We start from the raw sequence: 111,109 nt of genomic DNA on the forward strand, positions 1-111,109 counted from the left end.
TGCCAATGCAGTGAGCAGAACTGCTGGTTTGGTTGCTTTGCGGAGGTTAGTACCAGTATTACAGATACTGTGGGGGCAGCACTACTGCCAAGGGCATATGGTAACCCGAACAATCTTGAGGGCACCTCCATGAAGTGTACAGTATCACCGATGCTTCCATTAGAGTGCCTCTGTGTCCCCAGACACCTTAGAGATGTTTTAGAGAAAAGCTTTGTTAAAGATTTCTGTTACAACGAGAGAAATAAATTGTTTGGCTCTCGCAAGACGCAGGAGTTTTAAGTGAGCCGGCTGGGGAGCTTGGTATTTCAAAGATGGATTTTAAATAACTCTTTAGACAAAGGGGAATCTCTGGAGTTGTGCCAGTACTTACAAACAGAAGATGGCATGCCCCAGATGCTTTCAAGTGCTATTTCTCATTCTGACATTAATTCGGGGTAAACATTTTAAATGGAATATAATAAAACAAATGGAGGGGGAGAATTAATGGGTTTATAATTAATACTTATAACTATTTATTAAACAGTTTCAGTGGGTGCTTTCACATTTGTAATAGATTGCTAGATACTGTATCCTCTTGCATAGCGCTGATGATACATTGTACTTAGACATCTGGTAAGGATTTCACTACATCTTACACAGTATTGTAAATAAAAAGAATGCTATAAAATTATCATAGTTCATGTTAGAAGTGAGATAGCTGGCAGCTCTTTAGTTGTGGCCATGAACTGGGTAACTGTGAGCAAGGACCTGTGTCACTGCAGTGGCCAGTGGTGACTGCAGCCCAGAAGCACTGCATCAATAACAACTACAGCAATGTTGGGCTTAAAAAAAAAGAAGCCCACAATAGAGTGTGGTTCTCTGATAAAACAGGATTAAGGTAAACAACATAGATCTTAAGCTGAAGTTTATTACACAGATTTATATTGTGTACAGTTTAGAAACAAACAAAGAACTCAAGGGAAGAAATCTTCCTGCTCCCCAGGCAGCAGCATCTCTGTAATGGATTGGAAGCAGTGGTGAGTTCTCCTGGACAGGCAGTCCATAGTGAGGCCCTCGGAAATTAATGCAGCTCCAAAAGCAGAGGTGTGAGGATGTTATTGTTTTTGTCTGCCACTGGAGACAAAGTTAATAGAAAATTGTCTCCAGTTCTCCCATCCACAATTCGAGAAGGACAATGACAATCTGAAACAGGTTCAGAGAGAAGTTATGAGAAAAAACAGGAAACAGGAAAATATTTATTATGGGCAAAAAATCCAGGATGTAGGCACTGACATTTGCCTTATGGAATGGAAGTCAGAGGGTAAATTACTTGCAGTTTACAAGAGCCTACTAAGCTTTGGTAATGGTTCTCTGCAGTCTTGAAGCCAGAAAAATGAGACTAGAAATAAGACATTGAATTTAACAGTGGGAACAGGTTCTCATTAAAGTTTATGGCATAGTAATTTGTAAAACAAAGATTTTTAAATTTTGTTTTGTTTTTCTTCTAGCTGCAGTTGAATGAGAACTAATATGGGAGGGTGCTGCTCAAGAGTCATCCTTGCTGACCTCTGTGAAAATTACTGATGGTATCCCAAACAATATGTGAGTCAAAGCTGCATGATCATTCATACACTGATAAAGATGAGCATGGGGTCAGAGTCTTACTTAAATCAATCCTTTACACTGCTTTGAATGTTGAGAAAATTGTTCTACACTTCTCAAGTGTGTATAGAAAATAAGCACCTTTTCACCACTGCGTTGTTAGATACAAGAATGTTCCACTGTCAGAGAATAAAATGAAAAAGGAAGTGGGAAGGGTTGGTGAGGCAGACAGTATGGATAGGACTTGGAGCAGTGAGAGAAGCTGAATAACTTCCTCTACCCAAAGAGTTCTGAGAGGAGTGAGGTTTTTCAAAAATATGTGAAGAAGAAATGAATCCTATAGGAAATTGGTTGAGAAAAGGATTTGTGTTGAGCTTGTTTTAATGCAGGTGCCCTCATTAATTAGAGAACAAGGGAAACTGCAGATGATGTGAATGTATAAGTAACTGCCCTGGAGGAAATAGAAGAGACAATAAGTCTGTAGAGGGTACAACATGGGCATAGAATAACAGTGGGAAATTCGCATTGAAAATATGTGAATTACCTCACTGAGACAGAGGGATAGATAGAAATAATCCGAAGGAAAGGAGAATCATATAAAGCACCTAGGCTGAAAGATAAATGTCCAAAGATGGGAGCACAGAGCAAGTGAAATGAGCATGTGATGTGATACAGAGGAGTTAAAGCTGGCTAGCTCTGGATTTCAGATGTAAGAACATAAGAGAGAGACTGGGCTTTGTCACGTAGAAGGCCTACTGCCTATTCCCAGGCACAGAATCCTTCTTTTTTGTTCTGAAATGGGCCTCAGCAGCACCCAGATGTAGGTGAAAGGACACTCGGATCAGAATTTAGCTGGGATATTCTCATACTTCCCTGGCTTTATCCAAACTTCTCTTTGAGCTCATTGTATGAAAAGTGAGGAGGATTTCACTGAAATACATTGGTGGAAGTTCTGGGCTGAAACTGGGGAAAAATGTGCCCTACAGTGGTCTGGAAATCTGAGTATTGTTTGACTGCCAGCCAGGGGATTCCCCTGGAAAACTTCAGACAACATTTGCACCAGCCTTGATAAAACACTACTAAACTGTGCAATAAAAGAAAATCTTCCAGAGGGAGATGGGTTAGATGGCCTACTAGGTCTTTTCCATCTTTAACTGGTGATGACTTTATGAAAGCACTTTGTCAGTTCCTCACTTAGCACTGTGTACTTAGCTCTGATCAGTCCTGTCAGACTGCAGTTTGGGAAGTTAGATTTAGCTATAAATTCTTGTCCGAGTCTCTGAAATCTAAAAATAAGATAGTTGAGAATCTATGGTCTGAGTTATGGATCAAATGTGTCACTGCAGGAACCAAGGACAAAAAGTGTGACATTAAAACTGATGTGAAAGAAGAATTTGCTACTTGACTATTTCTCTGCTCACAGAGTACATTTTTCAAGCACAGAGCTCTGTCAGCACATTAGCTAATTAATCTTCACAGGATGTCAGTAGATCATTACTTACACCTCCATTTTTTGGACAGAAACAGCAGATGTAGTAGATCTTCCCAGGTTACTACTGAAATTAGAAACACTAGTATCTTTCCTGTTGCCCCATACTGACGTTTCCAGTTCATACTGCCACCTAATGCCTGTCCAATATATGTCAGGAAATGCAGCAGGTGTTTTGTGTGAAACTGAGTAGATATTTTCAAACTATTCACAATGTGTAGTAGTTTAAAAATATTATATGATGCATAGAAAAGAATGAAAGAAAAAATAAAAGGAAAAGCAAGAGAACAGGTGACACAAGGCTGAAGATACTTGCATGGGAGGCATTTCTTCCATTGCGTTTGTAGGAGGCTGCAGACAGCCTCCCCATGCTGCCTTGGTACAGATGCAGCTCCAGCAGCACAGGGCACAGCCCTGGCTCTTCCTTGCCTGTTTGAACATCGCTGATGTATCAGTTGGTACACACAGTGGCTAGCTGTGATTCACAAGGGTTTACTCACCACTTGAGGCTATACGACTGTCTCCCACCATGGCCAAGGTGAGCACTGGTGCATGATCTCCTCCTTTCTGCTAGAGGGGAACTAGGCCAGCCTGTGAATCTCAGGTCTTCCCAGAGTCCTTGGGAGCCCAGGCATCCCAAGCCATTATTTATGGTTACAGCAGGTGCTTTGCCCAGCATGCTGACAAGGCTACAAACTTGTCACAGAACCACAACACCAAAATGCTTCTCCCTCCATCACAGTAACTTCTATCACATCATCAGTCACCATTTCATCAGTTTTCAAATCTGCCACAAACAGTTATGGTTTCTGTTATTCACAGATTCAGCTTTAGCACAGCAAAACTCATAGCTGCTCAGTCTGGGTATTGCTTCTAGATTGTGTGCTGCTGCTGAAGCGGACAGATGCATCCATACTGGTGTCAGACTAGTAGCAGAGAGCTGACACAGCCATTGGATGGTCATCTACAGGTTGCAAGTGTCCTTGAGATAAAAAGCTGTGGCATACTTGTACAAAATTACTATTGCAGCTCAATAGCATTGCGTACCTACCCTCTAGACTAGCTAAGAAAATGTGCTTGGAACTACGGGATGCAATTAGCATTTGTCCAGAGGCAGTAAAAAGCAATCATACCTCTACTTTTCCCCCTCAAAATCTGTAGCAGCTAGGGTTCCATTAACAGCAATATTTGCATGTTTTTGCTACTCACTGAGTGATTTTCCTGTAACTGTTAGATTTTATTAGTATCAGCTTAGTAAATCTTTGTAGTTTATTGTCCAGGGAGAGCTAGCAGCTTTGCCACTGAAAGAAAATAACAAGGGAAAATAAATGATTCGTCGCCATTGTTATGGAGGTGAAATTCTATTTTCCTGTGATTGATTAACCTTTAATGGTGGGAAAATCAGTTCACTATAAGAACTACACTTTGAAATGCAATGTGCTACCATAGGAGTTTGCTGACAAGCTGGGGAGCCTTTCATGCTGAAAGCCAAGCTTTTACCATTAGAGAATATTGCTGATTGCCTTCCTGGGTATCACTAATAAAACCCTATCGATGTAATTAGAGATTTATCCAAAACTAGAGATCTATGCAGATAAATGCAATAGGGATTTCACAGTTTGTTTTTGCCCTAATTTCCAAGGGAAACTAAAGCATTCGGAGTCCTTTCCGTCAGCACTAAAAACATCCTTACTCTTGACTAATGTGGCTGCGCAGCAAGCTCTGCTGTAACCTTTAGCCCTGGGAGTCCCCAAAGCTTCTACCTGCCAGGGATCTGTTGGCCAGGCAGACTACTTTCCTTGGTGCCATTTCCCCAGGGAAGAGAGCTGCCAAGAGAGCTTCTCCCTGGAAGTGGGAGAGGCAGGAATCCTGCCTGAGAGCTCTCGCTTTGCTCCTTTCTAAATCTCACTGGCAGAGGTACATATTTGCAGAGCATTTCAGGTTCAGTTAATTCAGCACTGTGTAGTGAAAAAAGAGTTTTCTCTGTTCTTCCCTCCTCACATTGGTTTCTTGTCAGAAAACAGCCACATTTACTGATTATGAACTTTCATTAGAAAATGTCAAAGAAAAATTCATAGCCTAATTTTTTAAAGGTAATAACTGCAAACCTTCCCACAGGGATGCTCTTACCCCCAAAAATTAGGTTATTTTCCTGTTTCAGTATCTTTCGAAATAGGCCAAATTCAGTTCTGGAGGAGGTAACTGTATTTATTGCATGAGAACTCAGGTTTGTGGGAGGTCAGTGTTTTTTTCCAGGACAGTCTTGCTTTATTCTTCTTAATATTATGATTATCTCCTAACTCTGGATGGCAGCCCCACTGTGGTTGGTTATATAAAAGTGCCTTGGTCTCTACCTCAAAAACAGAAGTTCAGCTCCAAAAGCAAAGGGCAGAGAAAGGGTAGAGGAAGGGAATAGAAATTCTTATTGAGAATGATGCATAGAGCAAGGTCACTGATGGAAACAGGAGCCATATCTAGATTGTCTGCATCACATGTTGGACTGTACCCAGGCTTTGTTGGAAAAATGTCATGCCAGGGGCAGTCAGCACAGCATGGATGTGGGGAAGAGTGGTTTTAAATCTTTTAATTTGACCTTTACTGTCACTCAAAAAATGGAAATGAAAACAGGCACTGCTGTCCTCTCCTCACCAGTTGTCTTCAAATTTGTCCCCTCTGTCACCTGAGTTTAAAAGGCAGATGTTTTCTAGTGGCATCCACACATGATTCAGAGAGCCTCCCATACGGTGATGTTGTGCTGCTTTTCTGCAGCTGCTTTCCAAGTGTGCTCCCAGTGAGCCAATTAAAGCAGACAAGATACCAAAAGAAAAAAAATAAATAGTTTTTGGCTGCCACTTCATTAAGGAATCCAAGCGCCTGTCTCCTGTCAGAACCACTGGAAGGTTTTGCAAATGCGTAAGTGCATAAATTATGTCTGCGTGATTGCAGCTACCTGTGCTCCTGGAGCAACACAGAGCATCATGCCAGCTTGCTCCGTATGTGTAATAATTAAAGGCATAAGTGATGGCTGTGCAAAATTCAGTGATGCTGAAACAAAAGCATGGACTTCTTACAACCTTAACAGTGCTGTTGTCCTCTATGCTTTCTTGGCTGACATCCTCCTTTGCCAATTATTTCCATTCAGTTGTTTACTGCTACACCCAAAACAGGCTGAATTCAGGAAGAAACAAAGTCCTGTCTCCCCCTGGGAGCACAGGCCTGATTTCTTGCTTGCACAGTCAGGTAGATGTAGGAGACACTAAAATTCTGAGACTTGACTACATTAAAAAATAAAACATCTTCCTCAGAAGAATGTCCTGTACCTTTAAGGCAATTTAGATCACCTATCATGTATCAGTCACAGTTAATACAATGGTTACATACTGGGTTTTAATATTTTATTTCAAGTTATGTTGATACTGTATTTGTACAATAGGGTTACTTTGGGTTCTTTGGTTTGTTGCTGTTGCTAAATACAGTATGTAATAATGTGATTTGTATGGAAATGGTACCACTGGTCTGAGATGTTCCACTCTCCACCAAGCAGAAGGTGAGGCAGGAGGTATTTAGTTTTATAATTCACATTGGGCTAGAAAATATATGTCTGTATGATAAAAGAATCCAAAATCAAATGGTTGATCTTCCTTTAGTGATGTTTTTGAAACTATGTTACCTAGGAATGCCAAGATAATAGATACAGAAATTAATTGGAAAATTTCCCAGAATGCCTTAATGAAATTATAAACAAAATGGGCATTACAGAGACACGTGGACTGTCTCTTGCAAAGTCACTCACTATGATGAGTGCAGAGCACTTATGGGGGACTTAGGACAGTGAGCAGCTCCCACTAAGGAAACACTGACCAATTCCAATGGGGTCCATCCATGAAGGAAACGGAGGACGTTTTTGTTTGCCTTGGCATGCAATGGCATTTAGGTGCCCATTAAAGTCATTCCTTGCTAAGCTTCTACATTCAATAGAGAACAACACGGTTTTACCCATAGGCCCAGCATCTCCAGCAGCAAAACCCTGGCTCAAATCCAGGGTGCTGTTCTGCAGGCAGAGTCGAGGAAGTTGTCTGTGTGAGATGACTGCATTGCTCAGCTTGTCAGGGAAGAGGCCAGGATGATCACCGATGTGCTCCAGTGCACCCCTCACAAATTACAGCTGTACATGCACATGGGTATAATTAGGTGCTACAGAGGAGCTGAAACATTTCAGCATTGTCTCTGCCAGTACTTATTCCCAGCGCTCTGCCATGGAGAGAATGAATAAAAGGGCTCGTTTTCATAAGAGGGAGCTTGTAAGGCTGCCTACAGCAAAAGCTGGTCAGTGCTTCCCATTGTGTTGACAGTGCAGGTTAAAGCATGAGGGTACTGGTAGGGACAGTGGATGTGCATAGGTGCTGAGAAAGGCAGAGAGGAGTGCTGGCTGCAGCATGGGAAGCCCAGGGCTGGTGGGATGGTATCCAGCCTCATAACTGGGTTCAGCTGGACTCATGTGGCTCAGAGTCTTTTGGACAGAATGCTTTATTACATTTAGCTGCTTTTACTAACAAAATTTTACCCAGCCCTGCCTAATTAGGATCCCCTGGTAGCAGAATCATTGGAATACTCTATGTAAGGGTAAACAGTGTGCTTAGACTCTATGAAGAAGGGGTTGACCTTGAAGTGTCTTCTGCAGCTAAGGTCTGTATTCCACTTTGATTTGTGGAGTACCTGAATAAATGAGTTATCAACCAATAGATGATGGCTTCAGTTCTCTAACATCTGACTGAGGTCACCATTTGTCAGCCAGACTCTGAAAATGTGAAGAGTGCAGTAACAGATGCTTGAGCAAGGTGGTGATTACAGTGGCCAGCAGGAGGACAGAGGCTATAGATATGCTAGGAAAGTCAGAAACCTGCATTTCAGTAATCATAATGTACTTTGAATCACTCTTCCTTGCAGCTTGAGCTACTGCACAGCACTTTTTGTCCAGCTAGAAAAAGTAGTGGTGACCTTCCATGCTGAAAATGCAGGTGAATGCCTTTTGATACTCAATAGCAAAGCTGTCCTTAGTTTCAGCTGCCAAAAATGAAAGGCACGTCTATGGTAAATCATGATATATATTTATACGTAAACCCATCACTGAATTAATCTCTGATGCTCCTTCATCTCGGTGCTACAAACAGGACACAATACACAAAATACTATTTGACTGTATGCTGTGCTGTATTTAACAAAACACATAGGAGGTACATGATATTAAACATAAATGTTGTTTACCTTTAGAAAAGTGTAAACTAAGATGCAAGTTTGTTTACCTGCATAGAAATGAGTGGGATTTCTTCCATCAAGTAGTTCTATACGCAAAAACAATTCTGACAAATCTAAATGAATATAGTTGCTTTAATAGTCTTCCAAGAATAATTCCACTTTTCCTTTGATTTCCATTCTCTCCTTTCTTCATGGATCTTCAGTAACTGCATAGGTTTCTCCATGGAAAGATGGGAATACTTTAATTTCATTTTGGATCATTGTTCTGACCACTACTACACAAGAATGAGAACTGAAAGACACAGTCAAGTGGCTTCACTCTATGCGCAGCTGGGTACAGTGTTTCACAGGAAATTTCCAAAGGTTGACCCAAGCAATACAAGTCAAAAGTGCAGTCTCACAGCCAGTTTAACAACTGTGCCTGAAACTGAGAATGAAGAGGGTTTGTTTGTAGTACTGCCGATCTCAAAATGTGCAGTAGGCCTTTGAAGTTAAATGTAGCCCTTGTGAAAGCTGGGTGTTAATGTCACTGGAGTTACAGCAAGGAGGCTGACGTGTTCACAAAAATTCATGGTGAAGTGCAAAATGCCAGGCATAGCTGACAGGTTCTGGGGCATGTGTGCTCAGATGTGTAGAAAGATCTGATTTCTTCCTGCTCTGTTTGGTATTTATGGTTTGTTTTTTTAATATTTTGGAGTAATTTATTCTAAATAATATAATTCTGTTTGTTGCCTGTATTTCCTAACTGTTCCAATATTGAGGTTTGCTGATTTGAAGCAAATGGACAGGAGACAGATGTCAGATCAACAAATCTGAATGGAATAGGAGTGAAATGAAACAGAAATGTCTAGAGAGAAAAAAAATCCTAGAAACTGTTACCATCTGAGGACAAAGGTACAAACAAAGAAAATATATTTATGTGTTTTCTATTTATCTGAGTGAATCTTAGGAATTAAGACCTGCAGAAGGTCTGATAAGCTATAAGGTCTGTTTGTCTAGGCAACATGGTAGAGATAGCACAGCCTTATCTGCAGCAAGTCAGAAGTTTTCACTTTTGCTAGAATGCTACAAATATGGGAGGATGTTTCAGTATCAATCTGCAATTGGATCAAAATGCCCCTCCCCTCTCTTAGAATTATCATAGTAATTCTGAGTGTGCATGGAATGGGTTTTGCCTAATGAGAAATATCCTCTTGAAAATGTTAAACTATTTTAAGGTAAAATCAAAGTGATCCACACTCCTTCCTGTGAGAACAGAAACTGTTACCATCGTGCACATTACGAATGTTGATAATAGCAACTCTGAGAGAATAAGCCAGTAACACACATTTTATTATTAGTTTTGGTTCCTGGGAGGTCTTTGCAAAACCCTCTAATGAAAATGTGACTTGGCATGTTTGCAGTGGAGGGGAAGCTGAAGTAGAGACTGTGTGCCATGGACTCATAAAGTACTTTTGTCTGCTCACATCCTACTGCTTGGCTGTTTCCCAGCTCAGGCCAGGCCAAGCTGCCTTGGCAGGGCCAGACTCAGGTCAGGGAGTGGAGCTGTGTGACCAACTGGGACCTCAGCACTGCCCAGCCTTTTGGTCCAGGACCAGTGCTGAGCCTGGTTCACCCTGAATCACCCACACAACAGGCTCCAGCAGAGGGCACAGCCAGCCAGCATAAGTGGGCTGCTCTCAGCATGCAGCAAGCAGCAGGGTGCTGTGGGAGCAGGTGTCCCATGGCTGGTTCCTAAAATGATCCCCTTCCTGATGGCCATGCAAGTCCCTGCAACTTTCAAAGGAGGCACAGCACTTTGCCACAAGAGCATGTGGTCCTTGTTCCTTATTTATAAAAAACTTCCAATGGTTCTGGGGCAGCCTGATGACCAATCTGCCTCAACATTTTTATTTTTTATTTTTTCCTGAAAAATAACCACCAGAAAAACCATCAACTTCCATTTGCAGACCTGTTTTTGCAGGGCATTTTCCACGGGGATCTCCCTCGGTACGTTTCGTCCAGCATGACCTGCTTGGGTCCTTCTCCTCCATCCATCTCCATGAAACTCCAAGCAGAGGAAGGGGATCCCTCTTTCTGAGCCAGCTTGTGCAGGGAAACTGATACATAGCCTTTGGGGAGGTACAAATCAGGAGACTGCTTAGGGAACCATCCTTCCTGCAGTGCCTCCCGATGCATGCTTTAGCTCTGTGTTCTCCCCAGTCAGGGCTCTGCCTCTGTGGCATAATTAACAGCCTCTTGAGTTGTCTCTTTGTGTCTCAGCAGATCATCATGACAAGCGCAACACTGGCATTTTACAACATGGTAGTAATTGATACCTAGATACAGCATGTTGGCATCCAGATCTTTCTTAACTGATGACCAGAATCACAGAGAAGCATTTATGTTATTAACAGTATGAGTGTGACGCAATTTAATTTTGTGGACAACATCTGTAGCAGATAAGCAACATCATAATTATGCTTTATTTATAACATAACACTTTCCTTTCAAAGATTTCCAAACTTATGAAATTCAATAATGAGTTTAGTCTCACTGTATCTGTCACAATGGGAGAGCTGTTTGTTTTCAGAAATATTGAAGCAAAGAAGTGAAGTATTTTGGAAATTTTAGCATTAACTCGCTTAGGGTCAATGAATGAAAATCTTCAGGTTCTCAGTTTTGAGGTATAAGCGTAAACTGTGCTTGTATTTGCTTGAAATCTGACTGAAGTCCAACAAATATTCTGTTGATTTCAGTAATTAATCATTTTACCTTTGAAACTCAGACCTTGAGCTTCTGGTGACAAAATTTATCATCCTAAAAACCAACTGATAAAACAGTCGTTGTTCTTTTCTATAGGGTGTTATTTTAAACAAATGAAATACTCAGATAAGAAATGCACGAATTCATCATCCTTTCCTATGGGAGCTAGGGAAAAGCCTTGGGCAGAAATCGGAACGTTTCCTTTGATCAGTGTCTGACCTCTGCATATTCAAGTCATGATGATTATCAGAGTGATAATTTGGTAATTACGATCATGCTGGAAAACTCTTCTGTCATCTTTGGACTGTCCTGGTAAGGGGTGGAGGAAATGGCTGGGGAAATGAGTATAGGATTAAAGATAGTAGTATATTTCTGTAGGAAGGTAGTTCTTATCTCTGGAAAGATTTTTCCCAGTATCTGCACCTTAAAAATGTTGAAAAAAATCAGCATTTGCATACATTATCATCTTTTTTTTTAATACATATTCATTAATAATTAAACAGCTGTGTTCAGATCTCACCTTATGCCAATGTGAAAATTTATTGCTCAAACTTCATTATAGAACTCTGAAAATCCTAATTTCCAAATCAGGATGATTTGAAGCAGGGATCTCTCCCACATCTAGCTCAAGTCAGCCAAGCCAAGCCAACTTTATAATTCCTTCTTTTGGCTAGAAGAGCTGGCCCATGACTAACCTGTGTTAGCACTCTGCTCTTAGGTATGGGAAGTTTCTACTCTAAGTTTGCACTACAGCAACATCCTTGGTCAGCACCTGGACATTGCAAATCACTACACACACAAGCTATTTACTTTTTTTTTTTTTTTTGTAGGTGACATCCCCTTTAATGGGCCGAATCAGCTCACAGGGGGGTTAGGGCAGTGCCTGAGGTGGGGACCAACAGGAGAGCAGGCAGCGGAAACTCCCCTTCTGTGGCAACTGGGTTGGCTCAGCCCTTCCACTCAGGCAGTCTTCCCCTGCCAGTGTGGCAATCCATTGAAGCAGAGACCAGAATGACCTGTCATTTGGGAATGCTTCCCAAACAGCATTAATTCTCCACATGATCAGCAGCCTCCAGTGGAGTCATTTCTATAGTCTCTTTGGTGGAATGAGAATAACTTTGGCACATGAACGTTGCTCATGTATCCACATGTATATGTCAGCTTCCAACGGTGTGTACCCAGCACATCCCTGGGACTGGCAGATGGGACACAGGATAAGAGGAACAGCTGCTGGAGGCCAGGTGGGACATCAGAAAGCACTATGTGATACTTACATCCTTGCAAATGCCTTGAACCCAAAGTGAGTAATGCCAGAGTCCTCAGCTCTGACACAACACGGCTCCATCTACACTGATAAAATTGCCTGGAGATCAGGTAGTAGGAGGCCAGAGCACAGTGCCTACCCACGGACTTCCCTCTGATACAGTAACAACATATCAAATGTACAACTGGGTACAAATGCTTCCTCTTGACCCTACTGACTTTCTTCAAAAACCCTGGCAGTTTTATTGTCAACTTGTCATCCTCTTATTTCTTCATGTCTACTTGCAATCTAATGCTAACACAGAGCCTTTTATTTGAACACCAACAGGAAGGATTTCTGAGGCCAAAAAATACCTGCATAGTCCAGGAGATGTTAAAAGATATATCCAAATATTGAAGACAGCCTTTTAAAAAGACATTCTCTCTGCAACTACTTCTCTGTAAAACCACTTTATTTCATGACTTTTCTTTCCACTACTCTAAAGAGCACATAACTCTAAATTGCAAAGTAAAGTTCTTCTATAGACTATTTTTGCACAGATTCCAGATGGCACAGAGTGAGTGACTTTTCTATGTAAAGCTAAAGATTTCAGAAGAGGTGACTATAAAGACATACTCAGCTTTTGTACCCTCTTCATCGCTGATTGCAGGATTAGTCCAGCCAATGAAGCAGTAGAACAACAGAAAATCCCAGCAATCATTTCCCATTTTTAGTTTTGAAGCTAAACATCCTTTTTCTTTCTTTTTTCTTTCTTTCTTTTTTTTTGTTTTTTTTTTTGTTTACTAAATCCCCAGTGTGAAATATAATCAATATTTATAAAGTTAAACATGACATTCCTATATAGGAAAGCGAGACCTTCTTTTCCATCTTTTAAATCAGTGGGCCACTGCATGCATGCATGCATGCATATCTGTATCTCAGATACAGAAGGTCTCACTGGCACCATCAGAAAGATTATGCAGCATGACTGATGACTGAGTCCTATCCTTCATAATAGCCCCTGTGTGGGATTTGCGTAGCACACGTTTATTTTATTTAATAACAGTGATAAGTAATAGTGATATTAATCATAATAGATAAATAGTAATCAACAGGATTTAATCCTGTTACTTCTTTCCTGCTGTGGGATTTCAAGTGGTGACTCTCATCTTCTAATGGGCAGCGAGTGGGCTGAGTATGGCTTCCAAATGCTATTGTTGCTTCTGTTGCCTCAGGACAGCAAGCACTGCAACACAGCTCATCCCTGCTGAGTTCAGCAGGACTTTCCAAAGCCATTGCAAGCTGGCCCCTCAAAATCTCACAGCAAACTGAAGATCTATATGTTCTACAAGCTGTGATGTCTGGGATGGAGCCTGTAAGCAGTTTGGCAATACCACTGTTACATATTAAGGTTTTTAGGCAAGTGAGAGTAGTGAACTTGTTTGTTCAGGAGAGATAGTGATATCAGTTTACTGGCTCTGGAAGCAGATAAACCTGCACAGAGCAAAAGCAGGTGAAAAGCCTGAGCCTGCCTAATTACACTTTCCTAACCACTGCTGGCAGATAAGTTCTGTCCTAGAGGCTGAAACCACAAAGACAAAAATCCAACCACGAGATTCTCAGGATGCCTAGTATTTTCATATGCAGCCACTTCATCAAAGCAACAGTCAGGCTTTTGCTGTCTTTCAATACCACTTCTTGAGGTTTCCAAGTAGCGCGAAAAAGTATGGAGAGTTAAGGTTGATGTATACATGCTCTTTACTGCCTTATTTCTCAACATCACCCAAAATAAACACATTCCACCCACAAATGCACACCTGAAATAACATCACTGATCACTTGAAGCATCACCTCCTGCTCATGTGATTTTTTCGTACTGCAATATAAGAGCAACGTGGTTGCACAGACCCCATTATTTCAACCACACTTCCTGTTCTTACCCTAATACATTTAAAAGGTAGTATGGAGGAATGTTAAGCAAATATATGTAATAACATCCAGCACCAAGTACCACAAAGCCTGTCTCATCTTCCAACTTCTGCCATAGACCTGCGGTGTGATCTCAGTATGCAGGCTTGAGTGGCCAGCATAGACATCCAATTTGTGTGCTTGTGTTTGAGCTTTTTGCATTTCACTTCTCTCTTTTGCCTCCTTCCCTTAAAAAACAGATTTTGTTGACCTCTCAGCAGGGAAAATGAGTTCATTTTCTCTCTGTTTTACTGATGGGATCAAACCCTAGAGTCTAGTTAAGAAAATAAGCCTTCAGTTGTGTTCTCTCCTTGGCTTGCAGGGATGAAACCCTCCACAGATAAGCAGATGTTCTTCCGGAAAATGTATGTAGGTAGAAAAATCCTGCCTTTTGTTTATGAATGGATACCATCTGGGGTACACTTAGAACTGCTACTAGACTACAGAAAAATGGGACATACAAATTTTTATATGTAAATGGCTATAATGTGGAAGGTTTTGCTGTTGGATTGCATTTTATGCACAGGACTTTGTGTACTTCACAAAAGATCTTTTGTGTACCACAAAAGATTTTCCACTTCTTGCCACAGAACCATGGCCTGAAGCTTAAGCGTGAATTGAGAAATGCTTCTGCTGCTCATGGCTGTGTAGAAAATATTGAGGGTAGGGAGTGAGGAAATGAACCATGTGAAAGCAATGCTCTCATCACCTCGCTTGTAAACACACCGAGCTGTTATCTAATCCATCTAAGCCATAGCCCCAGTGATGCGGAGGGGCAGGTTTTTGTCTGAGCTGCCCACGGGAGCTGTACTCTTATGCTGCATTTCACTCCTGCCTGTTGTCATTTCCCTTTTATCTGGTGTGAGCTGCACAAAGAATAATGCAAGTGATTTTAGAGATAGGTGGTTTCAGAGCACTCTGTTGGTTTTTAAGCATGTGATCAACTTGAAGTCTTTGGCTACTGTAGTGCAACGGAATAGGATTATGTTGAGACATGGCTTATTTTACAGATCTGGAAGATGACATAGTAATTCAGCTTTAAATTCCTTTACAACATTTTAATTCTGATTAGTGCTGACTAAAGATTTATTACCAGCTGGCTGCCCAGGCTCAGCAGTTTGTTAGTGGGATTTGCTCAGGCCCACCATAGCAGCCACTCAGGCTGTGGCACAGCCCCAGTACAGCGCAGTGCCACTGACTGACCTAGTTGTGGGTCTTCACTGATAGACAGGCTTGGGCTGACAGTAAGCGGTCCTTGGCCATCTTGTTGTTTATTCCCTGGTACCTAATGAAAACATTCTCTTTGGAAGGACAGGTCAGGACCAGCTAGTAGTCCCAGAGATGCCCACCTACTTCATTCTTCCATTAGCACCATCCAAGGGCACCAATGAATTGTTTCCAGATTACAGGGAATATAGAAACCTTCATTCTTTTTCTGGCTTCCGTTATTTGTATGTTGTTTTGCTTTCAAGCCAGCCAAAATTGTAGAGAGAAATCAAATCCTTTAATACATCAGTTGATACAGATGGAAAAAAAGCTTTCAGTACACAGTCCTCCTTCAAGTTTTTATTTCTTTTAGTAATTGATGCTATGTTTAAATCACGATGTTGTCTCTCGTTGCCACTTACCATACCTTATATTGACTTGTCAGCAATATAGTGTCTCATTTCCCAGCAGCTGCTAAGAGTTTAGTCAACATCCAACTATACATCGGGATGCCAAACTATTCAAAATCACTCCTCGCGGCAATGAAGCCTAATGGTTTTTGTAGTAATTTAACACTGTGACAAGGGAGGAAAAAGTATTTGCTTAGTAGCAGGAATGATGATGGTTAGGTGCCCAACCTGATTAGACAGTCCTTTGTAAACCTTGAATGAACCTGCTCACATTATTCAACCAAATGTTCCTGGGTAAAATGTAAATGGCATTGCTGTCTATCTGGTATAAAATGCAGTGTTTAGCTGCTACACATTCTGTACAGCTTTAAGAGGCATCCTGAATGAAGGGAATAAACATTAATGCTTGATAACTAGCTACTTACTGAATGAGACAAGGAACCCATAGGAAAAAGTTATGCATGTGAATGCAAGCAGAAAATTTGCTAAGATTGTGCTCCCTGTCTTTTGGAGACATTATTTTGAAACCTTATCATTCTCTCTGCACCCTTCCTCATGAAAGGATACTTACAACTTTAACTGCTTTCATGTAAGAATTAAACAAATTACTTTAAAAATGGTTATATAACAGTTGTTTTCCCCTAAAAGAGGCTATGTATTTTACTGCTCTCAAATGCAACTTATATAAGCACCTAGAAGCAAGGCTGTGGAGGTGTTATACCCTCTTTCAGTGCCCATGCAGGTTTTTCTAAGTGCTGCAAGTGAAGGTGTTACCATCCAGTAAGCCATGTGGCAGGAAGAATACTCAGGTAGCCTGTGTGGGCAGAGGAAGAAGGACTGGCTGCAAATTGCTTCACCTAAATATAGGTACAGAACTCTCAAAGCTTGTGTCCAGATTTAATTGTTCAAGAGTTGCGTTCGGCAAAAGCAAGTTAACATACAATAGTGTTTGTTGAATTGTGAATGGATTTCTCCACATCCCTGTACTAAAGATACTATTCAGACACATGACTAGAGCCCACCATTGGAAGAAGCCCAGGCACATGCTGCCACGAGGGCACTGCCAGGTGACGTTTCAGCTGGAGTAGCATAGCTGGGGCTAACCTACAGGAAGCTGAGCTGGTACAGGAGCAGGTCATGCAGGCAGAGAGATGCTGTGGAGCTGCGTTGCTCCTGGAATGATGGCGGGGAGCCTTCCCTTTGCCCAGACCCTGAGTAGCTTCAGGGGCAGTCACCAGGAGCAGGAAAGCTACCGAAGGCCGCAACGCCAAAACCCTGCCCCACCTACAGTCTGGTGGCTGCAAGAAGCAGTTCTGGAAAGCTTTGAGCTTCCCTTCTCTGTGTGGAAAGCAGGGAGAGGAGTGTTCCCAGGCTACTGCATTGTGTCTATGCAGACAGCAATCTCTCCAAGGAAAGACTGCTGGACCTGGATCTGCTGAGGGCCTCTGGTACAATGAGAGTAAACAGTAATTCAGCACTGCCTTGCAATTTCAGTGTGAGCAGCTGAAACACATGATGCTGAAGAGCATAGTGGTCAAAATGCAGATAGAAACATCAGACAGGTTAGGTGTTGGTATCCTACATCCTGAGGGCTCCATGTTGTGGTTTTTTTGCTGTTCTTGGACAATGTTAAACACTTCCATGTCAAGAAGAACTGAAATCCACAAGAGCCAAGGGTATGCTGACCTGTGCTGGCTCTGCTCTGCTTGTGTCTGGCATCCATGAAAGCGGGAACCTCACTGCCTTCAGACTGCAAAGCTAGCAGGGACTGTGCCCTGCCTTGAGACCAAGTTGCTGGGAGAAGCGTGGCTAGGGTGCTGGCCCTGCTGGAGCCAGAGGAACTCAGCTGGTGACAACAGCATGGGGCAGATGTGCCAGGAAAGATGAAATGAAGGATACGTCGGTACACCCCAAGAAGGTGACGGCCCTGCATCAGGTCTCTGCCTTAGGTTTGAGTGAAGATCTATGCTCCAGCGGCCCCTAAGCGGGGCTACCCTCCTGCAGGCCGGCACTCCCGCAGCACGCCGGAGCGGGCCGAGCTGTGAAACACGGGGACAGCGCTGTTGCGGGGCCCGCAGCTTCAGCAGGTGTACGCTGAACTGAGATGCAGAAAGGCCGGGGGGCTGTGAGGCGTTTTGGGGAGAGCCCTGCTGCATAAGTCTCACCCCGTGATTCTTTACTTGGGGGCTGCCAGCACGTCCAGGGGGTCCCCTTTCCCCGGCTGGCCGGGGGGTGGCGGGGGGCGGGTGTCCCGGGCGGCGGCGGCAGTGGCGGCGGGCGGGCACTAAGACCGCGCCGCCCCCGGGCGCTGCGCGGCGCGGCGGCTGCAGAAGAGGAGGAGACCGGCGGGCCCGGGAGGAGAGGCGCGGAGGGGAGCGGAGCTATGCTAAACCTGGGGTACCGCTGAGGCGGGGCGGCCAGGCCGGAGGCGGGAGATCTCCGGCTCCCGAGGCGGCAGGAGGCATTTAGGCGCGGGGAGCGGCTCCGCAGCCACCGGGCCAATGAACATGTCCGTGTTGACTTTGCAGGAATACGAATTCGAGAAGCAGTTCAACGAGCATGAGGCCATCCAGTGGATGCAGGAGAACTGGTGAGTGCCGGCGCTGAGCCCAGCCGGCTGCGCGGCCCCGCGGCGCCGTGCGCGGGCACGGGGCTCCGCTGCTACCTGCCCGGCTCCGCCGCTCCCCGGCCCCGCTCCCCCCGCCCCGGATCCCTCATCAAACTTCATTTCCAGCCGCGCCGCTATCAACTTTGCGGGCTGTGCGGGGAGATCTAGGGCCGGGGGCCGGGATCCCCCTTCCTGTCGCGGCCGCTCGCCCACGCCGCCCTCCGCGTCCCGGTGCCGCGCCGCCTGCCTGGGCCTCGCCGGGCGCGCCTCGCCCGCGCCGCGCTGCGCTGCCGCACTCCCTTAGCCGGGACCCGGTCTCGTCCTGCATGGCCTCTCGGTCCTCTCAGCTCAGGGAGCTGAGGGGCGACGGAGGGCAGCGCTGCCCGTGCCCGTGGAGGCGGAAAGGTGCCGGGTACCTGGTAGGGCTTGGGCAGGGGCTTGCGGAATCCTTCCGTGTCTCATCTGGGCTTTTCTTAAGGGCAGGATAAGCAAAATGACCAGCCTGTGGTTTGCGTATCCCTGTCGTCCTGCAGATGAGCCGTGTGGATACCCTGTATTGCTCACTAGCATGGGCACTCTGTATAATGGCTAGTGTGGGTAACTTGTGTTGGTACCCCATGCTGCTCATGTCTCTGAAGAAGCGACAGCATATAGGTGCTCTTGGCCTGAGAGTGTTGGATGCTTCCCATTTTGTTCACATTCTGGAAGAAAACTGCCATCAGAATAGGACAGACTGGTAGAAGAGGTTGGAGGGGATGATGTTTGAGATATGCATTAGCTTGATGAGCCACAGGAGATGCAGTTCAGATTAAAGAACATGACTGGGAACCAGGATTTGTGCGTCGTCCTCGTGGTTCTCCTGCTCTTCATTATGTGACCTTGAGACAATTACATAACCTCTCCTGGGCCTCAGTTTCCCCAGCCAGCAGAGACCCGGGGTAATGCTGAATTACCTCGTGGGGTGCTTTGGTGACTGAGATGCTGTTTGCTGAGGGCCTGGGAGACATCAAGCACTGTGTAAATGCTAAGCAGTGTTACTGAAGTCTCCCTGGCTGCGTGCTTGCTGCAGTTAGCTAGCTGGGACTCATCAGCATGAGGCCCCGCTGCCTGGGCCCAACAGAGGAGGCCATCGACTCTGTGCTCTGCTGTGCAGTCTGAGAGATGGGATGCTCCATGTGCATGGAGTCTCAGTGTAGTTTCACCCTCTGTAAAAGAGCTGATGCATACGTAAGTTTGATTCATATAGAAGTAAAGGAGAAGAGCAGTCTGGCCCAGGGACATTTCAGGGGACAAGATGAAGCCATGCCTGCTGCAATCTCTCTCCTAGCAAGCTTCTCTTGAAAGTACTGGTGAAGCTTCTTCCAGATTTCAAGTTAGCTTATACATCCTTATCTGATGGAATTTTGCTCATTTAATGGAACCGGTTCTGTTCTAGCACATGAGATGTTGGCGAAAAACTAACAAATAAAACACAGCAGCTAAGGGCTGTACAAGGAGGCTTCCCCACTTCCCATCAGTCTACTCCGTATGTTTGTCTGCACTGACACTGATGGCAGTGTTTGCCTTCCTGGCTTAATAGGCAGAACTTGGATGCACACATCATGACTATGAGATGAAGTTATTAAGTAGGGATAAACACTGTTTCCTCCTTAAAAGGAGGATGAACTAAGGGGTCGAACTTCCCAGAAATCTGTGGCAAGAATTTATGCTCTTACTAGTCATTAAATGTAGGTAAACAAGTCCCAAAGGTGTGGCATTTGTTATTTTACTTCCATCTCAGAAACAGCTCTTGATGCCTTACAAGGCCAAAAAATAATAATAAATAAGATGTGTAGTGTGTGTGAGGCAAGGAAGTGGCTCTAAGTGTTGAGCAGCTTCTGGGTTTGGAGCATCAGTGGAGTTCAACTTGATTGCAATGAGGACAGACCAGATTTAGGCAGTGTATTAATCCCTTTACATACCCTCTGGGTTCTGGACTGTTTAAATACTAACAAGCCCTTTTAATTATAACTTTTCCAGCCAGGCTGGAAAAGCTTGAACACAAAGTCCTGGGGTAGTGGCATGCCCCCCTGTGTACCAGTGTTGTTGGTCTGTATGTGTGATGGTGCAAGGGACAACATGGCTGCTTCTCTTTTGCCAGGGCTGAGCCTCTTTTGCCTCCATTCTCCCACTCCAAACCGCTCTTCAGGGCAAATGAATGTCACGGGGAACTTGGCACCTCACTCATTGCAAACACCCATGATTGCCTTCAGCACGCGTACGTGCTGGGGTTGTTCGCACTCCCACGTCTGCCTCTGAAAGTGTTCCCTGTGAGGCTAATGTGGATGGAGCCATCCTGACAGCTGAGAGCTGTGACAGCAGTGAATGAGGGCCTCCTTGCCTCATCCTAGGTGTTCCTCTTTCAGTTTATGAAGACCCTCCTCCCACAGTGAGAAGGCTTTCTGGAGCGTGGACCTACATTAGCTATGCTGTACAGAGGCTGCTGTTGGAATGCAGAGGGAAAATGAATGGTCCATTCCCAGTACCTCCAAGCTCATGAACTTCAAGCCTTCCGGGTGTGCCATCCCACCACCCTACTGCATGGCAGTAGGATTGGTGTAAGGCCACCAGTCTCAGGGGCAGAGCTAGTCCCCTACCCCACACCAGTAACAACAGGTTTGGGAGAGGCTAACGAGCTGCTAGGTCCATTGGGTCCCGTGGAGCAACTTGCACTCGTGTTGTGTGAAGGCTGTTGTTTACCACCATCTGCCATCAGATAAGTGGATTTTCATGTCAGATGCAGCACCCCATTGATCTTATCATGCTTGTGCTGTGGGAGTTGTGATTTCAGCAAGATAAGAATTAAGCCCGAAGTTTGTTAAAACTATTGCTTAAAATGAATTCTTGTATCAAGCTGTCCTACTACCTCCTGCCAAACTTCTTTGAAAAGAGATGAAGCAAATAATCTGCGGAATATTATTATTTTTAATCAAGCTGCTCCATGAGAGTGCATGCTACTGTAGCCCTTCATTTCTTTGAATCAATAAACTGTGGATTTTGCAGGGGACTGCGGGCTCAGGCAGGCATGCAGCAAAGGGGCCAGCAGCGCTGCCATTCTGGCTGCAGGCACTGCGGCGGTAGAAAGTGGCCGGAGCTGAAGTGGCAGAGATGGGTGGCGGGAGCGCTGGCTGCCGGGTGCCGCCGCGCCGCAGAGCGCCAGGTTGGGGCATCGGCACCGGGTGACAGTTGTTCCTGTTATAATTGTCTGGCCAATAATAATTATCTTCAGATGTCTGCTGACGAGGGGCTCGCCAATGGGGAGGCAGGAGGCCTGTGCTGACTGCGCTGAGATTATCTGCCTGGGGTGACGTCACGCGAGGGCTTGCCGAAAATCACAGAAACTTTTCCTGTGCTGCTTCGCCACTGGCGGCAGAGCTCTGGGATCCCATCCCGAGCCATTGGTGTCCTGGCAGCTCTACACTGCAGGGTTCTGCTCCCCCCATCCCTCTCCATGTTTGTCTGTTTCCTTTAACCCTTGTCAGCCAGCAGCGAGCTCTCAGGTGGCAGCAGGAGGGTGAAAGCAGAGCTAGTTGCTCCCCGAGGATGCTGTGGGGCTGTGCTGTAGTAAGTGGCCATTTTTGTTAATGAAGCTGTAGGACAGAGTGAAGCCCTGTGGAAAGTCTGACAACTCAGGCATGACTGTGAAATTACCTCCGAGCTCTGGATTAGTATAAATGCTTTTGTATTAAAAAAGCTGGTTTTAACCTTTTCTTATCTGAAATTCTTATGTGGCAGGGGACTGAGAGTACCTCTAATTCTGGGGGAAATTTACACCCCGCTATAATTCTCTTTCCAGTCCAAATTGAAAATAGATGTGGAAAGGCAGAAGGTGTGCCAATTTGGGTTTCAAGATGTGCTTCCCTTTTAATAATTCATGCAGGCACCATCGTTCTGGACAGGTTTGTTTCCTAAATGCAGAACAAGCTTCTCTAATCCACTTAAGTACTCTTACTTCATGCAGAAATCATAAATAAGAGGCTGTGCCTATCACTCCAGGCATGTGTGTATGCAGCCTAAGATTGATGTAAGCTACTTCCTTATATATGTTTTTGAAACCGAGTGCTTGCAAAATGCCAGGGGAACATGAAGAGCAATGCTGTGGTCACCCTGTCTTTCTCTTGAGTGCCATGGCAGGGATGCAAAATGCAGCACTGGAGCTGCTCTTCACCGTGGAGGCTGTTTTATTTGACCAAGTTCAGAGAATGTAGGTTACCTTCACATTTACTCCAGTGCCCAGAAAGCCGTTCTGCTGTTCTCTGGTGCCAACTGGCCAGAAAGCTGAAAGAGTGAAGGTATGGAGTGCTGTTGGTGCCATGGAAATTAGTGAATAGCAACTCTTTGCATTTCCTCCATCCTTTCCTGAGCAAAAGACTGATGTACTACATCATCACAGAACTCTGCCTCTGTGAAAGTGCAAGGATGAAGCCAGCGGAGAGCAGCAGCATTGTCATTTCAGAGTTCAGGTGATCAGTTATTTTCTGTCTCTGTGTGTGCTTGAGGAAAACAACAGAACAGAAGAGATGGTGGCACAGAAATATCATCCTGAAGATAAATGTGTTGGTGACTTCTAGATTCAGCCTGCCTCTGAAACACAGTCATTGGCCTTTCCCTCACCCTATTCCCGGAGTTTGAGCACATCTCTTTTTGTGCAGCTTCATGAATTTTTAAGCTTCTGAGAGTGAAGACATCTCTTCTGCTTCATATGTGAAACACTGTGTAATCGTGGGACTAGCCACCTAGTAAAAATGGCCAACATGAACTCATTTAGGAGACTGCCATTATTTTCAAATGCAAATTTGAATACTATGGAGAGTTTTCACTTAGGGAGAGTTACATAATGCTGAATTACTTTGGCACTTTTGAAAACACAGCTAACATCTTCAGCTAGGTTCATGTCATTATAGCAGAATGCAACTAGCATGGTTAGGACTTTTGATAACTCCATTTACTACTCTACTTAATGTAGCTGTCCTCCCAGACCACTGAATGCAGTCAGCCTTTGTGATCAGAGCATCTATTGCTCCCTAAGGAGTAAAGCCTGGTCCTGTTAATATTGGCCTCAGCAGAGAAAGGTCTGGCCAGTTATCGAACTCTCAAATTTTTGCTTTGTGTTTGAAATTTATGTCTTCTCCACAGTTGCCTGTAGTGGCACTGGGGATAGAGGGATGTTTGTACTTATTTATTCTTTTAACTCTTTACGCAGTCTCTGCACCTTGCTCAAGAACTTAGCCCAAGCACTTCTCAGCTCAATTTCATGTGAGGATTCTTAGTGATAAATGTAGAGATTAAAAGGGGTGACATCTTGTAAGGAAAAGGCTGTAATGTTCCTGTTTTCCTAACAGTGTAAGCACTGGACCGGTTCCCCAAGTGCCTTGGTGGTGCAGGCAATCGGAGCAGACTGATAAGTGAGCACAGAGACTCTGCTCTGCTTCAGAGTTTGTTGAAATGCAGGAAAATATAGAGTTGGGATTTCCCATTTTGCTTCAGGGGTAAACTTTGAGTGCTTATGGAATTTTCTGTAGTTTTGAGAGTGATTTTTGTAGTACAGGGTCCACTGGGAGTACATGAAGTAAGATGACAGAAAACACTCCTGAAAGCTTAATCAAGAGAGAGTTAAATGCTTTTTTTTTTTTTTTTTCTAATGGAAGTAGTCAGAGGTTAAAATATTATTTTTAAATGTAAGTTGGCATTAGCTGAAATGTAAAATAAACTTTTTATTGACTCAGACTGTATTGACGTGAGCTGTTAGTACAACAGCTTCACCTGTGTATTGCTATACAATACTACTATGCAATACTATTTTATTTATTTATTTTGTAAACTGTTTTGTCAGCCCACTTGAATCTTGTCCTGACCTGATGCAGAAAAAATTTGCCTTTACTTTGTGCTGACAGATTGCCTTGCAAAGTGATGCTCCATCCCTGAGTGAAGCCCCCAGCACTTCTGGTGCTGTGAGCCTGCTGTTCTCGCTTCCATAAGTGTGTGTCACAGTGCAGAATTCCCTGGGCTTTCTGTGGGCTGCAGGTGCAGTCCAATGGGGCACTCTGCAGGGATGCTCAGGTTAGTGGCATCCTGGCAGGCAGTGCTGTGGGTAGCAACATGTCTGTGCTTGCACCTGGTCTAATTCAAGGAAGAAACTCTGTCACTTCATTAAGATTGGAAAAGACCTCTAAGATCATCTAGTCTGACCCCAACCCATCCGTACCATGCCCACTAACCACATCCTTCAGTGCCACATCTGCGTTTCTTGAATGCCTCCAAGTATGGTGACTTCACCACCTCTCTGGGCAGCCTGTGCCAGTGCCTGACCACTCTTTTGTCCTACTATCCAATCTGAACCTCTGCTGGTGCAACTTATTACTCTGGTCCCAAGGGACAAAGCCAAGGTGGCAATGTGTACTGTTTTCCCATCCAAAGTAGCAATTGCACATGATGGCAACTTTCCTTGTGCCCTTTGTACTGTTCTCCATTACGCATCTTTAGCTGCAAGCCTTATTGATTCATGTGAGGTCAACAATCTTACCTTTGATTGCCACGAGGCTTACTTGTGTTAATTATGGACTTGGGAGCAGGTGGAAATGCTCCAAAAGTAACATGACCTGATCTGCCAGGGTAAGCGGCCAGAATGTTGCAGAGGATACGTGCCACAAAGTGATGAAATGATGGGCAGATCTTGTATCTGCCAAGAAATCTTTGACCCTGTGTAGAGAGAATGGTTATTTGGAGTGATGAAGGAGTTTTACCTTGTGCCAGAGATCCTGGGGCTTTGCAGAGGGCGTGCGATAGTTTGTGCAATGTGTAGCATACATACATACATGCAGAGTGATGATCATTCATCCCTGAGTGTGGCGGAACCTAGCCTCAAACTGAGCATAGCCATAGCCTAAACCCACATAGCCCATAGTACAAACCCACATCCATCATCCAGGAACAGTACTTCAGAATGTGCTGAAGTCCCATGGTTTCAATGAAAGTTGGGGGCTTATGTCATCTCTGAAAATTGTTCCTTGTGTCTTAGTTTCTTAGCTGGAAAATATGAGGCAATTTCTCTCTAAGGTATTACTGTTTGTTTGTTTGTGTGTTTTAAGTGTGTCATAGAGGTTATTCTGAAATGGTAAGACCTGTATGAGTAGTTGTGTTAGAAGAATTCAGAAAACATAGACTTTATGCTAATACCATGCAACTTTATATTTGTGTGGCAGTGAAGGAGACTTCATTCTTGGGAAGAATGTGGGGCAAAGTCTGTCAAAGTCTGTCTCCTTGATTGTGGTAACCGGAGAGTAAGAAACTGTTCTAATATTGGAGAGAAGGCAGTTTGTTGTTAAGTCTGGACCATTTGTAACTGCAAATTTATGGAAGGAATTGTCCTTCACATAGTCCAATAAAGCTTCAGACATCTTCTGATGATAACTTTTAAGTAGAAATTTTAAAGCTTACTGGTAATTAGTTCCAGCATATGAAGCTTGGAAATTGAGTGAAAAATAAGTTGATCATCATCCACAATCATGGCGTCTCAATTTGAATGCACTGATTCTGGAATCTGATGAATTCACTTACCTCTGGGCATGAAATTTATGGTCAGTCCAGAGTATTATTAAGGGTGAATATTTACCCTGTATATCTTGAGCCATCAGTCATATAAACACACCTAGAAAGAGCAATCCCGGGGATTGCCAATTAACATTTTAAGAGGAAGAAACAGTGGGCCAAGCTCATCTCAGTAAGAATACCAACGTGGTATTAGTGAGGAGTTGAATCCTCTGACTAATAAGGTTGTCTGGTTTTCTTTTCTCTTTTACATTTAGAGCTGTTAAGAGCTACTTAAGATGGTAGTAAATTCCCCTAAGTATAAACAAAAGCAGGATGCCAAAGTTGTTGCTCTGTTCTGTTCAGATAATGGTTTTCTTCAGAAATCTTTACAAAGTCTGGCTTTCCTCTTATTTTAGCTTTAATAGGGAATTTTCCCAGTTCTCCTGTGCATCTGCCAAATGCAGGACTTCTGTAAATACTTATGGGAGTTTTGTGGTTTCAGACATATGACATACGCAGGCAGCTGAAAGCCTTGGGTTTTCTTCCTTTCTTGCTCTCCCTGGAGGGGCTGGTTTTCCAACTCCTTTTTCATGTCTTTGCAGATCACAATTAAGGGAAGTGTTTGTTTGTAACTAAGAACTTTTTGGACAGTTTAGGTTTAGATTCATTGCTTGCTTGTGGTTTCTTCATCATCCTTGGTTGACAGCTGGTGATTTTTGTGTTTCCAAGGTGGAAGCTGAAATCACAGATTTGCATTAAGTGAACGCTGACTGGGTACACAACATTGATTATGGATCCATGATGAAGCAAGTTATTCAAGAGACAAAAGTTGAGATGCAGAATGTTTTCATTATTTTGTGAGAGCACTGCCCCCTTATGTTGTTGCATAAGAGACTGCTGTTGGATGCTATCTGAAACAAGATACTGACCTCGTTCAGCTTTTCACCTCACTTGGTCACTCCTGTGTGCTTAAATACTGTTTTTTGATCTTATGCCTGATGAAGAAAGAACTATTTTTGGTACCACTCACACCAGAACAGTCCTGTAGCGACCTTCTGTTTTGCAGTGGCTCTGTGTGCACAGAGCATAAGTTTGTTTTTTTACGTCATTATTTCTTGTTTCAGAACTCTGTAAACACTTTAGAGTTAAATCCATTATTTTTAAATCTTACTTGGATTGGCAATTCATGCCAATCATACTGCCTTCATACTACTGCATTTCTGTGGGTCCAATACCACATGAGATGCCCTTGTTCAAGGCACGACCCTTGTATGTTGCCTTCAGATGTAGTTGCATGGTCCTTGATTTCTGGAATAGAGCAATAACAAAAGAAGACTGCTGGTTTGTAGCTTTGCTCAGCCTGTGTCATACCTCATGTGCTAAAAAGCACATTGCTGCAACTAGCTGGGAAAATCCTGGGTAAAATCTGTAATAAATTTTCTGCTGACTTCAACACGAGAGAGAAAGTTTCTAAAATTGTATGTATTAGGTAAATGTAATGTAGCTTCTGGTATGTAAAATGTTTGTGATAATGCGCATATTTTGAAGTGGTCATTACTGTAAGTGGAATAGTTGGAAAAGATGCAAGAATACTAAGAGAAAGGAGATTGTGTCTACATATAGGAAAGATGCACACCAGGCTGATAAAATAGGCAATCGAGGCAGAAATAATAATTATAAGATCTAACACTGGTGAGCGAGCAGTGTTCTTCCCTCTGTTTTTTCTAGTAGTATGCCCTGATTGAAAAGAAAAATGGACTAGATTAAGAAAATATCTATTGTGTATCAACATTAAAGCTGGGAGCATAGATTTCAACCTCAGGTTTTCCAAATTCTCTTCTTGCCTTATCAGTCCCCGCGAATTTTCAGCAGCTTTGACATCGTGAAGCATATTTCCTGGTGGAAGGCCAGTGGCTCCAAGGTAGACCTGCAAGGCATGTAAGATCCTGAGGGTGGTCCTTGCATCTCTGAACTTTTATGAGTAAGGTGAGCAGTTTTGAACTACATCAATTTAAATGGTATATGTGATTGAGGGAGCCTCTTGACAGACCACAAGTATTTTGCTATGCTTTCGTTTTACAATTTTCTGCAGGCTTTTGTCTTGACAGGTTGTCTCCTGATGACCTTATAAGTTTCAATTCAAATTTATTGCTGGCAAAGAGTAGGTCCAGTTCCATTAAATTAGATCATGTTGCATCTGCTTAAAGGGGACATGAATTAGGCTTCAGACATCTTTAGTCAATTTTCCTTGCTTGAATTTTCAAGAATGAGCTGTGGTGGAATTTCAAGAAGCTCAGGTGTTGCAAAAATAGAGACACTTGTGTTCATTGTATTACTGTGCAGAGATACTGTTTTCTAGTATCCTTTTGCCTTTCACTAAGGTCTAGACAAAATATTTACAGTCATGTGCTAGGTGAGTTATATGCTTTAATGACAGAAAGCTAGGTAACATATCTAATGGTAGCAGCTGCCTTGCAAGTAGTGGTTCTGCACCGCTACTGGGGCTGCTCTGAGAGCTACTCGAAGCCACTGGTGCCTGAAAATCTCACCAGGCTAGCTTGACTACTTCATTGACTTTCACATGAGGTCTCTTCTCAGCTCCTATATGACATTAAAAGAAAGAAAGATTTTGATTTCCAGCAATTTTGACAGCTGCCCTTGATACATACAGTAGGTTGAAGCACATCAGGTGTAAGCTTCGTACCGGCGTGTGTTTTTCTTGACCCTGCCCCTTGAATGTCAGCCAGCTTGTGGGGCAACACAGCAGCATCCCTATTGCTCCTTGCTCATGGGGGAGATGTCAGAGTGGGTTGGCTTGCTTGTGTTTGCTGTATCTGGAGCATGCAACCACAGCTGCAGTCAGATGGCCAAGGCCACTTGACATGGCATTGCCTGGCGCCATGACCTCCTGTGGAGCCTCAGAAAGGCCTGATGAAGGCACTAAACTGACTGCTTTTCTGGAGGCTGTCTGTGTGACTTTCCCAAAAGCAAGCCAACAGGAGATAGAGATGACATGCCTGTTGGCACTTAGTGCCCAAGGAAGCACACATGTGGCTTGTGGCTCACACACTTTGAGCAGTCTTCTGGCTGCCCGAGTGTGCGTAAAAGCTGTAAGATGTGAATGACTCCAACCCTTGGCTCCACACAAGGCCCAACATCCAAACCCTATGTCTGCTAGCATTGTCCAAAGGCTCCTTGAACTCTCGCAGCTCAGGGCCATGCCCACTGCCCTACACAGAGTGTTCCATGTCCATTGGTGCAGAACCTTCCCCTAACCCCCACCTGACCCTACCCTGACACAGCTCTGTGCCATTCCCTCAAGCCCGTCACTGTTCCCAGAGAGCAGAGCTCACTGTGAGGAGCTGCAGCCTCCATGAGGCCTCCCCTCAGTGTCCTCTGTTGTGCACTGAGCAAACCCAGGGATGTCAGTGATTCCTTATATGTCTTGCTCTAAGAGGGGTAACACACCCTTTTGGGGAACTGGAGGCTTTCAAAGACCCTCACTGTGAAAACTGATGTTTGGGATTCATCCCAGTCTGTGGGATTACATGGGATGGTGGTGATGTTAGACATAGCTTTGTTCAGATGGTGATGTGAACGCTGCGAAGTTGAGCTCGGCTGCCATTCCATGGGCTTCCTGCTGGACTGCAGTGGAGAGGAGGGACAACACATGAGGGAAGCACGTATGTGGCAGATGGGGTTATGTGGTGGATCAAGGTCCTGTTACTCAGAGATGCTGGCTAGTGATGGCTTTTGTGTGCCATATCAGAAAAATAGGCAACTGGCTGGTGGCTTGAAACCCAATGAGTTTTGCAAGACTTCCCAGCTCTGTCCCTTGCTGCCTTGTCCTACTCACCACTTTCTGTAGTCGCAGCCAGCAAGTGCGGTGCAGCCATGTGTGATTCCCTGGCCAAAGGCAGAAGGTCAGTGACTTGGTTTGCAGAGCTTGTGGGAGGATGAGCCAGGACACAGGCTAATTTGTAAACAGGTTCAGTGGAGCGTTTCCTGGCCTACGATGCCAATGGGCTAATTCTGAGACCACGTAGTATTTGTGGTGACAAGTGACTGGATCTCTACCATCACCCTTCCATCTCTAAACGTGGTATAGATTTATTTTTCCTACATAAACAGAGAAATGGAAGAAATCTGCAGCAAAACGTTCCCCAAAGCTACGTGAAAATGCATTGTCCCCCTTGCAAGTGGGGGCCTTTGTACAGGGATGGAGTGTCACTGGGTTGATACGGCTTCCCATCTCATTTTGCCTGCATTGCTTCTAGCAAGGCTGCCCACATTTGCTGACTCATGCTGGTGCTACCTTTTTCCCTTGTATTTCCTGTTGTGTTGATTTTTATCTCTGCTCCCAGGGCTGTGCCTTGGATACTTTATGATCAGAGTATGTGTGTTTGCCTGTGATTGTGGTGAAAAATGTCTACATTTCAAGACAGATGTTACTGTTGCTAACATACAAGTGAACAACAGCAATCAACTAAAGGGGATGAAGGCCCTCCACAGTAGAGACTGCTGTGCTCTGTCACTTGCTGCAATGCTGTCCTCATGTGAAAGTGCTTCCAAGCTGTGCATCACAGGAGCTGGGCATGGCTTAAGAGCATGGAGGAGCTTTAGGACTGCTGGAGCCCTGCTGGTCTGCTTCTGCCATCTCTGCATAGCGAATCAAAGATTGTCACGATGCTCCCAGATAAGGTTCACCCAGCTCCTCTCCCTGGGTGATCTGCTCCCTTGCAGCCTTGCTTGTTTTCCCACTTTGATCTTCTACTCAGAGCCACTGAGTGAGTGGGTCTCTTGCCACTTGAAAGGATGACTGCTCTTAATGTAGAATGCTTAGGTGCATCTGGAAGTACAGCTCGTTTCCTGTTTATGTGCCCAAATACCATCAATACTAGTCTTAAGCAAAACTCCCTAAAATCTTTGAGGATCCAGGTTGATACGCAAAGACAATTACAACTTCAATTCTTTTCAATTTAAGAGTCAAGGCTCCTAAATCATGTCTGTGGGTATCCCAGCTGGTTTTGTCTGTCTTGTCTTCTCAGTGTCTTCTGATCAAGTCACCCAAGTCACCATTCTTTTTTTTTTTTTTGTCAGATGATGTACAGTGTTTTACCAGCAATCCTCATGCAAGGAATGACATTGCATGGTCAATTACTGGGAAGCTAGTTAGCAGACAGCTTCTTTCCTCATGGATCAAAGAGCATTACATACCCATTCTCAGGAGCTTGTACCACACAGGAAGGATAACCTTACAGCAGCATTGCTGTAGATGAAGCACGCTATTCCCATTTGCCTTTTCCTGCTCATCAGTTTGTGTCACAGCAAGAGTGGGCAGCCAGCATTCCCCAACATCACCAAGTGTAATTCAGCACTGAAGATGCCTTTGAAATCCTGTCTATGTTGAAGTTATGACCTCTACACACCAGTTCTTTTTTATTATGCTAACCTGTATTTATGGTACTGCTTATTGCAGATGTGGGTATTGCAGGTTTAGTCACACCAGGGATATCTGGCATTTGCAAACAGAAATTCAAGACTTGAAAGTCTTGGCGTTTTTGGTTTGGAATTTCTGCAAGTGCCGGAGGGCATGAAATGCACAGCTTCTCTGGTGTTTTCTTCTGTTAAATGTTTCTGTAGCAGCAATGACTGTTGCCTTCTCAAACTGAAAGCCCTCCAGGCATTTCAGTGACAATACTAAGTACCTGGGACCAACTTTGCTCCGTTTTGGATTTACATTTTTGTCATTGATTCTGAATATGCACTGTACCAAATATGTTTGTAAACAGTACAAGGAGGGTATATATACTCTTTGCACTTAATGATTCTCAAAAGCAGTGCCTGGCACTGAGAGCCCATTCAGTGAGGACAAAATGATGACCAAAGCATGTCCTCCATTAAATTAGTCCTTCTCTGCTTCAGCTTCCTCTGTTCTTGTGTTATATTTACTGGCAAAGAAAATCTGGCACCACCTATTTGTAAATGATAAATTTATATTCGTTTTACCCAACCAAACAGAAACCAGCCCTGGAACAGACAATAATATGAGAGTTTTAGAAAAGACATCTCATCTTTATCAGTCAGTGGTGTTATGTACTCTGAATGGGTAATATGGGCTTTGTTTTCAGCATAGTGCTGTGTCCCAGAACAGGGTGAGCAATGGCACTGCTCTCCACCATCTCTCCTCCACGCCAGGCAGTGGCAGTGTTTTGATGTTCTCTTGTTCAGCTACGCACTAAGTTTGGGGGATGAATGGCTGCTTCAGTGCAGATTTTAGGAGTGAAAATGGGAACCAGAACTCCATATCCATTCCCTTGCCCAAGTCAGGCCATCCAGCTTTTCATTTAAGATACAAGGAAGCGATTGGTACCTCCTGAAGATGCTTGGGGCTGTGGGCGGAGATGGGAAAACATCCATATATTACTTCTCTCTTAGGCCGGATTTTCCAGCTGTTTATTTTACAAGTGTGTTGAGACATCTTAATGCAGTTAGTTGTTATTAAGGCTAACAAGTTAATTTTAATGACTTTAATAGACCTCTAGCGTTCATGTTTAATCCACTACTATTTACTGGCCTATGTAGTCTGTTCATGCTTTTTAAAGCTTCAGACTTGGTAGCTCATTGAAAGAGTTCTTTTTTTTCTCATATCCTTGGATGAATTTCTTTCTGCTAACCAGTGTAGACTTCAGCACTGTATTTGGTCTAAAATTCAAAATCATCTTCACAAGATAGACTGACATAGTTGTAGAAGCATCAGCAGCTGACTTTGGAAAGAGTGACTGCATCTGGCCAGCAGAGGTGTAGAGAGAGGGCAACAGATTTGGACTGACTCAAATGAGGCATAAAACAGTGTGCTAGCCAAGGAGGTGTAAGAAGCTGTCCAACAGACCATAGAGCCCTGTTCACCGAGATGAAACTCAGCTCTGGGTGTTTCCAGCCCACTTCAGGTTCCCAGGGAGAAACATCCTGCTGGTTACAGCACAAGAATAAGTATCAGCCGCTGCTTTTTTCTGTTTCATTTGAACTTCTTTTGGCATAAGAATGCTTCTCCAGCAATTCAATTGTAAGTTCCAGAGTTTCTGAACTATATTAAAATTTAATCTGCCCTCTAGTAGCTGACAGTTTCCATCCTGATTTGCAGTGATTAAAAATGAATCTAGCTTGGATTTAGTGGTACTCCAGGATATGGACATTTTGATCTTGTAAGTCAGATTTTAAAGTAAATGCGCATTGCATACACACCTGCTTTATTTAAAAAATAGAGGCAGCATATCAGCTTTAAAGTTGAAATTATTCATGATTTCCTGGCTTACTGAGAATTGCTGCTGTATCACTGTAGCTAAGCTATCAGAGAGCATCTTCCAGATGACAGTTCATCTCTTACAAGGAATACCTTTTATGATTGACATCAGAAACATGTGCAAAAGGAGCTTTTATGTCTGCACCTGTGGCTGCCATGTTTCTGACCTAGTGTTTGAGCTAGCAAACCCAGCCCTTCCACACTTGGTTGAGGCAAAGCTTCCCCTAATGCCATAGGACAAATTATCTTCTGTACCATGAGCCATATAACAGGGTGCTAATTTTACAGAAGGGATTCAAATGCATACCTAGATTTGATTCTCTTATGTATGTAATCCTCCTATGATTTTTCTATATATTTTGTCAGGCTTTTCTGTCTCTGATTCCACATTAAGTGCCTGCTAACCTTCCTTGGATCAGCTTTTGTTCTCTAATAACTTGAAGTAATGTGTACAAATCCTGGGATTTATATATTTAACTGATTTATGAGTAAATATCTTTTAGTCTTTGAAATCAAGCAAATATTTACACTAAGAGGTGCTGATGTATTGCAGTCATTTTGCAGTTACTTGCATCTGACACATTTTCTCCATTGACTGCTCCCTGGACGTGACAAATACTTGTGCACCAAGTGGAAGCACCACTTGGGATACTTTCCATCAGATCTGCGGAGTTTTTACAGAAGTTGTACAAGACCTATTCTTCTGCAGGCATTAGCACCTTTTTATTTCTCTGCTAATGAAGAATAATTCAGTATGCCTCCAAAATCCTCATGGTAGTTTATTAGTTCACATTGGGCTACAGTGTTTTTTACTGCGTAAAGCTTGCGGCTAAGATGTGCATGACAAAACTCACCTGGCTGAACCTGAAGTATTTCATTCCCGTTGTCACTGTTGCATCTCTGTGACATTCACTGTTTGCTCTTTGCCTTTTTCAGGTTTTCATTTGTTCAGCTGAAAAAGCCTTTTGGTGCTTCATTTTTAAACAAAACTGATAAACACTTCTGTACTGTGTCTAGTGCTTTGTGGGGAGAGGACTGATGAATCAGGACCAGGTTCTAAGCCAGGTAGGTAGGAAGTGAAGCATGAAGTATAGACTTCCAGAAGCAAAAAGCACAGGACCATTTCAGCTTTTAATAATATGTGAGATGTTCTCACCTTGAGGAAAAATGCTCTCCAAATTCACAATTGTCTTTTAGGTTATTTCAGTCATGCTGTCTCTACTAACTGCTAATCTCTGATGCAATTACTCTTCAGTTATGAAGTCATCATTTTACATCAAGGCTTTTTGTCTTTATTTAGTGCTTCTCCTTTCTTTTGCTCTCCATAGATGCAACCATAATATCTGCCTTAACTGTACATAGCATAGCAGAGCAAATATAGATGCAGCAGTCTTTCTCAAGGCAAAGGTTTTTCTACAGACAGAGGGTAAAATCAGCCAGATCCCTAAGAGCTTAGAAACTTCAGCACATGGTGTGCGGAAATCTGGATGTCTTTCATGGGGTTTTGCATGATAGTCAGCTGTAGAAGCAGACATAACTCTGACTTTAAGTGGAAGCCTTTTAACAGATGATAAAATCATACATCCAAGTTTACACAAGCTATCCTTCAGCGATAACAGGTGATCAGGCACAGATTAGAGTGCCCAATACAGAATTAAGATAATACTGTTCAGCAGAATGGTGGACAACTCTTGCTGTAAACTCTTGCATATGGGCACTGGTTATCTTTTCCCCTAGTCCTACACCTGCAGGACTGCCTGCGTGGGGAGAGAAGAAACACAGGTTTGTGATGTATTTAGAACCAGTTGCCTTTTTTCATAGGATACAAGTTAGGAATTTGTGTTATAAAAATGAATGGATCAGCTAGTTCTGTACCTTTTAGTTGTTGCTAGAACTATTGCATGTTTGTTTACTACAGTTAGTTCAAGCCAATGTTGTTTAGGCAATATAAGTAGCTGGGGAATAAGTGGGAATTCTGGAGGATGAGCCTGAGGTGGTGGTGGGAAAACACCAACCCCTCCAGTCAGCATCTCAAAAGGTAGGTAAATTAGTTCAGCAGCAAGGGACTTGAGACTGCCATCTTCTGCAAGACTAGAAGGAATTTGCAGTATTCTGGGTCATCTTTTTAGCTCTCTCTTTGTAACTCTTCTCAAGTGTAAATACTGCTAAACCTAAACATAATAGTGAGTTGTGAATGGGATTGCGTATTAGAATGTCTTTCTTTCAGCCAAGAACAGGGGGAATTTGAAGGAGGGCGGCCTTTGAGGCATGGTGCACCTCTCTTTGCAAAATTTAATTAACCTGTGCAGTGCTTAGCTACTGTGGTGATTACTGTGATTGGATCCCTTCAATGCTGGGTTTTGCGTAAACAGGAAATAATTAGAGAAGAAACATGTTGCTGTACTTCCATTGCATTTCCTGTGCAAATCTGTAGGCTGAGCCGTTTGGGGATTCTCCCCTTAATTGTATGGTAGATGAGTGGTTGTATGAGTGGTGTTGATCAACTTTATGTGATGCCCTCATGCACACCTGATGGGAACTGATTCAGGCAATGCATCTTCTGTAATGAAAGGTGTTTCAGCTCATTTTGCTATCTAAAAATACGAAGGGCTGAATTCAGACCTACATTATGCAAGAACACTTTCAGAAAGACTGCACCTGTAGGATGCTATGGGCTTGGGTCTATCCTCCTTGCAGATATCCCTGGAGCAGGATCCACAGGGACTGTAGGTGTTGCATTAGTAACAGCATAGCTCAAAACAGAAGAAAAGACCACCTGAGGCAGGCAAGTCTTTGAAACATTAATAAGGGGCAGCAGAGTGAAACTAGGGAATTGAGACATCCATAAAGCCTTGAAAATTGAAGGAATTTGTGCATAATTAATAGCAGTAACCAAAGCAGAGCAGCAGCCAAGCATCAGTCTCAACTTTCTTCTGGCAACTGCTGGGTACATCCTTTCTATTTACTGAAAAGGAGAGGCAGGCTTAAGTACTGAGAAACAATTCTAGAGATGCCAATGGTAAATTTTGTTGCTGGTGAAGATCTCAGAATTGTATCATACTTTAATTTGGCCTCAGAGATGCATTAGATCTGAGGCATTTGAGAGTAGAACTTGTGACTGCATGCACAAAAAAAAACAAGCCAGGAAACTTCCAGAATTGCCCCAAAGAGCTTAGGAGCTTTCCAGAAGTGTGTAGTGTTGACTTAGAGCAAGGTAGTTGTTCTCTAAGTCTCTCGGTATATTAGCAAATAAAAGCGATGGGTTTTCATAATACTTCCTGGATGAACAATCTGGATTATCCAGCATACATAGCTGCAATGTATGGACGGAGACATAAATGAATTGTCATTCAATCATCATTTGTTTATGTCTTCTTAATGTTTTCTCTGCTTAATGGCTTCTGAATGACAATTTATATGGAGAAAGAAATTAAATAATACAGTAGGGGAATTGCTACCAGAATGCTCTGTAAGCCACTGAAAGGGAAAGGATGGAAAATACCATGTTATAACTTAATATCTGCATTGTTTCTTTTCCTTTTTCTTTGACTAATGATTCATTTACTCGTCTGCAAGATGGTTCTCGATATTGTTAAGGTATGTGCTTGCCACAAAGATGATGAAGGGCCTGGAGTATGTCCCATATGAGGAAAGGCTGAGTGACCTGCGTCTGTTCAGCTTGGGGAAAAGAAGACTGAGAGGGGGTCTGATTCATGCTTATAAGTATCTTAAGGGAGATGGGAGGCAAATGGGTGAGGCCACGCTCTTCTTGGTGGTAGGTAGCAATGGAACAAGGAGTAGTGTCCTAGAACTTGAATATGGGAAGTTCCATACTAACATGCAGAAGAACTTCTTTACAATAAGGATGACAGAGCACTGGAAAAGATTTCCCAGAGAGGTTGTGGAGTCTCCCTCTATGAAGATATTCAAGACCTATCTGGGTGTCAACTTGTGTGACCTATTACAGGGTATGTGCTTCAGTGGGAGGGGTTGGACTCGATGATCACTGTGATTCTGTGAAGATACAGTGCTAGGACTTAGATGTTCCTGTGTGAAATGCCATTTTGCTTCTGCCCCATACATTTTCATCAGAGGCTTTTATGAACATCCAGTTGAAATATGAAATTGGATATGTAATATATCCAGCTATAGAAAAGGGTACCTTTCAAATGTATGTGCTCACTGGAGAGCTCATCTTTCATACATAGTTGTATTGGAGGGATGGTATTTAAGTGACAGCCTGGAATAATGGCAGGAAAGCATATGATTGCATTTATACATGTAACTTTAGAAATTCAGTCTTTTATATATATTTGCTGAATAAATGTCACCTTGCCAGAACTTGCACAATCAAGTGATGTATTCACTTGCGCAATCAAGAGAAATTCGAGCAGGCAAGAGGAGAAAGGTAAAACTGCTTTTGTAATGATAAAGCTGAAGGCCTTTATTTCTGTGCAATTAAAATTTCACCTCAGAATTGCATGGTGAGTTGTTTGCGCAGCATTTTCTTTCGTTTGTCTTGTCAGGTGTCTTATCTTCAGAAGGATACATGGAAGATGTGGGACATATGTTCTGGGTTACAGGTTGCCTGAACCTTTGGTTTTCCTTTTTCTGGGACCATAGTTAAGGCCTTATGCAATGCTTTTTGTTGTAGCCGTCAGGCTTCCTTCTTGTTTTCTTATTTCTTCCCAAGGGCTGAGGATGTCCACCAGTCAAATATTTTGGGTAGTCAGCTGTTTTTTGATTTGTCTTGTGTTGCTTAGCCTCTGAAAAGTTTGATTTTTATAGCCATGAAGGAAGTAAGCCCAGCTATTCTTCATGTTTTTAAAATTTAGGGAAGTGCCTAGTAGAGAAAATGGGCAGGTACAGCCTACATTTGTGGTCCGTGTTTGTGCATGAAGAGTGCATGGCAGTCCTGACTGTGTTTATATTAAGGTGGTCAGAACATCACATGGTTTAGTAAACATGTAGAACAGCACACAGCAGTAGAGAACATTTTGGCACTTTGGAAGGTTTTGCCCTTTTCAGCTGCGCTTCCTGTCAGTTCCTATCATAGTGAGTTTCTATATGTTTTTTTTTGTGCATGTGAAACAAGGTAAAAAAAAAAATCTATTAATCCACCTCCCATGCATAGTTTTTCATGTGCTATCAGTGCTTATGGTGGCACTCAGGGAGATAAGACTCATCACCACATAAATAGCTGCTCGGAATGAGCTGTGTCTCTTCCTTTGCTCTTAGTCACTGGTTCATGAGATCAGCTCAAGTGTTTGCTTAATCTCTTACCTACATAGTTTTGTTACACACGGTGCATGTAGCAGTGCCTATGGGTACCTTTGCCTTGCATTTCCCATTGGATCATTGTGCTCATTCACCTATACCTTGCTTGAATGAATCAGCCAGGAGGTAAAGATCCAAAAATGAGAAACTGAAAAATACTCAAGGCATTGTGCTTGGGCTGTGGATAGCAAACTATTGTTTTTCATAAAGCTAAATGGTAATATGTTTGTAATGCTCTATAGAATTGCCACTGGGGTTTCACAAAGCAAATGCTTAGCTAAAGTAGAACTAGAGCCTTGAAAAGAGAAGCATTAAACTCCTGTGAAGTAAGTTTTATCAATATGCAATTTTCTGCCTGATAGATTGAGCTGAATTGAGTGTTGCCTAGCTTTTATTTTGTTTTTATTTCTTTATTTTCCTAACAAGGCACTAGTTCAGAACATTGATGGTAACTATATAAAGGCATCTGCCATCACAGGAGTGGTGAGCTGAGTTTGAAAACATTGTTTTTCTTTTCCAATTATACTCCCTCTCCTCATGGTACTTCCCAATATCAGTACATACTCAGTGTAGAGCGGTGAAATCCTTGCCTCTTTCCCTTTTACACAATCGACATGCAATAGACGTTGATGGTCCAGACAGTAAATTCCATGAGCTTCTATCCACTAAATGAGTCTGTTAATAAAAAGCCAGTTATTGACTCTCCTGGAGCAGACCCAGAGAAGTTTATGGCAGGTCAGCAACTGGAGTCTGCCTCTTGTGTGCCTGCCTTTGCCAGGGCCAGCCTGAGCTCAGAGCCAGCTCTGTGGGTGCTCTGAGCAGCAGCCAGTGACCTCCTGCTCTTTGCGGGGACGTGGGGACTCAGTGACAGATAGATCCTGTAAAAGCACCAGCAGGCTGATCGGGGAGCGGTCAGACACTGCAGCCAAAGGGGATTTGAACATGGGGACTGCTCTTTATATAGTGAGTCAGAGGCCAAGGGAAAAAAAAAGCAAAACACCTTAAAATATTGGAAATTAAAAAATAAACAGAAACTAAACAAAAGAACACACAGTAATCTTACCACAGTACCGGTTTGCTTCTTAAGATGAAGTCTGTCATTTTTAACATGAGAGGTTTATAGTAATCTAATCCACTGTTGTTTGATAAATCTGATTTTGACTTTTTGAAAGATTGGGATTTATTTTGTAACAAGAAAACCACCAAATCACTGTTAATTGGTCTATTGTTTTGGAAGCAGGCTGTTTATTTTAGTTTATTGTAGGAGTGAAATGTGCAGTTAGGTCAGCAGAGACTAGCTAAGCCTTGTAAAGCTGCTTACGTTGTATTAGAGAACCTGTAAAGTAACGGGAGGCTCATTATTTCTTCTTCAAAGTTATTTCAGGAACGTCACTGTGAAGTGCAGAAGATCCCACTTTAGAAGAAGCCCAAATACTAAAAATAAAGAAACTATTGCTGCAAACAGCAACAAAATCTGTCAATAGGAAGATAGTGCCATAGTTTGTTGTTAAAGAAAAATATGAGTACAGAACAAAATGCCCCATTTCCAGAGAATCAAAGCGCAGTGTTCCAGCAGTGCTATTAAAAGAACACTTTTTCTTCTTGACTGTCTGCGTGAAGACAGAGTTTTGCTCCATTGAGGTAATCCTTCTGTCACCCTTGCTTGCTAATATCAATATGCATGCAGTCTGTTTGGATTAAGTATTAGAGTTGATAAACAAACCATATGAATGTGTTTGTGCTTAAAATGACAGCACTGGCTGGCAGTGTGGCTTCCTGGCTAAAAGTACCAGCCAGTGATGTGATATAGCACTTGGTGGCAGGGTAACACGTGAGGATGTGGCTGCTGTGGTCTGGTGAAAGCATTGGGCCTGTGCCAAGCTCCCCTACAGTCAGTGGATCAGGAGCATAACAGGGAAATCCACAGTTCTTTGCATTGATGTGGGGTTTGGAGGATTCGTAATGAATGAATAGACTCGTGCTCTGTTGGACATGTTTGTAGGAAATCTGGAATTGGAAGAAAAAGGCTGCTTATGAATGGAGAAGGAGCTGGAGTTAAGGCTGCAGGATGTAGCATGAATGTCTGCCTTTGAAAGGAACGTGGGGTGAGGCACTAACCTTACTGCTATCTGAGGTTTTGAAGATGACTAGTGGTTATGATGCCTCCCCAAAGGGTTCCTACTAATAAATAAACCTTATAAAAATCTGGTTTGTAAGAGGTACCTGACAGGAATGCTGGCTTCTGAAAACTTCAGGCATGTACAGTCCCCAGTCCCTTCCCCCTGTGAAGTCTAAGACAGTGCTGCTCAATAAAATCTTTTTGGACTTTGATGTGTTGCTAATTAGCTTATTGCTAAGGAAAGCCTAATCACAGACATACGCGTATGCGTATGTAAATATATGACGGCTGCCTGGTTAGTTCAGTAACTGATTTTACCTTCCAAGAAAAGAATGAGCTATCTTAATATGAGGTGTACTGTTCCCAAAGGTGTTCAAGAAGAGTGTAGATGTGGTACTGAGGGACATGGTTTAGTGGGGAAACGTGGTGGTAGGTGGATGGTTGGACTGGATGATCTTGGAGGTCTTTTCCAGCCTTGGCGATTCTACGATTCTATGACTTTCAAAAAAAAAAAAAACAACAAAAAACAACCAAAAACACAAGGAAAAAGAAAGTGCAAAACTGAAACCTGAATCTTGATCATTATGTAGAAAATTTCTTGGAATAACAGCTCTGTAAAACCCTAAAACCATTTCAATTTTCCTGCATCTGCACAAATGAGCATTCAAATACTGTGGCCCATAACCAATTTGAAAGAGTGCTCTTGTCAGAGTGTCCAATCCACACAGGCTGGAAGCAGTTTTCATTTCATTTTCTGTAGCCAAGATGAGCGGTGAGTATTTGTGTGGTCTCTCACCAGTGATCTCTTTCAGGAAATATTCTAGTCCAGGTAGAAGTACATTCTTAGGAGCCTAAAGACAGAAGGGAGAAAACTAAGGGAACGAAAGCTGAGGTAATGCAGTTAGGTTACAATTAGCAAAACGACAATATTCCCAAATTGCTTCATTATATGGCCATGCTTTGAGTCAATACAGAGGCACTGCTGAGTTGATAGTGCAAGGGAATACTGTACTGGAAGTATCATCCTGTTAGTGAGGTGAGTAACCTGGATTGAGCTGTACACTCCTAAGAGGAGGGATGCCAGCTTGAGTGCATTGCTCAATTCTGTTTGAGTTGTTCTGTTGTGCCTATCCTACCTAGAGGCCCAGTTCTGTATGTCCTTGAACAAATGATTTTGTTGCAAGTCTGTAGTGGCAATTCTTAAGGTTTGCACTATTCTGCCATCAGGGTCAATTTGTTCATTCAAGGATGTGTTTATCTATGGGCTGAAACCCAAACAGAAGAGCATAGTTTTTTTGAAACCTGTGCGTACAGTATCTGTTGGCCACTTTTGGACATCCTGTGTAAATTTTTGGTTTTGCTCTCATAACAGTGAACAGTGTACCAGAAATAACACTGTTCACCTCTGAAATGTTTTGTCTGAACTAATGAGTGACTGGCTGATCTTTTGTGGGTCTTACTATTTATTTATTTTCCAGTTTTCTTTAGAAGCACTCTAGGAGGTAAAAGCCAACAATCTGCAGTTGTGAGTCAGAGAGGCTAATTGTGTCTTGCACAAAAAATCCACAAGCTTTTTCAGCTCAAATTTTTTCTGCTTTCATTGAGTTCATTGCTGGTGAAAGGTTCTGGGTAAACAGTCCTAAGGACTGAATTTTTCTGACCACAGCTATATAAAAGTAGCATGCTACAGTGACCTTTCTCCATTTTGCTTGTCTGCTGAAAGCAAATTGTTAGGCTGTTCCTGCTAAGCAAGGCTTAATGCAACCAACTCATCCCATACAGATTATCAAGTAGTCTTCAGGTAGTAAATGACCTTTGGTCATAGTGGACGTGGGCCAGATCTGAACTAACAAACTGTGGAGGTAAAAAGATCTATATCCCATTACAAAACCACTATCCGGTCTTACTCATTAACATTTTAGTGGCAAAAGTTCAAATGAGTTATTTCATTAATAGTCATGAAACTAATTACATTGAAGTGCATCTGTCAGTAGTAAAGGCAACTGACTTCTGTGCTTCTGAATAAATTCAGTCTGCATTAGGAAATGTTATTCTGCCTCTAAATGAGAGAAATGCATTGCAAATCATGAAGAGGTATTAAAAGGGAGAATGCAGATGTGTCCTAAATGTGATATGCTTGATGCTGCAGTTCCCTAATGCAATCAATTAATGAAATGAATAATTAGAAGTGTGTTTGAGTAGGGGAAGAAGGTCTTGGGTAATATTTTGTACCTTATTTCTTACCTCAGACACTGAAATGTCAGCAAGATAAAAAAGGTTGTGGGGCAGTAGGGTTGTCATTGACCTGGATAAAATCAAACTCAACTCAGCATCAAGATTAGTTTGGCTATATAGAAATGAGACATGCATATACAGAGCAGATCTGAGTAGAGCCAAAAAGGTATTTATTCAAGTGATTTCCATGGGCTTTTGCCACCTGATTATGTCTGAGGATGAAGTTAGATTTCTTTGCTCAAGAGCACAGGAAACTTATGATGGAGCAACTCAAGTTTTCCAAGCACTAATCCCGCAGCCCAGCGCTGCAATGACTCCTGTTTGCTGAGTGTGAGAATGTGTCCCCCACATCACTTCCATATCCAGTGTAACGTATCAGTTCAGGGCACTGTTCCCAGTGTCACTCAACACCAGGACTGCTGTTTGACATTGCTGTTGTCATGCGATGCAAGGTCTCTCTACTTTCCCATGTCTTTCTGAACTTGCATGCACCCCACTGATGCCATTGGAGGCATGCACTTGGAGGCATCTGCTGCCTTTGAGAATTGAAAGCAATGCCATCTGCATTGTGTGGTCAATTTTGGAAGTGAACAAGTGTTCAGTGTGGCTGGTGAGATGGCCTGTTTCTCCATGTGTGTATGCAGGTCGCTGGGGAAGGGCCTCAAAAGCAAAAGCAAAGATGTGAATGTGAACAGCTCTGCTTCTGCACAATGGTCTCCTGTCACTAAAATTGCACCATTTTTCTCGCGTTTCTGCAGACTGAAAAAAGAACATTGAAGAGTGTGAGCAGTACCTAAGTTACATGGGTATTTAAGGCAGATGAGCCAGTATATAAACTAATTATGGCATGAAATCAGTTGCATTTATCAACTATTGGCTAGGAAAAGTACTCCATATAAGTGTACAATATGTGCATGTGAGTGTATAGAAGAGAAACTGCTAGTTATGACTGTAAATCTATCTGTATTTAAATTTCTTCCTGTGTTTTATAATGCAGTGGCATTTTGCTCAGGTATTGTTAGGGAAAAAATGAGATTTCCCCCTATTATTTTCGTGTTGTTACCAGGTTCTAGCAAACGCATCTGTGTTCCAGACGTGTTACAGGAGACAATGTCTCCAAAGTTTAAGAAGACAAGACAGAGGTTGACAGTATTATGTATTTGTTTTGTATCTCTGCAATTAAACTGTGATTCTTCAAGAGACCTACAATGAAGTTGATGATGTGGTAAATGGGTATGTAATGTATCCAGTGAGCTGTTTTTGGAAAGTAAGATGAAGCTTGGTGCCTTTTGCTCCTACTAAGCTCTTCTTCTTCAGACATGCTCTGGACTGTGGATGTCCAACCTTTTGGCTTGCTTGGACTGCGCTGAGTGAAGAGGTGCATATAAAATACATAATATAGTTAATTTATATAAGCACATATATATATATATATTCTTTAATTAAAACATTAAAAAAGAGAGCAACAAAACAGTAAAACGAGTGGGATATTTGGCCCTGTTTTTGTGAAACTAACATATCAGGCTGGTTTGATGGAAGTGACTGCAATTCTTGGTGAGCTCTCAGGATGCTTGTCATGGATTTTTGATGAAATTTTAGTCTTCCCATGCTTCCTCCTTGAAAACAGTTTACAAATGTATGTACTGCCAAAAGGGATAGCATGTTGAAGGCGAATTCTAAACAAACTGGGCTATCGTTGTATTAGGTATCAGAAGAATTAATACATTTCCTTAACCAGGGACTTCCCAGAGCCAGTAGTCCTTGAAGGGAAAATTAATCAGGATACTTGGGGACATTGCCAAATTGGCAAGAAAACCCGAAGTCCTAATAATAGTATGAAAATTACTAACAGCCATCGTGGGGAGAACAGATTGGAAAATTACTAACTTTGCAACTTTCGTATTAAGCGTTATGTGGATAGTTTCATGCAGTGCTTGATCTGTGGAAAACCACTTTGTGCCCAGTGGTGTGTAATCCTGAAATAAGTAAGCAGTGTCTCTCCTATGTGTGCAATGATGGCACACTGGGCAACATGTCTGCTTTTCAGACAGCAACGTGAATAAGTGTGATTATGAAGTGAGGAGTATTTTCCTCTGGTAAGACAAGTCTTATATACAAGTCTGGTAAACAGACATGGTCAGATTTTTGAGTTGAGTATCTGATTGCAACTCAGTGCCTTCCATTTGAAAATTGGCAAATCATGTATTTATGTCAACTGGAATTGAAGTCTCAGCTATTCAAAAAAATTGATTATTTTTTCAACAATCTTGAAACATTTTCTCAGATTCCTTCATCGCAGTGGAAAGCACGACTGTGTGCTCTTTGCTATTCAGAGCACTGTGTTTAGCCAATGCATCTCAACACATAAACTTATTTGCCATAACTTGAGTCAGCCCTGCGCTGCGTCCTCCCCATGCCCTAGTTTCAGCCCAGATAGGGTTAATAGCACACTGAGGTTTGATTGGTGCTGAGCAATGGGGTGCATGCCTATGGTCAGGCCAGGCCGCTTGGTGGGTCAAAGCTGCTGCCGTGATGGTAGGGCAGGGGCAGCTGCAGCTGCAGGACCAGGACGGGCTGGGCCAGGTGTATGCTGGCCGTGGCTTGGACGTGCCTGCTTTGAGTCTTGTTGCAAGAGAAACCTATGCTAGAGTAACTGTAACAAGGGAGTTGCCCAGTGCAGCTCACAGCACCAGCAATCTGACATCAGCACAAACATGGTTTTGTGCTGTTGCCAGTGAAATGAACTGTAAGAACTCTAGCTGTAGTGGGCAGGCAGAGAATGAACAGAAAGAGGAAGAGCAATTTTTTTTCCTTTGGTAGAGAGCTCCTTGCTCTTGCTTTACTTGCAATGTTTCTTAGCAGCCTGGGATCCTCTCAACTCTCTTGAGCTGTAGCAAGACCAGGGGCGCACCTGTATGTGGGCAGTGGGAGCTGCACAGCTTGATTTCCAGAGGGGAGGAAGGCTAGGTTGCTGTGATAACTCCTTCTCCCTCCCTACAAATGGCTGTCATAAGTGTCCACAGTTTGTAGAGGACTTAAATTAACTCCTTTGGTTGACCAAAACACTAACGGGGTCAGATGCATAGTTCCCTCTTCAGATACCTTTGTTTAATTGGCCAAAGCAGAAAGGGGACACGTGGGTTTTTTAGATGAGAGATAGCTTTTTCAAATGTTTCTTTTTCGCTTGGTAAGCAGTATAAAACCAATACACCCACTCAGGGAGGGGCAGCTTTGCCAATCAAGTCAGCAAAGAACAGTGTTGAACAGATCATAATTATCGCAGGGAACCTCGGGGAAGGGACCAGACCCATTTTCCTGATGGCTGCCTATGAAGGGGTGACAAAGAAGGAAAGATCGCTCCATGTTTATCTTCTGTCCCCTTAGAAATGTTGTTTAAGGACAGGTATTGGGAGAGGGACTGGAGGGAATAAGAAATAAAGTAAGATTGTTAAAGCTGTCAAGTTTGGCTGTCAGAGTTATGGTAGCAAATGCTGAAAACAACATTCACCAGCTAACATGCAGCTTTCCCAAAGTTCTCTGAACTAGAAGGAAATTTTCCACTAATGCTCTGGAGCTGTGGACCAGACCTAAGCACATCTCTGGGAGTTGCTGGCATTTCACCATGTGCTTTGGCTGTGCTTGGCCTCCCTGTTGCATTATTTCCCACTGGTCTGATGCAGATTAGAAGACAGATAATAAAGACAGTTTATTATTTGATAGGCAGTAGAGCTGCTTTGCCTGCAGCATTTGAGTTTGGCTTGGAGTTGCTGAGCTGAATGTCCCAGCTGTGGAAATGGATGCTTGTGCCCTAAGCAAGGGTTGTTCCCTAGTTCCCCACCCAATAAGATGCAGCAGCCTATGCTAGTTTTATTTTGTCTTGATATATTTATGGCCAGAGATAGGGAGCTATGTGGAAAAGTACAGACTGTATTTTACCTTTGTGTGAATTTATGGCTGGAAGCTGACAATGGCTTGGCAGCCCATTGGCTTCTCTTGCACAGGCTGGGCAATGTACATTTCTCCACATCACCTCAGCTCTGACCTGAGCTGACCTGGAGAGACTGTGTTGCTGATCATTCCTCCTTGCTTATCTTGGTGGCCGCTGTGGAGGGGCACATGTGCTATCAGGGCAGCTCCAGGAGGTCTCTTGGTGGGTGAGACCAGCAAAGACTTGTCAGCCTAAGCTAGTGAGAACTTGGAAGTACCAATACTTCCCAGATAGGTGCCAATGTCTGTAATGCAGTCGCTGGGCTCCCTTTCTCACTCCTCTCCACACATACGCTGTGAACCAAACCCTGAACTCTTAACCCTGTTCTTGTTCCATTACACTGCAAAACCAGGGCCTCTGATGCAAACCAAGTGAACGCATCCCTGCTCTTGTTACAAATGTCATATTTACTTGCAATGGGCTAGTAAATACTTCACTATTTCATTACCAGAAACACGCTGTTGTCAGTCAAACCAATGCAGTGATGCAGCAAAGCGTTTCAGCAAAATAAATGAAATGATGAGGAAGCGAAGCATAAGCACAGCTCGGGCAGGTTTCTCCCCAAAAAGGTGTTTCAACGCTGTGCTCCGTGTTTCCATCCAAAGTGGAGCCCTTTGAATTGTGTGAGAGCAAAGCCATGCAGGACACTGCAGGGAGGCTGCTCTCAGGCAAACACCAGTGCTTTGGCCCCACAAAGGGATGTGAACTGAAAGGAGTGGAGGCACAGTCTCTGTAAAGAATACACTGCTTTTGTGAGTCAATCCCGGAGGAATGCAGTTTTAATTTTATCTGCATTTGGCTGAGCTGCCAGCCTTTATCCATGCAGGCCCTTGGCCTGTGCCATTGGTAGGCTTGCTACCTGGCAATATGCTGAGAGGATAGGATGTGAAGTAACAGCCTCAAGTAATGCCAGGGGAAGTCTAGATTGGGCATTAGGAAAAACTTCTTTGCAGAGAGATAACCTCTGAGAGCGGGGGACAAGCATTGAGATGGGCCACCCAGGCCAGCGGTGGAGTCTTCATCCCTGGAGATATTTAAGGGTTATGCGGACTAAGGGAATATGACTTAGTGGTGGGACTTTGTAGCTGAGGTTAATAGGTGGTCTTGGTACTGGAAGTCTTTTCCAGCCTAGATGATTCTGTGATTCTATTATCATAATCAACAAATTCTAGCCCTTTATCCTGCAGGGTTTGCGTTGTCATCACTTGCTTAGCAGTGAAGGAACTGCTGGAAAGTGAAGGAGAATCATTTGCAAAGTGAAGCTGCTGGGTTTTTGTGCTTTGGGCCTGTGACAGGAGAGGTGAAACTCTGCTGCTACCCCATATACCATGGAGTCTTTCCTCTCCTGGTCAGTGCTCCCAGGCCACTTTCAGCATAGTCATCCTGCAGATGCTATTTGACTGGCAGGCTTGTCCAGATTCTGGAGCAGCATCATTCAATAAGGAACTGCAAGGTCACGCAGCCGCTCAGCCGGCCCTTAATCTTTCTCACAAGCTTGCCAATCCCTATATTTGATGCTGGCAAATGCTTCTGCACTTAGAAAGCAGAATCTTGTGGAACTTCGGTGTGAAGATGGCTGGGAATTGTCTTCCAGCTTACATGCGCTCCAGGCTATGTGTTTGCTCTCTGCCAGGGAACTTACATACACCTCCTCACCTTCCCTTTTGCGTGAGAGCAAGAGCAACCTGCCAGGCTGTTAGAACAGACACCTAGCAGAGAAGTGCTGAGAGCCTATGTCGAGAGATCTTTTTATTTATTTATTTTTTATTTAAAGCATCTGTGGTTAGCACACAGTGAGCATCAAGATAGTCTTTCAGAGCTTGTGAGCTGAGTTGTGATAGCTTTGTCCCAGCCTGTGTGCTAGAGACCCTCTCACTGCTTTTTTTGGTAGTTTACCGTTGAATATGAATACAAAAATCCTCAATCTTTTAAAACACTTGCTCCCTCCCCCCCTCCCTCCCAAACTAACCAAGGTTTAAAAGTAGCATTGTGCTTAAGCAGAGACAGCAAGACCTTTTTCCATCCTTAGAAACTGAAATGGCTTGCCAAGGCAGCCATGTTTGTTTTTTGTTTTTTTTTTTTAAGGCAAAGAGAAGTGTTTCCTCTTCACTTGTTAATTACAAAAGAAAATCAGTCAAGGAGAGCCTCTTAAAAAGTCTGGCATTGAAGGAAAGAAAGAAAGAGAAGAAAAGGCCCTACCTTTACTCTGTAGCTGGCTGACCTGACTCACAGCCACAACCTGAAATTGATTTCCTTCAGATTTGTGTTTCCACATCTTTCCTGTTTTTTTTTTTTTTTTCCTTTTTTTTTTCCTTTTTTTTTTTTTTCTCTCAGTCCAGCCCTGGCGGCTTCTGAGGGGGTGACAAAGCCCTGTATTGTGCCCCCCAGGAGAAGACAGCTTAAAAACTAGGTGTCAGGCATTGACTTATCACAGGTAATGCTCATGAAGCAACACGTTGCCCTCTCTGGCAAGTGACTGCGGTGACTTTCATTTCTGCTTTACCTCAACCCCCTCAGAGGCAAGTGTTTCCCTAGCCTAGTTTCTGTCTTTGCCATATATTTCTCTGGGAAGAAGCAGAGATCAATTTCAAGTGTTTGCTGCATGGTCTGTCCTTGCAGGATACTTGAAGAGCTGAACAGTTTCATGCTGGGCTTCACTGTGCTTGGGGGAAGATTTGCAGGTTTGCTCTCAAATTGTGCCTAGCAAGGAAAAATAAATTTTTCTGGGGAAAAAACATAATAGCTTCGCTGGGCACTGCAGCATTCTGGTCTTGGATTTGAGGAGCTGGGGATATAGGGAGTTTCCCAGGAGAGTTCACATTGTCCGGCATAGCAGGATAAATCATGCCAGCATCTCTTGGGCTGTATTCTGGCACCTTTCAGTTATATTAGCTGCAGGATGATTAAGATTCCTACTGGGACATTTTCTTTTTAGCTACAGGGCATATAAAATGATTTTAAATACCTCTGTACACCATGGCGGGTAAGAGAAGCTTGAGATCATTTCCTTCATTGCTTATTGAATGATCGCAGACACTAGATTCAAATAGGCCTATCATTGCTGGCTCTTTTTATTATTAATTACAGTAGAAATTCCTTGGTCCCCAGGAGCTCCCAAGCTCTCACATTGCCTCTTGTCATCTTCAGAGTTTAGAAGAGTTGACAGAACCAATTCATCTTCTTGAGACTTCTCAGAAGTGTGTGAGCCAAGCCCACAATGTGAGCTCCAACTTTAGCCTAATCATTTGAATATCATTATACTAAAAAAAAAAAAAAATAATAAAATTATAAAAAAGTTTACAGTCTCCCTTTGAGTGCAAACTGATTAGTGCTTTGACTGAATTCTAGCACACTGACCTATTTGGCTCATGAAACCATTTTCTCTAATTAATATTTAATGGGATCATTTAGCATGTTCGTGTAGTATTATTAACGGTGTTATTTGGTTATTATGCATACACTCGACACTATTTAATGGGAGTGAGTGGGAAGAAGTGGGGCTCATTCTTCCTGCCATCCAAGCAAAGGGAAGCACTGAGGAGATGCTCTGGGGTGTTGTGTGTGTACTTGCACAGTCTTTAAATGCACGTCAGAAGAAAGGAATATCTGCAGACTTAAGCATACAGGCTGGTACAGCTGTGACTGAAGTTGCGTTATGCCCGTCGCCTGGCTTGTGGCCCTGTAACTCCCTTGTTTTATGTAGGGCAAATGCTCCCGGGGTGGGGCAGGATGGGTGGAGTGCAGGTTGCAGCCTGGATCTGATACTCTTTAGAAATGTGGTTGAGAAGCTCAGCCACGAGAACATGGCCTTCATTGCAAGGCCTTTCCCTTCCATGCCTCCTTCTAAATGCTCCATCACTCAGATTGCTCAGACCCCTCTGCACACCCAGTCACTAGCTGGAAACAGCTTCTGATGTCCAGGTGTAGCTGCAGTACCATGGCAGCAGCCAATTACTTTTTGCTTTTGAACATGGAAGGGGTGAGATGCAGGGACACATGTATATTTGTAAGTTGTCGTGGATATGGGAGGCAGGAAAGAAAAATCAAATGAAAAAACACTGAGATGGGAAGGGAAGATAATTGCTGGCATAGATTCTTAAAGAAGGAGTAAATTCTTTCCACTTGGTGTTTTGAGCTTGAGACAGTAGTGAGAGCTTGGTCTGAACAGGGTAATTGTGAAACTCCCTGATCTGCATTTATACTGCTCTTAGTCTTAATAATCTCCAAGGAGGCGACAGCTGAGGGGAAAAAGAGAAAGGGAAGCAGTAAATGTAGGCAAACTGCCATTTGCTCTAGGGTATCAGGAAAGCGGAAAAACTTGTTGAATGCACATTGTTACACATTTTTCTCTGGATGCTTGTGTTAGCTCCACAGCAAACATGCAGTTGCGTTGATCATTACCAGCCTCAAAGAGATAGCATTTGCCTTTCCCAGGGAGAGAAGCTTGTAAAAGCACGCTATTGTTAATGTGTGTGCAGAGCACTTGCACAGAAACTGGAGCTCCCGGTTTGTGCAGGCTGGAAGGCACTGGGATGGCGCTGCTTTGGGCAAAGGACGGTTGTTGTGTTGCCCCCCCAGATCCTGCACACAGCTGCCAAGGGAGCATCAGAGCATCCTTGCACGAGGCACTAATGAAAATGGGTTTGTGTATAGTTACTGCAGCTGCTCATAGCTTGACAGGAGCAGTGGGCAAGTGCAGGAGACACGGTTTACTGGTGTCTTGTAAAAGTCATCTGGAAGAAAGTGGTAAGGATAGGTGATGAGAATAAACGGATACATCACACCTTCTGTGTGATATAAAAATTTATTGAGGAGTACGCTGGCTCTTTCCTAAACCAGACTTTTTTTCACCTCTGTATAAGCCCTAAGTTAGTAAGCCTGCCCTGGAGAGAAATCCAACAGTTACAGAGAAAATCGGTGGTGGAAATTCAGTTAAGAGAGGTGATAGCAAAAGGAATATCTATGGAAATGTAAAACAGATTTTGGTTATGCGACCTTTGGGAAAAAAGCGAAGGTTGGATCACTTATTTCCCTACTTCTGTGGGAGACTGCTTTCTATTTTAAAACATCTGAAGTGGTATCACTGACATGCCAGCAGGCTTTCTTCTTTGTTTACAGTAATTTGTTCCTTAGTCACCGAGGTCATTACATTCTGAAGATGGTATTTGAATTGTTTAAAAGCATTTTTATTTCCTTCCGTTGGAGCTGTGTGCCAGTCACTGCTCCCTCCTGGTCATGCTGGTTTTTGTTTGTGCAGTGTCATGTGCGCAGCCACTTCCACCCTGGTCCAGATTCCTTTCCCTTTGGCACTTCCTATGTTCCAGCAGGTCCTCTGCGACCAGGATTTGGCAGAAACCAGGATTTGAACCTCTCCATGTGTACACAACACTTTAATGTTATGCTTGCTAATCCTATAGTAACCTGGGCTCTTTGTACTGCGATGGAAAGTGAAATACTGCTAAGCAGTTTAGGATCCCATCTAATTAGGCGAGGTGGCAACTAAGGGCAGGGAACAGCCGTGCTCTCATGGTTGGAAGGGAAAGAAAGACCCCAGCTTTTCAGCCAGGCCAAGCTGGCATGTCCCATCACCTCTAATAAGAGAGATGTGGGCGCCTGCCTCAGGCACAAAGGTTTGGGCAGGGGTGAAAAGCCCAAATGAGCTGTCACCAACTTATTGCTGACAGGATACTAGATAAGCCACATTAATACTGTGTACTTTGTACTGCCTTGTGCCACTCCTGCCGGTTTATGCCTATTGCTACAGGCAGGTTCAGGACTGCAAACAGGATGTTTGCCAAAAATGCTTGAAAAACAGCCTGGCTGTGGGAGTAATTGGGGAAGGGGTGGTGGGGATCACAGACATTTACTATGTTCCTGCCCAGTCTTCATTTCCACTGCAGGCTTTAGGAGTGGCATCCGGCCTGTTACTTTCTGAGCTGGCTACTGAGAAGTGTGACCATAAGGAGAAAATTACTTCCACTGGTTTACCATTGGCAGTATTTCTCAGGCTGTTTTCTTCTCAAATATGTTTAGCTGGATTCAGGCTAGCTTGCCTCTTCCTCTATCTTTGTAATGTTCTGTTTTAAAGGCACTGATTCAGGTAAAACAGTTCTGGATTTAAGGAGGAGACTGTAAGTCATGGTGATGAAATGAGAATTGCAACAGATAGAAAGTACTCAAAAATAAATTAACGTATTAATCTGAGGATGGAAGCCTCTGCTTCGATCATAACATTCTTACATACGTAGTGAAGAAGTTTAGTTCCTCAAAATGTTACTTGGTAATTATTACTTAGCTGACTAACACGTTCCCTGCTGGGGGACATATTGGACAATAGGCTGAGCATCATGTTATAAGGAGGCAGTAACATGGAAATCTGCCTTGTGGTGGCTCTGAACTTCTTCATGCTGCTGGAAAACGTTTTTCCAAACTGCTACCCAGTTGGTAAAAGAGGGAGTGGCTGTTTGGAAGGGCTCTTTGTTTTAGAGATACGGTGGAAAAGATGCAAGATTGCACTTTTTTTTTTTTTTTTTTTTTTTTTTTTTTGTGGATTCTGTTGGTTTTCTTTAGTTAAGAATTGAGTTCAGGTTTGCTGCAGCTTTTCCATTGGCTTCCTTTGTTACTTGATCACACAGCAGTAGACAAAGGCCAGATATCCTGAGATTTTATTAGATACTTCAAGCAATCTTTGCCATCATGCAAAGCCTACTGCAGGACTGGTCAGAGCTGGTAGTTGTTCTCCAGGTGGCCTGATTTTTCTTCACTGATGCATGATGGAAATGATTCCTTTATTTCCTTTTCAGCTCAAATATCTTTTTTGTGAGCTCTGTTGTCCCCCTCCTCCTTCACAGAGCAATGAGCTTTTACAGGCTTTGAAAGTAAGTCGTTTTACTCTGCAGCTCTACTACAGAGATCTCACTGGCACCAATATTTCTTTTTAATCAGACCTGAGCTACAAAATGGCATTGCTGGCCTGCTCAGGTCCATCTGTCTGGGTCTCAGCCTTTAGATGAGGAGTAGAAGTGTAGTGAGGTCATTCTAATTTGTTATGCTTTTCAGGCATCCCTTCAGCTTGATTTCCTCAAGGAGAATTTAATTTTTGCCAGCACTGAAAGAGTTACAAAGTGATCCTATCCATAAGGTGGTCCCCAAGCCTGACATATAAAGGCTTATTTGTACATGGCTTGTGGCTGCCCTGTTTCTAAGGCTACGCTCTGCTCCAGAGGAGAATCCTGTGTCTCTTTTGACTGTGAACGTGCTCAGAAGTGTTTTGTTTGTGTGTTTTGCAATCCAGTAGCAGTTGAGGCAACATCATTTTGAGGTAGTGTTGCAGAAGGCTGAAAGGAAGCAACATCTGCTGGAACGTCTTTTAAGTGAGACTGAAAAACTTGCTAGCAATCACTGCATTTTTCATGTTTTAGGGTTTTTTATTTTGTTTTGTGGTTTTTTTTCCCCACTTTTAACAACTGCTTTTTTAAATTATTATTTTTATTCTCGATATTTTGGGGGATTCAAAAGTCACTGTTTCCAAGGGTACTTAGAAGCTGCACTTGAACTGAAAGAGATAGCTGACCTGTATATGCTGCATATGCTGCATATGCAGGGATATACGTAGTGTTAGCAAAATCTGGCTAATCTGTTATTTCCAGTGTTGCATCGTGTCCTGTCAAATAAAGAAATGTCTGTCCCCAGAGCACTGACTAAAGCAGCACTTGTCTATATAAATAACATTCAGAAATTGCTGCGAGGGGTCTTGCTGGATCTGTAGGTCTTACATTGATGTAATACTTAAATATAAATTCATTAAATTTCGTAATCATTGATTGTTTTGATCAGATGAAGCAGATCAAAGGAGTGGGGCAATAGGAGATCTAGTTATTTTCAAGCTGTGTCTGTATAACATAACTTCACTTGTATCATCATTAATTGCTTTCAGGTGACAGCTGGAGCAGCTTTAACCAGGAGAGATGTAGGTCAGTAGTCCCCAAGTTCACTTGTTGTTGAGCTTGTTTATTAGCTCCAGGTTTTTTATTGTAGAGGCCAGAGGTTTAAATTTGCATTGATGAAATTAAGAGTGAAAGTACTGTAACTTTTCATCAGAGCTTCAGTGCTCTGACCTACATCGGCTTCTTTGCTCTCTGTCATCTCTCCAGCAGCTGCCTAAAGGCCTACCAAAGCCTTGTGGGTCCAGGGAGACACTGCTTTCATCACCTCTTATAACCATTACAATTCTTAGCATTACGTAGGTGCGTATCAAAGGGATATAATGAGTTTAGCCAAGCTTCCCATTGGAGAGGAAGCTTCTCTGACTACATCAGCAGCCATGAAGACTCAAGACTCTTAACAGGGCCAAGGATGGTCATTATTTTGCCAGTACATTCCTACCGGTCAACTTGTAGTTCTAATGCTGTAAATATTGGGCCATTATAGTAATTATTTATGGTCAGCATCAGCAGTGAGGTCAGATGCTGGCCTGTCCTTAAGGAAGAATGGAGACGCTGGAGATATGTACATGGACTCTAGCAGAGGCTGAATGCTGTCACCTGGGATATCAATAGAATGTGAGGACATCCAGCCTGCCAGGCTGAGATTTCCATTGCTGCGCTAGGTAAAGACACCCAGAAGACTGCCATCACTGCAAGCACACTGTCACCTACTATCTCTGTTAGGAGGGTCCCTGTTCACAGCACAGCTTAGAAGTGGAGGAAGTCTGGGACAGAGCCCAGAATAAAGCTGATTTGTCTTCAGGGATAATAAACTTCTGGCAACTGGTTTCAATGCCCGCAGTTCTGGGGATTTTGTTTTCTGCATTGCTTTCCACTTGAAGAATAATTTTTCTCTCATGACATTGCAGATATTTATGATTGTAGCTTACATGCTTTAAGGGTTTGTAGTTTCTTTCATTAAGTTTATAAGATTATAAAGACCAAGGGATTTCATATTCTTCACAGTTGAATTTGACTACTCTATCTAAAACATTTGTCCATGAATTTTAACTTCATTTTAGCACCTTTACACCTCCCTAACATTTCCTCTACAAAAGGAAAGCAAATTATAAGGTTTCCCATTGTTGTTTTCTTCCCTAGCTGCATTCACTTTAGTTTGTGTCTGATAAGGAGGGTGTGGCCTCCCTGACCTTACCTCCTCAGGAGCAGTGCCCACACAGGCTGGTGATGGGGAATGAATCTGTAGGCAGGCACCCAGCTGGATCACAGATGCTTGTGATTTTTGCGGTAAGCCACAAAAAAAGTTCAGTTCCCTTTAAACCAGGCTGCTTTTCCATGGATTTGAGCCTGTGGATTGAGGATGCAGCTTCTGGATGTTGATAATGCCATAAATGTGTTGATGGATATAAGATCCCAGTGAAAAGGCAGCTGTGGGGATAGTGGACCCTGCCTGGGACTTGTTCTCTGACTCCTCTTCTCTTGCCCCTGGCAGAGGGGTGCATGGGGAGTTGCCCTAGCTGCTGGGATGGACAGCCTTCACATACCCCGCAGTGCCCCTCACAAGGGAGTTGAAGGTCTGAGCACTCCTTGAGAGGCAAGATTTGGAAATCAGATGATCATTCTGAGATGTATCCCTGTTTACACTCCAGTGTACGTCAAAGAGCGTCATTGGTGAGTCACCTATCCGCATGTCTGACTTGTCCTGGCTGCTCTAAATATAAATGTCAAAAGATGGTTAGGCTGTAGGAGTAAATTGGTCTGTGTTGCCATGTGCATTTCGGGCTGGTCTTCATCTTCTGCATTTCACTTTTTCTCCATTATAAGGGCTGATTTGGTTAATGGGAAACAAAGGCAGCAGCACCAGCTCTCAGACTATGTTTCCATGCACACATCTGATACATCACATCTTTTTGTGCTGGCTCTGTCAGGGCTGAATCTGAGAAGAGGGAGAAAATGGGTTGCTTTGACAGTGTTTCTGAAGTAGACACCCTGAAAGACTGTGAAGCATTTTCACACTTTTTTTTTTTTTTTTTTTTTTTTTTCTTTTTTGTACATGCAGAATGTACAATACTTAAACAAGCCTCCAAGAGAAAGTTCCTTTGCTAAGGCTGCTAGCCACTGCTAGTGGACCGCAGTCATGGAGATGCTTGTGTGATTTATGCTGCTCTAGCAGAAATGCTACGTCATAGCCTATACCAGTGATTGAGCACCTGGTGGGAAGGCAGGACCAACCCAGGGGAGCTCAGGTGCATGCAAGGTGCCTGTGGGACCAGAAGAGGTAGAGCCAGGATCTACTCCTTCCCAGACCTCATTTAAGGGCTTGCTGCAGTTGGGCTTGTCCTTATTTGCTACAGCTGAAGAGTTTGCTACCCCAGTATTATCACTGTACTTTCCATCACATTATGGTGTTACAGTTGTTTTAGGCTCTCAAGGTTGAAGTTTCAATAATAAACACAACTGGTTTCTCTGTTGAAAGCTGGGAGAAGCAGGTGAGGAAGGTGTCATGTCTTTCATCTTACTAAGCATTTGGGTTTTTTTGTATGTGTATGTTTCTTTTTAGTGAAATGTGTATTTTTTGTAAAGTAAACAAAATGTTGATGAAGAATGCCACAAGAAAAACATCAGGACCCTGAAATTGCCTCTGCTTTGGCTATTGGGATATAGTTGGTTTTTTTTGACTTGTTGCCTTTAACTGCTTATGCAGAAGTGGTAATGAATTTAAGAATGAGCTCTGCGTGTGGAAAATAAATACATCTTTATAAAAAGCATGTCTAAAAACCTATGGAAGGTAAACCAAAGCGGATAACCCTGCTTCACTTTACTGTACCCCTGCTGAGTGCTGTAATAGGGCTAATTCTGTGTTACCTTATAGAGAGTAATTCAAAGATCAACGAAGGTTGTCCTTTGTGTATTTCTGTGAGAATTTCCTTAACCGTTAAAGAAAATCCTTTGAAAGTATTAAATTTTATATATCTATATCAGTTTCCTCATTAGTATCAGAAAGCTCTACAACAACGAATAAGAATAAGAAATCAGAATAAGAAAGTGACAAGAGTACATCTGGGCTGCAAACACCTCGTTGGAGGCACTGCAGTGTTTAGAGTAATCTCACTTCCACTTCACATCACAGATGCCAGAATGGCTCGCGCTGGTGTATGTGAGACTCATCACGAGGCCTTGGGCTGTTATTTTTACATGTTATGTCATTTCTTCTCTTTTCAGTGTTCTTAAATCACTTTTTTCTGCCTCTTTCTTCTCAATTTTGCTTCTTTTCCTTCTCTTCTTTCCTGTCTTTGTTGCTCTAACAGGCAGCAAATCTAATGAAGGGCATGAGCCTCTGGACAGGGTATAAGTATGCAAACCTTCTATAAAAAATAAAATCTCTGTTTGATTTACACAATACAGAGGGTCAGTCAAAAACTGTAGGCTGTGTTCCAGCTGAAGGTAGTACCTGCCCCTGCTTTAGAATTTTTATGAGACAGTGACCGAAGCGCTTTGTGCAGCGTTGGCAGCCTGAGTCTATTAGCATGCATTTAGGTGAGGGGTGCCACCTGCGTTTTCAGCCTTTCCCTTTTCATAGGAATGTCCAGATGGAGCAGGGCATCTTACAGCTCGTCTAGAAAATTCCTCTGCCTCCCTTCTGGGGGAACAAGCTGGCAACTTTCTACAGCAAGACATGAAGTTGTATTCAGTATAGATAGTACTTAGTCCCCGAAGTCTGAAAATGTAGGAAGGTGGGAGACAACTGTGAGAAACAGACATGTCAGAAAAATGTGGAGGATTTGGCAGCCTTGTCTTTATGTCTGCTGTGTTACCCTGAAGAACAGTGTTGACTACAAACACATGAACATGCTAGCATTGAATTTAATGGATGTGAGTCTGCCAGAGTTACTTGGGGTTTGGATTTTTTCTAAGCTTCAAGGTTGTTGTTATTGTTCTGCTTTACTTAGTGTCTCTACAGATAGCAGTAATGAAAAGTTGCAGTGCTGTTGAATGAACCCAAAATTCTGTCTTTAAAAAGCCTCATTTGGTATGAGCTCTCTTTGACTGAAAGCGCATCAGATATAATTGAGTGCTGTGAGATTGCTGTTGCTCTGTATCTCCAGTCTAGGAACCAGTATGTAGTTATGAACCTCTCATGAATGTTTATAACAAAATTATTGCTAGGAGGCTGGGTAATATCAATCTAATTCTTTTTAACAGATTAATAAGAGTACACACTTCTGCAATTCCTTTATAACTGTATCACTTGGACTAACCAGTCCTTTATTCACTATTATGCTGCAGAGTGTGGAAAATTCTAAGACCTTTGGCTGACAAAAGTAGGAGTTATCAAAAGTCATTAGGAGTCATCAAAAATAAAAATAAAATGCATTCAAAGTCAAACTAATCCTCATTCAGTATTGTTCTTCTCTCTGTAGGAAATAAGTGTTGCCTCACTCCTTGTCTGAAACAGCTTCCAGCTGCTCTCTGCATCACATAATGCAAGCAGTCACACCTCATGTGTAGTACTGCCAGCACCAAGCTGTGTGCAATGGGAATGCTGTTTGCAGTCACTGCAGACAATGCTGAACTCATTAAGAAGCTAGTAAAGTGACCTAAAATTAATCTGTTCTAATTAGTGTAATCTGTCTGTTGACCTCATTCAGCTGACTGAACTCACAAGAAATAATGTCAGTAATAAGGACTAAAATGAAATATCACCTAGTGTGAATTATTATGGTGTATCTTGCGAGGAAGGAAGAAGTCCAGTACAGTTATGAAGACCACAGTGTTCCTCCTTCCTGTGTCAGAAGGGACGTGAGATCCCTTGCTTGCCATCACCTTTCCTGGGATATTGATAAAATAGTTGGCTTTCTTGAAAGTTTGTGTGTGCCTTTCCTTTAGGGATTCAGAAAGAGCCAGCACCTCCTGATGCAAAGCCATATTCCACTGATATTATTGTATATAATTATAGCTTTTGTAGAGAAGAATCTGCTCCTAAATATAGCCACCCAGTCAGGCCACCATTAGAGCTGTATGTTAATGGTGTTTTACTCTGCGTAATATAGTGATGTGTGGGAAAAAATCCCAGACTGAGTCCATTTCTGACATCCAGTGGTTGATTTGCAATGAATTGTAGTACCAGAGTTCAAATGCTTGCTGATTATTGCTGAGCCGGGCTACTGTCAGGCATTTTAAAAAATAAGGCTTGCAGTTTAACCAGTATCACTGAAGTTCCTCACTGCAGAGCCCTGCATGACCTTTCAGCACATTCACTGGAGTTCCCACAATGGCAATTGTAAGCAAGCATGACATAGCATCATTGCAGCTTAACGGGGCTATTGACCTCTTGCATCTGACCCTGGTGGGAGAGCCATACTGCCTGGAAATGTTCAAGATCTTTAAGCATTTCATAGTAAGAAACAGTGGGAAACAAAATTGCCAAGTACCAGGAAATAGGATATGAAAATAACAAACAAGTCACAAAACCTCATGAAGCACTCACCTCGTGCTGGTAGAAGGTAGAGGTCTGCATGAGCTCTCTAGCGTCTGTTCTGATCTTCACAGAAGATCTGTCTTTGTAAACTGAGAAAGACAGCTAAATGTGGCTGTCCTTTTGGGCAGAACTACCCCAGGATCAATTTTGCTTGAAGTAATACCTGGACCTATGTGCCAGTGTGTAGATTCATACAGGAACAGAAATCTCCACTGGGCTGTGGGAATGTCTTCTGCAGAGTTTCCTTTCAAGGAAACAAATAAGTACTTGGTACTTATGTCCTGCTGTGACTCTGCTATCTATCTGATGCTAATTCAGTTCTTAACAGGTGTTTTTTTTGTTTGTTTTTGTTTTGCAGGAAGAAATCTTTTCTATTTTCAGCACTGTACGCTGCCTTCATATTTGGTGGTCGGCACCTTATGAATAAACGAGCAAAATTTGAACTGAGGAAACCACTAGTGCTCTGGTCCCTGAGCCTTGCTGTCTTCAGGTAGGCATTCCTTCTCATCAACTGCTTTCAACAGTAGTCTCTGAAAAGGGTTTTAGTTTTGTAAGGTTTAACGGCAGTGCTAGTATGGCAACAAACTTGCCCAGAAGTGGCCTTTCTTTAGTGCTGCTCCTCAGGGTTATGTCCTGATCCAGTCCTCACAATTTAAATGGTCCCCTTTGACTTGCCAGATCATACAGTTCAGAGAGAGGAGAAATCAGCACTGTTCTTGGAGAGCAAAGGTGAAAAAGAAAGGGAGGACGGGAGAAAAAGCATGAGTCATTGAATCATTTGCAATAAATTTACCATGCAAACTACAAATGGAAATAAATGAATTAAGACGCCAGTCTTGTTCTGATTTGCTAGTTGGCATTACATTTATATGGCTGCATATATGGAATATTTAATTGAGGTTCTGACCTCTATTACAGTGAGATAAACCTGGGCCACTGTGACTGACAGGTTGGAATTTGGCTTCTGGTTATTCCATCAGAAGCGAAGAGCTTACAAATACAGCAAATGGGTGGCTCCACAGCAAAAAGGCTCTGTTTTAGTGATGGACAGCTCTAGATGTGTGTTTCTTGTATATCACTGAGTATGGGGAAATCAGGTTCGCATTCTTGATAATTTACTTTGCATAGTATAGAAAAATTTGTAAACAAATATCTAACACTGATACCAGTGTCTTTTTCTAGTATCAGTATAATAATTACTGATTTGAATAGTTCACAAGTACAGAAAGCATGTTTGCATACTGAGCAGCCATGAAGGTTGAATTATTTTTCACAGGATGGGAGTATTTTAGGCTGAGAGTTTCTAAAGATTAAATCAAAGCAGAAATAGAGAAGTCTGATTATTTTGCCTTCTTATGTTTATTTCCTTTCTTCTCAGAATCCACACTGGCATTTCCTAAAACTCTGGCGAGGAAAAATAAATTGCATTTTTCACTTATTTCATTCAGCTGGAATGTGCTACCTGTAGAACTTCAAACTACATTTGCTTGATTTTAATCATTTAAAGATTCCTAAAATAATAATAATAATAAGATAAAAAGCTTTGAGCGTTCTGGGGTAACTTTGAGAGCAATTTCTAACACTGAAAATTTACTGGTTTTGTTTTATGGCATTTGGTGCTGTGCTTCCGTCTATGTGTCTAACATCATTTTGTTGTTACTGTACACAATTGTCATCTCTTGGTGAGGTTCAGCAACTGCTGAATTGCTTCTTAGGTGACACGTCATTTGTGAATCAGTTTGTAAAGTGATCTTTAGCCAGTTGGATCCCTAAGTATATATTCCAATTATACTTTGTTATTGAGCATAGCCAGTAGAAAGAAGCTGACGTATGCAGAGAGGTTGTAGTTTATTTCCTGACCTGCAGGCAGGACACACAACTTCATAACTGTGCTTCAAAGAGGGTCACTGGCATGATTTTTAAAATCATGTTGTTTTGGGGTTGACTCTATGGCTGACATGCACAGTATGGGGCTTGTAAGCAATTTCACTGATTAGTTAGTTCTCAAAAACAAAGCAATGCGGTAATCAACAAATAGCAGTGTGCGCTATGGTGTGAAAGTGCTGTGTAGGTGGACTGAGAACATTCAGACTTTGAAATCAACATGTTCATTACTTGATAGCTGGAGTTTTCCATTGTAATCATATGAAATAGCTAATGCACAGTCTGTAGTAGCTGATGGGGAAGTCTGCGTGAAATCTAAAATGTGGCTTTCACCTTTGTGAAACGTCATGTTGCCAGAATGAACACTCCAGAGTCACTCCCAACTTTATTGACTCTGTAGCCAGCTGTACTAGACTTTGACTGCCATAAACTTTACAAGGAACTTGAATTTTACTTTCCAAGAGACGTTTTTTCTGGCTCCTTTTATGACGAGGTGTTTCATTTGCACATGCTTGATCTGAAAGATATTTCTGCTTCCTCTGAAGGTGAACTTGGATAGATTTAGATGCTGTTGTTTTACTTATTACAGATCCAGGAAAATACTCTTCAATTTTAAAAAGTCTTCCTCGTTAGCTTTATGGGCTGTTGAAATACTATGATTTTTACAATACCTTTAGGAAATGCTAAGTAATGTACTTCTGTTGTGAGCAGTTTAGTAAGGAAGAAAAGCCTGCCTAGAGAGCCCTCAGTATTTTCCTCAGCCTCAAGGTCAGAGCAAGACTTTTTTCCAGAGTCCTTGTTTATCTCTCTGCTAGCACTCCTACCATTTTTACTGACTTCAAATATCCTCAGAAATAGTAACACTTAGCAGAGGCTGGAAAAATTGTGTTCTGGACTTAAACAAACAAACAAACAAACAAAAAAAGCCCATGAAATTGCTTGCCAGGCAATGACATGGCCTTCCTTCACAATGTATCCTGAGCGCCTTGCTCTTGCCAAGATCCTTTAAATGTGGTAGCAGCTACTGTAGGAAACCTGCTACGCTTATAAATAAACAAAACAAGCTACAACACCCTGCTGAGCTTGCTAAGCATTTGGGGAGTTCGGTAAGAGTAAGTTTTGTGTCAACACTGGCAGCCAGCAGGATCTGAGAGACAGAAAAGCTGCTTTATTTCCCTTTGGAAGCATCAACTAGTTTCGAACATTTTGTCTCTGGGATAAAGTTACTGCTTCTATGTGAATACCTCTGTGAAGGCAGTGACAATAAATCTTGCTTTTCACTTTGAAACCACTGTGAAAACATGATCTTCTGAAGTCTTTTGCTGATGAATTAGTTTGGGATGTTTTCCTTGGGTTCTTTTCCTTTTCCTTCTAGTAGATTTGTTGATCTGTTTCAAGCACTGAAGACATTGTTTTGTGGCATGACATGGTTTCAGTCTTTTTTTTTTTTTTTTTCTTCCATTTTATGCACTTCATTCACAGCCAGTTTGTTGTGCACTGAGGTCCTGTGGGAGCAGCTCCGCGGTGTTCTTTGTCAACGGGATCCCACACTTTGTTTTTCAGACTTATAAGACCCCAAAGAAACTGTTGCTGATTCACCTGCATGTCAAAATGACAGCCGTGTATTTAAGAAAATTTCCAAGAGTGAAAAATCTACAAAAACACGAGTTTGAATTGCTAATCCTATGTTTGTGCTCCTTTGAACAAGAAGTTAGGATCATTCATTGACACCAAAGTATTTTTTCAGTTAGTGTATATCAAAAATACTATATTGGCATCTTAAAAATCAGCAAAGCTGGGACCAAGGGTCTCACAGAAGGATGTGTAATCATTAATTCATGGTTTCATTACATCTCAGCTGGATTTTTGTTCTTCTTTTTATGGGCCTTAGAGTGTGTGTGTGGGTAGCACTGCCATCAAGGAGCTCACACAAGGGTTTGATTGCCTTACCTTCGCAGAAGACAGTGGCATGGCACTGTTTTCAGTCACTCTCCATCCTTAAAGGGCTCCCAGCAGAAGAATCAGTGTCAGGATGCTGACTAATAATAGCAAAATGTTGTTTTCCTTAAGGAACACAATCCCATCAATAGAAGAGAGGAGGAAACTAAAGCATCCATTGTGGTGCAGTTGTATGCAAGGAGGAAGAGAGAAGCGAAGTCTGATTGTGACTGGAAGCATGATTTGTCTTTGTTTGGCCAGACTACTCATTCGTAAAGTTGCTATCGTTATTTGAGGATGTGCAGATTCTAATACAGCTTCAGCTGTGCTTTGTAGCAGTGGCTGATGTCAGTATAGGGTATCCGTATATCATTCTTCCTGGGAAATACTTTCTCTTCAAGAGGCTGAAATGGTGTGAATGGCCACTAGCTGTCTTCCACAAAGCCTCACAAATGAAATATTCCAGTAGCAACTTATTTTGTATTTGAAAGACACAGCCAAAGTATCTCACTGGAAGAAGGTTACTCACTTTTCTTTTGTGAGACTGCTGTAATGGATTTGTTTCCACAAGCACAGCAGCATTTTATAGAATCATAGGATCAATCAGGTTGGAAAAGACCTTAAAGATCATCAATCCTAACCACGACCTAACCATACTACCCTAACTAACACCCCTCTGCTAAATCATGTCCCTGAGCACCACATCCAAATGGTTTTTAAACACATCCAGGGATGGTGATGCAACCACCTCCCGGGGAGCCTATTCCAGTGCTTAACAACACTTTCTGTAAAGAAGCATTTCCTGATATCCAACCTAAACTTACCCTGGCACAACTTGAGGCCATTTCCTCTCATCCTGTCACCAGTGAGAAAAGACCAATGCTGCTCTCTCTGTAAGCACCTTTCAGGTATTGAAAGAGAGCAATAAGGTCTCCCTTCAGCCTCCTTTTCCCTGGAGTAAACAGCTCCAGTTCCTTCAGTCAGAAAGAAAGGTATGCGCTTGTTCTGCAGATTGCTCCCAACAAGATAATCCAAAATAAATCATTATATCTGCAGCTCAGTCCTGAGATGAGCTGAACTGAAAGGACTGAACATAACTTTAAAAACAGGAGTCCAATTGCTTGTATTTGGGACTCTGAAATACCTTCTAGTTATCATGCCTATGCACAAGACAGTTGATGAAAACTCACTGAAATTTCCATCCAGTCCCAAGGTCTGCCATTCACCACAGAGATTAAAACACAACTTTATTTCATATGTTGCTGAACAGCCCATTAAAATCTTAAAATACTCTGAAATTGTATATAGATTCTGAAAATGCATTTAAAGAGAACATAAATTAATGAAAAGAGCAATATTTGCCAAATAGTATTGAAGTTAATAAGTAGCATTTAAGGTGAATTAATTATCTTCTCTCTTTTAAACTTGAAAGCAAGGGAATTATATTTGAGAAGCATTGATATTCTCAACATGAGATTGTTCAGAACCCAAATATCTACTTAATGATTTATTTCAATTGAGCCATGCTCATCTATATAGACTTAACTGGTTTTCTTATTTAAAAGATATTGGGAACATCTTTTAGTTACCGTTTTGGAACCAAAGTTGAAAGCTGGATGAAAAGCAGGAGTTCAGAATGGTTGGAAAGAAGGCAAATCCTTGAGACTTAATAGTTGTAATCCCAAGAGTGAAATGCAAACAGTGCTATGCAGTCTGCATTTATAAATTGCAGAACAAATGCTATCTGCAATTAAAATAACAGCGTAAGGGTGGAAGAAACATACGGACTAGGAGCAATAAAGTCCTATCAGGAAGACATGCCCAATATGTATGTTATTTATTCTAAATAAGAAGAGCATCTCATGACAAACATCTTCATTCCCAGAATTGTGTTTGAAGCCACATGAGACCTAGCTAATGCAACTTTACAGGAGATGCAGATAGCATTGGCTAAACAATTCCTGTTAAAATTGCTTTCTTTAGAATCACAGAATCGCCAAGGTTGAAGAAAACCTCTAAGATCATCCTGTTCAACCACCCACCTATCACCAATATTTCCCACTAAACTATGTTCCTCAGTACAGCATCTAAACATTTCTTGAAAACTTTTCTTGGCAGCCATTAAATTTAGCACAAAAGTGGGCTTCCTTTCTTTAAAAAAGTGGATTTTTTTTCCTATTTGTTTGTTTTGGTAACTGGAAAACCAAATGTAAAGTGAATGCAGTGCGTTATTTGGAAACTACTTGTAGCACCCATTCAGCACTGCTGTCCCCACTCAAAATCAGTGGGAGTGTTGACCCTCTGTAACTCCAAATTGCACCTTTCTCATGCAGTCACCTTGCCCCAGCCCATGGCAGCTGATTTCTCTCAACATACTGACAAGTGTATTGGGAGAGTAATGAACCGAGCCTGCGTAAGCAGATCACGGTTTAGCTAAGACACCACCATGTGACAAGTGTAAAATGTTCTTTCTAAGGTATTCTTCTAAGCAGGTGAGCTTCCTCATGCCTGTGGCACTCCACACCTTCCCTGTATTGCTGCTCCATCCCTGGCAGACTTGCAAGAGCGCTGAGCTGAAAAGGGAGATCAGTGACTCCAGACCTGTAGCTGCCATTTAATTTATGACTCTGGGCATCTCATTACAGCTGTATTATGACTTTTAGCTTCTTTAAGCCTTCTTTATTCAGTCAAATGCTAGTCTTTATCTGTAACTTAGATTTTGCTTGAGTTGTTACCTGCCTGTTTTATAGCTTTAGTGATTGCTGGTTCCATTGGGTGGCTTGATTATCTGCTAAATCTTTTACTATATTATATTTTGGCTTTATTTGCCCAGGATAATTTCAATCTCCTGAATACATACATTTCAATGCTACACATGGCAGTCACTTTGCCAACTTGATACATTTGATCCTGTAAGTATCTTTAAATTATCCTGCAGAAATGATATGTCACTTTTTTCAGATTATCATTTAAACCACTGGAATATTAGTTATTCTAAAATTTTCTTGAGATAACATTGGATGCTGAGAATAATTTTAGTGATGACATAGGAACAAGTGCAAATGCTCCTAAAGCATTCATTAAAGATTGCTTAAGAGGTACATTGTGCTTATGGATCCTCATGGGCTGCTTCAGAAATCCTTAGATGAATTCCTTAATTCTTACGAGATTTTGCACCAAATGCAGGGCTTAAGCAGAAAATTGATTTTTTTTTTTTTTTTTTTTAAGCATCTTAGCCACAATTTAAAGTTGCTGAAGTGAATATCTGAGAACTAAGAAATAGTTCTCAACAGAAAATTGCCTCACTGTATATACAGCCTTCGCAGGGTGCTGGGGCTCTTCAGCAGCAGCCAGAATCCAGTTATTATTTAGTGATGGAAGAGTGAGTTATTGCTTGAGAAATAACAGCTTTCATCAAGAAATAGTGTTTCTGCAAGTCCAGTGTGCCAGGTGGTCAGAGACCACTGTTAGGTAACTGCAACATTGAGGGGCAAAGAATAGATGACGGGTAATTACTATTGATTGGGTTGTAGCTGACTCTTTGGAAGTCAGATGAAATAGAGGGATATGTAGGTAGAGCTGGAAAACTTTTTCATTCTTTGCAAGAAAGCAATTACATGTTTTTCAGTCTCGTATGGTGTCTTTGTAAGCAAATTCTGCTGTTCTCTCATGTTTCTTTGCGATGACCAAGCATAACTGTTATAAAAACTATTCATAAGAATCTGATGCTGGCATTTTTTTTCTGTGGCTCTTTGTAAGCAGGACAAGCTCCTCCACCAGCCTACACTGTGGGGCTGCATTGTTTTTGAACTCTGCTCCTCAGGATTGCCTGAGCATAGCTAATCCCAGTTGTAAAGAAGGCAGGTGTGGGATCAAACTGCATTTCCTGGAGGAAGAATTCAGGTTTGGTGAAGTACAGAAGACAGTAGCTGTTGCAGATTGATTTTTATCCACGAATAAATAAGCTTTTCCAAGAGCAGTTGCAGCAATTGGTAGAGGTGTTGAGCTTGCCCTTTAGCAAGAGAGAATCAGATGGATTTTACACTACTGTGGCATTAACACGATTAAAATTGCTCAATGACAGCATCCGTTGATCCGGAGCCCCGCAGAGATGTCACTGTTTGGGATGCTCAATGCGGTCCCTGGAGAGGAAAGGAAATAAGCCTGTTTTTTTTTGTTATTTTGTTTTCCTCCAATTTTGTCAATAAAAAGAGCAAGGTTTTAGGAATCAGGTGAATTGTGACTGGGAAATCTTATGATGAGAGAAGGGTAGAAGGGAGTATCCCCACGTAAAAGCAAGGAGCACAGTATCTACCCTCACTTGAAGCCACAGAGTGAGCTGTCACTTTAACATACCTCCAATTCCTCCATTCCTTCCCAATAATTCATCATGTGGGAAAGTCATAACCACCCAGGCATGAATGCATATGCTTATGGGTATATAAATCTGCACAAATGATATATTATTTCTTACAGCCATGTAAAATATTTGCACAATTTTTAAATCACTCTGAGCTGGCCTGGCTTCAGGTTTGGTCCCCACTGAAAACTCAGACGATTTGCATTGAAAAGCTTGCTGGAGAAACATCTGGGTCAGATACAGCAAGCAGGTCTGAAATGCAAGGTTTATGTGTGAGAGGGGTAGAGATGGAAGGGGAATTCTCTAAAGTTTGCTTTGGGGTTTTGATAGGACTGAGCCCAAACCTCAAAGTATGCGGGAACTTATGCAAAGAAAATTATTTGGGCTAAACCAAGGATAAAAACTGCAAAGATCAGCAGAACTTTTGCTTGCACACATGGTACTCAGAGCTAGAGCACCCCATCATCATGCACGTTCAGTACTGCTGACCACTAGGTTTTAGCTGAGTGTCACACTGAGACAAGCATATGTTATTCCTCAACTCCTCCTTCCTTTTTTTTTTTTTTCCTTTCCTTTTTTTTTTTTTTTTTTTTTTGGATAATACAGTGGCTTTGATTCCACCCTCCATAAGACTCCATCACCCTCAAAGTGGGCAAGTCATAAGCTCCATCTGTTCTGGATGGGAGAGGGGAGAAGCTGAGGAGCAGTGGAGCAGTAGGGCATTAGAAGGAAGGTTTCTCTGCAGGGGGCTTGCCCAATTCTTTGTGTTCTTGCACCCTTGCAGAGTGGTAACTATTTGTGTCCGTGTGTTTTGGAGCCACCACAACAGAGACAGTCCATCTCTAGTTATAAGATATATACCTTCTGGAAGAAAACAAATGTTTCCAAATGATGTGTCCCCTCAGCCGCAGAAGTGGAATTACAAGTTGGAACAAAAGCACCATTTCAAGCTTTCAGGGAGTTCAGGAAGCTAAAGGCACTTATTACCCCAAGTCATGCATGAAAATTGTGCTCTTAATTACAATAGTTACAATTACAATGAAGACTATAGGTACCTTATTGCCTTTCAGGTGCATGAGTTGGAGAAAATGAGTTCTATGTTCTTCCTAAAGCATGAGATTAATGCAAGTGCTCTTCAAAACTGGTTTCATAACCTTTGAAATTGTGCTTTCTAAAGTTGTTCAGATTTCATAGGCAAAAGGGATATCATGGAACCAAGCTGTTTTTTCCATACTTTTTCCTTGTTCGTGCCAACTGCAAGAAAATAATTAATGGTTTGTTTAATTAAAATATGGGGAAATTGTAGCTAGCATAATTTTTTCCAGTGAAACAGAAACAATATAGAGCCGAAAGGAATTCTACTTAGGTGCACAGCAACATCATGATAGTTGCAAATCCCAGCTTCTGCAAAATCCCCATATTGACTTTAAAATAATGAGCTTTTCTTTTTACTGTGAGAGTTCAGGGTCTGTTTTTGTCCATGTCAGTAGCTGCACCTGTGGCTGGGCTGGCTTGGTTATGTCTTTACTCTTCTTCTTCCTAGACTTGGATTAGGCTAGACTAGCCTGTTGAAATGAACTTCCCATAGAATCACTTGCTGTTGAATGGCATTAAATAGTCACATTTTCTGCTGTTTTATCAAATGAAGTCATTAGCAAAGGAAATCATGAGTTTTTAAGAACATTAACACAGAATTTTCCACCTCACTGGTGTGGTTTTTGTATCTGCATCTGTCACAAGCAGTTGGGCATGGATCAGGATCAACTGCAGGAGGGTGGTTTTAAATGCCTGGTTTTCTTCTGGAGTTTACTGTTGCGAGTAAAGGGATCAGCAAGGAGCATATACAAAGCAACCATGATAATCAGAACAGCAGAAAAAAATCCACGAGGAAAAAGAATTCAAATATTTTCTCCTAACATAGAACAGGTTGCTGGGATCTGGTCCTACATAAATCTAGGGGGCAAGACAAAGTGAAATAGAAACAGGGATGCTCTTAAAACTCATTATACAGGCTTTTGTTGTTTGTGCCTCATGTCCATCTATGTCAAATCAAATCCATGTTTGTATTAGCCTTCTATGTCAAGGAAAAATAGGAGTACAACAAAGTGTGGGGCAAGCATGCATTGCTCTTATCTGGTCTTCTAGCTAAATAAGTTTTCAACTGTTTGTGTTTCTTGGATAACAGGGCTTTATGAACTTTGACTGTGTCTCTGCTCATTACTCTGTATTTTATGTCCTGAGAGTATGCTGCCAACATATCAGAGGTGCCCATGATGAAAGGGTGATGTTAAGAAGCGTATGTCTATAGACTGTTTATCTTATTTTTTTAATTAATGTCTACAAACCATTTAAAAATGTAGATTTGCCTGGGGTGATTAAGACAGAGAATTTGTGACTTGGAAGTTTAGGGAGTAGCATTAAAAAGTGAGAAAAAAAATTGTGGTAGGTCAGAAAATGCTTTATATGAGGGTCTTTTCTCTGAAAATGCCTCAATCCAGAGCATTTATGTGGATTCTCTAATACAGTTTTCACTTATAGAGTGAGGTCAGATGTCCTGCTGAAGTCAAACAGATCTCATGGACAAGGTGCTGAGCCGTATGCAATTCATGATGTTGCCCAACATTGCTTGTCCTGGCTCGGGCACAGATTTTGTTTTGACAGGACACTTAAATTTCAGTTTGCCTTACCTGTCAGTCTTTGAAATGGATCAATGCTTAGCCACTTTACAACGCTGTTGCAAGAGTGAACGCCATTAAGGACAGAAATATTCACAGATACAATGCTGAGAGCCTTGGTGATGCCAACACAAAGAAATGCCTGAAGGAAGTTAGGTCTAAACCTGAATGGAATCCAGCTGAAGAACAGCTTTGTTCTTGGTGGATCTTTATACATAGACATCTGAGCTAGAGCAATTGCTGGCCTGGATATTGCTGAGGCACTGATATCTGTGGGGCAACTCAAGCTGGCAGTGGTAGATCACTGGACTGCTGGAAAACAGATAAGACCAAAATTTTGGTACAGCAACAAGGAAGGTCTGCTCTGCGGTGAGAATGAGTTGTCCTTCTCATCACAAGCAGATTTGATGAGGGGATGGGGTTTTTCTGTGAGGTACTTGGGCCAGCTCTGGGAGATAAAACAGGAAGGTGGTTTGTGTGTGTTTGCCAAGAACAGTCTCTGCAGGGCCAGGTCTCTTTCTTTCCATATCTAACCTTGATGTTGCTCAAAAACACCTCAGAAATGTTGAAAGATGGAGAAATAACAGCCTGTTTATGTCAGTCTTCTCTGCCATTATAAAAATAACAGTTGGGCTCAGTTTATCTGCCATCATTTGAACAAGTGTGCCTCTTGGATTTCAAAGTAACTCACTATTAAAAAGTCTTCTCTTTTAAATGCTTGTGAAATGCCTCGTAAATGTTACATGTGGCCAAATTTCTAGCTAGTATTATTTTTTCCAAAGTTTTCTATAATCTAGTGAATACATTGTCACTGCATATCCTTCACTACCCAAGAGTCTGATGCATTTAGTTGAAAAATGTAACCCTTACTTCAACAAACCAAACAAAATATTTTTAATCTCCATCTGCAGACGTACGAAATGGCTCTTCTAGTCAGTTATTAATATATTCAAATAAATTAGAAAAAATTTCATGTGTGCTGTCCTTGCACCACATTGACCATTTAGGACGTGGGATGCCAGATCCTTTTCTAGGCTGCTTTTTTTGTGGGATTAGAGTACATGTCCTATTGCACTGACTGAGCTACTTGAGATCCAGATAGGATTCATCAATTCCATGTAGGTCACTGAATGACAGCCAGTTATTTCCTATGTTTTATCTGTAGTTAATTATCGGTTTCTTAGCTTATGGTTGCTCACTGTGCTGCAAGGATGCCATGATTTTGCAATCAGATAGATAGCCTAAAGCAACCTTGTAGTTTTTACACTGTATGCATTCCTGGATTCATCCAATGAAGTTTAAGGGCAATTAGTCAGGAAATGTATTTCTCTTTCAGCCCATGCTTTTTTATGTAGGAAGCTGGTATTTCATGGTAGGTCTTGCCAGTTCCCTCCCTGTAGGGGAACAAATGTCATCTCTGCATACTCTTGAGGGGTTATTGTTATGTTTTTAGTTCTTCCCCAGCCTTGAAACTGTCTGTCATGTCTACCCCAAAGTGTTTGGGAACAATAGGCTTCAAATGGGCGCCCAGGCACCTATAAAAGCCAGTGGGCTCAACCCCAGCTGGAATATCCTTTCTTCATTTTGCACCACCCAAGTAACTGCTTTAACTTGGGCATTCCCTTTGATTTCGACTCAGCTATAAGCCCTGATCCTCACTGCAGCCAGATCCTGGCTGAACTGAAAGAAATGCGATTTCATATTTTGCTTTACAGACTGAAGGTGGGCTGCCATAAACCTCTTGTTGTAACTACTAAAATTTTGTATGAGAGTCTTCTCCTTGCTACCACAAAAGCTTCTTGTCTCCTAGGACACTTCTCCTGCAGGGTCTGAGGCCACCAGAGAGTGTAAACACAGACAGGGCAAGGGGGAATGGCTTTAAACTAAAAGAAGAGAAATTTAGGTTAGGTGTTAGGAAGAAATTATTTACTCAGAAGATGGTGAAGCCCTGGCAGAGAACTTGCAGATGCCCTATCCATGGAGACGTTCAAGACCAGCTTGGGTGGTGCTCTGGGTAGCCTGACATTGTGGGGCAAACCAGCTTATGGCAGGGGGCTCCAAACTGTGTGATCTTTAAGGTCCTTAACAACTGAAGCCATTCTATGATTCTATGATTGATTTTAGGTTTGGAGGAAGCAAGCAGCTCCATAGAATTACCTGCTTTCCCACTGGTTAGTAGTATCATCACCCCATCCATAGCAAGGTAGCAAGTACATTGTGATCTGATTGCTTTGCCTGTCCATACTGGTCTTAGTTTACCACTTTTTATTTCAGGAGTTTCTGAGTTTCTTGGCCATGTCAGATTCAAGGGTAGCTATCCAGTGGGGGGCTAAGAGCTTTTCTAGTGAAGGTGGCTTCAGCTGCGTTTCTGTTCAAGAAACTTAATCCAGACAGTTACTTTTCATACAGATGCTTTCTCAGTACGTTTTCCCAGTGTCTGCTTATATTTTGTATGTTTCCAGGCTACCCCACACTGCCAGCCCAAGGGATGCCCACACACCCTGTGCTTGTGCCACACGCCACCTGCTCTACAGGCTCTTGCTCCTGCATCAGGATAGCAGGTGTCATGCAGTAGGGCACAGAAAGACCATTTGATTTTGTTAAGAGACCAAGCAAAAAGGAGAAAGGAAACTTGATCTGACTAGCAGAACACTTGCTGAACAGGCCTGAAAGCTGAATGCAGCCTGATTTATCACAAAGGAGGTTTAGAAAGCACTGTATTCTTCAGTGGGGCTGACCTTTGAACATCTCTTTCTAACTCAGTGTCCTTCCTTTGTAAATATTTTGCATGCTAAAATGGAAAAAAGCTGCCTCCTTTTTTCTCACTTTTGTGGTGTGACAAGGAAGGGCTGCGAAGCTGTGTGGATGCTAGAGTTGGTGAGGAATATCTGCTTTCCTGGGCCCTGATTATCATCAATTTCGGTGTCCCGGGACCACATTTGGAGGAATCGCATTGGCAGAGATTCTGTGACTTGCCTCCTGGGCAGATGGGGACAGAATTTGGGTTTTGTTTTCCCCCAGCCAGGCTGTGGGGCTCTGGGTGCTAGACCAGCCTGGCCATGTGCCTGTGCTGAGCATTCCCTAGAAAGTCCCTATGGTAATTCTCTAGTACTGGGCAGCACAGCATGGTCTTGCTGCCCATGGGCTCCCTGCTGGTGCCACATCTGCACAGATTACAGCGCACAGGGGCATGCTTTAGAAAATAGAAGCGCTTTGCTTCTGACACCTTTTTCTAATGTATTTTACACTCATTCTGGTCACTGTCTCTGCAGAGATCCTTGTCGGATAGGCAAGGAGTGTTGGATCAGCTTGTTTGTTTTTTTTAGGGCACAAATCCAGAGCAAAGGATTTCCTCTCTGTGGATCTCACAGTGCTTTCAGGATATGCTGCTGCATTGTGTGCTGAATTATGTACTGAAAAGTTGGAGTGTGGGTTTGTTTCTAGATAGGAAGACACTGTCAGAATGAGTAATGTCTGAGTAGGACATTACAAAATGCAATAATGCCATTGATGTGGGATAAATGTAAGCCTGGATTTCTTTAGCTTTTTTAATGTATATTTTTAATGCAGCAGCCATGTTCCCTGCTCAGTCCTGCAGTGTTGCTCCTGGGCTGGGATGTGCTCTGAGCAGTGCCACTTGTAGGGAAGTAGCTGCAATGGGAGGAGCTGGGTCTGCCACAGTGACAGTTGGGGTCAAATAGGGGTCTCAGCTGCCTGCTGCCCTCTCTGGCTTTTGGAAACCAAGTTTCTGACAGCAGGGTGGAGGAAACATGGAGCAGTGAGCAGCCTTTGGCTATTGACTGTTTTTGTCTTCTGTCACATCAGGGAGTTCCTGGTCCTCAGTTTTCCTTCAAAAATGCTGCCCTGACCCATGCATGTGATGGCTGTTGAGGCCTACATTTGAAACCAGGTTTATGAGGGAAAAGTTTTAGGTTTTATTTTACTCATGGATGCGTTTTGCTCATGTTATAGCCAGCAAAATATCAACTGGGCATTTGTTAGCCTAGCAGAGCAGCCACTGCCTGGAGGGAGGAGAATGTAGGACATTCTGAGTCTGAATAGATGAGAAAGCTGCATTAGCTGGTGCAGTTTGTTTCTGATCAGTCTCTCTTGTTGCAAAAGGGTGTAATTGTACAGTAATTCACTGCTACCTTATTTCTGAAATCCCTGTGGATGATTCGCGCTAGACAGACTGCTTTGGTAAGCAGTTCACTTCAATACCTCACAAAAGCTCCAGCACAGAGCAGGGCAAGGGCAAAATGAAACAGAAGTGATTTACTGAGCAAGCAGTGTCATCACTTTGCTGCACATCATGTCTTTGCAAGATAGAAATGTGTTGGTTGATCTTACCTCACAGTGCAAACAAGATTAAGTGGCAGAAACACAACAAGCTCTCCGGATCCAAGGTGTATTTGCAGGCATACACTAGATCTTTTCCTATCTCCGGTGGTACGTGCCTCTTGGCAAGTGTTTCGGCACAAATAGCTACCTGCCCATGGCATGTATTAGGGTCAGCCAGATCAGTTACTTCCAGTTTACCTCTTCCTTATTTATAAAGCTTTCCTTTGTGAATTATACTAAAATCTAGTTTGTTCTTCACTGATACTGATTTCAGGTGTCTGACACACCACCTTAAGCCATTGTCACTTCTGGAGTCATGAACCTCTCTTTAGGGAAGCCACTGTACCACGAAATTACTCCTGCTGCAATTAAGAATGAGTGTGTATGTGCCATGTGCACCCACTCCAAGGAGAGCTCTGCAGTTGTTGCTTAACAGAAAGACAGGAAGAGTCACATGCATGCCATCACTAGGACAGCAAAGTGTGACTGTGCCATCCCCACAGGGCAAATACTCTTCTGCTCTCTTTTCAGTCCAGATTAAGTCCGTGGGCATCCATTCTGAGTCACCTGCAGTTAAATCAATGTCTGCCTGTTGCTTGAGCCAGTGCTCCTCCTATCTGAGTATGTGCTTGTGAGTTCTTGGCTTTAAAACTTCAATAATATATGATATTTTAGAAAAGCAGTACAATTTCTTTACAGACGAAGGCCCATAGTTGCAGTTGTTTGATTTCCTAATTCAAGACTTTCTCCTTTTTTGCGATTTTAATGTCAGCTCTGAAATATTTGCGAATGGGAGAAATATGTAACTGGTTGTGTATTGTTAACAACTCTTCCACCCGATCTTCCTCCACCCGGTTTTGCCACCACCCGAAACACAGGAGGCAAGCAGCAGCCTGCCCTGGCCAAGTTGAGGAGTTCAGTGCCTCAGGAAGTGATTTGATCGCATTGCTGTGAAAATCTCCTGTCTTCTTGAGAACAAGAAATGCAGCTCCTAGGAAAGCAGAGCATATGTGAAACACTGGAGGGAAGGCATGGAGCAAGTTGCACCCAGTTTCAAAACTCCTTCAGCAGGCTTGGGCACTCTCTGCCAGGTGGAAGGGACCGATGCCAGAAAGATGTGAGAAAAACGTGCACAGACAGCACTTCTGGGAGGGAAAATCCTGTGGAGGAACCACACTTCAGGCTGTGGGGACATCTGAAGGGCTGCACTTTCCCTTCTATGTGAAGGGATGGATGAGTCTAAAATCTGTATGTGAGGAACTACCACTGCTGTCTTGCCTAGTGGTGGGAATGTATGCAAAACATTGGGTGTTGGGAAGCCTAGGCTTACCTAAATACCTTCTGTAAACCTGTACCACAGCAGGATGAGTTTTTTGTTTGCATGCAGAACAGGAGGACTTGTCTGGCAGTGGAACCCATGAACAAATACCACCATTCAAATAGCAGCTAATATTAGTAGCTTCTATGGAGAACAGGGCAGTGTTGACCCATTGTCTGAATTTTCTGAAGTGCAGTCAAACCTCGCTCAAAAAAATGGAAAAGCGCAGGAGCATAACTTGCAGTGGGCGAGGGTGGGCAAAGGGCAGTGCTGCTGCTAACAGCAGGCAAGTGGGACTGGCTACATTAATGCTGTAGATTTGGAAATCTAAGTACTTCATACAAATAATATAAAAATGTTTATCAAGAGCTTGGCAGATTTACTTGAACCATCCAGTCTGACCAAGGAAGACAGGTAGGACAGGGCCACAGAGAAGCTAGAGGGGAGATAAGGTGTACCTGGGTAGAAGCACAGGGATGTGTGATATGAAGATGTACTCAACCCCAGAGGAATTTGGGCCTTTCTTTGCTCCAGTTTTCTGAGAGGTGCTTGTTTCACTCCATATTCGTCATGGCTTTTGAAGGCCCACCAAGTGACAGTATTAAACGTTAAATGGCAAGTGTGATCTTGTCAAGCAATTACTTCTGCAAAGTGCCTCACTGCTGAGACAGAATCTCCTTCCATTAGCTGGATGTCTTCTGTTATCTAAACCTATCTCCTCTGTAATTAGACTAATTAGTATGATTTCAAATTTCATGATGTTTCTCATTTACAGAATAGTTACCTTGCACCTCACTGACGACATGAGAGTGAATCTGTGCTGTTTACAACAATTCAACCAGTCAGTTCTTCTGTTAGCAATGACCTGTTAAGAGATGAAGTCAACATATGCACCAAACCATCAGCCCTGACCACAACATCCCACTGCAATCTGTGCACCCTGCCTGTTTTCTTCACTGCTCAGAACTCCCATGGATGTAACACGTACAGGGAGAGACAAGAGAAAACTCAGGAAATCAGAGGAGGGAGTTGTTCCTGGTTATATTGATGGCAGCTCTTTATTAACTTGTGTCTTGTAATATTCTAGCCACCAGCTAGAATCAAAACTCTGCATGTTGTTTTCAGTGGAATTAGGGGTCTCCAACTGTACCTGAAAACAGAAGACTCCTTGCTGTAGTAATGAAATAAAAAACATTGATGTTACCTTTCCAGACTTTCATCAGGGAATACTACTGCAGTCCACTTTGCAAATATGAGTTCAGAATACCTTCCTAGAAGCCAGAAGAGTTATCCAACTTTAAGGCTGTCTCAAGCTCATTTTTTTTCAGCACATCTATGGCATTTTTTTCCTCATAATGAATTGAAGTGACCACATGTAGATGCCAAGTATATACTCAACTTTCTTCATTTTTCTCTTTTTGTTTTAAAGTATATTCGGTGCTGTTCGAACTGCTCCTTACATGCTGTACATTTTGATGACCAAAGGCCTGAAGCAGTCAGTGTGTGACCAGAGTTTTTACATTGGACCTGTCAGCAAATTCTGGGCATATGCATTTGTGCTAAGCAAAGCACCTGAACTAGGTGAGTACCCTGTCTTCCTATTTCTCTCCAGAGCAGAACGAAGAGAGCATTCTCTCTAAATGACATCAAGTTCAGTGCTGTTCTTTCTCCTCTGCCTCTCTGCCAATTTTTCTGAAAAGGAGCTGGGCCTTTGTCGTTGTTTCAAAACTGCTTTTTTTGCAATTAATTTGGCAGAGCATAAAGGCCTTATACTGGTTGCTCTAGTCATAGTGGACAATCTCATTTATTTATATACACCTCAGACTGTCCAGATGGAGGTCTCCAAAGTATGCCTCATTTAGAAACATCTTCAAAGCTGAAACTACAGCTCAGCTTTCTGAGCTTTCTTCTAGCTTTTGTCAGCACATCTGTGATGACGCTAGTTTCAGGTAACAGAACAGGTAGGTCCAAGTCCTCAACTAAGCTCCAGTGTATTTAAAGGACCGGAGTCTGCCTCATCACCAACCTGCCCATTAATTTATGTAGCCTATCTGCCAGCCATAGATTTTAGCTAACAACAGCTGGACATCAGCTATGGATTCACAGTTGTGAGGCATCCTGTAAGTGGCAAAAGGCTTACCTGTTCCGCTTTAGAGCTCCTGCTGTTACACATTGTCTTCATCTGCGAGTGGCCACTGCTCAAGGGTATTTGGCATCCTGACACAGTAAGAGCTGTAGGTAGAATGAAAACCAGGAAAAGCTAATAAGAGGTCTCCATTAGGAAACATCAGTTAGAGTTGTAGTTCTAGAGATGTTTTTTTTTTTCATGTCTACAACAATTTGCCAGGAACACACTGCCACCCTTCCAATATCCAAGCTTGCCAATCAAGCACTCTTCATGTGCTTTGTATTTTTGTTTGTTACCCCACGTCTTCCAGCAGCAGGAGATACAAGTCCAGTGTTGCTCTTAGCTGGGGTCTCATGCTTTGCAAGTTCATGCAGAAGATCTGTACATCCAGGTTCATCCCCAAGGGACCAGTATACTTCATGAACATGATACAGATGTTGAGAAAAAATCCCTTGGTATTCCCTTCATCACTACTAGGCCTGGCTAATCACTTCTGAAGTAGTTAGTGATTGCAGACAAATCTGAGTAGCATCACTGGCAGCCACCCACCCTGTGGATATTGGTGTGAGGCTGGGCTAGAGCCGTTGTGTTGGCAAGAAGCTACCTCCATTCTGCAGCATTCATCCCTAAATGTATGTGTGGGCATACAATTATGACCAGTAATATGCTTCTGAATGCTGAAAGCTATCTTTAGATAGAAGCCAGTTTCCCACAACATCCCTGGCTTTTTAAATCCCAAATCCAGTGTGATGCGGCTTTTTATAAATGGCTGTCTCTCCAGTGATTTATTTGTAATGATACTTATGATATGCATGCCAAAGCCAACTTAACATCCCATCTGTGTGTGTTCTGATCCCACAGCTTATTAGTGTAAGAGAGGATTGTTTTAACAGGAAGAAGACAGTGATTCAGCAGCCTTCCAGCTTTCCTTTAGGAGGATGCCTTTGCCAAACCTCAAAGGGCTGCAGAATTCACTGTGTTCAGGTGTGCAGCAAAATAAGTCTTTACCTTTCAGTAGACAATTTGATTCAGCAAATTACAGGATAGCAATTCATCAGCATAAACACTGGGAGCGACAGGCACCATTTATTTTGCTGTGTCAGAATCTTTTTGGTTTCCTGCTGCTTAAATTACTGCAAAACCACTGAAATCTCATTTGGTTAAAACTGGAGGACGTCAGCTCGAACTACACATCAACAATAAATTGGTCATATGATTACTTATTGAAATGTGAGTCAACATCTTGTAGCTAATGAGATAAACAGAAGTATTATGGCTTATTGGAGACCTTGTGCAGATGGTGCAGTTTCAGTTCCAGCCCTCACTGATACTCTTATTTGGATTTTCAGGGATATATATGTAGAAATAAGGCCCCTGATTCAAATCTCAAGGTACCTGTTTGGAAACACTGTCTATAACAATAGCACATAAGTAGATACATATATATTCATTGTATCTAATTATGTATAGGTTAGATCTAATTGGGATGCTCAGAGCAATCACAAGAAGCAGAAGAAAGAAAAAGGCAGGAATGAGGAATAAAATTTGCTTTTCTAAAACAGTAACATGAATTTACAGAGAGAATATTCATTTCAACATAAACCAAATTTCTTTCTAAAAGCTTTTTTTTTTTTTTTTTTCAGACAATTACATACCTTCAGTAACGTACACAATAGCTTTTGCATAATAACATTTAATTAGAGCCAGTTGCAGGTAGACATTCAAACCACTGTGCTGTAGATTTTCTGCTCTCTGCTTTTTTCTTGTAGTCACAGTGCACAATGGACAGCCTGACAGTCGGAGGTGGTGCATGTATGTCCACCTGCCTCACTTCAGGCTTTTACATGTTATGTTTACAGCAAAGACCTATGGAGTATTCAAACAGGGGATGTCCAGTCAACAAAAAGGGGATTCTTGGGTTTTCCAAAAAGCACCAAGATACGAGACCCAAGCTGGCGTTCGGATCTGACAAGCTCTGAGTTCAGTTGCTGAGGTGCTCTTTCATGCTCCAAAAGCATATACTCTAGCAGGAGGAATGGGAAGAGAGCATTGCAGAATTCAGTAACTGTGTTTGATGTGTTTCTCATTTCCTCCCCTCCCTTTTTTTTTCTTTTCTGTTTTTTCTTTTTGTTACAGGAGATACAATATTCATTATTCTTAGAAAACAGAAGCTCATCTTCTTACACTGGTACCATCACATTACTGTGTTACTTTATTCTTGGTATTCCTACAAGGACATGGTGGCTGGCGGTGGCTGGTTTATGACCATGAACTATGGAGTGCACGCTGTTATGTACTCTTACTATGCCTTGCGGGCTGCTGGCTTCAGAGTCTCACGCAAGTTTGCCATGTTCATCACCTTGTCGCAGATCACCCAGATGTTGGTCGGCTGTGTAATCAACTACCTGGTCTTCTCCTGGATGCAGCATGGCCAGTGCCATTCCCATGTGCAGAACATCATCTGGTCCTCTCTCATGTACCTCAGCTACTTTGTGCTCTTCTGCCATTTTTTCTTTGAGGCCTATATTGGCAAAACCACAAAAGCAAAGAAGGTTGACTAGTGGTGAGAATGAGACAGAAGCCATAGCTCAGGGTCATCAAGAAAAACAAAATTATAAGAAAAGAAAATGGCACAAGGAAACACATATATGTATGGTGCAGCTAAAACTTGGCAGCTTAGGGAAAGTTAGCTTGGTTTAACCCAGTAAGTTTATGATCCTATCATGGTGAGGACTCACTGCAATTTACTCTAATTCAAAGGACTGCTGATGAAAGACTCCTTCCTTCTTGTACCTGCCTGCTCCAGAAAAGAAAGAAGAAAAGGAGAAACGGAAAAAAAAGTGAGAAGAAAAGAGAAGAAAAGCAGAAAGGAATAATATTGAGGGGGAAAAATGAAGTACATTAAATAAACTGTGTTTCCCTGGGATGGAAAAGAATTTTATTGTGAAAAAAAGTTGCTAAATTCTTTCTAATAGTTTTTCAGCATTAAACTTAAACAAAACATTTACGTTAATGGTAGGATTGTGAAATTAAAATCTTTTCTATAAAAGATTTAGCCAAAATGAAGCCCCAAGAGGATGTCACGTACACCTGTGTGGAAAGCGGTTGAACTCCATTGTGGTCATGAATGGCAGTGAGAAGAGATTGAGTGCTCTGCTCTGTCCTGTGCCAAGGGAGTAGAGCTGGGAGGCAGGCACCTCTCTGGGGTGCAGGAAGGAGCAGGGCTTGTACAAGAGCCTAATGTGAAAAGGAACGCTGTTGCAATACATATCTCAGCAAGTGCATTTTCCAGGTGCGCTTTTCAGCTAAAGGCAAGGAGTTTCTGCAGCAGGATAAGACACAGAGGGTTAAATCAACCAATATATGCTAAATTACCAGGGGCTAATAGCAGATGAATGTTCAGGAAGGAGAGGGAGGCAACTCCTGAAACACGATTTTTAAGAACTATCCATCAATCTCAAATTAACCCACAGCAACACGGAATGGAATGAGGGGAAATGAGAAGCCACTCTAGCCAGCGAGCGGTGAGCGACGCCTCTTCCCATTGATTCCCAAACCGTGCGTCGGGTGGACCCGGGAGGTGAGGCTTTGGGAAGAGTGCAGGACCGGGCAGCGCTGGGTGGCTCTGTGCCTCTGCACGCACCTGCCAGGCTGGGTGAAGATGTGCCAAGAGCCCTCCTCTGGTCACATGGAGATACTACTGCAAAACATGCCTGGAATAAGATTTTCTTGGGATCGGTATAGGAAATTAGTCTGAGCGGAGTGATTTTGCTGCAACGGCTTAGCTCTAATGTCCAGAGAGAATTGTTCTTCATTAAACATGTATCTCTCTCTCTGCAGAGTCGGTACTGTAACATCAGACTGACCACTAAAGAAGACACTCTTCTTCTCCGCAGTTGGCTACAGAAATAAGGAGAAATGTGTTTCACTCTGAACCTTAGAGAGCTAGTTGATAACAGCCATATTCTCTCAAAGATGAATAGATTGCATTATCTGTGATATTCCAGTCCTTACAAAGCCAAATAAAATGTGTAAAAGTTCCTAGTATTTCAAAGACGCAAGTATGTAAACTTGATGTTAAATGTGTTAATGTAGTACTCTAAATTGTATCAGTTAGGTAGCTTAACTAAACAATTAGAAGAACTAGATCAACAAAATAGGGACTGCTGTTCCGCGTAGAATACGAACACCTATAACTACACCCATATACACGTTCTGTGAATTGTCAGCAAGAAAAAAGCCCAGCGGCAGAGAATCACATTTCCTGGCTAATGCAAAAGATTGTCATTATCTTTCTTGTTTTAATTTGAGATTGTACAGTGCAAAGGGTTTTGTTTTTTTTTTTTAATTCTGATTTTTAGCTTTAATTGTGCTGTCATTCATGAAACAGAGCTGCTTTAGTATCCTGTTAAGAGATGACAAGGGCTTTTGGTGTCTCATTATATACAAGAGAAAAACAAATAAAGTTACATTCCATGTTATGTGAATGGTCTTACAAATCAAAAAGCCTCCGTAGGCCGAAATCATAATTATAACAAGCAGAAAAGATGTTTACATTTGTGTTATTTAAGTTATTGATGTGCTGACGTTATTTTATGGTACACAACAAGCAGCAAAATGTGATATCCAGTAATGAAGCTATGATATTCATTAATAGAACTACTGTGTACATGGAAACAATAGGCAAAACCAATTAAATGTGTAAACCATTTTGTTTTACAGCCTGGGAGTAGATAACTGTAATGCTGAGTAAGCCTTTATCCTCATGCTTAATTTTGCCCTGGCTAAGAACCAGGCTATGAAGACTGAGTAACCGGGAAAACCCAAATTTCAGGTTACCTACACCCTAGATGGGAAGTGGTGGCCCCATCATGCCACGCAAGGAGCTGCATGCAACCCCTGGTAGCTGGAGGATTGCAGGTAGAGGCTTAAAAGTCCAAGAAGCTTTACAAATAGGAAGTGATACCACAGCTAAGGGAAGACCTGTAGCCCAAGTTTTACACAAACAGAAAGCGGGATGGGTTGCTAATGAGTGTGCAAACAACCCACTGTGTTTTGTACACTGTGTTCCTTAATTGCATGGTGGGGGGGGGAGGAGGGGGGGAAGGAGGAGGGAAGCATTCTGTGTGTGCCAGATGGAAATGGTGGCAGTGCTGACACTGAGTTGAACAGAGCAGGCATTTTACCCCCGTTCCCTGAAAGCCCTCACAGGCGCTGTTTGCTCCCAATCTGCCCGCATCCCTGTGAGCTCTCAGGTTAGACCTGGAGATGGCCCCAGCCATCCCACGGGCCAGGTCCCTTCTATGCTGCCTGGTCAGTGGCTCCAGACCAGGGGCTGGCCTATCGGCCTCCTCCAGATGCAGTACAGGTGTACCCCAGATGTGTAGGGAAACCAGTGGGGAGAGGGAGTCCAGTGGGAGGATAGGTTTGCTGGCGAGTATGTGTGTAGGGAAGGAACAGCAAGATCGGACACGTAGGGAATAAATGAGGATTACATCTGCCATCAGAAGTTGGAACTGGCATGTCACAGAGGCATTTCTACATGCCAGTTCCAACTGGCCATGCAGCTTCTCTGAGATTTTACACTGGAGGCAAGTGTGGCAACTAACATTAAAGAAGTTGAGGATATGACCAAAGTCAACATATACTGTTTTTCCTTTTTGGTTGTTTTTTTTCCCCCCTCTAAAAAGCACATTCTTGATATTTAGACATCACTTTTAACCCATGTACTTGAACAGCGAGGCAGTCATCTCTAATGTTCCAGCTGCTCCAACCCAAATACAGCTAATTGGGTCCTACTTATTTCCCCTAGTTTAAACCTTGCAGCCACACTTGCACACTATTCTGTCACTACCAGAACCTTTTTTTTTTTTTTTTTTTTTTTTTTGGCAATAACTTTAAGTAAAGCTGCAGTTCTGCCATATTCACACATGCACTGGGAGACTACAGCTTGCACAGTGCACTAAAAATTATGGGACTGTGACAGTAACCACAATGCTGTCAGGAGATTCACTGCTGAACTCAGGCAGGTTACACTGATGATAAGGTCAGTTTGCCAGGACTGAAGTCTGTGCTCTGTGTCTGACACATTCATCTAGCATAATGAAATAAAAACAGTAGGGTTGTGCATGCTTACCTGTAAGCAGCTGTGAGCAGGATTTGTTGGGGAAACACCAAGAAGTTGGGTAATTGCAAAGTTCCTTCCAGCTGTGTCTGTGAGGAGAAGGAAAGTCCTCATGCTGACAAGACTCCTGTAAGTCAGTCACAAATGGTGTGTGTCTCAGCTCACTGATAACATGTAAATGGCTGCTTCCCAAAGACATCTTTCACCACAGTTTCAGAGGAAATGATTAAAAGCATTGTCTTACCATAAGGGCTTAAGCATGTGAAAGGAATCACTCGAAGAGGTCCAGCTGAACAGCAGGGATAAACAAAGCCTGTGTTGTAGGGGAGCATGAACTGCAGGTGAGGTGGCAGTGGAGACCAAGCTTTGAGGACAGGGCTGAGCCACTCGCTGGACTGACTCGTGCACAGTGGCCTGCTTGCCATGATGCTGTGCAGGGCCCAGGCTGGGCCACGATGGAAGGAGGCTGTAGCCAAAGGCCTCCTGCGGTCTGCTGGTCTGTGCTTTAACTGCTGGGCCTGTCATTTTTCTCTCCTAAAAAGAAAAATGTAGGAGAATGGATGAACTGAGAGCAACGACACCTAGGAGAACGATATCAGGTTTTCAGGTAACAGCCAGTGTAAGGCGCCAGTAAATGTGGCCATGACACAGCAGCCTTTGTAAGCACGTGCCATAATGTCTCCAGTATTTGCATTCTGTCTCTGTACTTCAGAACTAGAAACAGAGCTATTGATACACAAGGCGTAAATGCAGAACCACTTTTAAGTAACAAAAGTGTCTTTGGTTGAGGAAGAAAGCTCAGCACAGTGCAGACTGTGTTACATAAGCTCAGCGTGTGGCTGAATCCCTGCAGAAAATGAGATTGCTAGTGAGGTGCCTGGAGATGTCCACCAGCTTTGCTTCAGTCTATTGCAGTGTGGTTGGTTCAGAGAGCAGTGACACGAACCGCCCAGACCCTGGCATTAGTCCTCAGTCCTATTTCCAAGAGCCATCTCAATGAGCCTTCTAAAAGAGAAGAAATACAGCTCAGCACTATCAGTGTGTTTCTACTCTTTTATTTCAATACATTTTCATGGAATCCCACAGAATGGCAGGGGTTGGAAGGGACCTCTGAGACCACTGAGTCCAACCCCCCTGATAAAGCAGGTAAAATATAGCAGAGGATGGTTGCCCATCCCATTTATTTTATTAAAAACAAGCTAAAAGATGAATCCCTGATCCTGCTATTACAAACACTCCATTGTGGTCAGTGTACACATGGGCACAGAAACCCTTCACTTACAGGGGCAAGGACAGGATCAGTGCCTTGTTAGAGACTTATTTTATAGCAGAGCAACAACCACACACAAAGTAGAATTAATTTGATTTCTTAAACAAAAATAAGGTGAGATCTGCAGAAGAGCCCTACACTGAAGGGAGACCAGGGACCTCCCAGTGCATCATAAAGCTCAATAAAATGCTGCATGAAGTGGGGTCAGAGGATATTTTCCAATGGGTATGAAATGATATTCCCCTGAAATAGTGACCTTCCTGAGAAGTCTCATGTCTGTCCGGCCCTCAACAGCTTCAGACAAGGCTGTCCGCTGAAAAAATACAGCTCTGATTGACTTATCTGCTTTCTCTAAAAAGCCACTACATGCTTTAGGCTTTGAGGAGCCTTAAAGCTCAAGCTAGATTTCTATTCAGAAAAAAAAAAAAAAAAAAAAAAAGAAAGAAAGAAAGAAAAAAACCAAGGGAAAATAATACGTGTACAATAGCTATGAGAGAATAGTATGAGAAATGTCTTTATTTTACCATTTTCAAATGGCTATTTCACTACATAAAATGAAGTTTTTTATTTTATTATTATTTTTTTTTTTTGGTATATTGATATTCCAAATAAAATTTTAACTTTTGGTTCAAAATAAAAGGCATCTCCGTGTTTTATTAAGCTGTAGTGCCCAATCAGTATTCTGTAGTGCCATCAAGTCCAACTGTTGAGAAAGAAAAACAATTCTCTGTCCGCTAGGCTACAGCCTGGCTGCTCTGCCTTTCGCTTCCCAGCAAATCTCTGCCATGTTCCTATTTCCACGTGCCACACAGAAGCACTATATGTGCATTCTTTCTGTGTGCACACGTGCATCTGTATGACTCGAGTGCAGCGCAATTGGTGCTCACGTGTTCTCTATTCACATTTGCCCTTTGGCAGTCCCGATCTCTGCATCTCTGGGGTGAAACAAAACCTGATCCCTCACGTGCCCCTTTTGTTCCCTGAGCATCATGGTTTTGGAATGAGCTATATAGAATAATTTATTTCTGCTTATAGAAGCTTTACATGTCACAAGCAAAGGATTTTGGAAGGGAGGTTGGTATTGTTTTTCCTTCAGAATTTTACTAAAGTACCAGGATTGGTGCTAAGATTCACCAGGCCCATATTTGGGCTGGCTGGGGAGACATGCAGTGGCGTTTACAGCCCACTGGTGGCACAGGAACTGCTGAGGGCACTGAAAGGCAGACAGTGGAACCCAGCCAACAATGGCTTTGCTGTTCACCTCTTTGGTTTTTGACATGGCTTTATCTACATAAGATAAATGCTGCACATGTTGGCTGATGGAAATTCAGGGCATGTCTGCAAGATACTTAAGGCCTCAGCTTTTGAGGAGAGCACTGTTTACTCAAGAACACTTTTGTGCAAACAAGGCCAAGTTTAAGGAGATAAAAGCATTACAGGCCTGCTATCTCTTACAGGAATGAACATAACACCATGTCATTTCTGACTATAACCCGCAGCTACTCCTGCTCACTGAGATTCAGGCTGGAAGGATGTAACATATTGAACCTCAGGTAAACATCCCCTCACATCTGGTAGTTGGCACAATACAAGCACGGGACTGGGAACTCAGGCAAGTGCTGAAGAGGAGGAGATGCTCTGGTCTAGCACAGGATGGGTGCGAGGAATCCTCATTTTGAGGGTCCCTGGTCCTGTGACTGCACCCCAGAGGGTGGCAGGGGTGACCCAGGGAGCCTGGAGAAGGCTTTGGAAAATGGGGTGGCCACAAGGTACCATCTGAGGAATGTTATTGGTTGGATTTCTGTTCCTGGGCTCACCCCACACAGTTTATACCAGCTGTGCCCTGAGGGTAGTACAGATGTGCAGATTGCTAACAGGGCTTCTTTAAAATGAAAAGTAAGGGTATGCCAATGCAGCTGGCTTATCAGAAACATCTACTTAGTCTGGATGGCTGGGTGATCAAAACACAACTACGAACAACTATGAAGACACCAGGTTTAGCTCTTGCTTCTGGCTGAGGGCTTTAGTGCACACCCACCATGCCCTCCACTAAAGCAGCAAGCCTTGGCAGGGCACAAACCATGTAGGGGAGTAGCAAAATCTGTGCAAGCTACACATTTTAAAATATGACTGTACTGGCAAAACAAACTTCAGGATATATGCTCCTGTAGTAATATACGTCTCTCTATATGGACACCTCCCAACTGATATGTTCTCTGCATGATCTTGGAGTGATAGAATTGCTAAAGCTGTGGAAGACCACTAAGATAATCTAGTCCAACCATCCACCTACCAGCTATATTGCCCATTAACCATGTTCATAAGTACATCTCCACGTTTCTTGAATACCCCCAGGAATGGTGACTCCACCACCTCCTTGAGCAGCCTGTTCCAACGCATCAACACTCTTTAAAAGAAGAAATTTGTCCTAATATCCAAACTGAACCTCCCCTAGCTCAGCTGAAAACCATCACCTCACATCCTGTCACTGTTACAGGGGAGAAGAAGATCTTAGGCTTGTTTGAATTAAATGAGGCAAAACCTGTTCCTTCAAGCTGAAGAAAAAGACTTCAAATGGAATGTGGTGGTGTGCCAGGATCATTGCATACAGCAGATAGTTTTGGTGGGCTGTATGGATTTGCATGCAGAGGCTGGGAACACCTACCTTGCTCAAAGGGTGTGGGTCAGAGAGAAATCCCTTGCAGACAGCTGCCAATTGCTGACAGATAAGAAGGCTCCCGTCCTTTCCATAGCACAGCAAGGCTAAAGAGCCTGAGCGTCTTATTCTGGAAATGAAAGCACCAAATTGGTAAAAAAAATTAAATGACTACAGGTGCAAAAAAGAAGAAGAAAAAAAAAGAGTTTCTGGTAGCAGAACACTGAAGATAAAAACAGGTGGTCTCTGTTACCCAGATACCTTCTCTTAAGCCTGCCATTTCATAACTGTTGATACAGCAAACCTGACTAAAAATCCTCATCACAACTTGGAGAAACAGCATACGCTGAAATGCGTCGTGAAACCTTTGACTTTTGTCAGGGTCCTGATCCAGGGAGGTACTTCTGGAATGCAAGCCCAAACCTCCCATGGCAAGATCTCCTTGACAAAGTAAATTGTGAAATTCTGAGGGGAAAGCTGTGAGGGCTTTCTGAGGGCTTGTTTTTGGAGGGGGGTTTGTTAGTTAGAGAGGCTTTCTGTCTTTTGGAGGAGTGAACTTCAAATGTACATGGCTTGAGAAAGCTTGACACCGATGAGGGTCATGTAGGCATCTCCTTCACTCTTAATTGCATGGAGAGGGGTCTCCTCCTCCCTTTCCTCTCTCGTCCTTCTCTCTCCAATTTCTTTCTTTTCTTTTTTACTTTCCCATACCCTCTGTGTAAGATAGTGACAGAGTATTACTCCAGGAGCTATCTTTATTTCTTGAATTCTGAAGAGATCAAGAAAACACAGCAAAATTCATGTGTTATTCTATACAAAAACACCAATATTTTAATTGCCAAGATCTCTTGAGTGAATACTTGATGTACGAAAGTTTTTGGAGTTGCTTTTCTAAAAAGTTGCAACTGAGTTTTAAAATCAGGAGGTTTTTAAAGAAACAGTTAAGTGGAATTTAGAATTACCGTCCACTGTCTGCAAGTATCTTAGACAGATATTGAATCTGTGCTGCAGGCAAAGCTGTGAAATAGCAACCAAAATGTAAAGTTTTAGAACCCATTTCTGCTCAGGATCCTACTTTCAAACTGTACCTTGTGAACATTCTCTCCCAGTGGGAAAAAAATCTCTGTAGTAGAAAAACTGAGTGGTGGCTAGCTGTCTACACACCAATGGTGCTTTCCAGACATGAATGATTTGGTTCTATGCAGGTGTCACTCTTCTTTTTTTTTTTTTAAATGGATGAATGAAGCAATAATGACAATTTAAAAGAAAATTCCAGATTATTGCTATAAGTAAATTGTTCCTCAGCCCTACTGATAAACTCAGTGCCACGGGATGGCATTCTGCAATTTGAAGAGCTGTAGTGTGGACATTTTTTTGCAAATGTAACAGAGAAAGGAAAGTGCTCAGGATAACAACTAGCAAAGACTGTGCATGCAGTAGCCAATAGAGCCAAGATTGAGAAAGAACCATAGAATCCTAAGAGTTAAAAGGGACCTTTAAAGGTCACCTAGTCCAACTCCCCTGCAATGAGCAGGGACACTGAAATATCTCTCTTCTCTCTTTTACTTTTTTTTTTTTTAAATTATTTACTCATTTAGATGCCTTTCATTTATGCAAATATGTAAGGTAGTATTATCCACCAACTTCTGTAACTCTTTGCAAGGGCTCCAAGTGTGAAACTTCCAATCGTGTTTGCAACTTGGCGGAACTATTCCCAGTCACACTTGCCTATATCTGTTCATGCCTGTGGCAGCAGTCATGCATTGCACAAGAACAGTACAAGCAGACTACCCTGAGTTCATACAGGCTGTTTATAGTGTCCAGTAATGTATACCTTATAATGATTATAACTCTGCAAAGAGAAGAATAATTAAAATAATGAAGTCAAGATGAACCGTAAAACTTGAAGAAATAGCATCCATTAGAGAGTGACTCATCTTTAAGCATCTTCCTCTGTAGCAGCTGGAGCCAAATGTTGCTATAATTATCACCAACAAGGAACATTTCAAAAGTCAGTATATAGAAAGACTCAAAAGAAAATACTTCGGGATTTTAGCTAAAGCTGATTTCTCCATTGGTCATGCAAATGGTAAGAAGGGAACAAATCTCTCTCTCAAAAAAAAAAAAAACCAAAAAGGTATTTTGCCAGCAGGACTTCTTAACACATCCTAAACTTTAGAGTAACTACTGCATTGACACTTCTTAAACTTGTTTTCAAAGACTCAAGCTGAAAATCTCAATGTCATAATTAGAGGACAGTACATAATTACAAGGTTTGTGTGATCTCATCCTCTAAGCACAATCCCTCTCCTCCCACAGCTCCTGTTGCTCACTGCCAGCTGTCTGCACCTGTGCAGAGGTCACCCATTGAGGACCCACTGGTGATGGTGTCACCAGTCTCTGCTCTGCAGCACAAAATGACCATGGATGCACAGTGCCTGCGCAGCTCTGCCTCCCTTTGTTGCATCTAGAGCAGTTTGCATTGCAGCAGTGTAATTCAGAGCATGCTTCCACCACACTGCATGGCACTCTGCAATCCACAGACAGCAAATGGCAAATAAGAGACGTATGCATCCCAACACAAGTGTCACCATCAGAAGAAAGTGAACATCTCTGTGACTTCTCTACCTGCCTCCCCAGCACTTCTCTGTTCTGATGTTTTTTAATTGGCTGCTTCCTGTCAGATGGTTAAAATCATGATGTGAGACCACAGAGAGTTTGCAATGGAGCAAATCCCTCAGTGGCCTGCTGGATCTGCCCTATGACATTGATGGCCATAGTTCAAGCTCCTGCTGCCACAGAGCATCTATCTATGCCACCAGGCATCTAAAAGGAAAGACTGTAGATGCAGAAGTGGCAAAGGAAGCTTCTTTTGCTCCCTCTCTCTTAAACTGCTAGCAGCTGCTAGCAGGGAGGATCGTTAGGTCAACGAGTAACTACTGTTTTACTGAGCCTGATATCAATCAAAGGCAGCAGCATTTCCCACACCGCCAGGAAAGAGAATCACAGGTGGCATGCTGTGACTATTAGGATGTTTGGTGCCAAGAAACCAAGCTCCTGTGATGTTTCTACAGGTCTGTTCTCCCACCACAAAAGCTGCCAAAAATCAAATTTCCTTGCTTCAACTTCTAATGAAGCAGGAGACTTCAGCATCCTTTTCTTCTCTTTCTGCTTTTCCTCTTTTCTAAGAGGTCTGTGTCTTATAGCACAGCTTGCAGAGTTGCTAAGGCTGGGACAAGGGAGGGCTAATAAATCTTTTCTCCATCTTTAATGAAGCTATCAAAGATAGAATGAACATACATGCTCAAAGAGAAGAGGAAGCCTGAATCAAGACAGAGTCTTTCTTGGGAATAGAAAACACTATTTTTCTTTCATATGATGCAGTTATTTATTTTCCTAGGATCTGACATAAAATAGACTGAGGCAAATCTGTCTCTGCTATTAGCTTGACAACCACATGGAATTTCAGCAGGAAATACTTCAGAAAAGCTGTATAGTTCATTCAAGTAGTAGTTTAAAATGACAGAGATATAAAATGAAGAAGACATCACTCAGTTACTGTGAAGTCTATAAAAATCTTGTAAATAGAGGAAGATCAGAGAGCATCACTAGAATTAAAATCATTGCATTGACCACAATACCTGTGTGTCAAGCACAACAAATTTGATGAGCTTTCTTTGGCCGTACCCCAGAACCCTTTAATAAACCAGCATTGTTTATCCTTCTATTTTCAATCCAGAGAACAGTTCGGACATCGTTCTATAGCAGGAATGCATAGAAAGCATTTGTTTTTTCCCAGCAGTGCAGCAAGCCACAACACAAGCCAAGTTCTGTTGATTCACTGCACCATTATTTTTACACTTAGACTTCCAAACCACAAAAACTGTTAACAGAAAGTCATTGGAAAAAATTGTTCCCATTCATCCAAACAAGTAGTAACCATTCAGTGTGATAAAGAACAAACAAAAATCAGTGATCTGCTGCTGTTCCTACGTTACAGATAGCAGTTCAGTCACTACCTATTTACGCATCAGCTGAGACTGGAAGTTTTTTCCTAATCCTATTTCCTTCCTCTGCCTAAGTGGGGGTTTAATTTAATTCCTTACAGACGCATCCTACAGATAGGTGGAAATTTTGCAGAGGCACAATTTTTTATAAAAATATATTACAGTGTCTTTCAGTCAGAATGATTTAATGCCATGGGACTTCTCGTTCTCTGCTGTTGAGTAATCTCAAAACTTGATGAAATATCTCACGCAGAGTTCCTTCTGAATCATGCCAACCACAGAGCAGCTCCATCTCTAGAGACGAATAGGAAACTAATTCTGTTTTGAATCAGACACATGCACTGTAAGCGTGCAAGCTGCAACATTATTTTTCATTCCATGGGATACACAAAGGTTTTTTTGGGGGGAGGAATTCTTCACTACCCACATTTGCTTTCTCATTTGCTGAAACAAAATCATGTTTCTTGATCATTATCTTTATCGTTCTGAAAACAGAAAGCCTGAAAAATGTCAGTGGGTAAGGTTTTTGAAAAACTGCCATTCCAAAGAAGGCCATTCAGAATGTCTTGTTCTGAAGCAGACAGCTGGTTTGACCTCCTCAGACTCATCTGCTGTACTTCAAAGCATCCATGGAGGATTTATAGGATATGCAGAAGCAAATGGTAGTGGCAGGAGGAGTGCTGCAGTAGACTGCATGGCAAGGTTGTAGTGCGGCATTCCCATCACTGGAATTACTGGAGAACGTATTAGAAAGATACAATATTATAGGAGAACATGCTATAGTTATGAAGATAGTTGGCCTTTATCCCAGAGCAGAAAGAACTAGGTGATCTGTTGGATTGCCTCTCAGTCCTGTGCTCCTTCCTGTGATTGTTATTACGACCCTTAATGGGTTTTCTTAGCATACTAGAGCCAGATAAAGCACTGTCTAAGAAATATAAAGCTCATGATTACTGAGCTGTATGCTTGGCAATAACAGAACAAGATTTCATTTTCTAAAAATGACTGAACAGGTTTTATGCCAGTGGATCAGATATGGCCAGGAAAGTATACTTAACTTGTGGAAAATGACTGAAAGAAGCCCTCAGGCAGCTGCTGGCAGAACAGTTTTAAAGAGCATAATCAGTCTATGAATTAAATTAATGGAAAGTTATGGTAGAAAAGCAGTAAATATGAGAAACAACTACTGTTTTTCTAAGAGTCATGTTGAGCCACTGATAGCAACAGAATTTCTATGAAGTTTCATTAGCAAGCGTTAATGTGTTCTGTCCTAAGTATAAATTCATAGAATCACAGAATCATTAAGGTTGGAAGAGATCTCTCAGAACATCTAAGTCCAACCAACCACCTACTGCCAGTATTTCTCAGCTATGTCCCTTATTGTCACATCTCCACAGTTCTTGAACACCTCCAGGGTCAGTGACCTCACCACCTCCCTGGGCAGCCTGTGCCAGTGCCCAACTGCTCTTCTGGGTAAGTTTTTAATACCAGCTTGAACCTCTTTTGGCACAACTCAAAGCCATTCCCTCTCCTCCTAGTTTGTCTTCTAAAAATCAGATGTTTACCAAGAGAAGCTTTCCACCAGGTTTTACACTTCCTGGTTGAAAGCTTTGCTGAAGCAACAATAAACACAATGCACAGAAGTGTTCAGGAAAGAGCCAATGTCTCTGAAAATGTGTTGTGGGGGGAGATCCTTATACAATGCAGATTTCTCTTTCCTACCAGCCCTTCCACTGCAGCTGCCATTCTTAGAGTGCTCTCTGCAAGGCATTGAGTCTCTCTCACATCTTTCTCCTTCCTAACTCCCTGTTTCCTTGCTGGAATTCATTTTCCTGCACACTTGCTTGCTAAACAGTACCTGCCCACTGCTGAATGTTATTTGACAATATTTGATGAACCAGTGTGAAGAAACAGGCAAGTCACAAACCATCTCAAATAAAAAACAGTTGCACTTAGAGCAAGAAATAAATACCTCAAACAACAGAAAGTACAAACAAACAACAACAAAAAAAAATTAAGATGCTGAGGTGTGTCTGGATCTGCCCGGAATGCTAACAGGTGTACATACAGCAGAATATAAAGACTGCTGAAGACAAACAGCTTGCAGGCAGCTGCAGCTTAAAATATACATTGTGCAGGGGCACACAGAGCCAGTGGGAATCCTTCCTGGATCTCAGCAACCAGGGTCTCCCTGCAGCAGAACCCATCACCTTAATTGAGCTGTCATTTCTCATACTGCACCTAAACTTGGATCATGCTGGGAATATCTGAAGATAGATATTTTTTGTTGTAACTCTGCATGCAACGGAACATCTTGATTTTTAACTTACCTACCCATGGACTATAGTCCAGTCTCAGTGGGAGAGAGCCTGCCTGAGCCTGCCTTAGCGGGGGGGGGGGGGGAGGGGGGGGGAGGACGGGACAGAACTGCTCTAGAGCCCAGGCTACAGCATTTGCAAATCTGGTTTTGGGGACATATAAGTGAAGCCGGAGAGGACAACGTGCTCCACAGTGGGACCAGCTGCAAGGAGCATGGACTGAGCAGGCAAAGCACAGCTGTAAGCTGCTCTTCATCACTGGAGACTTGTTTACACAAATGACCAAATTCCATTTCACAGACCTTTAGTTTTCCATAAGTAGTCTTATGAGTCAAAAAAATCAACCAAGACATTTCAGAATAATGAGTGGAGCTTATTTTGTGTTACAAAGGGTCAGATCCAGTGTCATGCAAATTCAATCCAAACACCTTTTCAGACTTTAAATTATTACTCCACCAAGATCTTGTCCTCTGACTGGGAAAATGGAAAGGCGAAGAGGGAAAGCTTTGTTTTCAGACATAACAACTCTGCGTCAGCTGCCTCGAGAAACTCCAAATGCGTCCCTCATCATCAAGATTTAATCCCAGAAACGCATCATCGTGTTTACTTACCAAGTGGTTGAAGCGGATCCCAGGCAGATCGGGCTCCCCGAAGCAAGGAGCCGCCGCCGTGCCGCCTCTCCTTTGCCGAAGCTCCCTCTGCTGGTCGGCAGCGCGGCAGTCCTCCGCAGCCTCCGAGCGGTGAGCGGTCCTCCATCCGCTGCCTCTGCTGAGCCGAACCCTGTGGGGCTGCCTCAAGGCGCAGATGAGCAGAAGGCCTTAACTCGTGCTGTCAGAGCACCTGATTTGTCAGCAAACGACCTGCTGCACTGTCGGTGTGTTTTGCCATCTACCGCTTAACTGTGGTCCAAAAGCACGAGTTCAGTGTGCAGCCTGATTTAATAAAATCATCCATTCAGTCTGTGAGATTCTTCACAATGGCTGAGGACAGAGGTCTCTTGTTTCAACAGTAACCAAATGGGTTATATCCATCATGCTGTGTTTTGTACTGTACTGAAAACGATGTACTACACAAGCACATGTGTGAGAGGCAGTAATGCAGCCATTCACTCTGACTCAACAGACTAAACACAACAGCAACCAAAAAAAACAACAGAGGATATGGTTATGTGGCAGTAAATCTCTCCTAAATATGGCTTGCTGGAGTGGTGTGATGGCATCTCATTAAGACAGAAGGGGAAACGTCCCCAGAGAGCAAAGGGATGAGATGGAGAGGAGAGGATCCCAAACCTTTTGAAGGGTGAGAATAAAAAGCAGCTGAAACACATGACTGAAAGGAAAGGAGCACTGTAATTTTGTGGAAGCTTAACTGAAAAGAATGGTAGGCAAAGATACTGAGGGAGAGGCCTACAGCCATAATTAGTTTTGCAAACTGACTCATTAGTAGAGGAAGGAATTGAACCAACGTTTTCAATATATATGAAAATGACAGAGAGGCACCAAACTGTAGAAACGGGGGATCGGGGTAGAAAAGATGGCACAGTTCCATGGGTGGAGCTTAAGAATTTGGAGACTCAGAAAGAGATGAAGGAAGAATTCACACCCAAAAGGAAGGTTTCTGTAAGAAGAGGTACAACCTGTACAGCTGTTCAAACTATCTGCAGTGAACAGCCACTCAACAAATTTCCCTTTTCCTGGAAAGTCATGAAGTTACACACTTTTCCTTTGACAAAAACATTGTAAATAAATGTACTGCTGTGAACTCTGACTTATTTTCTAGAATGTGTGTTCCTCATGGGCAAGAACAGATATTCTTTGCTGCTTTTCTGTTGCAGAAGGCATCTCTACCAGTCTGACCTCAGGATCCAGGTGGAAAATAAACAGAACAGGAAAACCTTCCTTGAATTGTGCTTTTAAAACTCACTAACTTTGACAAAATAAACCTTCACAAGCCTTGGTTAGCAATGTCATCTATCGCACCCTTTCCTGACCCCCTTCTTCACATTCTTGGAAATCAGAATGTAATGAAGAATCAGGCAGCACAGGACCCTGCCTGAAGCTTCCACCAGGCTCTGCTCCTTGGCCTCCAAGGCATTTGCTCAGAAATGCTGCCAGCTTTCTCCTTTCGTCTTCTCCTTCTTCCTATGCACCCTGCAAATTCAGCTCTTTTGTTCCCTCCAAGCAATTACTTGCTCAGATGGAGGCAGTGTCAAAGGGATCTTGTCCTGGGTTGTTATCTCAATTCAGCCATGTGGAAATGGCTTTTCTTATTTTTCTGAGTTTTCTCCTACTTGAATTTTAAAACTTGCAGTTACAGTTGTGTATAATTTTTGGCCACTTTAGATTCAGTCTTTCTTCCACAGCTGGAGCTGGAACAACACATTCTCAATGAGCTGCACCCAGAGATGGATGCACCCAGTCTCTTTTCATTTGCAGGACACCAGGGACCAGTTGTGATTTCCTCAAAAGTATTTCTTGTTCTCTGATTCCAGAAAAAATTATTTTGTTCTCTAAAATGTAGTCACAAATGCCAAACAACTACACAATCATTTAATCTACCAGTTATTTTAATAAGTAGGTGTATAATTATCAATCAAATAGGCTTGTAAAGAAATAGTTTGTTCCCAAACTGATTGTTGCTTGGCTGTGATGGGTCATGCTTGGGACCAGTTCCAGCCCCTGGCTTGGAGAGCAAAAATCATTGTGCAGTGAATATGTGTCTCTGATTCACTGAATACTTCTGCATCAGTCTGTATTTAACTCTTTTCAAATATTTGTCCCTATGAAGTTCGTTACCAGAGAACAGACGAAATCAAACACAGAACTAGCTGCCAAAATTCATTCAACTGTTAATTCAGAGCATACACATTTTTATAATACCCACTTTCAAGTGCACAGCTCTACGCTCTTAGCCAGCAACAAAGCCTCTCATTGACAGCGCTGAGGTCAAAATCCATGTGATTTAATAACAGTGTCTTTACCAATCTGCTTCAGAGTTTATAGGAAGGCTTGTTAACAGGTTCATAAATCCAGGCAAAAAGATTAACCCAGCTGTCCAGTCATACGTTACTGCTGATTATATATGTTTTAGAGCATGGCAAATAAACAGATCTGGGTTTACTGTAAAATGCTGATTGGAGCAGGGTTCCCCTGTATATTAGGGCATATATCATATTATGAAAGTGTAGAAAGGCTTAGGTTGGAAGGGACCTTAAAAGATCACCCAGTTCCAATCCCCTGCTGTGAGCTGGTGCCCCCAGCAGATCAGGCTGCCCAAGGCCCCATCCAACCTAGCCTTGAACACCTCCATGGTTGACGCATCTACAACCTCCCTGGGAAGTCAGTGCCAGGACCTCACTGCTCTCAGAGTAGAGAATTTCCTCCTAGCATCTAACCTAATTCTCCTCTCTTTTAGTTTAAAGCCATTCCCCCTTGTACTATCACTATCACACCACATAAAAGTCAGTTCCAGATACCTATTAGCATTATAATTCAGTATATCTTTTGATGCATAGGCTCTGGCTGAACAGCTTCTGGACTTCTTATTATACCTAATACAAGGCAAAACTAACACATGAAGAAACCAGCTACCTGTGCTAGCAGTCTGCAGGACCTGCATTCACACTCACTGAGGTAATTCTCCCCCATGACATACGCTCATTGCTCTCCTACATTTAAATACTACTTGTTTCAAACTGAAGACAAACAGCAGTTGATATATGACTATGTGAAGTCTCACTCTTAAAGAGTTTAATCAGTAATGTGAAAGGAGATGATAGCACTGAAGATTAATGTCCCAAATCAAACTCTAGCACACAATTCTTCTACAAATAAAACCCACCCAACATTCCTCCTATAGAGTTTTGAGTCCAGTGACCTGGTTTTGCAGCAAGATAAGCCCACTGAAGTCCTAAGAGACACAAAATGCCCTGGCAAACTAAACAGTGTTAGACAGCTTTATCAGAGCTGTGGTTCTCTCCCAGCTGCGCACGGGCAGAGGATCCCAGCTATGGCTCAGAGCCCCTGGCCACTTCTCAGGGCAGCGCAGCACACAGCCTAGAGCTTCCTACAATCACCTCTTGTGGTTTATAGGCACTTTGAGTACTTTCTGACATTTCTTGACAAGGTTTTCAAAGGAAGGTTTGCATAGCTTGTAGCCAATCCATTTTATATAATGTGTGTCGTTTGCTTTCACAATTAATTTTCTACCCCTTTATAAGGTTAAGAACAGTATGTGGCAAACACCTTTTGAATTTTTTGAATAAGAATGATCAGATCTTCCTGTAAGAACAAGTTATTTCTAAACTGAGCCTCCCAGAGCCTTATTTCTTCTTTTTTTTTTTTTCTCATCACACATTATAGTATGGAAATCAAAGCATCTCTTACCTTAAAACAATTGCTACCTATTACCTCAAAACAATGGCTTTAATTTCCACTCCTCTTGTGTACATTTGATGAAATTCCTCCACAGTTGATAGTTTTGGCAATATAGCTACTACTGGAGATGAAAAGATCCAGTTGGACACAGGAAATTTTGCTTGAAGGCAACAGCAAAAAATTTCTACAGGTTCCTCCTGCCCTCTCTTCTCCTTTCCCTCTCCCAAAAAAAGGGAAAAATTCTGCACAAATTCCTATGCATGTCAACACTGTTGCTATGAACGTTGTCAAAGATACATTGAATTGCCAAATTCTCCTAGCACTTTCCAAAAAGTTTAATAAGAGCTTTGGGAGAAACACTGTTTTTTAAGTTAGATTAATTGGTTCACAGTTCTTTGTTTAATGGTTCTGTCTGGCAGGAGTACAGGCTGGGGGTTTAATAGGGCCTTATTTTAAAGCTTCACCGAAGTTCACACCCAGTTTTTACAATGTGAATTTGTGCATTTTGATTTGCTTGGTGTCAGTAACAACGATATTTATCAGTTGGAAAAAAAAGAAAGAGAAGAGAGAAAGCAGTCTGTAGAATAAGTAAGGAGGAAACTCACCTGGGAGGTCACCATCTGCTGCCTCCAAGAAATCTTGGAATGCAACTCAAGTTGTACTGTACATGCAAAAATTGGAGCAGTAATTTCATAAGCTTTTAAGTCCATAAGCCTAACATCCATAAGTCTACGGGTCTCGATGAGATGCAACCCCAAGTCCTGAGGGAATTGGCTGATGTAGCTACTAAGCCACTCTTGATGGTATTTGAAGAGTCATGGTGATCAGGTGAAGTCCTCAGTAACTGGGGAAAAAAAAGCAGTCTCACATTCATTTTTAAGAAGGGTAGAAAGTATGACCCAGGGAACTATCAAGCTGTTAGTATCATCTCTGTGCCTGGGAACATCATGGAGCAGATCCTCCTGAAAGCTATGTTAAGGCAGATGGAAGAGAGAGAGGCCTGTACTCACCTGGAGTACTGTGTCCAGATGTGGAGTCCTCAGTACAGGAGAGACATAGACCTGTTAGAGCACATCCAGAGGAGGGCTACAAAAATGAAGCAAGGGATGGAATACCTCTTCTAAGAGGACAGGCTGAGAGAGCTGGGGCTGTTCAGTCTGGAGAAGAGAACGCTCTGAGGAGACTTGAGAGCAGATTTTCAGCATCTAAAGGGTAGGTGTAAGAAATAAGGGGACAGACCCTTTAGCAGGGTCTGCTGTAACATGACTAGGGGAAATGGCTTCAAACTAAGAGGGGAGATTTTGCTGGGATGTAAGGAAGAATTTGTTTTACAATGAGGGCAGTGATGCACTGGAACATGTTGCCTAGAGAAATGGGACCCCCCCCTTTCCTTTAGATACCTGAAGTCAGGCTGGAGGGGCTCTGAGCACCTGGTGGAGCTGTAGCTGTCCCTGTTCATTGCAGGGGATTTGGATCAGATGACCTTTAGGAGTCCCTTCCAACTTAAATGATTCTATGATTCTAGGAATTCACTAGGAGCAGAACCTGGAAACAAATAACAGTGATTTGCGAATTTCTTCCCTTCTGTTGCCCCAGCTCTCTGAACTATCCTGCTGGAAGAGAGCTTGTACCATGCCCTTGATAAACAGCCACTCCCTGGCCCTGATCCTGTCACATCTGCAACATCAGACACATCCTCCCAGCCCCCTGAGATATGCCTCAAGAGGAGGATAAAACAAAATCAAAGGCTTGGAAGCTGCACTCGGCTTCAGCAAGCTGCTACTGAATGTCTCCCTGACTATATGCATGCTCTCTGGCTTATGTGGTGCTGTTCTGATGCACTGTGTAGATCCCTGGCTGAGGCTGCCACAGTTCCTCTCTGTCCTGTGCTCTTAGGTCTCTGCTACTCAGAAATCAAGGTGCCAGTGGTACAGATGTGTGCCCATCTCTCTAGGAGATGGCAGCTGACTTGGCCAAGGCAAGCAGGAGACCTGGGAGCTGGGGTTCACTGCATCTGTGGAGGCTGCAACTCAACCAGAAATCATTGAAAACAATGAAATCTGCAGAAGCAAGTTATTTGAAAGTGCTCCTCATTCGATGGTTGGACTAGATGATCTTATTTGTCTTTTCAATGTTAATGATTCTATGACTTTTATTTTAGGTGAGAGCACTGAAAGAGAGAGTGTGGTTAACACCTAAGTGACACCTGAGGGTGCTGTTGTCCCACAGGGACATTCTGGAACCCACTCAGCTTAAGTCAATCCAACCGCAGAGAAGAGCATGCTGCATGGGCCAGAGGCTGAGGCAGCAAGGGAACCATATCTAGCCAAAGAAAGGTTTGGGTCCCTTCCTGTTTTGCACACAAGCTGGCCAGGAAGTCTGTGGGGCCCACTGTGTTGAGGCTGAGGTGTTGTGTTAGACCTCAAGGACAGAGGCAGAGATGCTGGGTGAAGCCTGGCTGCAAAGTGCTGGGGCTATGCAGCTGCCCTAATGCATTAATGCATCGACAGAGCTCGCTCACTCTCTGCCTCAGGTGCCATATTCATAAACACAAATAATGTTTCTCTCCAGCCAGAATTCATTAACATCAGTAAAGCACTTAAGAGTTCAGATGGAAGTGTTTTTTCTATAAATGTAAATATAGGCCAATAATAATGCATTCCTTTGAGAAATGTAGCTGAAAATACATTTAGGGAAGTAGAAAGGTTTCTGAGAGGGATCAATATGGTTCCAGAAATTTCAAAAGGGTTCAAAGAGCAAAGGTTGTGAGCTGGCTTTGCTCCATTAATGTGAGCCCCACTCCATTAATTTTGATTTCACTTTGATCAGGCACATTATCAGATATAATTTTTCCAAGACGCCACTGGACAGGTAACCCAACATTTTACTCTCTGAATGTTAGCAACTACAGTTCCTTTTCCCAGAAGCTCTTTACCAATGCACACACACCAAAAACAAGCAAACAAACAACAACAAAAACCAACCAACCAAACAAAAAAAACAGCACCAGTAAATGAAAAAGCTCTATTAGGCACTTCGTAACACTGACTGGCATTTTTCGGCTGTTCATGTGTTCAAAGCAACATGCACAAATTACCCAATCAATCCAAGCTGTTCAGGTTTCACCTGCCCCATCTCACCAGCCAGCTCCATGCCTGCTGCACAGCCCAGAACTTTGTGTCACAAAAAGATGGATGCTTCAACCTGGCAGTGCCACCTAACTGCCTCCAGCCCTGCCAACCAGATGAAAAGTCCACAGTATTTAATCAAGCCAAAGACCGCTTTCCCCACCAAGTTATTCTAAGGACAGATGATGATCTGAAGCTGTCATTGTACAGGCTGAAAAGCAGCCCTGTGGCCTTGTGTGTCAGGAAAAGCCAGACAGCAGTTTGCAGGACCAGCTGAACAGTCACCTGGCCCATCAAGCCCTGGAGCAGGGAAGAGATCACAACGCAGCATCACAAGTACATGAGATATGCACTGAGAGGAAGGGCAAAGTGTTGTCCAAGCCCTCAGACTCAACAAGTAGGGTGGAATAGGGATGTGATTCATGTAGAATTCCTGCTAGCTACTTCTATTATGGGTGAGAAAGTCCTCGTGCCAAAAGAGCCCCTACACCCTCAAAAAACCACAGTGAACAAGCCCTTAGTTACATCCAAGAAGTTCAAAATGTCCCTACAGATTGGAGACCACTGGATCAGCAGCAAAACATGCTTCAAAATCGAGAGCTCTGAGAACATACATAATCTCACCAAAGCTTTGCCACACTTACTTGTACAATCATAGATTCTTTTGAGTTGGAAGAGACTATTAAATGTCATCTTGCCCAAATCCCTTGCAATGAACAGGGATACTTACAGTTCCATCTGGTGCTCAGATCCCCTCCAGCCTGACTTTAGGTATCTCCAGGGAAGGGGCATCCACAGCCTCTCCAGGCAACCTGTTCCAGTGCATCACTGCCCTCACTGTAGAACAAATTCTTCCTTATGTCCAAGCTAAATCTCACCTCTTAATTTGAAGCCATTTCCCCTGTCACAGCAGAATCTGCTGAAAAGTCTGTCCCCTTATTTCTTACACCTACCCTTTAGATGCTGAAAATCTGCTCTCAGGTCTCCTCAGAGCGTTCTCATTTCCAGGCTGAACAGCCCCAGCTCTCAGCCTGTCCTCTTAGAAGAGGTATTCCATCCCTTGCTTCATTTTTGTAGCCCTCCTCTGGATGTGCTCTAACAGGTCTATGTCTCTCCTGTACTGACAACTCCCCATTTAGATGCAGTACTCCAGGTGAGGCCTCACAAGCCCAGAGCAAAGCAACAAGATCACCTCCCTTGCCCTGTTGGCCACACTTCTGTTGATGCAGCCCAGGACACTGTTGGCTTCCAGGGCTGTATGCACACTCTGCTGGTTCATGTCCAGCTGCCATCCCCCGGTACCCCCATGACTTTTTGGACAGGGCTGTGCTCCCTAAAAATAAATTTTCTTCTCCTAATGGAAAATAAAATTACAAACAGGTTTAGCCAAACAAAATAGAGCTATAAACAGGTTTAGCCAAACAAAGCTCAAGTGTCACCTCTTCTCCTCTGGGATAAGGGGAAAGAGCAAGGCTTTCTCCCTTCTCTCTACAAACAGACATTTTTGGGAGGCTAAGTGGGTTAATGCAAGTGGCTTGCCCACATGGGAAAAGTGAAGCAAAAACTTTTAGCCTAAGCTTTGGCAAATGAGGTTTGTTCTGTCAGTGAAGATTTTGAATAATGTGCCTTATTATCTTTCCTCACACCCCATTTTGCTTCCAGCTGGGCCTCGCTCTGAAGCATTACACAAACTCTCAATACATGTTCTAGATCTCTGATTGACTCTGCACTGCATACTCCCACAGAGCTACAAACAAGTCTTTTTAAAATATATAAATTATTTAAATGACTGAAATGATAACCCATTAAGATCAAGAGCATAGTTACCTTTGATTTTAATGAGATCAGGCTTTCATGATGTAAAATATATTAATCCATGATATTCTCCCATGTTTTAATGATAGAGATTAGCTGAAGTAGGAAAGACTTGTCTCAGATCTGTAAATATTCATCAAATATGAGTCCCTGGATCCATCTTTTGTGGTGTATCAAATCACTGCCACGTTGCACCTATATCTGCTTTAATCTCATGAAAGCTGGTGGTAGAACTTCATTTACATTTCCTCACAGTGACTTTTTCCAAAGGTACAAATGCACAGGCTGACTGCTTAAAAAGTTAAAGTTAACTACAGGATTTTTGTCTCTTCTCCTCATTCTGTCTTCTCAATCCAAAGCCCTCCACTCAAGCCTGTATCACCATCCAAAAAAGTGCTGGTGGTGCATTAAGTTAAATACCAAAATAAACCTTCCCAAAGTTGCAGTTTTCTATGCTTGCATTGCATGGACCACTTGAGCAGGTCTGAGCAAGAAATAGCAGTCAACAGGAACTTTGAATTCAGCACAGCACTGGAGTATTACCACGCAGAAGAAAGGACTGTCTTTTCTGTCAGCTTGGAGGCAATCTGCTGACCAAGAAAGGTATGATTGCTAGGAGGGTTCCCATGTAAAACTAGAAAGTGCCTTGTGCTTTGGTTTGTGAGGTTTCTTGCTCCTCATCATGGGTAGAGCTGTACGCCCACCAACTTGAGAGACTGTTTACTACCAGACACTATTGGGCAGTCTGGAAGGAGTCACTAATAAAGGATTTTTACAGTTCAGTTGTGGCTCTGTTCAACCAAAGCCTGACACTAAATTTAACTACAAAACTGTGCGAGTGCTCTTAGTTACATGCACATATGGAAAGTAACTTCTTACTGACGTGTTTTCCCTACAAACCACTCCTATTCAGTAGCCACAAAACCTCACAGAGACAGGAACTAGGACAGTGGTCCATTCCAGTGCCACAGATACCAGTCTGTCTGAGCAATGAGCTGCACTCACTGACAGCAGGCTCAGACCAACGCCAGGACAGTCTGCCTTGCTCTGCACTTCAGTGGTCTATAGGCACACACTATAGGTGCCTAATCCCTGATCGTGCTTACGAGATCTTCATACTCATTATTCAGTGAAATATAAAATATTCCTATCTATTTAATCTTTGCTATCTGCAACTATTCCCCTGGGCACAAAAGATAACGAGTCAGCAGGCACAGATTTAATTATCAGTTTTTACTGTAAGATGATGATGTTTATTGACATCACTATCAGACAGACACTGAAATGAAGCAGATGTTAATCTGAGGTTAAGCTCCAGGAGGCGCCTAACAGTCTGACCAAAGGGACTGATGCTCCTCGGATAATAAAAGGGGAGAGGCTCCCTCCCTCCCTCCTGAGGCCTGCACAGAGCTCACAGAGCTACTGATGTGTTTTGCAAACTCCTCCTCGCACCATTTCCAACCCATTTGACAAGCAACATGTCTGATAATGCAGAGCTTTCACTCAGTCCTAGTAGACTGCTTAACCTAACATCCTATTTTGCTTACAGGGTCTTAAGGGTTGGCTTCTTTTCACTTTTCCCCAGCACATCCTAAGGGGCAATGCCAGAGAAGTTGAAAACACAAGTAAAGTAAAAACACCGAGTCGCTCTGCTTTCACTGTTGTGAGTAGAAAGCCCATCACTGATATCAACATCTGGCTTAAATAAATCCAAAGCAAGACAGAAGACAAAATTCTGCTCTCTAATTTGAATGACATAACATAACATAACAGGATCTTCACTGGAGAAGGACAAAATAACAGCAACTTTTTATGTTTCTCAGTCTGCTGCCACCTTGTAGTGTTGAGAGCAGTAAAAAAATATATGGACAGCTGGCACACACACACATACTAACAGTAGAGTATACAGTAGGGCTAATGAGCTGATGCAAATGATCATTCAGGTGGATAATTTTTGTAGCTATTTCAGTAGTATATATTTTTCCCCACATAGGATGTCTGCCAGCATCACTGGAGGACAAGTGAACAAAAAACCAATATGCTACTTCCTAGCTAATCAATATTGCTGCATGATGCAGCAATACCATATATAGGGAACCTGCTTTACCAGGGCAGTTGGGCTTGATAATCTCTAGAGGTCTCTTCCAATTGCCTGTGTTCTGTGATTCAATTTTTCTTATGACCATGTGCAGAACAGCTAGGACATTTACTGCATTGTCCAACCACAAAGAGCAGTTACACAGCATAGCTGGGAACAGAAGAGAAAGTTGCTGGACTACACTGGTGCAAGAAGTCATACCTTCTCTGTTACAGTGAATGTCAGAGGTTGATAGCACATGAGGACGCCCTCCTTGAGCTCCTGCTCTTACCTTCATCTGCGACCTGATACCTGACAACAAGATCCTTAACTAGCTGACATCAGTATATACATAAAATGACTTTGAAGTGTTGCTATGTCCCACTTGGAGGAGAGATTCAATACCCCTTTGGAGGCTGGCAGAGCTATTGGGGAAAATTTGTTTTTTTTTTTTTTTTTTTTTTTTTTTTTCCAATTAAAAAGAGAGAAAGAAAGACCAATCTTTGGAATTGCAACATGCAAGAGCATATCATTTGCAAGCGAGCCACACTTAATCTCCATGCCTAACTGAAGGGAATTTGTGGCTTCATTTCAGGCCCTTATGGACTGTTTTTCATGTCAAAATTACATATTTGCTATAATTTGTGTCTCTTCCAAGATTTACCGAAACAAAGGAAACATTTGAATGAGATTTGAGACAACTTCTTTCTTACCCGTCAGGAAGTTAATCCCCAACCTGCAGATAAATGTGGGCATGTGGTTTCCAGTATTCTCACTCCATATGTCTTCACAAACACCAAATAGATCTAATGCAAGAGGACTTTTTTTTTTTTTTTTTTCCTTTTTTTTCCCCCTATAGATCAAAAGTGATTATAGTGATGGACCTTGCCCAGGATGATCCAGACTTTCATCCACATAATGCCTTTGTCTGTACTCCCTATGGAAATATGGATTTCCTGGCACAGAAATAAGGAGACAGGTTGTAGGCAATATAATCTTCCCCAGCACCTTTCACCTCAGACACAACAGCTGTAAAGTGGAACAAAACCATGGTGCTCAATTTAGGAATTGAGCTTCACAAGTGAAAACTTGCAAAATTTTGACCATCGTAACTCAAAAATGAAGACACTTCATCGTGGTGGTTTGTTCTAAGGCAAATTCCCAATGAAAAACAATGTCTGATGGTTTGGGCCAGCTCTCTCCTTCCCGTATTTTTGTACCTGTGGGACAGTTTTAAGTAGCTGAGACAGAGAGTCTGAGAGTTCAAATACACTATCTTTTTTTTTTTTCTCCTTAAAATAGGCATTAGGGGAGAGGAGTGAGGGAGCCAAACCAGAACTGCTTCATGGAGAAGGTTGCAACCTGTGGTCAGCCCTGTTATGAGACACCTGAGAATCCACACAGCAAACATCATAGGTATAAAACCTGCTGCCTACATGGCATTCAGCTTATGAATGTGAAATCATGCATGTGTTCATGGCAGCTTTGGGAAAGCATTGATGAAAGCAGATGGAGCAGCTCCTGCAAAAGAGCAAAAGGAGAGATGGGTAAGAAAACACAAGTTTGTGCTGTGCCTCCCTGCCAGCCACAAATAAAGGAAAGTTTCATTAGTATACGCATTCACATCAGGACATTTTGCCATTGCTAAATAGGGAGAAATCATGAGGCACCAAACTCCTCTGATTTGTGGGCAAGCAGAGCTTCCTGTTTGCTGTACAACCACTACCTGGCACTTGCACAGGGTAGGCAGCTGTGTTGGACATGATTTTCCTTGAAATCTCATTGACACACTGAGGCAGCAACTAGCATGTAATGTAGAAACACCTATATGACACACTATACCATTTCTTTCTGCCATAAATGGACAGAAACAATACATAACACACAGCCATACATGCAGAAACCCTTTTGCAAGGATGTTTACATTTCTTTTTCATATCTCTAAGAAATCAATCTGTAAAGATATCCCATATGAGTCTGCATTTGGCCCTCAAATGCTGTCCTGAGAGACTATGTTTCTCTCTTACATCTGACACATTTATCTGAGGGCATCAACATATGGATTTGCACCTCAGCTGTGTCATGAACAAAGAATTGCTATTGTTTTAATATGCTAACACTGGGACATTTAAATATTGATACTGTCAGGTACTACTTTACGATTCCCATTAGATTATGAAATAAAGCATTGCCATATTCACCCACAAAACTCCATATTATAACAGTACCAAGCATCTGGTTTTGATCAGAAGTCAGGAAATTCACAGTTCAAGCTGGAACTTCATCCTTTCCTAAAGTCATCACGCTTAAATTCTGCAACTCACACATGAGCAGACTCTGCAGCCTTCGTGAAGACAAAACATCACTGCCCTGAACTGAAAACTGGGCACAACAGACATACAGGTTTGGAGTTAGGAGACACATTGGGATCAATCCCAATTCTTGAGGCTTCCCGCTGGAGCAACTTGAACAGTGGTGATAAGGCTAAACAAAGAGACAAATCACTGTTAATAGCCCACAGAACAGTGTCAGTGCTGTAAAGCACAATTGCTAGACAGGACCTTGACGTTAAAATCCAAGTCTACCTGAAAATAAGTTTCAATTTTTTGTAGGTTCCATTTAAATGAATTTACAGTTCCTTCCTCTGACACCGCAATAGACATTTTGTTGGTAGAATACAGTCAGGATTGTGCACCAAAATCATTTTCTAACGTAAATCTATTTTAAACTATTTCATTCACAAGTGAAGCAAAAATCCAGAGGGAGAAAGAAAATAAATGAACATAATTCATATAAAAATGAGGTTTCAATTCCTGTTGAACAGACAGTTTTGAATGTCTGATTTGGTAAGTTTCAGTAGATCTATTTTGGTAGTAAAAAAATGGATTTCCCTTGTAGGGATTTTATGAGGGTTCTACTGCAAACCTGGCATTCGATCATTCATTTCAATCTGTGTTTTGTTGTTGCACAATCTAGTGTGCATTTAGGCTGCAGATTGGCTCAATCATGGCCCTGCCGGGAGTTACTGGATTGCGTTCACAGATGTAGCACAGGACACATTTATCCACAGGCTGAAGCAAGAGTGATACTCTGTATCTTTGAAGAGAACATAGTTGTCCAAATAATGGATTGCATTTTTTTTTGTATTTCTCTGATGTATCTATTGACCTTTGGTACAAAATCATCATCTCCTCTGTTAAATCCTTAAATTAACTGCATGCAAATGCAGACTGTAGATGCTTGTTATCTATGCATAGCATGCAGGATAAATGTGAGTACTTAGTAGTGGACTAAATATGACCCTTTGATTTTGCAGATGGGAAGCAAAGGCATATTGCTAGGTTTCAAAACCATGTAAATATAAGGCCGAATGACCTGTAATAGAACAATGGATGGTGAAAGAAGTAGCAAATAATGATCCAGGAGAAAGAAAGAAGCACATTAAACTGGAAAAAGGTGAAACATGAAATCTATCCCTTTTCTATAAACACATGTGGAAAGAATAACATCTAGCTTTTTATCCCCAGATTCTTTTCTTTTCCCCCTATACATTCCAAGGGAACATCTGCCAACTTTTGGCTGTATCCATTTCTCTTCTGTTGTTTGCCAGTATTAGTGTGCTCTAGCACACATTCTTTCCTAAGACTTCAAAATGTGTCATTTGTTAGGTCTAACTGTTTAAAAAACCCATCCACCCTTACCTCCTTAACTCATAGCAAGCTGGGTGGCATACAACATAATGGCATAACCCTCTCACATACTACAGGTTTGCTTGACACTTGTAACTATTAAACCAGATTTCACACTGCATGCTTTGTGTTATCGTAGATCAGAAGACCTTACACTGATACATTTGAATGCTTCTAATGCTCCCTTCATCCTAAAATATACACTGAGGCAAACATACCTGTGTTTTGCTTGTTGAAGCCTCCTGATGTAGAGCTTCAGTACTTCTCTTGTGTAAAGCATTTCTAAAATCTTAGATACGGGTCTGCTTAGCATTACACACATAAACAGAGGGTGAATTTACCTCTACACAAAAGGTTAGCAGTTTCACTGCATTAGGACTTGAATTGGAAATTATGGGGAACAGGCTCAAGACAAAGGGCTGTCTTTACCAAGAAAGATTAGTCACTACACTCAAAATACTGAGTGAGTCAGGGTGCTCAGGAATCACCCTTCACATATAATAATGTGCGAGAGGGGTTAGAGTCAGAGCTGAGTCAAAGCTAACTGTGCTAAAGCAATGTTCACTTGGACTAGGATTTAATC

The 111,109-nt window shown here is 42.5% G+C and overlaps 1 protein-coding gene across 1 annotated transcript; it reads left to right on the forward strand.

Annotated features, from left to right (window-relative positions):
* Window positions 1-18,399: 18,399 nt before the first annotated feature.
* ELOVL6 (ELOVL fatty acid elongase 6) lies at window positions 18,400-81,627 on the forward strand (the record flags this gene model as incomplete). Its single annotated transcript, XM_079535063.1, has 4 exons — window positions 18,400-18,488; window positions 60,781-60,912; window positions 78,368-78,519; window positions 81,203-81,627. 4 exons carry the CDS (start codon window positions 18,400-18,402, stop codon window positions 81,625-81,627), a joined length of 798 nt encoding a protein of 265 aa, XP_079391189.1.
* Between the last annotated feature and the right edge of the window lie 29,482 nt (window positions 81,628-111,109).

This window comes from Tetrao urogallus, assembly GCF_951394365.1.
Source record: "Tetrao urogallus genome assembly, chromosome: 4".
Lineage (NCBI taxonomy): Eukaryota > Metazoa > Chordata > Aves > Galliformes > Phasianidae > Tetrao > Tetrao urogallus.